Genomic DNA, 144,179 nt, shown 5'->3' with positions numbered 1-144,179 from the left:
GTCAGTGTCTGTTCTATTTAAGTTTCCCTCTTCCTTGACTCAGGTGCTGGATCCTTGGTTATGTCTGGTTGTGTTTGTGCGTAAGCTTCTACCCATGTACCTGCTCCATGTGTTCCTGCCCATGTTCTGGTTTCCTGGTGTTTTTGGATTTTCTGGATTTTTTTGTTCCTGTGTTGTTTTGAAGTTTTCCTTCGGTTGTTGAAAGTTGCCCTGCGAGGCTTTTTGTTCCCTTTTGTTTCCTTGTTTTAGTAAAGTCTTTTGTTCTTATTTGGAGTTTTGTATTTTTCCCCCTCTGCGTTTGGGTCCAAACCCAACCACGCATCCTGACAGAAGGATCCAGCCAGTGCTGGACCCAGCAGAGTTCTCTTTCTTCCCCCCCCTCTTCCTTTTTGGAGTTTCGTTTTTTTTTAATCATGCCACCGGGGTGGTGGAGTGACCCGGAGGACTCGCCACCCAGCGACTGGGAGCTCGACCCAGTTTTCGCCCTTGAGCCTCCCAGCGCCCGGGGCGGGCGGTCACGGAGGCGCCGTGGTCGGGCTGCCTCCCGGTCGGCCAGACCTCCTGCCGCCCAGCCAGCGGATCCCGGCCCTGCATCTTTCGAAGGGTCTCGGCTGGTCATTTTTCCAGGGCCCGGCCCGTGGGGGTCCCGCCGGTCCCGTCCGGCTGCCCAGCTGGGTTCCCTACAGCTGGGGTCTGTGTTCCTATCCCCTGCCCAGCCCAGACGGCAGGGGCCTCCGCCTGCTCCGCCCCAAGTCCCGCAGGGGCCTCCTCTGCCGGCTCAGTCCGCCGCTCCACTGGAGCTGCCTGCTCGGCCCGCCGTCCCGCAGGGGCCTTCGCCGCCTGCTTCGTCCCGCGCCCAGGAGAAGCCTCCTGCTTCTCCCCGCGCCCGGGAGAAGCCTCCTGCTCTGCCCATCGTGCCGCAGGGCCCTTCGCCGCCTGCTCTGCCCGTCGTGCCGCAGGGCCCTTCGCCGCCTGCTCTGCCCGTCGTCCCGCAGGGCCCTTCGTCGCCTGCTTCGCCCCGAGTCCTGGAGAGGCCTCCGGAGCCATCCAGAGCCCCAGAGAGGCCTCCAGATCCGTCCAGAGCTCCTGCCCTGCCCAGTGCTCCTGCCCTGCCCAGTGCCCTTGCTGCGCCCCCTGGTGTTCCCTCGCCCCCTGGTGTTCCCTCGTCCTCTGGTGTTCCCTCGCCCCCTAGAGTCTGTACTTCCCCCAGTGTTCTCGCTTCCCCCGGTGTTCTCGCTTCCCCCGGTGTTCTCGCTCCCCCCGGTGTTCTCGCTCCCCCCGGTGTTCTCGCTCCCCCCGGTGTTCTCGCTCCCCCCGGTGTTCTCGCTCCCCCCGGTGTTCTCGCTCCCCCTGGTGTTCCCTCGCCCCCTGGTGTTCCCTCGCCCCCTGGTGTTCCCTCGCCCCCTGGTGTTCCCTCGTCCTCTGGTGTTCCCTCGCCCCCTAGAGTCTGTACTTCCCCCGGTGTTCTCGCTCCCCCCGGTGTCGTCGCTCCCCCCCATGTCCGTCCTTCCCCCGGTGTCGTCGCTCCCCCTAGTGTGGTCGCTCCCCCTAGTGTGGTCGCGCCCCCCAGTGTCCGTACTCCACCCAGTGTTCCAAACAGTGTGTCTGTGTTCTCTGGCCCCCTTGTCTATTTGTCTGCCCGTTTGCCTGTCCGCCTGTTTGCCCACCTGTCTGTCAGCCAGTATGTTGGCCTGTTTGTGTGCCCCCCAGGCCGTCGGCCCGTCGGCCAATCTGTTCTCCCGCCTGTCTGCCTGTCTGTGTCGTTCTGCGTGTTTCTTGTCCTGTCTGCCTATTTGTCAGTCTGTGTGTCAGTCATTGAGGTCACCCCTTTCCTTCCCTGTCTGTCTGTCCCTGAGTGTGCCTGTCGGTGTTGCCTTGTGCCTCCCCGCCTGCTTGTCCCTTTGTTTGTCCTTTTAGGTCTCCCCGTGTTGTTTCTGTGTCTGACTCAGTCCGTTTTTTATCAGTCTTGGTCCACCCCTGTGTAGTGTCCTTGCCCCGCTCCATGTAGTGTCGAGTCCGCTCCGTGTCTGTCTTGTGCCCAATCCTGTGTTGTGTGTGTGTGTGTATCGGTGTCATGTAGGGTCTTGGTGTTGTCCGTTCCTGTCTTGTTAAGCCAGTCCCTTCCTGTCTAAGTCCAGTCCGGTGTTCAGTCTTGTATCTAAGTCCAGTCCGGTGTGTCTTCCTTGCCCCAGTCCAGTCCGGTGTGTCTTCCTCGCCCCAGTCCAGTCCGGTGTGTCTTCCTCGCCCCAGTCCAGTCCCGTGTGTCTTCCTCGCCCCAGTCCAGTCCCGTGTGTCTCCCTCGCCCCAGTCCAGTCCCGTGTGTCTTCCTCGCCCCAGTCCAGTCCCGAGTTCCAGTTCCTGAGTCCTGTCCAGCCCTGAGTTCCAGTCCAGTCCTGTTCCTGCCCCAGTCCTGTGCCTGTTCTCCTGTCTGTGTCCAGTCCCTGTTCCGGTCCAGAGTCCTGTTCACCCGTCAGAGTCCGGTCCACAGTCCTGTTCCTGTGTTCTGTCCCTGTTCCTGTCTGAGTCCAGTCTTGTTCCCTGTTCCAGTCCTGAGTCCAGTTCCAGTCCCTGTCGGAGTCCTGCCCAGTCCAGTACCTGAGTCCAGTCCTGTTCCTGAATCCTGTTCCTGTTCCTGTCGCGTCCAGTCCTGAGTCCGGTTCCTGTTCCTGTCCAGTCCAGTCCTGAGTCCTGTCTCCAGCTCGCACCCCCTGTTCACTCCCTCCCCGGGTCGGGGGGGGGGGGGGGGGGGTACTGTCATGGTTCTGTGTTCCTGTCTGTGTTTTCCTTGTTGGGCCGCACTTCGGCACTTCAGTTTTGTGTCCTGTTTAATTGTATTATTATTTTCAATTATCCAATTAGTGTTGCTGGTTGTCTCGTTTTCCCTTCCCTCTCTGTGGCCTGATTGTTCATGGTACCCTCCTGTGTCCCGTCAGTCTGTTCTATTTAAGTTTCCCTCTTCCTTGACTCAGGTGCTGGATCCTTGGTTATGTCTGGTTGTGTTTGTGCGTAAGCTTCTACCCATGTACCTGCTCCATGTGTTCCTGCCCATGTTCTGGTTTCCTGGTGTTTTTGGATTTTCTGGATTTTCTTTGTTCCTGTGTTGTTTTGAAGTTTTCCTTCGGTTGTTGAAAGTTGCCCTGCGAGGCTTTTTGTTCCCTTTTGTTTCCTTGTTTTAGTAAAGTCTTTTGTTCTTATCATTTGGAGTTTTGTATTTTTCCCCCTCTGCATTTGGGTCCAAACCCCCCACGCATCCTGACAATTTAGGTCTATACTAAACAAACAATTTTTCTACCAATTCAATTTATAGATAAACACTTTTCTCCCTGTAATATTAAAATACCAAGCCAGAACAAAGACGGTGCATTCTATGGCCTGAAGTAAGTGTTATATGCCACAAGAGACTACCAGCAAGTCTGTGCGGAATGTTCCAGAATACAGCTGTGACACATTCAGTGTTCAGCTGAAGGATGAACCAACACTTTTTCAAAGTACTAAGCACCTCGGTTTATTAATAACTAAAGACAACATGCTGCCAGACCAGCTACCCAACCAGCCACCGACAGCACATACAGCGTCTTCTGGGCCAAACCGTGTGAGATTTTTCTGTCCCTCAGCCCCAGTGTCACTGCAGGCAGAGCAGATAAAAGTGAGTCCTGATTACCTGGTTGCCTACAGCTGTGACTGCAGGCCAAATTAACCACTTCCCCCAGCCCTTGGCCTACAGTTACCACAGTAATCACACCTCTCCTCCAAAATAGCTTGGATAGAACAGTTGACATTTCCTGTTTTTTGAGCCATTTCCTGTGAAGTATACCATGTTAAAAGGCTGGACAGCAGTAAGAAGGGCTGTGCAGGGCATCAGCCATGGCAATGGTGACTGCCACACACAGAAAAGCAGACAAAAGACTGTATCATGCTGCATGCAAACACAACAAAATACATCACATGGTAGCCTGCTACATGTAGCAATCAACATGAAAGTCAAATCATGATGAAAAAAATAAAAGAACTAGACAATCAGGAAAACTTGTATCCGGGGTATGGATCTAAACACCATACATGCGTTGTTTCTTATCAGTTGGTTGTCCTTTAGCCATGATCTAAGTGTACTGGCAAAGGAGTGATGTGATGGGCAGGTTTGTGTGGTGTGATGCAGGGCTGGGAGTGGCCACTGATCACATGGCGAACAGACGTTTGGCTTTCTGCTTTTTGTTGGCAATAAAAAGCCAACCCAACAGGATCCTCCACCAAACAAGGAAAAAAGGCCAATCTGGCAACCAAACATTTCTCAGGCAAAGTAATAACAAAACTCAGAAACAACGACTTGTATCCACAGCAGCCCATCTCACCACTCCCCCTAAGCTCTCTCCTTTAGGCCTGAGCACCAGGCCTTTTATTAGGCCCAATGATCAGGTAATAGGCCACAGATGTAGTGACTACAATGTAGCACAGCTGTGTACATACCTGTGTGTAGGGCCGGTTCTGCCCCCTGGTGGACAGCAGCAACCCAACTCCCCCATGGCATCATAATGGTTAGTGCACTGGTGGTGTCTATTTGGCTTTCCTGTCCAGGGTCTTAAGGATTTATTTGCACACAGACTCAAAGCATGTCACTGTGGTTTTGCTTGCTTACACCCACTTGACAATGTGTCAGATGAGGTACTTGCTCTTTGTTCAGCCATTTCTTGTAAAGTATACTTTGTAAAAAGGTTAGACACCAATAAGAAGGGCTGCATAGGGCATCAGCCATGGCAATGGTACTGTGGTGGACCCTGTTGTGGATATCAGGATACTGTCACATTCTTTCAGCTGAGGGTGAGTCCCTCTTTCTGTCTTAATCATATATTCATTCATTCATTTATTTATTCATATATAAAGTTCATGAAAATGCAGCCAAATGTATAATAATAGAACAAAATTAAAATGGACAAATCGTCGATTTCTGTATCGTCACTACAGAAGGGTAAAATATAATACAGTCACATAGCAGAACATGGAAAAAATGTCTTACTTTTAAATGTCTTATTTATGACAAAAAGTGTCACAGAGGCTGCTACTACTATATACATTGATCCAGGCTTTTTCTTTGTTTGCTTGTTTTCTGTTTAAAATTCAAGAGGAAGCAAAAGGTTCAAAGTGACAGCATATTACTTTTATCAGTGAAATGGCTTTATATTCAATGCTAAGCAGTTACACAAACTTTTCAAATATGAAATTATATAATAACCATTAATGACAGTGTGATTAATATTGTATTTAAAGCATTATTCATGCTGTAAAATATGCAAATTCAAGACATTTTTTTGCATAGTCACTTTATCATTAAGACAGGTTTACAATCACTCCATACACTATCCACAACGGTCCATGTCTTTCAATGGCAAAATTCATAATACAAAAGCATTATATGAAGCTAAAAATGTTCATTTATGATATAGAGTACTGTAAGCAGTTAAGGTTCGCTTTGCTAGCTGTCCACTAGTAGGCTACTACAGGATGTTGAAAAGAAAGAAAATATCTTTGCAATGTACCACAACCACATTGAGGACAAAAAAGGTAATGATAATGATCTTGGGTCTAAAACCATGACTATAGCTGGTACAAGCAGTACATTTCCATCCTAGGCTAAAATATACCTCAAATATTCATTATAGGTGTGGGGATTATATTTTTATCTCAGGTTAAAAATCTGAGATTAATTTTAATGAACTAACTGTACTTTGCCTCCATATTTAAATGTAATATTATCATGTCTTGTGCTCAGTTGGATCTCTGTATTTGGTATGTTCTTCTCTTACTGCAGTGTTGGTGCAGTACAAATACTTCCTATCTGAGCAAATACGGGGGGTCTCTCTACCAGCCCCTGCTGAGACCAATGGGACAGAATTCATCTGGGAGTGGACGTCACATGATGGAAGCTACACAAACACTCGGATAATAACTATACAGTCTGATGGAACGTATTCATGGAATTTGAAGAAGGCGAACATGTCTATTTCAAAAAAAAGAACATATGACATTATTCTCAGACCAGAGTTACAAAATGCAGGAGTTTTTACTTTTATTCAAACTAAACCAAAGAAAGTAAAAGTGGCCCAGTTTGAAGTGTTCGCTATAAAAGGTAAATTCGGGCTTTGATGCATTTTATAAATGATATTATTAATGAGATTATACAGTATCTCTCTCACACTATGTGTAAGAAATATAACACAAAGTTCAAGTTATATCTTGTATTTGACATTCAAAAAAGCTGAATCTGAAATTAAATTAAATTTATACACATTGTAAAGCTGCCCAGCAAAATGTTAAGTGTCGTACACATTTAACACGGTAGCCACTGAACACATGTTTACTCTGTCAGAGTTGAATTAACATTGCACATTTTACTGTGTGATTAATAAACCAATGTATGAGGAAAAGGTAGGTTGGATCATATGGGAAAGTAGTGGCTCATAGTCCTCATGTTTGGACACAGTGCCTTATTAAACCTGAAGTGATATAGATCAGCATTGTCGATTTATTTAGAGTACATAGCACAACTAAACCAAGGTGAAAATTTTCACTTCATGGTTATATTTTTTCTTCCACCTCTCCATAGAATTCACAGCAGAAAACTGGAGGAGTGTATAGTGCTTTAAATTTGATGGCTGGTTTTTTAGATGTTGGCCACACAATGATTTGATAAAAAGGTTCACAAGCTTCTCTGAATCAATTGCTCTTTGCTCCTGCAGTGGAACCATTGCACTGGTCCAGAGAAAATGAAGGTTGTGATGTGATCAGGAGCTGTGAAGTATCACACCTTCCAGATTCAGCTACACTGGACTGGGAAAGGGACAAAGAACCTACTGCTAACACAACGCTGTTCTACAACAACACTGCCCACATCATCATCCACAGTGCTGACCAATACAGTGAGGGATCATATTACTGCACACTCAGATGGAACGGAGCACTTATTTTCAGCATTCCCAGTACATTTGAAGTCAACAAGGGTATGTTACTATGGATACGGTTTTCACTGTAGCATTTGCAAAAGCATCCTGAGCTTTAACCGTTTTTCATAAGTGAATTTATAACTGTGAAGCACTTCTTTCATTACGATTAAAGATAAACCCAAGTAATATCTCCATATTCCATATTTGCAAATGGTTTTGGTCTGTACAAATGGTACAGATATACACAAGTATACTCCACTATATACCAAGGGCCTCATTTATAAAAATGTTCTTAGATTTATACTTAGTATTAAGATAATTTTCCGATGGTGTGCTTACGTTCGATTCATAAAAGATACTGAGCATAAATAACCTTGCTTACGCAGGTTCTAAGAAGCCCATTTGTAACTTACGCACCTGTGATCTATAAATCTCAAATGAACTTAAAATTGACGGCACCTGAACATGCCTTACAATCAGCAATTTCCCCTAATATAATGCTAGCACAAATAAGGGTTTAGTCAGAAATAACCATGGACCAAAAGAGAAGAGCAAATTATTTGGAAGATCATCATGCGCAAAAAAGCCGTTCCGGTCTCTGAAAACTCTCTCCTGTCTAAAAGCACGGTTTCCAATGTCTTCCAATAACACAAGAACAGCCATGGTCACTTTTTTCTAATTTGACACTATTTATAGAACATCGCTGTGGGGTGGGGATGGCTGGTTTAAGCAGCCACACCTGCCCTGGGTCAAGCTAATTAGACCTGGCCAATTGGATAATTGGTGAAGAATTAGATAATTGGCCAGGCTAATTGGACCCAGGAACAGGAGTGGCTGCACCTGTGCGTAGTGAGGTAATCACTGCGCACAGGTTAAATCTGCCATCCCCACCCACACCAGGGAGCTTCTGTCATGACAGGGATAACATCTGCTCATTTGGCTATACCATCTTGCCAAACCCTCGTGGAATAAATGTGGACTGTTTTAACATCTTCTCCCTGTGTCTCTGTGCTGGAGGGCCCCAAACAAAAGCCACTTCGGTGGCCTGTGGCAGGCGTGTTTGCCACAGTGGCGCCCAACGTGGGGCTCCTCCGGCACAGCAAAGGGGCACAGGAGGGCCAGCCAGGAAGCACACTGGAGGAGGGGCGGCTGAGGTGTTCCCGACAGGGCTTCGGGCGGATCCTCCGGGCCAAAAATGGGGAGCTGAAGATGACCAGGGAGGGGAAGGAGGCAATCCTCAGCTGGGACGCTGAGGAGCTGCACCTGGCCGAGAAGGCAGGTCAGCGACGGGCGGTGCACGAGAGGTGGTCGCGCCGTGAGCTGGACTTGGCCGGGAAGGCGGGTCAGCCACGGGCGGCGCACGAGCGGTGGCCGCGCCGTTTTGCTTCCTTTCTCGTCCGTTTTGGTTGTTTTTAGTTCTCTGTTTTGGCCTGGTTGGTTTGCCCGGAGCCCATGAGGGGATAAGCCTGCAGCCGCCTGCCAGCAGAGCCGACTGGCGGCCACCACAGCCACGAGGGTTCCTGGTCCCCAGCACCACACGGCCAGTCCACCAGCCCACCAGCCCAGCCACCCCACCATAGCCCCTGGAACAGCCCAAGCCGGTGACGCCCCCACCAGCCAGCAGAGCAGCCCAGGACTTCCCGTGCTCCGGGAGGGAGGAGGAAGAAGGGCTGCCTTGTCGTCAGAAGGAGGGGCACAGCATGTACTGGACTGTTCCGGGGCCACCCACCCTGACTTTTTTTTTTTTTAAGCGTGTTTAGAGTTTTTATTTTTATTCGTGTTTTGCTTTGTTGGGAGTGCAGGGGTGGGGGGGGGGTAGGCTTCGGCCAGTGATTCTCCCTGGCCTCAGTTTGGCGTTGGGGGTATGTGGGGTGGGGATGGCTGGTTTAAGCAGCCACACCTGCCCTGGGTCAAGCTAATTAGACCTGGCCAATTGGATAATTGGTGAAGAATTAGATAATTGGCCAGGCTAATTGGACCCAGGAACAGGAGTGGCTGCACCTGTGCGTAGTGAGGTAATCACTGCGCACAGGTTAAATCTGCCATCCCCACCCACACCAGGGAGCTTCTGTCATGACAGGGATAACATCTGCTCATTTGGCTATACCATCTTGCCAAACCCTCGTGGAATAAATGTGGACTGTTTTAACATCTTCTCCCTGTGTCTCTGTGCTGGAGGGCCCCAAACAAAAGCCACTTCGGTGGCCTGTGGCAGGCGTGTTTGCCACAATCGCATCCTGTTTTTAATTTAAAACACTTTGCGTCTGCCAATTAATCCCTCACACCTTTAATTGATAATTCCTATCAGATTGTTCATAAAGCTAATGCAAAGTTCACCACAGGCTTAGACGCGTATGCGTCCCAAACTGCAATACCCCTGCATAACCAGCAGGAAAATCACTTACATCAAGTCTAGACTTTGCGTAGAGATAAGATCATTTCCACGTCAGAGTAAGGTCTTATAAATAACTACTTATACGTGGTTTTCTGCGTAAGTCATACTTAAGATCAAAATTGATCATAAGTTTGTTCTATAAATGAAGCCTTTGGACTACAAAAAAATTGGGCTGAGCTGCCGGATTTGGTCACTTGGCAACCCGGAGGACAAAATAGAATTTGGTTCAACAGTCCTGGCTGTTTACCCATACTGGTAACCATGGACCAGAACAGACACCTGTAGGGTTGCCTAGCTACTGAAGGGCTGCTGGGTGATTCATTCAGCTACAGCAACACTCTGTGGTTTGTGGATGACCCCCAAGGTCACGGATCGAATCTGGACCGTGCCAGTGCAGAAGGTTCAGTCAGTTAGGAGTCTGTGTTTCATTGTTCTCTAGCGCCCCCCACTGTTGGGGCGAGTGTTTGTGGACTGCATGCCAAAGCCGCATACGAGACATGTTCCTTCGAGTCAATTACATGCAAGCTGAATGTGGGCTGTGGAGTGAAAACAAGCAGGCTGGATATACCACGTGTGAGGGATTGAGCGGCTGGGTAGCAATGGGGTATTCAGAATAAGGGTGGGAATTGGATATACTCAGCCCCATGTTTGGTGGACAAAAAAAATAAAGAAAAAAACTAGCTATGATGAAGTCACAACACTTGCTTAAAAATGACATATTAAGTATTTTAACATTTTAATCCTGAAATTCCTTCAAACAGTACATGCATGTTTCCATCTGAGACAACGATAATGCACAAATAATGAAACAATAGATTAAATCAGGGATAAAATGTAAAGTAGAGGCTACCATACTGTAGGCATGGCTCACTCACCCATTAAATACAAATGACAGTTACTTTTGATGCTCATGTACATTTAGAAAATATAATAAAATTAAATAAGAAAAACTATAATATATACTCATAGCCCATGTATGTTTCGATCACAGTAAAGATTCATTCTTTGTATAATCAGAAAATGTATGATCTCATACCTTAAAGGGTTAATTAGACAAGTAATATACCAGCATGTCCTGTATAGAAACAGACCGGCCAGGCTGCCTATAATAGCTTTCATGGAGGGAGGTGGGGTATTTATTTTAGGCTATTCTGTAATGAGGCCTGAGTTTTTCTCTTCCACCAACTCTGTGTGAGTTCATTTACTTTTACATGTTGCTCACTACCTGTAGCAGTAGCATATGTGCTGATTGTACAGACAGTCATTCTAACCACAGCTTTATTCCCTAGGGACACATGGCACAGAGCACACTCTGTACAGAGGGAGTTTGAACAGCAGTGAGGTGATGCTAATCTGCCGTTCTCCAGCCTCATACAGAACAGCATATTGGCAATGGGAGCCATCGTCTGGGACAAATGCAATCCGTGTGGCCTCAGTTGATAAATATGAGAATGCTTCGATTTCCATGGAGGTAGATAAAGAGCGATTCTCATCTGAGGGCTTTGATGGGTCTAATTTTCCTCTGAGAATCTCACCGGTGAAGTTTGGAGACAGTGGAAGGTACTTCTGCTACTCTGAACACTCCCTGATGGCCACAGTAATGCTGGTAACTGTTCAGGGTAAGTCTGCACTTCAGGTTTAGCGTATGCTTACACAGTTTACAGAACTGAATAAATAACAGCATTCTTACACATTATGCTTATTAAAGTAGCCTTTTTTACAATATGCTGTGCCATGCAATGTAACAGATTACAGCCATGGGTTAACAGTAATCAACAGAAGTGTTGAGCCCAAGTCATAAAGGTAGTGCACCTCACAGAAACTCAATGACGAATAATGGATGTTATCTGAACAAAAAATATTTTTCTGAAAAATAAATAAATAAATAATCCATGTACATGTGCGCTCTCAGTCTCAGCAGTGCCCCCTGGTGGTCTGTCCAGGAATAAATCAGTTGTGCTGAACTGTGAGATATCACAGGTGATCGGCTCTGTGACCCTGGCCTGGCTCCGGATGAAGGGGGGCAGGGGGGAGCTCATAAAACAGGAGGTCCTGAGTGAGATGCACCCAGAGAAAATGCTCAGTCTCACCCTGCCCATTCTGAGCAGAGACCAGCTGCACTGGGCCTGTGCAGTGTTCACAGGGAGCATGCTCAGAGCACAGGTCCCCCTCACACTGCCAACACCCATCACTGAACCTGGGGAGCCAAAGCCAGGTACTAAACTCCAACCACAGGCACAGGATCCATTACAACTGAGGGGAAGACACTAAACCACCTAGGTTCTACAATCAAATTTAAAGTCTCACCTGCATACAAGCCAGTCTAACAAACAATTCATAAAAAACCATTGTGGGTGACATGTCTCTCTGTCTCTTCCCAAAACTAGGCATATGCCTCCAACCACACCTATGTGAGCTCACTTAAAGGGCTAGTTCACATATTTTAGACCCAGATCCACTGAGTTTTTCATCGCAAATTATGTAATAAATCGAGCTCAAGCCCTCCGAAATTGAGTACACGTAAAAAATGTGAACTATCCCTTTAAGGCTTAAATAAACTCAACAAAAGACATAGATGTCTTAAGATCTTATCATACTGAAGTTTCAATATGAGAACAGAATCTGAATTAAATCTGAAAACGGATTACACCAGACACATTGAATCTGAGAGCAGACTACATCAGACACATTGAATCTGAGAGCAGACTACATCAGACACATTGAATCTGAGAACAGACTACATCAGACACATTGAATCTGAGAACAGACTACATCAGACACATTGAATCTGAGAGCAGACTACATCAGACACATTGAATCTGACAACAGGCTACACCAGACTCAGTAACCATATGTTCTCTCTCACACAGGATGGAGCACTGAGACAGTGGTCAGGGTGGTGATTGTAGTGCTGGCCACCCTGGGAATGCTAAAGGTTCTTATGTGGTACTGCAGGAGACGCCCAGCAAGTAAGCACACTAGCACTGGGACACAATAACCAAGTGCTCAACATTTTTCAGTTTTGAATGAAGACAGGGGACCCTGGTACTGAAACCAACTGTTCAAAGTATCTTATGACAAGAAATAATTCTCCACCCTCTTTCTTCTTAATTTTACAAAAATCAACAGATGGTGGTTGCATGTCAGCTAAATAGCATAAATGTTAGAATATGTTAGAATGCTGTTAGACATGTTGGAAGATAAAAAGGTAAATAAGCATCATTAATCATCCAATAAAAAAAATATCTGAATAAAATCTAATCCAGGAAAATACAGCAGTAACGATTACTCACAAAGCCACCAACTGTAAATGACAGTTTCTGAGTATGTCTGAGTGAACAGGTTTCAGCAGTAGAACTTCCAGTGTGCTTTTACTTAAATGTGGATTGTTCAGCCTTGGTCCTGAACGATAATACTTAGTAAGCATTTGGTGAGAAAACACACTGTAGTGCACATCTTTAATGCTTTATGCCGAATTATGACAAGAGTGGCAGAGGCACGCACATCTGCAGTCCTTAATTAGGGCAGGTCTGGAATGGAACAGCAATCAAAGCTACAATGAGTCAAAGAGCCCACACACTGTAACCCTTGCTTTTATTTGAGCGAAAGTTGTCACTACCATGTTTCCCCAAGAACAGCGCCTGATAAAGACTGAACAGTTTCCCGTTTCCACTGTTGCAGGTGAGCTTGACAACCAAGAGTCAGCACAGCCTGAGGAGGGATCATACCAGCAAAGCCCTAGAGGACCAATGCAATGGAGAGCTTCCCTCATATGTACAGCTCCCATTGATGTGTATAAATACATCTTTAAGCTGTGCAGAATTTAGCCTTCAAAAAGGAAGAGAACAGATAGGAACGTTTTTCAATTTTAATAAAACATAAAGAGCATATTGTAAAATGCAAAATATTTTCATTTTAAAGAACCATTATTAGTGCTGGTAAAATATATAACAGACACAACCAACTCCCATTTCACCTATCATTAACAAAAGGGCTTCAGCCTACAGCTGACTGGCTGATCAACAGGAACCATCAGAACTGTCGTCTCTCCTGATTGATGTGTGTTGCTATACCAACGCAGAAAGTATTTATGAGTGATCAAAACATCCTTTTCTGTCTTCCCACTCAAGGATTCTCTGATTATGTTGTTAATTTTCTAAAACTTACTTTTTTACTTCTTCACACGGATCTCACAGATCTTTATTGTTAATTATTCCATTTTGCTGGATTTAGCTAAATCTGTGGTGACTGGTGGTCAAAAATGTTTGTATTCACGCTCCAAATACCATAGTTCAAATCTAGCTGAAGATACTTCTAGGAGCATGTTGCGTGCATATTTTTCTTAAAAGATTAATCCAGCGGTAATGTACTTTGGAGAACGATAGAGACACACCGTAATATTGACCCACATATCAAACCTAATTTGAATGGTGCTTTTTGGAGTTTTGGTCAAGTTCAAGTTCCTTTGCGTGTGTCATCACATGTGAACACTTGGCAGGACTGTTGCACCCAACAGCATATAGCCTATAAAAGAGCAATTACAGAATCCAAACCCAGTGAAATGATGTTGCCACAAAAACTCCATCATTTAAAGGATTAACACTTTAATTACTGTATATTACTTACATCTCCAGTTCTTGAAAAATGACAGAAAATGTTTGTTTTAAAAGGTTATTTTATAGTGTTTTCGGTTCAAATGCTATTGCATTCTTTCATAATTATTATGCTTGGGATGTGCACAATACCTAGTTGTTTATCGCTAATTTATTCATGATGCTTTTGTGAGTTAATTTTATCTTAGTTATAAATAGCTCAGCATACAAATATCACTGTCAAAATAAAAATGTGTTGATTTGTTGATTTATTTTCTATTTGTTTTTCTTTACATGACAAGGAAAATTAGCACATTGTGCTGAAAATTCCATCATGTCGATTTCTGTCAATTACACTTTATTTTGTGAATTGCACAGCAAATGTCAATATCCAAACATTAATAACACATCATAGCAAATCATCCTGCTGGGGTGAAAACTTGCATTGGCATTGAAATAGCATTACACAATTTATAATAACTAATAACAAAACAATAATATACAGCCTTCTATGTGAGAGGCAAGGATAGTTTTCAAAATCACATTTCTTTGGGATCCTGGGTTTTCCAATGTTTTACATTAAAACTGTGACTGAACAATAACATGTTAGAGGACCACCAGCAACTTCAAAAATACAATGATTTAAAAGTGCTGAATGGAAGAAATGTCTTTATTTGGGAACATCTGAACCCAATAGTGAGATGTGATGGGATGCAGCTGCCCAAAATCAATAAGACACTGTTAGTGATTCTGTACCTGAAGAGCATTGCAAAGGGTTAACACTGCACTTTCCCTACCTTCAATACATCTCTTTAATCTTCATTTCATGCCACAATCCAACTGGATGCTAATTAAAACAATATTTAGGTCTATACTAAACAAACAATTTTTCTACCAATGCAATTTATAGATAAACACTTTTCTCCCTGTAATATTAAAATACCAAGCCAGAACAAAGACGGTGCATTCTATAGCCTGAAGTAAAAGTGTTATATGCCACAAGACACTGCCAGCAAGTCCAGCAAGTTTGTGCGGAATGTTCCAGAATACAGCTGTGACACATTCAGTGTTCAGCTGAAGGATGAACCAACACTTTTTCAAAGTACTAAGCACCTCGGTTTATTAATAACTAAAGACAACATGCTGCCAGACCAGCTACCCAACCAGCCACCGACAGCACATACAGCGTCTTCTGGGCCAAACCGTGTGAGATTTCTCTGTCCCTCAGCCCCAGTGTCACTGCAGGCAGAGCAGATAAAAGTGAGTCCTGATTACCTGGTTGCCTACAGCTGTGACTGCAGGCCAAATGAACCACTTCCCCCAGCCCTTGGCCTACAGTTACCACAGTAATCACACTTCTCCTCCAAAATAGCTTGGATAGAACAGTTGGCACTTCCTGTTTTTTGAGCCATTTCCTGTGAAGTATACCATGTTAAAAGGCTGGACAGCAGTAAGAAGGGCTGTGCAGGGCATCAGCCATGGCAATGGTGACTGCCACACACAGAAAAGCAGACAAAAGACTGTATCATGCTGCATGCAAACACAACAAAATACATCACATGGTAGCCTGCTACATGTAGCAATCAACATGAAAGTCAAATCATGATGAAAAAAATAAAAGAACTAGACAATCAGGAAAACTTGTATCCGGGGTATGGATCTAAACACCATACATGCGTTGTTTCTTGTCAGTTGGTTGTCCTTTAGCCATGATCTAAGTGTACTGGCAAAGGAGTGATGTGATGGGCAGGTTTGTGTGGTGTGATGCAGGGCTGGGAGTGGCCACTGATCACATGGCGAACAGACGTTTGGCTTTCTGCTTTTTGTTGGCAATAAAAAGCCAACCCAACAGGATCCTCCACCAAACAAGGAAAAAAGGCCAATCTGGCAACCAAACATTTCTCAGGCAAAGTAATAACAAAACTCAGAAACAACGACTTGTACCCACAGCAGCCCATCACATCACCTAAGCTCTCTCCTTTAGGCCTGAGCACCAGGCCTTTTATTAGGCCCAATGATCAGGTAATAGGCCACAGATGTAGTGACTACAATACAGCACAGCTGTGTCCATACCTGTGTGTGGGGCTGGTGCTGCCCCCTGGTGGACAGCAGCAACCCAACTCCCCACCTGGCATCATAAAGGCTAGTGGCAGCGTGGCTAGAACTGTGAGTTGCTAAAAGTGCTTTTCCTTCCTGAAACTACAGTGTTCCCCTTTTCCAGAGATCGGGTTGAGCTAATATTAGATTTCTGTAAAAGCATTTAAGGTGGAGGCTCCCAATATATGATTATGTTTGCAACTGAACATTCTAATGCTGATGTACCAATCGCTGCTGGAAATCAAAAGCAATGGAGTCCTAGAACACTGACTCAGAACACTGAAGAAACATTCCAAAAAGCCTACCCTTCAAAGGGTTTATCTTTACAAAGGTAGTGTGTGGAGGTGGAGGAGTGGAGGTTAATAAGACACATGTCTGTGCTTATTACAGTGTTTTCCCACCTCAGACAGTTGTGACATCTAAGGACATAGCAGTGATGGTGGCTATTTGGCTTTCTGTCTAAGCTCTTAAGCGTTTATTTGCTCACAGACTCAATGCATTTCAGTCTGGTTTTGCTTCCTTGCACCCAGCTTGTCAGGCAATGTGTCAGATGAGGTACTTCCTCTTATTTTGGCCATTTCCTGTAAAGTATACCTGTGTAAAACGGCTAGGCACCAGTATGAAGGGCTGAATAGAGCATCAGCCATGGCAATGGTACTGTTGTGGACCCTGTTGTGGATATCAGGATATTGTCACAGACTTTCAGCTGAAGGTGAGTCCCTCTTTCTGCCTCAATCTTATATTAATTATTTTATTAATTGATTCATATATAATCCTCATAAATATGCACCCAAATGTACAAGAATAAAACAGTATCACATTCGATAAATTGTCAATTTATTGTACTATGGAAGAGTAAAGCATGTTACAGTCACATAGCAGAACATGGAAAAAGACAGTCTTACTTAGAGAAAGAGTGTCACAGAGACTGCTACTACTACTGTATATGAATAGATTCAGACTCTCTTCTTTTGTTTTTTTTTTTTGTTTTCAGTTTTAATTTCAAGAGGAAGTAACTATAATATTGTAGGAGCACATTGAGAAACCCTATAGTATAAAAATGCACACATTTAAATAAAAACAGTCTTAATTATATCTTATTCTTAAGGACTATCACATAAATACTACTGATACTACTATATTAAATGATCCAGACTCTTCTTTCTTTTTTGTATGTTTGTTTTTAGATTAAAGTTCAAGAGGTAGCAAAAGTTTCAAAGTTTCAGCATATTAACTTTATCAGTGAAATTACTTTATATTCCGGTACCAAGCAGTTACACAGACTTTCAAATAGGAAATTATATTATTAAATTATTAATGATAGCGTCATTGATATTGTTATTAAAGCAGTATACATGCTGTAATATATGCAAATTCAAGACACAGTATCGTAACTTTATCATCAAGACAGATTTACAGCCACTCCAAACACTATCCATAATGATCCATGTCTTTCAGTGGTAAAATTCATAAAACACAAACATTATCAGAATCTAAGAATGTTCATTTCTGATTAAAGGTAGAGCAAACAGTTCTTCCTTCCACTAGGAGGCAACTACATGATGTTGAAAAGAAAAAGAATATCTTTGCTACATGCTGCAACCACATTAGGACAGAATAAAGTAATGATGCAGATCTTGGGACTAAAAGCATGACTATAATCGGTACATGCAATACTTTTCCATTCTAGCGTAAAATATAGCTCAAATATTCATTACAGCTATTACATTTTAAATCTATTTATAGATCTGTTTAATCCTCCAGACTAACCTGGGTTTAATCATCTGTTGTTTACCTTTAATGCACTAACTGCAATTTGCCTCTATATTTAAATGCAATATTATCATGTCTTGTGCTCAGTTGGATCTCTGTATTTGGTATATTATTCTCTTACTGCAGTGTTGGTACAGTACAAATACTTTCATTCTGGGGAGATACAGAGGGTCTCTCTACAAGCCCCTGCTGAGACCAACGGGACAGAATTCATCTGGGAGTGGACGTCACATGATGGAAGCTACACAAACGCTCGGATAATAACTATGCGGTCCGATGGAACGTATTCATGGAATTTGAAGAAGGAGTCTATTTTTAAACAAAGGAAGTACGACATTTATCTGCGAGCAAATTGGAAAGATGCAGGAGTTTTTACTTTTAGTCAAACTAAACCAGAGGAAGTGAACTTGGCCGTGGCTGAAGTGTTCGCTGTAGAAGGTAAATGCACTATTTCATGTAGTTTGGAAATGATGACATTACAAATAAGTAGACATATATTTTCTAAATAATATAAGACAAATGTAAAACAAAGTTGATGTATATCTTTTTTTTTATCTTTCAAAAGGTTGAATCTGAAATTAGATTGAAATATTATGTAAAGTCATTCATATATAATGTGTTAAATGAACTTTTACAGAGTACATATGGTTCCTATTGAACTCATATGCACTCTGGTAGAATTAAATTAACACTGGTCATTTTACTGTGTGAATAATAGGTCAATGTACCAGGAACAGCTTAATTGGACAAGTAAAGTGCCTCGTGTTTCTCATGTTGTGACACAGTGATATGATATGTGATATATTATGAGGAAATAGATCAGATTAGTCTATTTTTTGAGCAATACACACTACAAAAACCAAAGTTCCATCTCTCCATAGAATTCCCAACACAGAGCTGGAGGACTGTATATTGCTTTAAATTTGATGACTGGTTTTGAGATGTAGGCCACGCAATGATTTGAGGAAAATGTTGACAGTATTCTATAAATCAATTGCTCTTTGCTCCTGCAGTGAAACCATTTCACATGGACACAGTAAATGAAGGTTCTGATGTGGTTATGAGCTGTGAAGTATCACACCGTCCAGATTCAGCTACACTGGACTGGGAAAGGGACAGAGAACCTGCTGCTAACACAACGCTGATCTACAACAACACTGCCCACATCATCATCCACAGTGCTGACCGATACAGTGAGGGATCATATTACTGCACACTCAGATGGAATGGAGCACGTATTTTCAGCATTCCCAGGACACTTCAAGTCTATGAAGGTATGTTACTATGGATACGGTCTTCACTGGAGCATTTACAAAATCATCCTGAGTTTCAACCTATTTTCATGAGCAAACTTATGACTGTGAAACATACATCATTCATTAAGATAAAGCAAGTAATGTCTCCCTAATTGTCTTAAGACTCCAGTATAATAGATGCAGGATTGCATATTAAGTAGGAAATCTTGGGTTTCCATATTTTTTTTAAAACTTGTCAGAAACACTATTCGCAGTTTACCACAGTATAACAATAAGGGCTGCCAAAGGTTTAATACTTTTTTTTAAACTACAATTTGTGTATCAGACTACCAAAGTCAAGGTGCTAAAGGTTAATTTTCCTGGACCTGGTTATACGCACAAAAAATAATCTGACTGAGATTATTATATTTTTCTGTTGACCTTCAGTTGATTGTACTGTGAACAGACACAAAGTAGGCAGGTTGTTATTTTGGTCTGTACAAATGGTACAGATATACACATATAAACTCCAGGATAGACCTGGACTACCAAAAATTTGGCTGCACTGCCAGATTTGGTTAGTTGGCAACCCAGAGGAATATAATTTAATTTGGTTCAACATCCCTGGAAGGGCTGCTGGTTGGCTCATTCAGCTACAGCACCAATATGTGTACAGACACTCATGCTAACCACAGCTTTATTTCCCAGGTACATATGAAACACAACGCACTCTGTACAGAGGAAGTTTGAACAGCAGTGAGGCAGTGCTAGCCTGCCGTTCTCTGAACTCATTCAGAACAGTTTACTGGAGATGGGAGGCATTGCAAAGGTCTGATCTAACCCTTGTGGCCTCAGCTGAAAAACAAAAGAGTGCTTTGATTTCCATGGAGATAGATAAAGAGAGATTCTCATCTGAGGGCTTTGATGGGTCTAATTTTCCTCTGAGAATCTCACCAGTGAAGTTTGGAGACAGTGGAAGGTACTTCTGTTACTCTGAACACTCCCTGATGGCCACAGTAATGGTGGTAACTGTTCAGGGTAAGTTTGCACTTCAGGTTTGGCTGATGCTTACACAATTTACAGGACTGAATATATAACAGCATATGTTAACATGATGCTTATTAAAATAGCCTTTTAAACAATAGTCTGTGTCATGCAATATAACAGACTACAGTCATTTGCTAACAGTAAGCAACAGAAGCATTGATTCCAATTCATGAAGGTAGTACACCTACATGCATGTGCTCTCTCAGTCTCAGCAGTGCCCCCTAGTGGTCTGTCCAGGAATCAGTCAGTTGTGCTGAACTGTGAGATATCACAGGTGATCAGCTCTGTGACCCTGGCCTGGCTCCGGATGAAGGGGGGCAGGGGCGAGCTCATAAAACAGGAGGTCCTGAGTGAGAGGCACCCAAAAAAGATGCTCAGTCTCACCCTGCCCATTCTGAGCAGAGACCAGCTTCACTGGACCTGTGCGGTGTTCACAGGGAGCATGCTCAGAGCACAGGTCCCCCTCACACTGCCAAAGCCAGGTACTAACCTCCAACCACAGGCACAGGATTCATTACAACTTAGGGGAACACACTAAACCACCTAGTCTCTATAGTCAAATGCAAAGTCTCACAAGCATACTAGCAATAAATAAATAAGAAAACTCTTCTATTTTCCTGTAATAAAATATGCACAGTAACAATATTAAAAAGCATGAGTCTAGCCAAGTCATGTACCAATGCCACTCAAACAGAAAACAGAAGTGCTTAACTCAATATGATGTGCACGCACCTATCATTTTATTTGACAAAATAAGAATTTTTACGTTTAATATGGCTGAATAATGAATGTAACTTTTAATATAACCTAGTAATTAATTAACTTTTAATAGCTAAATAAATAAGAATATTCTCCCCATTCTGAGCTCCCTAGTTAAGTTTCCTTCTTTTGTGCCAACACAGATAATGGCAGGGTGCAGGTGATCGGTTTGGCCTGTACTGCTGCTGTGTGTGTTGGAGTGCTGTTGCTGTTAGGAGGTCTGTTGTTTCGGCATCTGAAAACAGCAGCAGGTAAAAGCTTCTCATTCTGTTTACCATTCTCTCTGACAGAGCTTTCTAGAGCACTCACACTACAACATTTCTTTGAACTCTGCTCAGATAGTACAGTGTTATTAAATGCATTGTTTTTAAATTATGTTTTTCATTTTTTCTTTTGATATAATTGGAAACAAACCAATGCCATACACAAGATCAACCAAATATGTCCAATCAGTTCCCAGAGAGATCATTTACAGTTTGCTTAAATGTTTTTTCCCTCTCAGGTTCCTCCACATCACCAGCTGAAGGGAAAGGTGCAGCTGATCCAGTCTATAGTAACATCACAGATCTGCAGCAGGGTCAAGGTAGTGTAGGGGAACAAGGCTATTCACACGTAGCTTGAGTTAGTGCAGTAATGTAAGGGAACACACTACTTTACAGGCATTTATCATTTGCTCTCATATACACGGTGACTTATACAGCTTTTTGCATTTTAAAAACACAGCACCCATTTATACAGGTGGATATATACTGGAGCTATACAGTACCTTGCTCAAGAGTACAGTAGCAGTGTCCTACCTGGGAATCAAACCTGCTACCTTTCGGTTACAAAGCTAGTTCCTTAACCAATAGATTACAGTACAGAATGTACTTATAGGCCACGTATGGCATGATCATAGTAAAGATTGAATCATACTTCATAAATTTGCCTGAGTGATCAAAAATGTAACATGGCTCAGTGCTCCTTATATGGTAAATCATATAAAGTTATTTTTAAAAGTTTCCTTAAATATTTCTGTCTCTTACACTCCTATCTACATTAGCAGTGGATGAGAATGGTGATTCCAGTGCAGCTGGTGCAATCTATAGTAAGCTACAGAAAGTTGCAGAGCTACCAAAAGATCAACTGGCTTAACTGAACTATTGATACGCTGCATGAACCGGTGAACTAATTCACGGGAAAGCTTGCATTATGGGCCAGTTTCTAATCCTAGACTAAATTCAAAACTCCACTTAGCCCAGTAATAAGCTCAATCTGTGTTAGTGAAACCGGCCCTGTGCGTTCCATGTGCCAAATGTATGTGGGAAATTAATTACACTGAACAACTGGAATTGGGACCATTTTGGTGCATCAGACTGCACCTCTTGTACTTCAAAGGATGCACAACTGAGCAATACCTCATTATGTGTTTTTCTTATCAAAACAAAAGTGCATACCAGGGGTTGCACCTTTGCCATCTCTTAAAAGGAGGCTGAGTTGCAGGTATGCCTGGACTTCCACATCCCGGACCATGTTAATCAGATCCGTTAATTGACCCAGGTCTGATAAAAATGCAGATTTAATTCTGGCTAAAATCATTTGTAAAATATGATGGATATGAGATTGTACTGACAGCACATAACCAGCCTTTTCCTGTCAGGGTTAGAGGGTGGGTTTGAGGTTGTGGCTGCATCAATTAAACCTCATACTCACTAGCGGTTGTAGTTTAAAAATGGAAGTATTCGAGGCCTCATGCACACACACACCAGCATTAAAACCCGTTTCAAAAACCGTTTTGGCTTATTTAAACAATTAGAGTAAAGGGAGGAAGTGGGACTGTGGGGAAAAGGATTCAGTAAAAATAGGTCACTTGGTTGTGAGACGTATAATCTCTAAACCAGAGGTTTGTTTGCTACAAATGTCCACAAGAGGGTGGTATGCACCAAAAAGAAGACTCACACTTTTACTGTGAAGCAGAGGTGGAAAAATCTAGGTTCAGAAAGCAAAAATCCTCCCCAGTATTTTGTTGCAATCAAGCTGATTTGCTAATTAGCACAATCTTTCAGCCAGGAGGTAAAACTAATAAGCTGGTAAAGTTCAAGGGGGGAAGAAATATGACAGAGCTTTTTCTTTCTGTCCCCTGGACTTTCCACCTCTGCAGTTCAGACACTGTGTACAAGCACGAACGGGGTCCTGGAGTCACAGGCTCAAGCGGGGGCCACATATATCTGTATTATACATTTCATACATTCATATATGTGTATTTTCATGAATATATTTTATACATTTTCCTACTAATAGGAAACCCAGATACCCCTAAAGAGGAGAATGACAGTGAGGAGCTCCAATACTTAATATTTTCCTTGACCACTCCCAGTCTGGGTAAGTTTGTTATCCTAATAAAATGGGTATATTACTCTTGCCAGTTTGAGATTTCTCCAGTGAATACAATGGGAGTAACATCTTAAGTTTGGGCACACATTACCTTATGAAAGGGGTGCAAACCCTCTTTCCTGGAGCGCTGGTGGTGGCTTTTATTCCAACCAATTATTTTGGTCTAATTTTCTAAACCACTGTTTTCACCAATGCTGTTCACTCCACTGCTGAAATGCTACAAATAAAGATATACTTTGTTTAATCTGCAGCTGCAGCTCCTAGCTTCTCTAAAATTTCAGAGCAAATAAATGATTGAGATAATTAAATCATTACAAGCAGACGGTCTAATGGAATCCTGAAACAGATAAGCCTGTGTTGCCCATCTAACTAGCAAAAGCAATATGCAGTACTGGGGGTTCACAAATGTGGTGCTGGTTAGTCACAAGTTCTTCTGGTTTTTGTTTTATACTTAAAACAAGCAACTAATTCACTCCCAGTAATTACTGTTTTATCTTTTCACTGCTGTTTGGTGTTGCAGACCCTCACAGACAACAACGGAGGCAGTTGAACCCCCAGTCTCATTCTGTAAGTATGTTCCCTGAGATACTCAGGAGAATAACCATAAGGATTTTCTGTTCATCTGCATATCATAATGCAGGCACTGCATATCATATTCATACAACCAATAAAAAATGGTTACATTTTGTGTATGGATGGTCCACATTATTTGAAAAGTTTGAATTTCATTGATTTCATTGTTCTAAGTTCATATTTAAGATTCTGGTGTCATATTTCTGCAGGAACAAGAAGAAAATGATAAAGTGATCTATGCAAGTGTCTGCAAAATGTAATATGGATAACATTTCAATGATTCAAATGGATAAATGAAACAAAAAGCCCACATTTAAAGTTGACATTTGAAGTCTGTACAGTGCAGTGCAACTGTCACGTTTTCAAGGGGGTTGGACCCAGGCACAGAGTGAAACACACGAAACTCAAGAGGTAAAAGAAAATAAAGACTTTACTACAAAAAAGGTAAACACAAACAGGGAACAGAAAAGGCCACTATGGGTAAAAACACAAACTCCAAAATCTCTAAGAACTGAAAACAAGAGGAACTCAAAACACGGGCAGGGCAGAACACAGGCAGGCAGAGTACACGGGTAGAAGCACAGACACGAAACGGAAGCAGGACAAAGCGGGCGGGTACATAAAGTCAGAAACAAACACAAGGAATCAGCACCCGAGTCAAGGGGACAAAGAACTTAAATAGACAGGCGTAACAAGACACAGGTGAACTCAAAGAACAATCAAACCAGAAAAGGAGGGGATAACAATACACCAGTGGGAGCGATGAGACACAATCAGGAACAATAATAAAATAATTGAAAGCAATAATACAAATAACAGGGGAATGAGCAGGACACAAAACAGAAGTGCCGCCATCTGGTGGCCCAACAAGGAAAAACAGAGACAGAAACAGAACCATGACAAACTCAATTAGAGATGAAAAAAGACAATCTGCAGATCTTACCAAGATCTGTTACTATGTGAATATGCCACTGTTGCATTCTGTTTTGCTAAAGGAAGCTTTTACATGCCTCTGATAATATTTAGATTTTGACTGTGAACAACACAGCTGTATTCTGGAAAATATATACATTAATAAGTTGTTTCTGTACTGTTTTTTGCAGTTTTATTTTTTCTTGTGTACTCCGATTTGTTGACTAATTGATGTATGAACAGCAGGGAGTGATATTGTTCAAGAAATAAGCAACATATTTATGTACAGGGTAGTAGTGTCTGGATATGGCGGTGTGCTCTTCAGTGTGTTTTTATCTGTTGTTAAGAAGTATACTTTTTATTTTTAGTAATAAAACAGCTGTGAAAAAGAACTGCATTATTAATTATTATAAGAACCAAAAATAAAACAGTTAGTGACTGACACCGGCAGCACATGCAGTGTTTTCTGGGCCGAATGAACCACTCCCCCCAGCCCTCTGCCTGCAGTTACCACAGTAACCACACCTCTCCTCCAAAATAGCTTAGAACAGTTGGCGTTTCCTGTTTTTTGAGCCATTTCCTGTGACGTATACCATGTTAAATGGCTGGACAGCACTAAGAAGGGCTGTGCAGGGCATCAGCCATGGCAATGGTGACTGCCACACACAGAAAAGCAAACAAAAGACTGTAGCATGCTGCATGCAAACACAGAAATATACAGCACATGGTAGCCTGCTACATGTTGCAATCAACATGAAAGTCATGATGAAATAAATAAAAGAACTAGACAATCAGGAAAACTTGTTTGCGGGGTATTGGTCTAAATACATGTGTTGTTTGTTGTCAGTTGGTTGTCCTTCAGCCATGATCTAAGTGTACTGGCAAAGGAGTGATGTGATGGGCAGGTTTGTGTGGTGTGATGCAGGGCTGGGAGTGGCCACTGATCACATGGCGAACAGATGTTTGGCTTTCTGCCGTTTGTTGCCAATAAAAAGCCAACACAGCAGAATTCTCCACCAAATAACGTAAAAATGGCCAATCTGGCAACCAAATGCTTCTCAGGCAAAGTAATAACAAAACTCAGAAACAACGACTTGTACCCACAGCAGCCCATCACACCACTCCCCTTAAGCTCTCTCCTTCAGGCCTGAGCACAAGGCCTTTTATTAGGCCCAATGATCAGGTAATAGGCCACAGATGTAGTGACTACAATGTAGCACAGCTGTGTACATACCTGTATGTAGGGCCGGTGCTGCCCCCTGGTGGACAGCAGCAACCCAACTCCCCCCCTGGCATCATAATGGTTAGTGGCAGCGTGGCGAGAACTGTGAGTTGCTAAAAGTGCTTTTCCTCCCTGGAACTATACAGTTCCCACTTTTCCACAGATCTGGTTGAACTAATATTAGATTTTGGTAAAAGCCATTAAGGTGGAGGCTCCAAATATGTAATTAGAATGTTTGCAAATGAACATTCTAATGCTGATGTAACAATCACTGCTGGAAATCAAAAGCAATAGAGTTCTAGAACACTGACTCAGAACATTGAAGAAACATTCCAAAAAACCTACCCTTCAAAGAGTTTATCTTTACAATGGTAGTGTGTGGAGGTGGGCCTGGCCATTTAGAATTTTATAAACAAGACACATGACTGCGCTGATTACAGTGTTTTAGCAAGTTGTGACTTCTTAGGACATTGCAGTGGTGGTGTCTATTTGGCTTTCCTGTCCAGGGTCTTAAGGATTTATTTGCACACAGACTCAAAGCATGTCACTGTGCTTTTGCTTGCTTACACCCACTTGTGTATGTGTCAGATGAGGTACTTCCTCTTTCTTCAGCCATTTCCTGTCAAGTATACCTTGTAAAAAGGTTAGACACCAATAAGAAGGGCTGCATAGGGCATCAGCCATGGCAATGGTACTGTGGTGGACCCTGTTGTGGATATCAGGATACTGTCACATTCTTTCAGCCAAGGGTGAGTCCCTCTTTCTGTCTTAATCATATATTCATTAAATCATTTATTTATTCATATATAAAGTTCATGAAAATGCAGGCAAATGTATAATAATAGAACAAAACTAAAATGGACAAATCGTCAATTTCTATATCGTCACTACAGAAGGGTAAAATATAATACAGTCACATAGCAGAACATGGAAAAAATGTCTTACTTTTAAATGTCTTATTTATAACAAAAAGTGTCACGGAGGCTGCTACTACTATATACATTAATCCAGGCTTTTTCTTTGTTTTCTTGTTTTCTGTTTAAAATTCAAGAGGAAGAAAAAGGTTCAAAGTGACAGCATATTACTTTTATCAGTGAAATGGCTTTATATTCAATGCTAAGCAGTTACACAGACTTTTCAAATATGAAATTATATAATAACCATTAATGACAGTGTGATTAATATTGTTTTTAAAGCATTATTCATGCTGTAAAATATGCAAATTCAAGACATTTTTTTGCATAGTCACTTTATCATTAAGACAGGTTTACAATCACTCCATACACTATCCACAACGGTCCATGTCTTTCAATGGTAAAATTCATAATACAAAAGCATTATAAGAAGCTAAAAATGTTCATTTATGATATAGAGTACTGTAAGCAGTTAAGGTTCGCTTTGCTAGCTCTCCACTAGTAGGCTACTACAGGATGTTGAAAAGAAAGAAAAAATATTTGTACCACAACCACATTGAGGACAAAAAAGGTAATGATAATGATCTTGGGTCTAAAACCATGACTATAGCTGGTACAAGCAATACTTTTCCATCCTAGGCTAAAATATACCTCAAATATTCATTATAGGTATGGGGATTATATTTTTATCTCAGGTTATAAATCTGAGATTAATTTTAATGAACTAACTGTACTTTGCCTCCATATTTAAATGCAATATTATCATGTCTTGTGCTCAGTTGGATCTCTGTATTTGGTATGTTCTTCTCTTACTGCAGTGTTGGTGCAGTACAAATACTTCCTATCTGAGCAGAAACGGGGGGTCTCTCTACCAGCCCCTGCTGAGACCAACGGGACAGAATTCATCTGGGAGTGGACGTCACATGATGGAAGCTACACAAACACTCGGATAATAACTATACAGTCTGATGGAACGTATTCATGGAATTTGAAGAAGGCGAACATGTCTATTTCAAAAGAAAGAACATATGACATTATTCTCAGACCAGAGTTACAAAATGCAGGAGTTTTTACTTTTATTCAAACTAAACCAAAGAAAGTAAAAGTGGCCCAGTTTGAAGTGTTCGCTATAAAAGGTAAATTCGGGCTTTGATGCATTTTATAAATTATATTATTAATGAGATTATACAGTATCTCTCTCACACTATGTGTAAGATATATAACACAAAGTTCAAGTTATATCTTGTATTTGACATTCAAAAAAGCTGAATCTGAAATTAAATTAAATTTATACACATGGTAAAGCTGCCCAGCAAAATGTTAAGTGTCGTACACATTTAACACGGTAGCCACTGAACACATGTTTACTCTGTCAGAGTTGAATTAACATTGGACATTTTACTGTGTGATTAATAAACCAATGTATGAGGAAAAGGTAGGTTGGATCATATGGGAAAGTAGTGGCTCATAGTCCTCATGTTTGGACACAGTGCCTTATTAAACCTGAGGTGATATAGATCAGCATTGTCGATTTATTTAGAGTGCATAGCACAACAAAACCAAGGTGAAAATTTTCACTTTATGGTTATATTTTTTCTTCCACCTCTCCATAGAATTCACAGCAGAAAACTGGAGGAGTGTATAGTGCTTTAAATTTGATGGCTGGTTATTTAGATGTAGGCCACACAATGATTTGATGAAAAGGTTCACAAGCTTCTCTGAATCAATTGCTCTTTGCTCCTGCAGTGGAACCGTTGAGCTGGTCCAGAGAAAATGAAGGTTGTGATATGATCAGGAGCTGTGAAGTATCACACCTTCCAGATTCAGCTACACTGGACTGGGAAAGGGACAGAGAACCTACTGCTAACACAACGCTGTTCTACAACAACACTGCCCACATCATCATCCACAGTGCTGACCAATACAGTGAGGGATCATATTACTGCACACTCAGATGGAACGGAGCACTTATTTTCAGCATTCCCAGTACATTTGAAGTCAACAAGGGTATGTTACTATGGATACGGTTTTCACTGTAGCATTTGCAAAAGCATCCTGAGCTTTAACCGTTTTTCATAAGTGAATTTATAACTGTGAAGCACTTCTTTCATTACGATTAAAGATAAACCCAAGTAATATCTCCATATTCCATATTTGCAAATGGTTTTGGTCTGTACAAATGGTACAGATATACACAAGCATACTCCACTATATACCAAGGGCCTCATTTATAAAAATGTTCTTAGATTTATACTTAGTATTAAGATAATTTTCCGATGGTGTGCTTACGTTCGATTCATAAAAGATACTGAGCATAAATAACATTGCTTACACAGGTTCTAAGAAGCCCATTTGTAACTTACGCACCTGTGATCTATAAATCTCAAATGAACTTAAATTTGACGGCACCTGAACATGCCTTACAATCAGCAATTTCCCCTTGTATAATGCTAGCAGAAATAAGGGTTCAGTCAGGAATAACCATGGACCAAAAGAGAAGAGCAAATTATTTGGAAGATCATCATGCGCAAAAACGTCATTCCGGTCTCTGAAAACTCTCTCCCGTCTAAAAGCACGGTTTCCAATGTCTTCCAATAACACAAGAACAGCCATTGTCACGTTTTTCTAATTTGACACTATTTATTAGAACATCGCATCCTGTTTTTAATTTAAAACACTTTGCATCTGCCAATTAATCCCTCACACCTTTAATTGATAATTCCTATCAGATTGTTCATAAAGCTAATGCAAAGTTCACCACAGGCTTGGACGCGTATGCGTCCCAAACTGCAATACCCCTGCATAACCAGCAGGAAAATCACTTACATCAAGTCTAGACTTTGCGTAGAGATAAGATCATTTCCACGTCAGAGTAAGGTCTTATAAATAACTACTTATACGTGGTTTTCTGCGTAAGTCATACTTAAGATCAAAATTGATCATAAGTTTGTTCTATAAATGAAGCCTTTGGACTACAAAAAAATTGGGCTGGGCAGCCGGATTTGGTCACTTGGCAACCCAGAGGACAAAATAGAATTTGGTTCAACAGTCCTGGCTGTTTACCCATACTGGTAACCATGGACCAGAACAGACACCTGTAAGGTTGCCTAGCTACTGAAGGGCTGCTGGGTGATTCATTCAGCTACAGCAACACTCTGTGGTTTGTGGATGACCCCCCAAGGTCACGGATCAAATATGGACCGTGCCAGTGCAGAAGGTTCAGTCAGTTAGGGGTCTGTGTTTCATTGTTCTCTAGCGCCCCCCACTGTTGGGGCAAGTGTTTGTGGACTGCATGCCAAAGCCGCATACGAGACATGTTCCTTCGAGTCAACTACATGCAAGCTGACAGTGGGCTGTGGAGTGAAAACAAGCAGGCTGGATATACCACGTGTGAGGGATTGAGCGGCTGGGTAGCAATGGGGTATTCAGAATTAGGGTGGGAATTGGATATACTCAGCCCCATGTTTGGTGGACAAAAAAAATAAAGAAAAAAACTAGCTATGATGAAGTCACAACACTTTTTACATTTTAAGTATTTTAACATTTTAATCCTGAAATTCCTTCAAACAGTACATGCAAGTTTCCATCTGAGACAACGATAATGCACAAAAAATGAAACAATAGAGTAAATCAGGTATAAAATGTAAAGTAGAGGCTACCATATTGTAGGCATGGCTCACTCACCCATTAAATACAAATGCCAGTTAATGTTGATGCTCATGTACTGTCTTTTAAAAAATATAATAAAATTAAATAAGAAAAACTATAATATATACTCATAGGCCATGTATGTTTCGATCACAGTAAAGATCCATTTTTTGAATAATCAGAAAATGTATGATCTCATACCTTAAAGGGTTAATTAGAAAAGTAATATACCAGCATGTCCTGTATAGAAACAGACCGGCCAGGCTGCCTATAATAGCTTTCATGGTGGGAGGTGGGGTATTTATTGTAGGCTATTTTTAATGAGGCCTGAGTTTTTCCTCTTCCACCAACTCTGTGTGAGTTCATTTATTTTTACATGTTTTACACATTTTGCTCACTACCTGTAGCAGTAGCATATGTGCTGATTGTACAGACAGTCATTCTAACCACAGCTTTATTCCTCAGGTACACGTGGCACAGAGCACACTCTGTACAGAGGGAGTTTGAACAGCAGTGAGGTGATGCTAATCTGCCGTTCTCCAGCCTCATACAGAACAGCATATTGGCAATGGGAGCCATCGTCTGGGACAAATGCAATCCGTGTGGCCTCAGCTGATAAATATGAGAATGCTTCGATTTCCATGGAGGTAGATAAAGAGAGATTCTCATCTGAGGGCTTTGATGGGTCTAATTTTCCTCTGAGAATCTCACCGGTGAAGTTTGGAGACAGTGGAAGGTACTTCTGTTCCTCTGAACACTCCCTGATGGCCACAGTAATGCTGGTAACTGTTCAGGGTAAGTCTGCACTTCAGGTTTAGCGTATGCTTACACAGTTTACAGAACTGAATAAATAACAGCATTCTTACACATTATTATTAAAGTAACCCTTTTTACAATATGCTGTACCATGCAATGTAACAGATTACAGCCATGGGTTAACAGTAAGCAACAGAAGTGTTTAGCCGAAGTCATAAAGGTAGTGCACCTCACAGAAACTCAATGACGAATAATGGATGTTATCTGAACAAAAAATATTTTGCTGAAAAATAAAGAATAAATAAATAAATAAATAAATAAATAAATAAATAAATAATCCATGTACATGTGCGCTCTCAGTCTCAGCAGTGCCCCCTGGTGGTCTGTCCAGGAATCAGTCCGTCATGCTGAACTGTGAGATATCACAGGTGAACAGCTCTGTGACCCTGGCCTGGCTCCGGATGAAGGGGGGCAGGGGGGAGCTCGTAAAACAGGAGGTCCTGAGTGAGGGGCACCCGAAAAAGATGCTCAGTCTCACCCTGCCCACTCTGAGCAGAGACCAGCTGCACTGGGCCTGTGCAGTGTTCACAGGGAGCATGCTCAGAGCACAGGTCCCTCTGCACCTCACACTGCCAACACTCATCACTGAACCTGAAGAGCCAAAGCCAGGTACTAACCTCCAACCACAGGCACAGGATTCATTACAACTGAGGGGAAGACACTAAACCACCTAGGTTCTACAGTCAAATTTAAAGTCTCACCTGCATACAAGCCAGTCTAACAAACAATCCATAAGAAACCATTGTGGGTGACATGTCTCTCTGTCTCTTCCCAAAACTATGCATATGCCTCCAACCACACCTATGTGAGCTCACTTAAAGGGCTAGTTCACATATTTTAGACCCAGATCCACTGAGTTTTTCACCGCAAATTATGTAATAAATCGGGCTCAAGCCCTCCGAAAATGAGTACACGTAAAAAATGTGAACTATCCCTTTAAGGCTTAAATAAACTCAACAAAAAACATAGATGTCTTAAGATCTTATCATACTGAAGTTTCAATATGAGAACAGAATCTGAATTAAATCTGAAAATGGATTACACCAGACACATTGAATCTGAGAGCAGACTACATCAGACACATTGAATCTGAGAGCAGACTACATCAGACACATTGAATCTGAGAACAGACTACATCAGACACATTGAACCTGAGAACAGACTACACCAGACACATTGAACCTGAGAACAGACTACATCAGACACATTGAATCTGAGAGCAGACTACATCAGACACATTGAACCTGAGAACAGACTACATCAGACACATTGAACCTGAGAACAGACTACATCAGACACATTGAATCTGAGAGCAGACTACATCAGACACAATGAACCTGAGAACAGACTACATCAGACACATTGAATCTGAGAGCAGACTACATCAGACGCATTGAATCTGATAACAGGCTACATCAGACACATTGAATCTGATAACAGGCTACACCAGACTCAGTAACCATATGTTCTCTCTCACACAGGATGGAGCACTGAGACAGTGGTCAGGGTGGTGATTGTAGTGCTGGCCACCCTGGGGATGCTAAAGGTTCTTATGTGGTACTGCAGGAGACGCCCAGCAAGTAAGCACACTAGCACTGAGACACAATAACCAAGTGCTCAACATTTTCCAGTTTTGAATGAAGACAGGGGACCCTGGTACTGAAACCAACTGTTCAAAGTATCTTATGACAAGATATATTCTCCACCCTCTTTCTTCTTAATTTTACAAAAATCAACAGATGGTGGTTGCATGTCAGCTAAATAGCATAAATGTTAGAATATGTTAGAATGCTGTTAGACATGTTGGAAGATAAAAAGGTAAATAAGCATCATTAATCATCCAATAAAAAAATATCTGAATAAAATCTAATCCAGGAAAATACAACACTAACGATTACTCACAAAGCCACCAACTGTAAATGACAGTTTCTGAGTATGTCTGAGTGAACAGGATTCAGTAGTAAAACTTCCAGTGTGCTTTTACTTAAATGTGGATTGTTCAGCCTTGGTCCTGAACGATAATACTTAGTAAGCACTTGGTGATAAAACACACTGTATTGCACATCTTTAAGGCTTTATGCCGAATTAAGACAAGAGTGGCAGAGACACGCACATCTGCAGTCCTTAATTAGGGCAGGTCTGGAATGGAACCGCAATCAAAGCTACAATGAGTCAAAGCACCCACACACTGTAACCCTTGCTTTGATTTGAGCGAAAGTTGCCACTACCATGTTTCCCCAAGAACAGCGTCTGATAAAGACTGAACAGTTTCCCGTTTCCACTGTTGCAGGTGAGCTTGACAACCAAGAGTCAGCACAGCCTGAGGAGTGATCATATCAGCAAAGCCCTAGAGGACCAATGCAATGGAGAGCTTCCCTCATATGTACAGCTCCCATTGATGTGTATAAATGTCTTTAAGCTGTGCAGAATTTAGCCTTCAAAAAGGAAGAGAACAAATAGAAACATATTTCAATTTTAATAAAACATAAAGGGCATATTGTAAAATTCAAAATATTTTCATTTTAAAGAACCATTATTAGTGCTGGTCAAATATATAACAGACACAACCAACTCCCATTTCACCTATCATTAACAAAAGGGCTTCAGCCTACAGCTGACTGGCTGATCAACAGGAACCATCAGAACTGTCGCCTCTCCTGATTGATGTGTGTTGCTATACCAACGCAGAAAGTATTTATGAGTGATCAAAACATCCTTTTCTGTCTTCCCACTCAAGGATTCTCTGATTATGTTGTTAATTTTCTAAAACTTACTTTTTTACTTCTTCACACGGATCTCACAGATCTTTATTGTTTAGTATTCCATTTTGCTGGATTTAGCTAAATCTGTGGTGACTGGTGGTCAAAAATGTTTGTATTCACGCTTCAAATACCATAGTTCAAATCTAGCTGAAGATACTTCTAGGAGCACGTTGCGTGCATATTTTTCTTAAAAGATTAATCCAGCGGTAATGTACTTTGGAGAACGATAGAGACACACCGTAATATTGACCCACATATCAAACCTAATTTGAATGATGCTTTTTGGAGTTTTATTCAAGTTCAAGTTCCTTTGCGTGTGTCATCACATGTGAACACTTGGCAGGACTGTTGCACCCAACAGCATTTAGCCTATAAAAGAGCAATTACAGAATCCAAACCCAGTGAAATGATGTTGCCACAAAAACTCCATCATTTAAAGGATTAACACTTTAATTGCTGTATATTACTTACATCTCCAGTTCTTGAAAAATGACAGAAAATGTTTGTTTTAAAAGGTTATTTTATAGTGTTTTCGGTTCAAATGCTATTGCATTCTTTAATACTTATTATGCTTGGGATGTGCACAATGCCTAGTTGTTTATCGCTAATTTATTCATGATGCTTTTGTGAGTTAATTTTATCTTAGTTATAAATAGCTCAGCATACAAATATCACTGTCAAAATAAAAATGTGTTGATTTGTTGATTTATTTTCTATTTGTTTTTCTTTACATGACAAGGAAAATTAGCACATTGTGCTGAAAATTCCATCATGTCGATTTCTGTCAATTACACTTTATTTTGTGAATTGCACAGCAAATGTCAATATCCAAACATTAATAACACATCATAGAAAATCATCCTGCTGGGGTGAAAACTTGCATTGGCATTGAAATAGAATTACACAATTTATAATAACTAATAACAAAACAATAATATACAGCCTTCTATGTGAGAGGCAAGGATAGTTTTCAAAATCACATTTCTTTGGGATCCTGGGTTTTCCAATGTTTTACATTAAAACAGTGACTGAACAATAACATGTTAGAGGACCACCAGCAACTTCAAAAATACAATGATTTAAAAGTGCTGAATGGAAGAAATGTCTTTATTTAGGAACATCTGAACCCAATAGTGAGATGTGATCGGATGCAGCTGCCCAAAATCAATAAGTCAGTGTTAGTGATTCTGTACCTGAAGAGCATTGCAAAGGGTTAACACTGCACATTCCCTACATTCAATACATCTTTTTAATCTTCATTTCATGCCACAATCCAACTGGATGCTAATTAAAACAATATTTAGGTCTATACTAAACAAACAATTTTTCTACCAATGCAATTTATAGATAAACACTTTTCTCCCTGTAATATTAAAATACCAAGCCAGAACAAAGACGGTGCATTCTATAGCCTGAAGTAAAAGTGTTATATGCCACAAGACACTACCAGCAAGTCCAGCAAGTTTGTGCGGAATGTTCCAGAATACAGCTGTGACACATTCAGTGTTCAGCTGAAGGATGAACCAACACTTTTTCAAAGTACTAAGCACCTCGGTTTATTAATAACTAAAGACAACAGCTACCCAACCAGCCACCGACAGCACATACAGCGTCTTCTGGGCCAAACCGTGTGAGATTTCTCTGTCCCTCAGCCCCAGTGTCACTGCAGGCAGAGCAGATAAAAGTGAGTCCTGATTACCTGGTTGCCTACAGCTGTGACTGCAGGCCAAATTAACCATTTCCCCCAGCCCTTGGCCTACAGTTACCACAGTAATCACACCTCTCCTCCAAAATAGTTTGGATAGAACAGTGGGCCCTTCCTGTTTTTTGAGCCATTTCCTGTGAAGTATACCATGTTAAAAGGCTGGGCAGCAGTAAGAAGGGCTGTGCAGGGCATCAGCCATGGCAATGGTGACTGCCACACACAGAAAAGCAGACAAAAGACTGTATCATGCTGCATGCAAACACAACAAAATACATCAAATGGTAGCCTGCTACATGTAGCAATCAACATGAAAGTCAAATCATAATGAAAAAAATAAATGAACTAGACAATCAGGAAAACTTGTATCCGGGGTATTGATCTAAACACCATACATGCGTTGTTTCTTGTCAGTTGGTTGTCCTTTAGCCATGATCTAAGTGCACTGGCAAAGGAGTGATGTGATGGGCAAATTTGTGTGGTGTGATGCAGGGCTGGGAGTGGCCACTGATCACATGGCGAACAGACGTTTGGCTTTCTGCTTTTTGTTGGCAATAAAAAGCCAACCCAACAGGATCCTCCACCAAACAAGGAAAAAGGCCCACCTGGCAACCAAACATTTCTCAGGCAAAGTAATAACAAAACTCAGAAACAACGACTTGTACCCACAGCAGCCCCCCTAAGCTCTCTCCTTTAGGCCTGAGCACCAGGCCTTTTATTAGGCCCAATGATCAGGTAATAGGCCACAGATGTAGTGACTACAATACAGCACAGCTGTGTCCATACCTGTGTGTGGGGCTGGTGCTGCCCCCTGGTGGACAGCAGCAACCCAACTCCCCACCTGGCATCATAAAGGCTAGTGGCAGCGTGGCTAGAACTGTGAGTTGCTAAAAGTGCTTTTCCTTCCTGAAACTACAGTGTTCCCCTTTTCCAGAGATCGGGTTGAGCTAATATTAGATTTCTGTAAAAGCATTTAAGGTGGAGGCTCCCAATATATGATTATGTTTGCAACTGAACATTCTAATGCTGATGTACCAATCGCTGCTGGAAATCAAAAGCAATGGAGCCCTAGAACACTGACTCAGAACATTGAAGAAACATTCCAAAAAACCTACCCTTCAAAGGGTTTATCTTTACAAAGGTAGTGTGTGGAGGTGGAGGAGTGGAGGTTAATAAGACACATGTCTGTGCTTATTACAGTGTTTTCCCAGCTCAGACAGTTGTGACATCTAAGGACATAGCAGTGATGGTGGCTATTTAGCTTTCTGTCTAAGCTCTTAAGCGTTTATTTGCTCACAGACTCAATGCATTTCAGTCTGGTTTTGCTTCCTTGCACCCAGCTTGTCAGGCAATGTGTCAGATGAGGTACTTCCTCTTATTTTGGCCATTTCCTGTAAAGTATACCTGTGTAAAATGGCTAGGCACCAGTATGAAGGGCTGAATAGAGCATCAGCCATGGCAATGGTACTGTTGTGGACCCTGTTGTGGATATCAGGATATTGTCACAGACTTTCAGCTGAAGGTGAGTCCCTCTTTCTGCCTCAATCTTATATTAATTAATTTATTAATTGATTCATATATAATCCTCATAAATATGCACCCAAATGTACAAGAATAAAACAGTATCACATTCGATAAATTGTCAATTTATTGTACTATGGAAGAGTAAAGCATGTTACAGTCACATAGCAGAACATGGAAAAAGACATGTCACAGAGACCGCTACTACTACTTTATATGAATAGATTCAGACTCTCTTCTTTTGTTTTTTTTTTTTTGTTTTCAGTTTAAAATTCAAGAGGAAGTAACTATAATATAGTCTCATACTGTAGGAGCACATTGAGAAACCCTATAACAGTGGTGTCAAACTCGTTGCCATGGAGGGCCGTGTGTATGCAGGTTTTCATTCCAGCCTCAGATCTTGATTATATAATTAGTTAAATTATTTGCTGAATTAGGGATGCAGGTTTGTGCACAATGGTGACCCGACGTCTATGGTGACCCGCATTGTCTAAATAAAAATTTTCTTATATTCTGTGCTTCAATGCAGTTAAACGCATATGGCTGAATGAGTAATTGGACTCAATTAAGGCAGCATTAATTGGTTGGAATGAAAACCTGCATACACACGGCCCTCCATGGCAACGAGTTTGACACCACTGCCCTATAATATAAAAATGCACACATTTGAATAAAAACAGTCTTAATTATATCTTATTTATAAGGACTATCACATAAATACTACTGATACTACTATATTAAATGATCCAGACTCTTCTTTCTTTTTTGTATGTTTGTTTTTAGATTAAAGTTCAAGAGGTAGCAAAAGTTTCAAAGTTTCAGCATATTAACTTTATCAGTGAAATTACTTTATATTCCGGTACCAAGCAGTTACACAGACTTTCAAATAGGAAATTATATTATTAAATTATTAATGATAGCGTCATTGATATTGTTATTAAAGCAGTATACATGCTGTAATATATGCAAATTCAAGACACAGTATCCTAACTTTATCATTAAGACAGATTTACAGCCACTCCAAACACTATCCATAATGATCCATGTCTTTCAGTAGTAAAATTCATAAAACACAAACATTATCAGAATCTAAGAATGTTCATTTCTGATTAAAAGTAGAGCAAACAGTTCTTCCTTCCACTAGGAGGCAACTACATGATGTTGAAAAGAAAAAGAATATCTTTGCTACATGCTGCAACCACATTAGGACAGAATAAAGTAATGATGCAGATCTTGGGACTAAAAGCATGACTATAATCGGTACATGCAATACTTTTCCATTCTAGCGTAAAATATAGCTCAAATATTCATTACAGCTATTACATTTTAAGTCTATTTATAGATCTGTTTAATCCTCCAGACTAACCTGGGTTTAATCATCTGTTGTTTACCTTTAATGCACTAACTGTAATTTGCCTCTATATTTAAATGCAGTATTATCATGTCTTGTGCTCGGTTGGATCTCTGTATTTGGTATATTATTCTCTTAATGCAGTGTTGGTACAGTACAAATACTTTCATTCTGGGGAGATACAGAGGGTCTCTCTACAAGCCCCTGCTGAGACCAACGGGACAGAATTCATCTGGGAGTGGACGTCACATGATGGAAGCTACACAAACGCTCGGATAATAACTATACAGTCTGATGGAACGTATTCATGGAATTTGAAGAAGGAGTCTATTTTAAAACAAAGGAAGTACGACATTTATCTGCGAGCAAATTGGAAAGATGCAGGAGTTTTTACTTTTAGTCAAACTAAACCAGAGGAAGTGAACTTGGCCGTGGCTGAAGTGTTCGCTGTAGAAGGTAAATGCACTATTTCATGTAGTTTGGAAATGATGACATTACAAATAAGTAGACATATATTTTCTAAATAATATAAGACAAATGTAAAACAAAGTTGAGGTATATCTTTCTTTTTTACTTTTTAAAAGGTTGAATCTGAAATTAGATTGAAATATCATGTAAAGTCATTCATATATAATGTGTTAAATGAACTTTTACAGAGTACATATGGTTCCTATTGAACTCATATGCACTCTGGTAGAGTTAAATTAACACTGGTCATTTTACTGTGTGAATAATAGGTCAATGTACCAGGAACAGCTTAATTGGACAAGTAAAGTGCCTCGTGTTTCTCATGTTGTGACACAGTGATATGATATGTGATATATTATGAGGAAATAGATCAGATTAGTCTATTTTTTGAGCAATACACACTACAAAAACCAAAGTTCCATTTCTCCATAGAATTCCCAACACAGAGCTGGAGGACTGTATATTGCTTTAAATTTGATGACTGGTTTTGAGATGTAGGCCACGCAATGATTTGAGGAAAATGTTGACAGTATTCTCTAAATCAATTGCTCTTTGCTCCTGCAGTGAAACCATTTCACATGGACACAGTAAATGAAGGTTCTGATGTGGTCATGAGCTGTGAAGTATCACACCGTCCAGATTCAGCTACACTGGACTGGGAAAGGGACAGAGAACCTACTGCTAACACAACGCTGTTCTACAACAACACTGCCCACATCATCATCCACAGTGCTGACCAATACAGTGAGGGATCATATTACTGCACACTCAGATGGAATGGAGTACATATTTTCAGCATTCCCAGGACACTTCAAGTCTATGAAGGTATGTTACTATGGATACGGTCTTCACTGGAGCATTTACAAAATCATCCTGAGTTTCAACCTATTTTCATGAGCAAATTTATGACTGTGAAACATACATCATTCATTAAGATAAAGCAAGTAATGTCTCCCTAATTATCTTAAGACTCCAGTATAATAGATGCAGGATTGCATATTAAGTAGGAAATCTTGGGTTTCCATATTTTTTTAAAAACTTGTCAGAAACACTATTCGCAGTTTACCACAGTATAACAATAAGGGCTGCCAAAGGTTTAATACTTTTTTTTAAACTACAATTTGTGTATCAGACTACCAAAGTCAAGGTGCTAAAGGTTAATTTTCCTGGACCTGGTTATACTCACAAAAAATAATCTGACTGAAATTATTATATTTTTCTGTTGACCTTCAGTTGATTGTACTGTGAACAGACACAAAGTAGGCAGGTTGTTATTTTGGTCTGTACAAATGGTACAGATATACACATGTAAACTCCAGGATAGACCTGGACTACCAAAAATTTGGCTGCACTGCCAGATTTGGTTAGTTGGCAACCCAGAGGAATAAAATTTAATTTGGTTCAACATCCCTGGAAGGGCTGCTGGTTGGCTCATTCAGCTACAGCACCAATATGTGTACAGACACTCATGCTAACCACAGCTTTATTTCCCAGGTACATATGAAACACAACGCACTCTGTACAGAGGAAGTTTGAACAGCAGTGAGGCAGTGCTAGCCGTGTGTGTTGGAGTGCTGTTGCTGTTAGGCGGTCTGTTGTTTCGGCGTCTGAAAACAGCAGCAGGTAAGGGCTCTTCTCTCTGTTCCTGGTTCACCGCTCTGACAGAGCTTTCTAGAGCATTCACACTACAACATTTCTTTGAACTCTGCTCTGATAGTATAGTGTTATTAAATGCATTGTTTTTAAATTATGTTTTTCATTTTTTCTTTTGATATAATTGGAAACAAACCAATGCCATACACAAGATCAACCAAATATGTCCAATCAGTTCCCAGAGAGATCATTTACAGTTTGCTTACATGTTTTTTCCCTCTCAGGTTCCTCCTCATCACCAGCTGAAGGGAAAGGTGCAGCTGATGCAGTCTACAGTAATGTCACAGATCTGCAGCAGGGTCAAGGTAGTGTAGGAAACAAGACTATTCACACATAGCATGAGGCAGTGCAGTAATGTATATAGGGAATACACTACATTACAGGCATTTATCATATGCTCTTATACACACTGACTTACACTGCTTTTTGCATTTTAAAAACATAGCACCCATTTTTACAGCTGGATATATAGTATGCTGGAGCTATACAGTTCCTTGCTCAAGGGTACAGTAGCAGTGTCCTACCTGGGAATCAAACCTGCTACCTTTCGGTTACAAAGCTTGTTCCTTAACCAATAGATTACAGTACAGAATGTACTTATAGGCCACGTATGGCATGATCATAGTAAAGATTGAATCATACTTCATAAATTTGCCTGAGTGATCAAAAATGTAACATGGCTCAGTGCTCCTTATATGGTAAACCATATAAAGTTATTTTAAAAGGTTTCCTTAAATATTTCTGTCTCTTACACTCCTATCTACATTAGCAGTGGATGAGAATGGTGATTCCAGTGCAGCTGGTGCAATCTATAGTAAGCTACAGAAAGTTGCAGAGCTACCAACTGGCTTAACTGAACTATTGATACGGTGCATGAACCGGTGAACTAATTCACGGGAAAGCTTGCATTATGGGCTTGCATCCTAGACTAAATTCAAAACTCCACTTAGCCCAGTAATAAGCTTAATCTGTGTTAGTGAAACCGGCCCCGTGCGTTCCATGTGCCAAATGTGTGTGGGAAATTAATTACACTGAACAACTGGAATTGGGACCATTTTGGTGCATCAGACTGCACCTCTTGTACTTCAAAAGATGCACAACTGAGCAATACCTCATTATGTGTTTTTCTTATCAAAACAAAAGTGCATACCAGGGGTTGCACCTTTGCCATCTCTTAAAAGGAGGCTGAGTTGCAGGTATGCCTGGACTTCCACATCCCGGACCATGTTAATCAGATCCGTTAATTGACCCAGGTCTGATAAAAATGCAGATTTAATTCTGGCCAAAATCATTTGTAAAATATGATGTATCTTTAATGGTTTAAATTAACATTTTACATTTTTAAAACATTACTTTTTTCCTTTTTAAAAAAAATCAAAACAAGAACCAAAGCACATTTAAACATAGACATTTACAAAATTACGAAACATAATAACACTCAACAGGATAACATAGAGAAAACAATTTGCAAAACAAGGATACATATATCAATAATAACACTCACAAGGACAATAATTGTTTTTAAGATATACAATAAATAACATATAAAAGGTACGTGCGCTCGGGGTGGTGTGCAGAGCAAGTGCCCCTCCTGGGGGGGTGGACTATATGATGAGTTCTTTCCAGTGGTCCACCCCCCATTTCTCTCTCGCCAGGTCCTTGTTTTTCTAAAGTCCACCAAAACGCCGTCCTGGAGGAGGTTTTGAGTCCTCCTCCGGAGAGTGACCAGGTCCACAGTTGTTTTTTGGTAGACCTTGATGTTCCTCGTCTCCCACAGGACCTGCTTGATGGTATTGACGATCCCCCACTGACGCTGGAGCTCCGTGGTCTTGAGTCCCCCTCGGGGACCGTAGAGGACGCTCTCAGCCGTCAGGGAGGACATCGGCAGCAACCTGTTTTGGGAGACAGAGGAAACAACAAGGCCCCAGACCCGCCTAGCCACGGTACACTCCCAGAACAGATGGTAATTGTGTTCTGAGTCAATGCAACCGTGGGGGCAGCGCTCAGTGAGGGCTAAGTGCCTGCGGTACATAAAAACTCTTGTGGGGAGACACCCGTGAGCTGTCATCCAGGCAATGTATTTTTGTTTGTTGGTAAGACACTTGTGTGTCACATTTGCCCAGATGACTTGCGGGTCCCAGGCCGGCCCTGACCTCGGGAGCGTGGCGGTCTCTTTAGATCTTAAATGAGCCATGATGATTTTATAGCTCCACGAGGTCAGGCCAGCCCTGGGCAATCCCGTCCTGAGAGCAAAGTCCCTCAGGGCCTGATAGACATAGGGGGGGTCCCAGCTGTATGGTGTAGTAAGGTCCAGCACACCCAGGCCCATTGTCCGCAGGAAGGGGGTGGCATAGTACCTGGCAAAGGCACCAGAGGCCTTTCCCTCCTTCCCGACGTTCTGGACCAGGGCGGCCAGACCTTGCACCATGAGAATGGTGACTATGTCCGGGACCCCCCGCCCCCCATTCCTCTCCTCTTTGAGGAGGGTGACTCTACTTAATTTCTCCATATTACTCCCCCAGACAAAGTGAAAGGCCAACCTAACAATTTGTTTGCTGGTGGCCTTGTCTGGGGGAAACACCCTCCCCACATAGAGAAGAATGGGTAGGACAATTGCCTTCAGGACGAGGATCTTACCCGCCATGGTCAGGGGCCGCGCACTCCAGCTCCGGGTTTTATTTTGGACGTGGCGTAGGGCTCCCTCCCAGCTCGTTTGCCCTCCGCCGTCAGCCTGGAAGGTCACCCCCAAGAGCTTGATGGTATTTCTGCGTACAGGGAAGGAAACGGTTAGGGGCTCACTATAATAGGGAGACAGAAACAGTTCGCTCTTGTCCCTGTTGACCAGGGCGCCAGTGGCCGCACAGAAGTCGTCCAACACCTTGGTGGCACAAGCGATGGAGCGACTATCTGTGGCGACGATGGTGATGTCGTCCATGTACGCCATCACCTTTAGCCGCTCTCCCCTAGCCCCCGGCAGCGGGTAACCCGCCACTCCGGGGCTGGCCCTGATGGCCTGGAGAAACGGTTCCAGGTAGATGACGTACAGGAGAGATGCTAGAGGGCACCCCTGCCTGACGCCAGACCTGATGGCAAACGGGACAGAGGGCTGCTTGTTGACAACCACTCTGCCCGTTATGCCAGTCAGGCAGATCTTCGTCCAACGCCGGAGGGGGCCAGGGATGTTCATTCTCTCTAGCACTCTCTCCAGGCACACATGACTCACCCGGTCAAATGCCTTCTCCTGATCGAGGCTGAGAAGGCACAAGGGGGACCGCCGCTCCCCGGAGTGGATGATTAAATCCCTCACGAGGAGCAGGTTGTCGTTAATGGACCTCCCCTGCACGCTGCAGGTCTGGTCCGGTCCGATCACCGATGTAATCAGGCCTTGGAACCTCCTCATCAGCGCCTTCGCCATGATCTTATAGTCGACTGAGAGGAGGATGATCGGCCACCAGTTGCGGAGGTCCTTCAGGTCCCCCTTCTTTGGGACAAGAGCTACTAAGCTCTGTCTCAGTGAGGCCCCCAACCGCCCCTCCCTGTACGCCGCTCTGAAAACTTCAGCCACGTCCTCCTTCAGGAGATCCCAGTAAGTTTGGTAGAACTCGGCTGGGATTCCGTCAGGACCCGGAGCTTTATGTTGGTTGAGGGAGAGCACGGCCCGGGTGAGCTCCTCGGTGCTCAACTCCGAGTCCATCCGCTCGTCACCCAGACGTCTGTCAAGGCAGCCCAGGAAGGTGTCCATGAGAGCCCCATCGGAGGGCCTCTCACTATAGAGGCCCCCGTAGAACTCCCGGGCAACCTCCCGGACCTCCGCCTCTTCAGACACCACCACACCTCTGTTGTTATAGAGAGACAAGATGTTATTAGTCTTAGACCGCACCCTGCGGAAGAAAAACCGTGTGTAAAATATGATGGATATGAGATTGTACTGACAGCACATAACCGGCGTTTTCCTGTCAGGGTTAGAGGGTGGGTTTGAGGTTGTGGCTGCATCAATTAAACCTCATACTCACTCGCGGTTGTAGTTTAAAAATGGAAGTATTCGAGGCCTCATGCACACACACACCAACATTAAAACCCGTTTCAAAACCCGTTTTGGCTTCTTTAAACAATTAGAGTAAAGGGAGGAAGTGGGACTGTGGGGGAAAGGATTCAGTAAAAATAGGTCACTTGGTCATGAGACGTATAATTTCTAAACCAGAGGTTTGTTTGCTACAATGTCCACAAGAGGGTGGTATGCACCAAAAAGAAGACTCACACTTTTACTGTGAAGCAGAGGTGGAAAAATCTAGGTTCAGAAAGCAAAAATCCTCCCCAGTATTTTGTTGCAATCAAGTTGATTTGCTAATTAGCACATCTTTCAACCAGGAGGTAAAACTAATAAGCTGGTAAAGTTCAAGGGGGGAAGAAATATGACAGAGCTTTTTCTTTCTGTCCCCTGGACTTTCAACCTCTGCAGTTCAGACACTGTACAAGCACGAACGGGGTCCTGGAGTCACAGGCTCAACTGGGGGCCACATATATCTGTATTATACATTTCATACATTCATATATGTGTATTTTCATGAATATGTTTTATACATTTTCCTGCAAATAGGAAACCCAGATACCCCTAAAGAGGAGAATGACAGTGAGGAGCTCCAATACTTAATATTTTCCTTGACCACTCCCAGTTTGGGTAAGTTTGTTATACTTATTGTTATCCTAATAAAATGGGTATATTACTCTTGCCAGTTTATGAGATTTCTCCAGTGAATACAATGGGAGTAACATCTTAAGTTTGGGCACACATTACCTTATGAAAGGGGTGCAAAACCTCTTTCCTGGAGCGCTGGTGATGGCTTTTATTCCAACCAATTATTCTGGTCAAATTTTCGAAACCACTGTTTTCACCAATGCTGTTCACTCCACTGCGGAAATGCTCCAACTAAAGATATAATTTGTTCAATCTGCAGCTGCAGCTCCTAGCTTCACTAAACTTTCAGAGCAAATAAATGATTGAGATAATTAAATCATTACAAGCAGACGGTCTAATGGAATCCTGAAACAGATAAGCCTGTGTTGCCCATCTAACTAGCAAAAGCAATATTCAGTACTGGGGGTTCACAAATGTGGTGCTGGTTAGTCACAAGTTCTGCTGGTTTTTGTTTTATACTTAAAACAAGCAACTAATTGAGTCCCAATAATTACTGTTTGATCTTTTCACTGCTGTTTGGTGTTGCAGACCCTCACAGACAACAACGGAGGCAGTTGAACCCCCAGTCTCATTCTGTAAGTACGTTCCCTGAGATACTCAGGAGAATAACCATAAGGATTTTCTGTTCATCTGCATATCATAATGCAGGCACTGCGTATCATATTCATACAACCAATAAAAAATGGTTACATTTTGTGTATGGATGGTCCACATTATTTGAAAAGTTTGAATTTCATTGTTCTAAGATCATATTTAAGATTCTGATATGTCATATTTCTGCAGGAACAAGAAGAAAATGATAAAGTGATCTATGCAAGTGTCTGCAAAATGTAATATGGATAACATTTCAATGATTCAAATGGATAAATGAAACAAAAAGCCCACATTTAAAGTTGACATTTGAAGTCTGTACAGTGCAACTGTGTCACGTTTTCAGGGGGGTTGGACCCAGGCACAGAGTGAAACACACGAAACTCAAGAGGTAAAAGAAAATAAAGACTTTACTACAAAAAAGGTAAACACAAACAGGGAACAGAAAAGGCCACTATGGGTAAAAACACAAACTCCAAAATCTCTAAGAACAGAAAACAAGAGGAACTCAAAACAAAAGCAGGGCAGAACACAGGCAGGCAGAGTACACGGGTAGAAGCGCACACACACAAAACGGAAGCAGGACAAAGCGGGCAGGTACATAAAGTCAGAAACAAACACAAGGAATCAGCACCTGAGTCAAGGGGACAAAGAACTTAAATAGACAGGGGTAACAAGACACAGGTGAACTCAAAGAACAATCAAACCAGAAAAGGAGGGGATAACAATACACCAGTGGGAGCAATGAGACACAATCAGGAACAATAATAAAATAATTGAAAGCAATAATACAAATAACAGGGGAATGAGCAGGACACAAAACAGAAGTGCCGCCATCTGGTGGCCCAACAAGGAAAAACAGAGACAGAAACAGAACCATGACAACATCAATTAGAGATGAAAAAAGACAATCTGCAGATCTTACCAAGATCTGTTACTATGTGAATATGCCACTGTTGCATTCTGTTTTGCTAAAGGAAGCTTTTACATGCCTCTGATAATATTTAGATTTTGACTGTGAACAACACAGCTGTATTCTGGAAAATATATACATTAATAAGTTGTTTCTGTACTGTTTTTTGCAGTTTTATTTTTTCTTTTTCTTGTGTACTCCGATTTGTTGACTAATTGATGTATGAACAGCAGGGAGTGATATTGTTCAAGAAATAAGCAACATATTTATGTACAGGGTAGTAGTGTCTGGATATGGCGGTGTGCTCTTCAGTGTGCTTTTAACTGTTGTTAAGAAGTATACTTTTTATTTTTAGTAATAAAACAGCTGTGAAAAAGAACTGCATTATTAATTATTATAAGAACCCAAAATAAAACACAGTTAGTGACTGTGACACCGGCAGCACATGCAGTGTTTTCTGGGCCGAATGAACCACTCCCCCAGCCCTCTGCCTGCAGTTACCACAGTAACCACACCTCTCCTCCAAAATAGCTTAGAACAGTTGGCGTTTCCTGTTTTTCGAGCCATTTCCTGTGAAGTATACCATGTTAAAAGGATATCAGTAAGAAGGGCTGTGCAGGGCATCAGCCATGGCAATGGTGACTGCCACACACAGAAAAGCAAACAAAAGACTGTAGCATGCTGCATGCAAACATAGCAATATACAGCACATGGTAGCCTGCTACATGTTGCAATCAACATGAAAGTCATGATGAAATAAATAAAAGAACTAGACAATCAGGAAAACTTGTATGCGGGGTATTGGTCTAAATACCACACGTGTTGTTTGTTGTCAGTTGGTTGTCCTTTAGCCATGATCTAAGTGTACTGGCAAAGGAGTGATGTGATGGGCATGTTTGTGTGGTGTGATGCAGGGCTGGGAGTGGCCACTGATCACATGGCGAACAGACGTTTGGCTTTCTGCTGTTTGTTGCCAATAAAAAGCCAACACAGCAGAATTCTCCACCAAATCGTAAAAATGGCCAATCTGGCAACCAAATGTTTCTCAGGCAAAGTAATAACAAAACTCAGAAACAAAGACTTGTACCCACAGCAGCCCATCACATCACTCCCCCTAAGCTCTCTCCTTTAGGCCTGAGCGCCAAGCCTTTTATTAGGCCCAATGATCAGGTAATAGGCCACAGATGCAGCACAGCTGTGTACATACCTGTGTGTGGGGCCGGTGCTGCCCCCTGGTGGACAGCAGCAACCCAACTCCCCACCTGGCATCATAATGGCTAGTGGCAGCATGGCTAGAACTGTGAGTTGCTAAAAGTGCTTTTCCTCCCTGGAACTATACAGTTCCCACTTTTACACATATCTGGTTGAACTAATATTAGATTTCGGTAAAAGCCATTAAGGTGGAGGCTCCATGTAATTAGAATGTTTGCAACTGAACATTCTAATGCTGACGTAACAATCGCTGCTGGAAATCAAAAGCAATGGAGTTCTAGAACACTGACTCAGAACATCGAAGAAACATTCCAAACCCTACAAAGGGTTTATCTTTACAATGGTAGTGTGTGGAGGTGGGCCTGGCCATTTAGAATTTTATAAACAAGACACATGCCTGCGCTTATTACAGTGTTTTAGCTAGTTGTGACTTCTTAGGACATTGCAGTGGTGGTGTCTATTTGGCTTTCCTGTCCAGGGTCTTAAGGATTTATTTACACACAAACTCAAAGCATTTCAGTTTGGTTTTGCTTGCTTACACCCACTTGACAATGAGTCAGATGATGTACTTCCTCTTTGTTCAGCCATTTCCTGTCAACTATACCTTGTATAAAGGTTAGACACCAATAAGAAGGGCTGCATACGGCATCAGCCATGGCAATGGTATTGTGGTGGACCCTGTTGTGGATATCAGGATACTGTCACATTCTTTCAGCCAAGGGTGAGTCCCTCTTTCTGTCTTAATCATATATTCATTAATTTATTTATTTATTCATATATAAAGTTCATGACAATGCAGCCAAATGTATAATAATAGAACCAAATTTAAATGGACAAATCATCAATTTCTATATCGTCACTATAGAAGGGTAAAATATAATACAGTCACATAGCAGAACATGGAAAAAATGTCTTACTTTTAAATGTCTTATTTATAACAAAAAGTGTCACAGAGGCTGCTACTACTATATAAACTGATCCAGGCTTTTTCTTTGTTTGCTTGTTTTCTGTTTAAAATTCAAGAGGAAGCAAAAGGTTCAAAGTGACAGCATATTACTTTTATCAGTGAAATGGCTTTATATTCGATGCTAAGCAGCTACACAGACTTTTCAAATATGAAATTATATAATAACCATTCATGACAGTGTGATTAATATTGTTATTAAAGCATTATTCATGCTGTAAAATATGCAAATTCAAGACATTTTTTTGCATAGTCACTTTATCATTAAGAGAGATTTACAATCAATCCATACACTATCCACAACGGTCCATGTCTTTCAATGGTAAAATTCATAATAAAAAAGCATTATAAGAAGCTAAAAATGTTCATTTATGATATGGAGTACTGTAAGCAGTTAAGGTTCGCTTTGCTAGCTCTCCACTAGTAGGCTACTACAGGATGTTGAAAAGAAAGAAAATATCTTTGCAATGTACCACAACCACATTGAGGACAAAAAAGGTAATGATAATGATTTTGGGTCTAAAACCATGACTATAGCCGGTACAAGCAATACTTTTCCATCCTAGGCTAAAATATACCTCAAATATTCATTATAGGTGTGGGGATTATATTTTTATCTCAGGTTATAAATCTGGGATTAACTTTAATGAACTAACTGTACTTTGCCTCCATATTTAAATGCAATATTATCATGTCTTGTGCTCAGTTGGATCTCTGTATTTGGTATGTTCTTCTCTTACTGCAGTGTTGGTGCAGTACAAATACTTCCTATCTGAGCAGATACGGGGGGTCACTCTACCAGCCCCTGCTAAGACCAACGGGACAGAATTCATCTGGGAGTGGACGTCACATGATGGAAGCTACACAAACACTCGGATAATAACTATACAGTCCGATGGAACGTATTCATGGAATTTGAAGGCGAACATGTCTATTTCAAAAGAAGGAACATATGACATTATTCTCAGACCAGAGTTACAAAATGCAGGAGTTTTTACTTTTATTCAAACTAAACCAAAGAAAGTAGAAGTGGCCCAGTTTGAAGTGTTCGCTATAAAAGGTAAATTTGGGCTTTGATGCATTTTATAAATTATATTATTAATGAGATTATACAGTATCTCTCTCACACTATGTGTAAGAAATATAACACAAAGTTCAAGTTATATCTTGTATTTGACATTCAAAAAATCTGAAATTAAATTAAATTCATACACATTGTAAAGCTGCCCAGCAAAATGTTAAGTGTTAAATTAACTCGTACACATTTAACACGGTAGCCACTGAACACGTTTACTCTGTCACAGTTTAATTAACATTGGACATTTTACTGTGTGATTAATAAACCAATGTATGAGGAAAAGGTAGGTTGGATCATAGGGGAAAGTAGTGGCTCATAGTCCTCATGTTTGGACACAGTGCCTTATTAAATCTGAGGTGATATAGATCAGCATTGTCAATTTATTTAGAGTACATAGCACAACAAAACCAAGGTGAAAATTTTCACTTTATGGTTATATTTTTTCTTCCACCTCTCCATAGAATTCACAGCAGAAAACTGGAGGAGTGTATAGTGCTTTAAATTTGATGGCTGGTTTTTTAGATGTAGGCCACACAATGATTTGATAAAAAGGTTCACAAGCTTCTCTGAATCAATTGCTCTTTGCTCCTGCAGTGGAACCATTGCACTGGTCCAGAGAAAATGAAGGTTGTGATGTGATCAGGAGCTGTGAAGCATCACACCGTCCAGATTCAGCTACACTGGACTGGGAAAGGGACAAAGAACCTACTGCTAACACAACGCTGTTCTACAACAACACTGCCCACATCATCATCCACAGTGCTGACCAATACAGTGAGGGATCATATTACTGCACACTCAGATGGAATGGAGCACTTATTTTCAGCATTCCCAGTACATTTGAAGTCAACAAGGGTATGTTACTATGGATACGGTTTTCACTGTAGCATTTGCAAAAGCATCCTGAGCTTTAACCGTTTTTCATAAGTGAATTTATAACTGTGAAGCACTTCTTTCATTACGATTAAAGATAAACCCAAGTAATATCTCCATATTCCATATTTGCAAATGGTTTTGGTCTGTACAAATGGTACAGATATACACAAGTATACTCCACTATATACCAAGGGCCTCATTTATAATAATGTTCTTAGATTTATACTTAGTATTAAGATAATTTTCCGATGGTGTGCTTACGTTCGATTCATAAAAGATACTGAGCATAAATAACCTTGCTTACGCAGGTTCTAAGAAGCCCATTTGTAACTTACGCACCTGTGATCTATAAATCTCAAATGAACTTAAAATTGACGGCACCTGAACATGCCTTACAATCAGCAATTTCCCCTTATATAATGCTAGCACAAATAAGGGTTTAGTCAGAAATAACCATGGACCAAAAGAGAAGAGCAAATTATTTGGAAGATCATCATGCGCAAAAAAGCCGTTCCGGTCTCTGAAAACTCTCTCCTGTCTAAAAGCACGGTTTCCAATGTCTTCCAATAACACAAGAACAGCCATGGTCACTTTTTTCTAATTTGACACTATTTATAGAACATTGCATCCTGTTTTTAATTTAAAACACTTTGCGTCTGCCAATTAATCCCTCACACCTTTAATTGATAATTCCTATCAGATTGTTCATAAAGCTAATGCAAAGTTCACCACAGGCTTGGACGCGTATGCGTCCCAAACTGCAATACCCCTGCATAACCAGCAGGAAAATCACTTACATCAAGTCTAGACTTTGCGTAGAGATAAGATCATTTCCACGTCAGAGTAAGGTCTTATAAATAACTACTTATACGTGGTTTTCTGCGTAAGTCATACTTAAGATCAAAATTGATCATAAGTTTGTTCTATAAATGAAGCCTTTGGACTACAAAAAAATTGGGCTGGGCTGCCGGATTTGGTCACTTGGCAACCCAGAGGACAAAATAGAATTTGGTTCAACAGTCCTGGCTGCTTACCCATACTGGTAACCATGGACCAGAACAGACACCTGTAGGGTTGCCTAGCTACTGAAGGGCTGCTGGGTGATTCATTCAGCTACAGCAACACTCTGTGGTTTGTGGATGACCCCCAAGGTCACGGATCGAATCTGGACCGTGCCAGTGCAGAAGGTTCAGTCAGTTAGGGGTCTGTGTTTCATTGTTCTCTAGCGCCCCCCACTGTTGGGGCAAGTGTTTGTGGACTGCATGCCAAAGCCGCATACGAGACATGTTCCTTCGAGTCAACTACATGCAAGCTGAATGTGGGCTGTGGAGTGAAAACAAGCAGGCTGGATATACCACGTGTCAGGGATTGAGTGGCTGGGTAGCAATGGGGTATTCAGAATAAGGGTGGGAATTGGATATACTCAGCCCCATGTTTGGTGGACAAAAAAAATAAAGAAAAAAACTAGCTATGATGAAGTCACAACACTTGTTTAAAAATGACATATTAAGTATTTTAACATTTTAATCCTGAAATTCCTTCAAACAGTACATGCATGTTTCCATCTGAGACAACGATAATGCACAAAAAATGAAACAATAGATTAAATCAGGGATAAAATGTAAAGTAGAGGCTACCATACTGTAGGCATGGCTCACTCACCCATTAAATACAAATGACAGTTACTTTTGATGCTCATGTACATTTAGAAAATATAATAAAATTAAATAAGAAAAACTATAATATATACTCATAGCCCATGTATGTTTCGATCACAGTAAAGATTAATTCTTTGTATAATCAGAAAATGTATGATCTCATACCTTAAAGGGTTAATTAGACAAGTAATATACCAGCATGCCCTGTATAGAAACAGATCGGCCAGGCTGCCTATAATAGCTTTCATGGAGGGAGGTGGGGTATTTATTTTAGGCTATTCTGTAATGAGGCCTGAGTTTTTCTCTTCCACCAACTCTGTGTGAGTTCATTTACTTTTACATGTTGCTCACTACCTGTAGCAGTAGCATATGTGCTGATTGTACAGACAGTCATTCTAACCACAGCTTTATTCCTCAGGTACACGTGGCACACACACTCTGTACAGAGGGAGTTTGAACAGCAGTGAGGTGATGCTAATCTGCCGTTCTCCAGCCTCATACAGAACAGCATATTGGCAACGGGAGCCATCGTCTGGGACAAATGCAATCCGTGTGGCCTCAGCTGATAAATATGAGAATGCTTCGATTTCCATGGAGGTCGATAAAGAGAGAATCTCATCTGAGGGCTTTGATGGGCCTAATTTTCCTCTGAGAATCTCACCGGTGAAGTTTGGAGACAGTGGAAGGTACTTCTGTTCCTCTGAACACTCCCTGATGGCCACAGTCACTCTGGTAACTGTTCAGGGCAAGTCTGCACTTCAGGTTTAGCGTATGCTTACACAGTTTACAGAACTGAATAAATAACAGCATTCTTACACATTATGCTTATTAAAGTAGCCTTTTTTACAATATGCTGTGCCATGCAATGTAATTAGATTACAGCCATGGGTTAACAGTAATCAACAGAAGTGTTGAGCCCAAGTCATTAAGGTAGTGCACCTCACAGAAACTCAATGACGAATAATGGATGTTATCTGAACAAAAAATATTTTTCTGAAAAAAAAATAATAATAAATAAATAAAAAATCCATGTACATGTGCGCTCTCAGTCTCAGCAGTGCCCCCTGGTGGTCTGTCCAGGAATAAATCAGTTGTGCTGAACTGTGAGATATCACAGGTGATCGGCTCTGTGACCCTGGCCTGGCTCCGGATGAAGGGGGGCAGGGGCGCGCTCATAAAACAGGAGGTCCTGAGTGAGATGCACCCAGAGAAAATGCTCAGTCTCACCCTGCCCATTCTGAGCAGAGACCAGCTGCACTGGGCCTGTGCAGTGTTCACAGGGAGCATGCTCAGAGCACAGGTCCCCCTCACACTGCCAACACCCATCACTGAACCTGGGGAGCCAAAGCCAGGTACTATGCTCCAACCACAGGCACAGGATCCATTACAACTGAGGGGAAGACACTAAACCACCTAGGTTCTACAGTCAAATTTAAAGTCTCACCTGCATACAAGCCAGTCTAACAAACAATTCATAAAAAACCATTGTGGGTGACATGTCTCTCTGTCTCTTCCCAAAACTATGCATATGCCTCCAACCACACCTATGTGAGCTCACTTAAAGGGCTAGTTCACATATTTTAGACCCAGATCCATTGAGTTTTTCACCGCAAATTATGTAATAAATCGGGCTCAAGCCCTCCGAAATTGAGTACACGTAAAAAATGTGAACTATCCCTTTAAGGCTTAAATTAACTCAACAAAAGACATAGATGTCTTAAGATCTTATCATACTGAAGTTTCAATATGAGAACAGAATCTGAATTAAATCTGAAAACGGATTACACCAGACACATTGAATCTGAGAGCAGACTACATCAGACACATTGAATCTGAGAGCAGACTACATCAGACACATTGAATCTGAGAACAGGCTACATCAGACACATTGAATCTGACAACAGGCTACATCAGACTCAGTAACCATATGTTCTCTCTCACACAGGATGGAGCACTGAGACAGTGGTCAGGGTGGTGATTGTAGTGCTGGCCACCCTGGGAATGCTAAAGGTTCTTATGTGGTACTGCAGGAGACGCCCAGCAAGTAAGCACACTAGCACTGGGACACAATAGCCAAGTGCTCAACATTTTTCAGTTTTGAATGAAGACAGGGGACCCTGGTACTGAAACCAACTGTTCAAAGTATCTTATGACAAGAAATAATTCTCCACCCTCTTTCTTCTTAATTTTACAAAAATCAACAGATGGTGGTTGCATGTCAGCTAAATAGCATAAATGTTAGAATATGTTAGAATGCTGTTAGACATGTTGGAAGATAAAAAGGTAAATAAGCATCATTAATCATCCAATAAAAAAATATCTGAATAAAATCTAATCCAGGAAAATACAGCACTAACGATTACTCACAAAGCCACCAACTGTAAATGACAGTTTCTGAGTATGTCTGAGTGAACAGGTTTCAGCAGTAGAACTTCCAGTGTGCTTTTACTTAAATGTGGATTGTTCAGCCTTGGTCCTGAACGATAATACTTAGTAAGCATTTGGTGAGAAAACACACTGTAGTGCACATCTTTAAGGCTTTATGCCGAATTATGACAAGAGTGGCAGAGGCACGCACATCTGCAGTCCTTAATTAGGGCAGGTCTGGAATGGAACAGCAATCAAAGCTACAATGAGTCAAAGCACCCACACACTGTAACCCTTGCTTTGATTTGAGCGAAAGTTGTCACTACCATGTTTCCCCAAGAACAGCGTCTGATAAAGACTGAACAGTTTCCCGTTTCCATTGTTGCAGGTGAGCTTGACAACCAAGAGTCAGCACAGCCTGAGGAGTGATCATATCAGCAAAGCCCTAGAGGACCAATGCAATGGAGAGCTTCCCTCATATGTACAGCTCCCATTGATGTGTATAAATACGTCTTTAAGCTGTGCAGAATTTAGCCTTCAAAAAGGAAGAGAACAGATAGGAACGTTTTTCAATTTTAATAAAACATAAAGAGCATATTGTAAAATGCAAAATATTTTCATTTTAAAGAACCATTATTAGTGCTGGTCAAATATATAACAGACACAACCAACTCCCATTTCACCTATCATTAACAAAAGGGCTTCAGCCTACAGCTGACTGGCTGATCAACAGGAACCATCAGAACTGTCATCTCTCCTGATTGATGTGTGTTGCTATACCAACGCAGAAAGTATTTATGAGTGATCAAAACATCCTTTTCTGTCTTCCCACTCAAGGATTCTCTGATTATGTTGTTAATTTTCTAAAACTTTTTTTTTTACTTCTTCACACGGATCTCACAGATCTTTATTGTTAAGTATTCCATTTTGCTGGATTTAGCTAAATCTGTGGTGACTGGTGGTCAAAAATGTTTGTATTCACGCTCCAAATACCATAGTTCAAATCTAGCTGAAGATACTTCTAGGAGCACGTTGCGTGCATATTTTTCTTAAAAGATTAATCCAGCGGTAGTGTACTTTGGAGAACGATAGAGACACACCGTAATATTGACCCACATATCAAACCTAATTTGAATGGTGCTTTTTGGAGTTTTGGTCAAGTTCAAGTTCCTTTGCGTGTGTCATCACATGTGAACACTTGGCAGGACTGTTGCACCCAACAGCATTTAGCCTATAAAAGAGCAATTACAGAATCCAAACCCAGTGAAATGATGTTGCCACAAAAACTCCATCATTTAAAGGATTAACACTTTAATTGCTGTATATTACTTACATCTCCAGTTCTTGAAAAATGACAGAAAATGTTTGTTTTAAAAGGTTATTTTATAGTGTTTTCGGTTCAAATGCTATTGCATTCTTTAATAATTATTATGCTTGGGATGTGCACAATACCTAGTTGTTTATCGCTAATTTATTCATGATGCTTTTGTGAGTTAATTTTATCTTAGTTATAAATAGCTCAGCATACAAATATCACTGTCAAAATAAAAATGTGTTGATTTGTTGATTTATTTTCTATTTGTTTTTCTTTACATGACAAGGAAAATTAGCACATTGTGCTGAAAATTCCATCATGTCGATTTCTATCAATTACACTTTATTTTGTGAATTGCACAGCAAATGTCAATATCCAAACATTAATAACACATCATAGCAAATCATCCTGCTGGGGTGAAAACTTGCATTGGCATTGAAATAGCATTACACAATTTATAATAACTAATAACAAAACAATAATATACAGCCTTCTATGTGAGAGGCAAGGATAGTTTTCAAAATCACATTTCTTTGGGATCCTGGATTTTCCAATGTTTTACATTAAAACTGTGACTGAACAATAACATGTTAGAGGACCACCAGCAACTTCAAAAATACAATGATTTAAAAGTGCTGAATGGAAGAAATGTCTTTATTTGGGAACATCTGAACCCAATAGTGAGATGTGATCGGATGCAGCTGCCCAAAATCAATAAGACACTGTTAGTGATTCTGTACCTGAAGAGCATTGCAAAGGGTTAACACTGTACTTTCCCTACCTTCAATACATCTCTTTAATCTTCATTTCATGCCACAATCCAACTGGATGCTAATTAAAACAATATTTAGGTCTATACTAAACAAACAATTTTTCTACCAATGCAATTTATAGATAAACACTTTTCTCCCTGTAATATTAAAATACCAAGCCAGAACAAAGACGGTGCATTCTATAGCCTGAAGTAAAAGTGTTATATGCCACAAGACACTGCCAGCAAGTCCAGCAAGTTTGTGCGGAATGTTCCAGAATACAGCTGTGACACATTCAGTGTTCAGCTGAAGGATGAACCAACACTTTTTCAAAGTACTAAGCACCTTGGTTTATTAATAACTAAAGACAACATGCTGCCAGACCAGCTACCCAACCAGCCACCGACAGCACATACAGCGTCTTCTGGGCCAAACCGTGTGAGATTTCTCTGTCCCTCAGCCCCAGTGTCACTGCAGGCAGAGCAGATAAAAGTGAGTCCTGATTACCTGGTTGCCTACAGCTGTGACTGCAGGCCAAATGAACCACTTCCCCCAGCCCTTGGCCTACAGTTACTACAGTAATCACACTTCTCCTCCAAAATAGCTTTGATAGAACAGTTGGCACTTCCTGTTTTTTGAGCCATTTCCTGTGAAGTATACCATGTTAAAAGGCTGGACAGCAGTAAGAAGGGCTGTGCAGGGCATCAGCCATGGCAATGGTGACTGCCACACACAGAAAAGCAGACAAAAGACTGTATCATGCTGCATGCAAACACAACAAAATACATCACATGGTAGCCTGCTACATGTAGCCTGCTACATGAAAGTCAAATCATGATGAAAAAAATAAAAGAACTAGACAATCAGGAAAACTTGTATCCGGGGTATTGATCTAAACACCATACATGCGTTGTTTCTTGTCAGTTGGTTGTCCTTTAGCCATGATCTAAGTGTACTGGCAAAGGAGTGATGTGATGGGCATGTTTGTGTGGTGTGATGCAGGGCTGGGAGTGGCCACTGATCACATGGCGAACAGACGTTTGGCTTTCTGCTTTTTGTTGGCAATAAAAAGCCAACCCAACAGGATCCTCCACCAAACAAGGAAAAAAGGCCAATCTGTCAACCAAACATTTCTCAGGCAAAGTAATAACAAAACTCAGAAACAACGACTTGTACCCACAGCAGCCCATCACGTCACTCCCCCTAAGCTCTCTCCTTTAGGCCTGAGCACCAGGCCTTTTATTAGGCCCAATGATCAGGTAATAGGCCACAGATGTAGTGACTACAATACAGCACAGCTGTGTCCATACCTGTGTGTGGGGCTGGTGCTGCCCCCTGGTGGACAGCAGCAACCCAACCCCACCTGGCATCATAAAGGCTAGTGGCAGCGTGGCTAGAACTGTGAGTTGCTAAAAGTGCTTTTCCTTCCTGAAACTACAGTGTTCCCCTTTTCCAGAGATCGGGTTGAGCTAATATTAGATTTCTGTAAAAGCATTTAAGGTGGAGGCTCCCAATATATGATTATGTTTGCAACTGAACATTCTAATGCTGATGTACCAATCGCTGCTGGAAATCAAAAGCAATGGAGTCCTAGAACACTGACTCAGAACATTGAAGAAACATTCCAAAAAACCTACCCTTCAAAGAGTTTATCTTTACAAAGGTAGTGTGTGGAGGTGGAGGAGTGGAGGTTAATAAGACACATGTCTGTGCTTATTACAGTGTTTTCCCAGCTCAGACAGTTGTGACATCTAAGGACATAGCAGTGATGGTGGCTATTTAGCTTTCTGTCTAAGCTCTTAAGCGTTTATTTGCTCACAGACTCAATGCATTTCAGTCTGGTTTTGCTTCCTTGCACCCAGCTTGTCAGGCAATGTGTCAGATGAGGTACTTCCTCTTATTTTGGCCATTTCCTGTAAAGTATACCTGTGTAAAATGGCTAGGCACCAGTATGAAGGGCTGAATAGAGCATCAGCCATGGCAATGGTACTGTTGTGGACCCTGTTGTGGATATCAGGATAATGTCACAGACTTTCAGCTGAAGGTGAGTCCCTCTTTCTGCCTCAATCTTATATTCATTAATTTATTAATTGATTCATATATAATCCTCATAAATATGCACCCAAATGTACAAGAATAAAACAGTATCACATTCAATAAATTGTCAATTTATTATACTATGGAAGAGTAAAGCATGTTACAGTCACATAGCAGAACATGGAAAAAGACATGTCACAGAGACTGCTACTACTACTGTATATGAATAGATTCAGACTCTCTTCTTTTGTTTTTTTTTTTTGTTTTCAGTTTAAAATTCAAGAGGAAGTCACTATAATATAGTCTCATACTGTAGGAGCACATTGAGAAACCCTATAATATAAAAATGCACACATTTAAATAAAAACAGTCTTAATTATATCTTATTTATAAGGACTATCACATAAATACTACTGATACTACTATATTAAATGATCCAGACTCTTCTTTCTTTTTTGTATGTTTGTTTTTAGATTAAAGTTCAAGAGGTAGCAAAAGTTTCAAAGTTTCAGCATATTAACTTTATCAGTGAAATTACTTTATATTCCAGTACCAAGCAGTTACACAGACTTTCAAATAGGAAATTATATTATTAAATTATTAATGATAGCGTCATTGATATTGTGATTAAAGCAGTATACATGCTGTAATATATGCAAATTCAAGACATAGTATCGTAACTTTATCATTAAGACAGATTTACAGCCACTCCAAACACTATCCATAATGATGCATGCCCTTCAGTGGTAAAATTCATAAAACACAAACATTATCAGAATCTAAGAATGTTCATTTCTGATAAAAAGCAGAGCAAACAGTTCTTCCTTCCACTAGGAGGCAACTGCATGATGTTGAAAAGAAAAAGAATATCTTTGCTACATGCTGCAACCACATTAGGACAGAATAAAGTAATGATGCAGATCTTGGGACTAAAAGCATGACTATAATCGGTACATGCAATACTTTTCCATTCTAGCGTAAAATATAGCTCAAATATTCATTACAGCTATTACATTTTAAGTCTATTTATAGATCTGTTTAATCCTCCAGACTAACCTGGGTTAAATCATCTGTTGTTTACCTTTAATGCACTAACTGTAATTTGCCTCTATATTTAAATGCAATATTATCATGTCTTGTGCTCGGTTGGATCTCTGTATTTGGTATATTATTCTCTTACTGCAGTGTTGGTACAGTACAAATACTTTCATTCTGGGGAGATACAGAGGGTCTCTCTACAAGCCCCTGCTGAGACCAACGGGACAGAATTCATCTGGAAGTGGACGTCACATGATGGAAGCTACACAAACACTCGGATAATAACTATACGGTCCAATGGAACATATTCATGGAATATGAAGAAGGAGTCTATTTTAAAACAAAGGAAGTACGACATTTATCTGCGAGCAAATTGGAAAGATGCAGGAGTTTTTACTTTTAGTCAAACTAAACCAGAGGAAGTGAACTTGGCTGTGGCTGAAGTGTTCGCTGTAGAAGGTAAATGCACTATTTCATGTAGTTTGGAAATGATGACATTACAAATAAGAAGACATATATTTTCTAAATAATATAAGACAAATGTAAAACAAAGTTGAGGTATATCTTTCTTTTTTACTTTTTAAAGGTTGAATCTGAAATTAGATTGAAATATTATGTAAAGTCATTCATATATAATGTGTTAAATGAACTTTTACAGAGTACATATGGTTCCTATTGAACTCATATGCACTCTGGTAGAGTTAAATTAACACTGGTCATTTTACGGTGTGAATAATAGGTCAATGTACCAGGAACAGCTTAATTGGACAAGTAAAGTGCCTCGTGTTTCTCATGTTGTGACACAGTGATATGATATGTGATATATTATGAGGAAATAGATCAGATTAGTCTATTTTTTGAGCAATACACACTACAAAAACCAAAGTTCCATCTCTCCATAGAATTCCCAACACAGAGCTGGAGGACTGTATATTGCTTTAAATTTGATGACTGGTTTTGAGATGTAGGCCACGCAATGATTTGAGGAAAATGTTGACAGTATTCTATAAATCAATTGCTCTTTGCTCCTGCAGTGAAACCATTTCACATGGACACAGTAAATGAAGGTTCTGATGTGGTCATGAGCTGTGAAGTATCACACCGTCCAGATTCAGCTACACTGGACTGGGAAAGGGACAGAGAACCTACTGCTAACACAACGCTGATCTACAACAACACTGCCCACATCATCATCCACAGTGCTGATCGATACAGTGAGGGATCATATTACTGCACACTCAGATGGAATGGAGTACGTATTTTCAGCATTCCCAGGACACTTCAAGTCTATGAAGGTATTTTACTATGGATACGGTCTTCACTGGAGCATTTACAAAATCATCCTGAGTTTCAACCTATTTTCATGAGCAAACTTATGACTGTGAAACATACATCATTCATTAAGATAAAGCAAGTAATGTCTCCCTAATTATCTTAAGACTCCAGTATAATAGATGCAGGATTGCATATTAAGTAGGAAATCTTGGGTTTCCATATTTTTTTAAAAACTTGTCAGAAACACTATTCGCAGTTTACCACAGTATAACAATAAGGGCTGCCAAAGGTTTAATACTTTTTTTTAAACTACAATTTGTGTATCAGACTACCAAAGTCAAGGTGCTAAAGGTTAATTTTCCTGGACCTGGTTATACTCACAAAAAATAATCTGACTGAGATTATTATATTTTTCTGTTGACCTTCAGTTGATTGTACTGTGAACAGACACAAAGTAGGCAGGTTGTTATTTTGGTCTGTACAAATGGTACAGATATACACATGTAAACTCCAGGATAGACCTGGACTACCAAATATTTGGCTGCACTGCCAGATTTGGTTAGTTGGCAACCCAGAGGAATATAATTTAATTTGGTTCAACATCCCTGGAAGGGCTGCTGGTTGGCTCATTCAGCTACAGCACCAATATGTGTACAGACACTCATGCTAACCACAGCTTTATTTCCCAGGTACATATGAAACACAACGCACTCTGTACAGAAGTTTGAACAGCAGTGAGGCAGTGCTAGCCTGCCGTTCTCTGAACTCATTCAGAACAGTTTACTGGAGATGGGAGGCATTGCAAAGGTCTGATCTAACCCTTGTGGCCTCAGCTGAAAAACAAAAGAGTGCTTTGATTTCCATGGAGATAGATAAAGAGAGATTCTCATCTGAGGGCTTTGATGGGTCTAATTTTCCTCTGAGAATCTCACCAGTGAAGTTTGGAGACAGTGGAATGTACTTTTGTTACTCTGAACACTTCCTGATGGCCACAGTAATGCTGGTAACTGTTCAGGGTAAGTTTGCACTTCAGGTTTGGCTGATGCTTACACAATTTACAGGACTGAATATATAACAGCATATGTTAACATGATGCTTATTAAAATAGCCTTTTAAACAATAGTCTGTGTCATGCAATATAACAGACTACAGCCATTTGCAAACAGTAAGCAACAGAAGCATTGATTCCAATTCATGAAGGTAGTACACCTACATGCATGTGCTCTCTCAGTCTCTGCAGTGCCCCCTGGTGGTCTGTCCAGGAATCAGTCAGTTGTGCTGAACTGTGAGATATCACAGATGATCAGCTCTGTGACCCTGGCCTGGCTCCGGATGAAGGGGGGCAGGGGCGAGCTCATAAAACAGGAGGTCCTGAGTGAGAGGTACCCAAAAACGATGCTCAGTCTCACCCTGCCCATTCTGAGCAGAGACCAGCTTCACTGGGCCTGTGCAGTGTTCACAGGGAGCATGCTCAGAGCACAGGTCCCCCTCACACTGCCAACACCCATCACTGAACCTGAAGAGCCAAAGCCAGGTACTAAACTCCAACCACAGGCAACAGGATTCATTACAACTTAGGGGAAGACACTAAACCACCTAGTCTCTATAGTCAAATGCAAAGTCTCACAAGCATACTAGCAATAAATAAATAAGAAAACTCTTCTATTTTCCTGTAATAAAATATGCACAGTAACAATATTAAAAAGCGTGAGTCTAGCCAAGTCATGTACCAATGCCACTCAAACAGAAAACAGAAGTGCTTAACTCAATATGATGTGCACGCACCTATCATTTTATTTGACAAAATAAGAATTTTTACGTTTAATATGGCTGAATAATGAATGTAACTTTTAATATAACCTAGTAATTAATTAACTTTTAATAGCTAAATAAATAAGAATATTCTCCCCATTCTGAGCTCCCTAGTTAAGTTTCCTTCTTTTGTGCCAACACAGATAATGGCAGGGTGCAGGTGATCGGTTTGGCCTGTACTGCTGCTGTGTGTGTTGGAGTGCTGTTGCTGTTAGGAGGTCTGTTGTTTTGGCATCTGAAAACAGCAGCAGGTAAATGCTTCTCATTCTGTTTACCATTCTCTCTGACAGAGCTTTCTAGAGCACTCACACTACAACATTTCTTTGAACTCTGCTCAGATAGTACAGTGTTATTAAATGCATTGTTTTTAAATTATGTTTTTCATTTTTTCTTTTGATATAATTGGAAACAAACCAATGCCATACACAAGATCAACCAAATATGTCCAATCAGTTCCCAGAGAGATCATTTACAGTTTGCTTAACTGTTTTTTCCCTCTCAGGTTCCTCCTCATCACCAGCTGAAGGGAAAGGTGCAGCTGATCCAGTCTACAGTAACATCACAGATCTGCAGCAGGGTCAAGGTAGTGTAGAGGAACAAGGCTATTCACACGTAGCTTGAGTTAGTGCAGTAATGTAAGGGAACACACTACTTTACAGGCATTTATCATTTGCTCTCATATACACGGTGACTTATACAGCTTTTTGCATTTTAAAAACACAGCACCCATTTATACAGGTGGATATATACTGGAGCTATACAGTACCTTGCTCAAGGGTACAGTAGCAGTGTCCTACCTGGGAATCACACCTGCTACCTTTCGGTTATAGATTACAATAGATTACAGTACAGAATGTATTTATAGGCCACGTATGGCATGATCATAGTAAAGATTGAATCATACTTCATAAATTTGCCTGAGTGATCAAAAATGTAACATGGCTCAGTGCTCCTTATATGGTAAATCATATACCAAAAGCTACCAAAAGATCAACTGGCTTAACTGAACTATTGATACGCTGCATGAACCGGTGAACTAATTCACGGGAAAGCTTGCATTATGGGCCAGTTTCTAATCCTAGACTAAATTCAAAACTCCACTTAGCCCAGTAATAAGCTTAATCTGTGTTAGTGAAACCGGCCCTGTGCGTTCCATGTGCCAAATGTGTGTGGGAAATTAATTACACTGAACAACTGGAATTGGGACCATTTTGGTGCATCAGACTGCACCTCTTGTACTTCAAAGGATGCACAACTGAGCAATACCTCATTATGTGTTTTTCTTATCAAAACAAAAGTGCATACCAGGGGTTGCACCTTTGCCATCTCTTAAAAGGAGGCTGAGTTGCAGGTATGCCTGGACTTCCACATCCCGGACCATGTTAATCAGATCCGTTAATTGACCCAGGTCTGATAAAAATGCAGATTTAATTCTGGCCAAAATCATTTGTAAAATATGATGGATATGAGATTGTACTGACAGCACATAACCGGCCTTTTCCTGTCAGGGTTAGAGGGTGGGTTTGAGGTTGTGGCTGCATCAATTAAACCTCATACTCACTCGCGGTTGTAGTTTAAAAACGGAAGTGTTCGAGGCCTCATGCACACACACACCAGCATTAAAACCCGTTTCAAAAACCGTTTTGGCTTCTTTAAACAATTAGAGTAAAGGGAGGAAGTGGGACTGTGGGGGAAAGGATTCAGTAAAAATAGGTCACTTGGTCGTGAGACGTATAATTTCTAAACCAGAGGTTTGTTTGCTACAAATGTCCACAAGAGGGTGGTATGCACCAAAAAGAAGACTCACACTTTTAATGTGAAGCAGAGGTGGAAAAATCTAGGTTCAGAAAGCAAAAATCCTCCCCAGTATTTTGTTGCAATCAAGTTGATTTGCTAATTAGCACAATCTTTCAGCCAGGAGGTAAAACTAATAAGCTGGTAAAGTACAAGGGGGGAAGAAATATGACAGAGCTTTTTCTTTCTGTCCCCTGGACTTTCAACCTCTGCAGTTCAGACACTGTGTACAAGCACGAACGGGGTCCTGGAGTCACAGGCTCAAGCGGGGGCCACATATATCTGTATTATACATTTCATACGTTCATATATGTGTATTTTCATGAATATATTTTATACATTTTCTTACTAATAGGAAACCCAGATACCCCTAAAGAGGAGAATGACAGTGAGGAGCTCCAATACCTGATATTTTCCTTGACCACTCCCAGTCTGGGTAAGTTTGTTATACTTAGTGTTATCCTAATAAAATGGGTATATTACTCTTGCCAGTTTGAGATTTCTCCAGTGAATACAATGGGAGTAACATCTTAAGTTTGGGCACACATTATGAAAGGGGTGCAAACCCTCTTTCCTGGAGCGCTGGTGGTGGCTTTTATTCCAACCAATTATTCTGGTCTAATTTCCTAAACCACTGTTTTCACCAATGCTGTTCACTCCACTGCTGAAATGCTCCAACTAAAGATATACTTTGTTTAATCTGCAGCTGCAGCTCCTAGCTTCTCTAAAATTTCAGAGCAAATAAATGATTGAGATAATTAAATCATTACAAGCAGACAGTCTAATGGAATCCTGAAACAGATAAGCCTGTGTTGCCCATCCAACTAGCAAAAGCAATATGCAGTACTGGGGGTTCACAAATGTGGTGCTGGTTAGTCACAAGTTCTGCTGGTTTTTGTTTTATACTTAAAACAAGCAACTAATTCAGTCCCAATAATTACTGTTTGATCTCTTCACTGCTGTTTGGTGTTGCAGACCCTCACAGACAACAACGGAGGCAGTTGAACCCCCAGTCTCATTCTGTAAGTATGTTCCCTGAGATACTCAGGAGAATAACCATAAGGATTTTCTGTTCATCTGCATATCATAATGCAGGCACTGCGTATCATATTCATACAACCAATAAAATATGGTTACATTTTGTGTATGGATGGTCCACTTTGTTGAAAAGTTTGAATTTCATTGATTTCATTGTTCTAAGTTCATATTTAAGATTCTGATATGTCATATTTCTGCAGGAACAAGAAGAAAATGATAAAGTGATCTATGCAAGTGTCTGCAAAATGTAATATGAATAACATTTCAATGATTCAAATGGATAAATGAAACAAAAAGCCCACATTTAAAGTTAACATTTGAAGTTTGTACAGTGCAACTGTGTCACGTTTTCGAGGGGGTTGGACCCAGGCACAGAGTGAAACACACGAAACTCAAGAGGTAAAAGAAAATAAAGACTTTACTACAAAAAAAAGGTAAACACAAACAGGGAACAGAAAAGGCCACTATGGGTAAAAACACAAACTCCAAAATCTCTAAGAACAGAAAACAAGAGGAACTCAAAACACGGGCAGGGCAGAACACAGGCAGGCAGAGTACACGGGTAGAAGCACACACACGAAACGGAAGCAGGACAAAGCGGGCAGGTACATAAAGTGAGAAACAAACACAAGGAATCAGCACCCGAGTCAAGGCGACAAAGAACTTAAATAGACAGAGTTAACAAGACACAGGTGAACTCAAAGAACAATCAAACCAGAAAATGAGGGGATAACAATACACCAGTGGGAGCAATGAGACACAATCAGAAACAATAATAAAATAATTGAAAGCAATAATACAAATAACAGGGGAATGAGCAGGACACAAAACAGAAGTGCCGCCATCTGGTGGCCCAACAAGGAAAAACAGACAGAAACAGAACCATGACAAACTCAGTTAGATGAAAAAAGACAATCTGCAGATCTTACCAAGATCTGCTACTATGTGAATATGCCACTGTTGCATTCTGTTTTGCTAAAGGAAGCTTTTACATGTATCTGATAATATTTAGATTTTGACTGTGAACAACACAGCTGTATTCTGGAAAATATATACATTAATAAGTTGTTTCTGTACTGTTTTTTGCAGTTTTATTTTTTCTTTTTCTTGTGTACTCCGATTTGTTGACTAATTGATGTATGAACAGCAGGGAGTGATATTGTTCAAGAAATAAGCAACATATTTATGTACAGGGTAGTAGTGTCTGGATATGGCGGTGTGCTCTTCAGTGTGCTTTTAACTGTTGTTAAGAAGTATACTTTTTATTTTTAGTAATAAAACAGCTGTGAAAAAGAACTGCATTATTAATTATTATAAGAACCCAAAATAAAACACAGTGACTGTGACACCGGCAGCACATGCAGTGTTTTCTGGGCCGAATGAACCACTCCCCCCAGCCCTCTGCCTGCAGTTACCACAGTAACCACACCTCTCCTCCAAAATAGCTTAGAACAGTTGACGTTTCCTGTTTTTTGAGCCATTTCCTGTGAAGTATACCATGTTAAAAGGCTGGACAGCAGTAAGAAGGGCTGTGCAGGGCATCAGCCATGGCAATGGTGACTGCCACACACAGAAAAGCAAAAAGACTGTGGCATGCTGCATGCAAACATAGCAATATACAGCACATGGTAGCCTGCTACATGTTGCAATCAACATGAAAGTCATGATGAAATAAATAAAAGAACTAGACAATCAGGAAAACTTGTATGCGGGGTATTGGTCTAAATACCACACATGTGTTGTTTGTTGTCAGTTGGTTGTCCTTTAGCCATGATCTAAGTGTACTGGCAAAGGAGTGATGTGATGGGCAGGTTTGTGTGGTGTGATGCAGGGCTGGGAGTGGCCACTGATCACATGGCGAACAGACGTTTGGCTTTCTGCTGTTTGTTGCCAATAAAAAGCCAACACAGCAGAATTCTCCACCAAATCGTAAAAATCTCCTTTAGGCCTGAGCGCCAGGCCTTTTATTAGGCCCAATGATCAGGTAATAGGCCACAGATGTAGTGACTACAATGCAGCACAGCTGTGTACATACCTGTGTGTAGGGCCGGTGCTGCCCCTGGTGGACAGCAGCAACCCAACTCCCCACCTGGCATCATAAAGGCTAGTGGCAGCGTGGCTAGAACTGTGAGTTGCTAAAAGTGCTTTTCCTCCCTGGAACTATACAGTTCCCACTTTTCCACAGATCTGGTTGAACTAATATTAGATTTCGGTAAAAGCCATTAAGGTGGAGGCTCCATGTAATTAGAATGTTTGCAACTGAACATTCTAATGCTGACGTAACAATCGCTGCTGGAAATCAAAAGCAATGGAGTTCTAGAACACTGACTCAGAACATTGAAGAAACATTCCAAACCCTTCAAAGGGTTTATCTTTACAATGGTAGTGTGTGGAGGTGGGCCTGGCCATTTAGAATTTTATAAACAAGACACATGCCTGCGCTTATTACAGTGTTTTAGCTAGTTGTGACTTCTTAGGACATTGCAGTGGTGGTGTCTATTTGGCTTTCCTGTCCAGGGTCTTAAGGATTTATTTACACACAAACTCAAAGCATTTCAGTTTGGTTTTGCTTGCTTACACCCATTTGACAATGTGTCAGATGAGGTACTTCCTCTTTGTTCAGCCATTTCCTGTCAAGTATACCTTGTAAAAAGGTTAGACACCAATAAGAAGGGCTGCATACGGCATCAGCCATGGCAATGGTACTGTGGTGGACCCTGTTGTGGATATCAGGATACTGTCACATTCTTTCAGCCAAGGGTGAGTCCCTCTTTCTGTCTTAATCATATATTCATTAATTAATTTATTTATTCATATATAAAGTTCATGACAATGCAGCCAAATGTATAATAATAGAACCAAATTTAAATGGACAAATCGTCAATTTCTATATCGTCACTATAGAAGGGTAAAATATAATACAGTCACATAGCAGAACATGGAAAAAATGTCTTACTTTTAAACGTCTTATTTATAACAAAAAGTGTCACAGAGGCTGCTACTACTATATAAACTGATCCAGGCTTTTTCTTTGTTTGCTTGTTTTCTGTTTAAAATTCAAGAGGAAGCAAAAGGTTCAAAGTGACAGCATATTACTTTTATCAGTGAAATGGCTTTATATTCGATGCTAAGCAGCTACACAGACTTTTCAAATATGAAATTATATAATAACCATTAATGACAGTGTGATTAATATTGTTATTAAAGCATTATTCACACTGTAAAATATGCAAATTCAAGACATTTTTTTGCATAGTCACTTTATCATTAAGACAGATTTACAATCACTCCATACACTATCCACAACGGTCCATGTCTTTCAATGGTAAAATTCATAATACAAAAGCATTATAAGAAGCTAAAAATGTTCATTTATGATATAGAGTACTGTAAGCAGTTAAGGTTCGCTTTGCTAGCTCTCCACTAGTAGGCTACTACAGGATGTTGAAAAGAAAGAAAATATCTTTGCAATGTACCTCAACCACATTGAGGACAAAAAAGGTAATGATAATGATTTTGGGTCTAAAACTATGACTATAGCCGGTACAAGCAATACTTTTCCATCCTAGGCTAAAATATACCTCAAATATTCATTATAGGTGTGGGGATTATATTTTTATCTCAGGTTATAAATCTGGGATTAACTTTAATGAACTAACTGTACTTTGCCTCTATATTTAAATGCAATATTATCATGTCTTGTGCTCAGTTGGATCTCTGTATTTGGTATGTTCTTCTCTTACTGCAGTGTTGGTGCAGTACAAATACTTCCTTTCTGAGCAGATACGGGGGGTCTCTCTACCAGCCCCTGCTGAGACCAACGGGACAGAATTCATCTGGGAGTTGACGTCACATGATGGAAGCTACACAAACACTCGGATAATAACTATAGAGTCTAATGGAACGTATTCATGGAATTTGAAGAAGGCGAACATGTCTATTTCAAAAGAAGGAACATATGACATTATTCTCAGACCAGAGTTACAAAATGCAGGAGTTTTTACTTTTATTCAAACTAAACCAAAGAAAGTAGAAGTGGCCCAGTTTGAAGTGTTCGCTATAAAAGGTAAATTCGGGCTTTGATGCATTTTATAAATTATATTATTAATGAGATTATACAGTATCTCTCTCACACTATGTGTAAGAAATATAACACAAAGTTCAAGTTATATCTTGTATTTGACATTCAAAAAATCTGAAATTAAATTAAATTCATACACATTGTAAAGCTGCCCAGCAAAATGTTAAGTGTTAAATTAACTCGTACACATTTAACACGGTAGCCACTGAACACGTTTACTCTGTCACAGTTTAATTAACATTGGACATTTTACTGTGTGATTAATAAACCAATGTATGAGGAAAAGGTAGGTTGGATCATAGGGGAAAGTAGTGGCTCATAGTCCTCATGTTTGGACACAGTGCCTTATTAAATCTGAGGTTATATAGATCAGCATTGTCGATTTATTTAGAGTACATAGCACAACAAAACCAAGGTGAAAATTTTCACTTTATGGTTATATTTTTTCTTCCACCTCTCCATAGAATTCCCAGCAGAAAACTGGAGGACTGTATATTGCTTTAAATTTGATGGCTGGTTTTTTAGATGTAGCCCACACAAATGATTTGATAAAAAGGTTCACAAGCTTCTCTGAATCAATTGCTCTTTGCTCCTGTAGTGGAACCGTTGAGCTGGTCCAGAGAAAATGAAGGTTGTGATGTGATCAGGAGCTGTGAAGTATCACACCTTCCAGATTCAGCTACACTGGACTGGGAAAGGGACAAAGAACCTACTGCTAACACAACGCTGTTCTACAACAACACTGTCCACATCATCATCCACAGTGCTGACCAATACAGTGAGGGATCATATTACTGCACACTCAGATGGAACGGAGCACTTATTTTCAGCATTCCCAGTTCATTTGAAGTCAACAAGGGTATGTTACTATGGATACGGTATTCACTGGAGCATTTGCAAAAGCATCCTGAGCTTTAATCGTTTTTCATAAGCGAATTTATAACTGTGAATCACTTCTTTCATTACGATTAAAGATAAACCCAAGTAATGTCTCCATATTCGGTTTTGGTCTGTACAAATAGTACAGATATACACAAGTACACTCCATTATATACCAAGGGCCTCATTTATAAAAATGTTCTTAGATTTGTACTTAGTATTAAGATCATTTCCGACTTCCATTCGATTCATAAAAGATACTGAGCATTAATAACCTTGCTTACACAGGTTCTAAGAAGCCCATTTGTAACTTACGCACCTGTGATCTATAAATCTCAAATTAACTTAAAATTGACGGCACCTGAACATGCCTTAAAATCAGCGATTTCCCCTTATATAATGCTAGCACAAATGAGGGTTTAGTCAGGAATAACCATGGACCAAAAGAGAAAAGCCAGTTTTTTGGAAGATCATCATGCGCAAAAACGTCATTCCGGTCTCTGAAAACTCTCTCCTGTCTAAAAGCAGTTTTCAATGTCTTCCAATAACGCAAGAACAGCCATGGTCACTTTTTTCTAATTTGACACACTATTTATAGAACATCACATCCTGTTTTTAATTTAAAACACTTTGCGTCTGCCAATTAATCCCTCACACCTTTAATTGATAATTCCTATCAGATTGTTCATAAAGCTAATGCAAAGTTCACCACAGGCTTGCGTCCGAAACTGCAATACCTCTACATAACCATCAGGAAAATCACTTACATCAAGTAAGTGATAAGATCATTTCCACGTCAAAGTAAGGTTTTATAAATAACTACTTATATGTGGTTTTCTGCCTAAGTCATACTTAAAGGAGTACTATGGTGGTTGAATGTGACACTTCCCAGTTGTCTTCAGGCAACAACAAAACAAATGTGCATAATTTTTTTATTCTTCAGTCATTTCAATGTACTTTAAAACGTATTTTTCTAAGCCTAAATTTCCCACTATAAAAATTCACCCGAACCGTCTGGGCGTGGTAATGAGAACTGTCAGTTAGCTATAATTGACAGACCGTGCCCCGTTACCATAGCTACCCCCATGATACGCGCTCTCTTTGGGAGACTGAATTTTCACAAGCTAGCTAGCTTAGTAATATATCAAGTATCGATAGATAGCTAAGGTAAGGACGTTGACTTATATCCAATTATAATTTTTGCTATCTAGCTAGCCAAGTTAAGATAAAAGCACAACTATAACGTCCTCATAAAAGCAAACTAGCAAGCTAACGTTATCGATAACATTGCCTTATGAAAGCAAACCTCCTAGCTAGCTAACATTAGCTAGCTAGCTAAATGAATATAACCTGAAATAATCTAAAGGCACTCTAATTTAAGTGAACCTAACGTTAGTCAAATATTTGCATTGTCTGAACAGCAGGACGGTGTGTCCTGTCAGATTTCTTTGCGGGGCGTGGAAATGGGAGTGGTTACTGTATTCGTGACGTAGCAAAATGACAACTTTCTCAACCGGTTGAAAATAGGACGATGAATTTAAAACGCATATTTCTCCAAAAATACAGAACGGACATATTTAATACTTTGCTCATTGTGTTTCTTCAATGCCTCTTGTGCAAATAGCACATAAAACCGAGAAAGTGTGAAAATCACCATGGTACTCCTTTAAGATCAAAATTGATCGTAAGTCTGTTCTATAAATGAGGCCTTTGGACGACAAAAAATTGGGCTGGGCTGCCGGATTTGGTCATTTGGCAACCCAGAGGACAAAATAGAATTTGGTTCAACAGTCCTGGCTGTTTACTTGTGTTTGTAATCATGCACCAGAGCAGCCGTTTGTAGGGTTGCCAAGCAACTGAAGGGCTGCTGGGTGGCTCATTCAGCTACAGCACCACTCTGTGGTTCCTGGATGACCCCCCAAGGTCACGGATCAAATCTGGACCGTGCCAGTGCAGAAGGTTCAGTCAGTTAGGGGTCTGTGTTTCACTGCTCTCTAGCGCCCCCCACTGTTGGGGCGAGTGTTTGTGGACTGCATGCCAAAGCCGCATACGAGACGTGTTCCTTCGGCTCAACTACATGCGAGCTGGCTGTGGGCTGTGGAGTGAAAACAAGCAGGCTGGAGACACCACGTGTGAGGGACTGAGCGGCTGGGTAGTAATGGGGTATTCAGAATTAGGGTGGGAATTGGATATACTCAGCCCCATGTTTGGTGGACAAAAAAATAAAGAAAAAAACTATCTACGATGAAGTCACAACACTTGTTTAAAAATGACATATTAAGTATTTTAACATTTTAATGCTGAAATTCCTTCAAACAGTACATGCAAGTTTCCATCTGAGACAACGATAATGCACAAAAAATGAAACAATAGAGTAAATAAGGGATAAAATGTAAAGTAGAGGCTACCATATTGTAGGCACGGCTCACTCACCCATTAAATACAAATGAGTTACTATTGTAAGAAAAACTAATATATACTCATATACTCAAGATTCATTCTTTGTATAATCAGAAAATGTATGATCTCATACCTTAAAGGGTTAATTAGACAAGTAATATACCAGCATGTCCTGTATAGAAACAGACCGGCCAGGCTGCCTATAATAGCTTTCATGGTGGGAGGTGGGGTATTTATTGTAGGCTATTTTTAATGAGGTCTGAGTTTTTCTCTTCCACCAACTCTGTGAGTTCATTTATTTTTACATGTTTTCTCACATGTTGCTCACTACCTGTAGCAGTAGCATATGTGCTGACTGTACAGACAGTCATTCTAACCACAGCTTTATTCCTCAGGTACACGTGGCACACACACTCTGTACAGAGGGAGTTTGAACAGCAGTGAGGTGATGCTAATCTGCCGTTCTCCAGCCTCATACAGAACAGCATATTGGCAACGGGAGCCATCGTCTGGGACAAATGCAATCCGTGTGGCCTCAGCTGATAAATATGAGAATGCTTCAATTTCCATGGAGGTAGATAAAGAGAGATTCTCATCTGAGGGCTTTGATGGGTCTAATTTTCCCCTGAGAATCTCACCGGTGAAGTTTGGAGACAGTGGAAGGTACTTCTGTTCCTTTGAACACTCCCTGATGGCCACAGTAACGCTGGTAACTGTTCAGGGTAAGTCTGCACTTCAGGTTTAGCGTATGCTTACACAATTTACAGAACTGAATAAATAACAGCATTCTTACACATTATGCTTATTAAAGTAGCCTTTTTTACAATATGCTGTGCCATGCAATGTAACAGATTACAGCCATGGGTTAACAGTAAGCAACAGAAGTGTTGAGCCCAAGTCATAAAGGTAGTGCACCTCACAGAAACTCAATGACGAATAATGGATGTTATCTGAACAAAAAAAATTTTTCTGAAAAATAAAGAATAAATAAATAAATAATCCATGTACATGTGCGCTCTCAGTCTCAGCAGTGCCCCCTGGTGGTCTGTCCAGGAATCAGTCCGTCATGCTGAACTGTGAGATATCACAGGTGAACAGCTCTGTGACCCTGGCCTGGCTCCGGATGAAGGGGGGCAGGGGGGAGCTCGTAAAACAGGAGGTCCTGAGTGAGGGGCACCCGAAAAAGATGCTCAGTCTCACCCTGCCCACTCTGAGCAGAGACCAGCTGCACTGGGCCTGTGCGGTGTTCACAGGGAGCATGCTCAGAGCACAGGTCCCCCTCACACTGCCAAAGCCAGGTACTAAACTCCAACCACAGGCACAGGATTCATTACAACTTAGGGGAAGACACTAAACCACCTAGTCTCTATAGTCAAATGCAAAGTCTCACAAGCATACTAGCAATAAATAAATAACAAAACTCTTCTATATTCCTGTAATAAAATATTCACAGTAATAATATTAATAAGCGTGAGTCTAGCCAAGTCATGTACCAATGCCACTCAAACAGAAAACAGAAGTGTTTAACTCAATATGATGTGCACGCACCTATCATTTTATTAGACAAAATAATAATTTTTACTTTTAATATGGCTGAATAATGAATGTAACTTTTAATATAACCTAGTAATTAAATAAATAAATAAATAAATAAGAATATTCTCCCTATTCTGAGCTCCCTAGTTAAGTTTCCTTCTTTTGTGCCAACACAGATAATGGCAGGGTGCTGGCGATCGGTTTGGCCTGTACTGCTGCTGTGTGTGTTGGAGTGCTGTTGCTGTTAGGAGGTCTGTTGTTTCGGCGTCTAAAAACAGCAGCAGGTAAAAGCTTCTCATTCTGTTCCGAGTTTACCATTCTCTCTGACAGAGCTTTCTAGAGTATTCACACTACAACATTGCTTTGCTCAGATAGTACAGTGTCAGTAAATGCATTGTTTTTAAATTATGTTGTTTCATTTTTTCTTTTGATATTTTATATTGAAAACAAACCAATGCCATACACAAGATCAACCAAATATAACCAATCACTTCCCAGAGAGATCATTTACAGTTTGCTTAAATGTTTTTTCCCTCTCAGGTTCCTCCACATCACCAGCTGAAGGGAAAGGTGCCGCTGATCCAGTCTACAGTAACATCACAGATCTGCAGCAGGGTCAAGGTAGTGTAGAGGAACAAGGCTATTCACACGTAGCTTGAGTTAGTGCAGTAATGTAAGGGAACACACTACATTACAGGCATTTATCATTTGCTCTCATATACACAGTGACTTACACAGCTTTTTGCATTTTAAAAACACAGCACCCATTTATACAGGTGGATATATACTGGAGCTATATAGGTTACAAAGCCTGTTTCTTAGCCAATCTATTCCACAACAAACTTATAGGCCATGTATGGCTTGATCATAGTAAAGATTCAGTTTGTTTCATTTTTTCTGTTGATATTTTATATAATTGAAAACAAACCAATGCCATACACAAGATCAACCAAATATAACCAATCACTTCCCAGAGAGATCATTTACAGTTTGCTTAAATGTTTTTTCCCTCTCAGGTTCCTCCACATCACCAGCTGAAGGGAAAGGTGCCGCTGATCCAGTCTACAGTATCATCACAGATCTGCAGCAGGGTCAAGGTAGTGTAGGGGAACAAGGATATTCACACGTAGCTTGAGTTAGTGCAGTAATGTAAGGGAACACACTACATTACAGGCATTTATCATTTGCTCTCATATACACGGTGACTTACACAGCTTTTTGCATTTTAAAAACACAGCACCCATTTATACAGGTGGATATATACTGGAGCTATACAGGTTACAAAGCCTGTTTCTTAGCCAATCTATTCCACAACAAACCTATAGGCCATGTATGGCTTGATCATAGTAAAGATTCAGTCATATTTTATAAATTTACCTGAGTGAACCAGTGAACTAATTCATGGGAAGGTTTTCATTATGGGCCAGTTTCTAATCCTAGACTAAATTCAATTTTGAATAGACATTCTCCATACAAAACTCCACTTAGTCCAGGAATAAGCTTAATCTGTGTCAGCAAATCCAGCCCCGTACATTCCATGCGCCAAATGTGTGTGGGAAATTAATTACACTGAACAATTTAAATTAGGTGCATGTTGGTGCATCGGACTGCACCTCATGTACTTCCAAGGATGCACACCTGAGCAATACCTGAAACAATTAGTAAAATTATGTGTTTTTCTTTTAAAAAGAAAGTGCATACCTAGGGTTGCACCTTTGCCTTCTCTTAAAAGGAGGGTGAGCTGCAGGTATGCCTGGACTTCCACAGCCTGAGCCATATAAATGCTGGTTTAAGTCTGGCCCAAATCATTTGTCAAATATGAGCAGATATGAGGTTTCACAAGCATAAACCGAATAATTTTATCTCTCTTGTTTGATGGCCTTGTTTATCAGCCAATATATTTTTCCATGTTCTAGGTTCATGTAAACAATAATTCTGACATGTCATATTTCTGCAGGAACAAGAAGAAAATGATAAAGTGATCTATGCAAGCGTCTGCAAAATGTAATATGGATAACTATTCAATGATTCAAATGGAAAAAATTGACATAAGTGTGGACATTTCAAGTCTGTTCAGTGCAACTTCATTAGAGAAGGAAGAAGACAATTTTTTTCAGAGACCTGTTATTATGTAAATATGCCACTGTTTCTTCTGCATTCTTTCTTGTTAAAGGAAGCTTTTACAAGTATCTGATCATTTTTGTATTTTGACTGTGAAGAACTCAGTGGTGTCATGGAAAATATACACATTTTTTCTGTACTTTTCTTTTTGCAGTTTTTTTTATTTTTCGGTGTTTAAAAAAATTTGTATTCCGATTTGTTGACTATTTAATGTATGAACAGCAGGGAGTGATATTGTTCAAGAAATAAGCAACATATTTATGTAGCAGTGTCTGGCTATTGTGGTGTGCTCTTCAGTGTTCTCTTCTCTGCTTTTAAGAAGAATGCTTTTTATTTTAAATAATAAAGCTGCTGTGAAAGGAATTACATTATTCATTATTATAACGCAAAATAAAACACAGTTAGTGATTGTGCCACCGACAGCACATGCAGCGTCTTCTGGGCCAAACCGTGTGAGATTTCTCTGTCCCTCAGCCCCAGTGTCACTGCAGGCAGAGCAGATAAAGGTGAGTCCTGATTACCTGGCTGTAGCATGCTGCATGCGAACACAGCATCATGTTCCACTCCTGCCGACGGTTCAGCGTCTTCCTCACCTTCCTCATCTTCCTCACATTTGTCACCTTCCTCACCTCCCTCACATTCCTCACCTTTTGCACCTTCCTCACTACCCTTACCTTCCTCACCTTTTGCACCTTCCTCACTACCCTTACCTTCCTCACCTTTTGCACCTTCCTCACCTCCCTCACCTTCCTCACCTTTTGTACCTTCCTCACCTCCCTCACCTTCCTCACCTTTTGTACCTTCCTCACCTCCCTCACCTTCCTCACCTTTTGCACCTTCCTCACCTCCCTCACCTTCCGTACCTTCTGTATCTTCCTCACCTCCCTCACATTCCTCACCTTCCTCACCTCCCATGGCAGCATGCCATCCATGCTCCAGACTTCACTGGTGAGATTCTCAGAGGAAACTTCAGTCCATCAAAGTGCTGTCGGTGGCAGAGTCACTAACAGAGTTAGAAGTGCCGAAAAAAACCTTTGGCAAGGGAATGCATTTGTTTGTTTTCTCCGTAATCATGTCATTTCGTTCTTACGACCTCGCCGAACTTTGTTTCCGCAACAACTATGCTGCCTGCTGGCAGAGAGAAAATGAGCAAATGCATTCCCTTGCCAAAGTTGTTTTTGGCACTTCTTGCACCTCCAAGATTTTCTAACTAGCCAAAATCACCGCAGATGATACCAATGCGAACATTGTGTGTGATTGGTCAGAAAGTGGCTGTGATTTATTTTGTTTTATTTCCACAAGCTGATTCCCCATCTCCATTGAGACCACATTGCCGGCAACGTTACAATAATAACATAGCCTATATACATAATATAATAATACATTGGCATTTCAATTGTTTTGAAGTATGCTGCCTGCTTTAACTGTTAGGTCTACGTTATATGTGGTAGAGAGAAATAAACTATTTCTCCACATCCGTGGATTTCCTCAAAAAACGTCACCCAGCGTTCCACCGAAACCAGCGTGAGTGTTGCTATTTAGTTTCCTTTGAGTACCTTACTGTGTTTCAGTGCGAGTCCTAGAGAGCTTGGGATATTCATATAAAGATTAGACAAGCAGATGTAATTACCATTACAGTATGCATATTTATTGTGATGTGAAAATATAGAAAATTTGTTTTTTCTTTATTGTGATTAAATTTGTATGCATCAATGGCACATGATCTTTGTTACAGCTTGATCAGTTGGTGAAAGATGCAATGGCAGCAGAGCAGAACACAGATGACACCGTCAGTGACCCAGATGAGGTCAGAGATGTGCGACGACACTTCAGGGAACCTGTCAACCACTGCATCTGAACCATATACCTGAGAAAATGATGGTGAACGTTACTCTCCTGCTCTCAAGCCTGCAAAAAAGCGCAACAAAGGCCAAACTGTTGATCCCCTTGAAAAGCGGAAGCTTGATTTGTTACAGGAAATGTCTGTTGCGATCCAGAAGCCAGCTGCTGACTGTGATGGCACGTTTGGGAATCAAGTAGCAGAGGAACTGAGGTTGATGAAAAAACCCTGTGATCAAGACAAGGCTAAAGAGAAAGATTATGAATGATGTATATGAGGCCCAGGAGTGTTAACACGGCGGCACAATTATATCGAGAAATATCACCGATGGAAAAAAGGCTATATGCTACAACTGCATTTAGATCAAACCATGTTAACACATTACACTGTTCTTACACTCTTCATGGTAAGAAGAAATTTTAGGACAGCACTTCCGATTTTGCTTGTGTCGAAAGTGCTGCGAAAGAAACTGCGACAGATTTACCCACAGCCACAGCGACATAGCTCAAGAGGTAAGACCGATTGTCTGGCAGTCGGAGGGTTGCCGGTTCAAACCCCGCCCTGGGTGTGTCAAAGTGTCCTTGAGCAAGACACCTAACCCCTAATCTGCTCTGGCGAATGAGAGGCATCAATTGTAAAGCGCTTTGGATAAAAGCGCTATATAAATGCAGTCCATTTACCATTTACCAAAATGTAAACAAGTCAGGCAGTTTTCACGGTCGGGAAAAATGTTATGACAACGTTAGCTTGTAGCAGTAGCTTACGCTAGCCCCGTTTGAGACTAACAATAAAACTTTATTTCCAACTCGCCCCCAGCTCGCGCTGCAAAATATATAAGCCATGCTGATTCCGTCTTCTCAGTCACAACTTCATGCGTCTGCTAATGGATTCACCCATGATGTCACCAGACACGGCGACGGGCTTGGTATAGAAGGTGTGGGTAGACATAAAGCTTCACCTGGCAAGGAGGGGGAGAGAGGGCCACAGAGACCTGTGCCTCTCCTCTTTTGAGGTTAAAATGGATAACTAGGGTCTTGAGTGTTTGTACTTGTCACACAATGCCCAGACGAAGAATCACAAAACTGTCCGATCTGAACAAAGAAAGCTACCGCGGCTTCATGTTTATCCCAGTCAGGAAATCCAAAATGCCCCATCCTCGGCGTCAAAAAGCACATCTCTGAATGTCATCAGCTTCAAAAAGCACATCTCTGAATGTCATCAGCTTCAAAAAGCACATCTCTGAATGTCCAGTCATGACTTGTGATAGCTTAGCATCCTATTTAATATTGGTAAAGGAGAGCTGTGTGAATCGTATGGCAGTGAACTGATAGTTTTTACCGCCACTATCACAGGTTATAGTTAGCAAAACACTGAATTCCATTTGATATCTCCAGGTCAAGATGCAGAGGAAAATCTTGTCATTCTTTAAAAAACAACAGAAAGCACCAGCCCTGTCCTCAGTCAGGAGGTTGATAGTGCAAGACGTAGGTTATCGTCTGTGAGATTTATTGTGATAGGCTATTGTTCCTTAATTGTATGCAGATTTAATTGTGTGTAGGTGTGGTTACAGGTTATATGTCAGTGGTGGTTCTTTAATGCGGGGCGCTGGGGCGCCGCCCCCCTAAATGCAAAATAATTATAAAATAAAAATTGTTTACTCGTACAATGCGCCTGGTAGTCTGTCAGCGCCTGTGAGCATTCATTAAAAATTGGTTCCAAATTCAAATTGTATTTGGTTAATTTCTGTGTGATTATAGCCTACTTCCTGGGTGAAGGGCGCCAGCCAAATGAGTGTGTATGTAAGTCCTTCAACGTTTGGCAAGCAGGTGACCTGAGGCTGCTCTCTAAATGGTTGCTTCAGATTTTCCACGAGGCCCGAGACCAGAGACTGTAAAAAATATGGGCAAAGCTACTGTGACGTCACCCATTGCCTCTCCGTGGGTCTCTAAAACACGTTTTGAAGCTGAATGGCGGGCGCGGCCATGTTGTCGATTTGGAGCCAAAACCATAGAGTTAAACGGTCTTGTGATTTTTACAATTTGATTGACAGTCCGGTGCGGAAAAGCCCATCAACCTGAACGAGGCTAGCTGACTGTCTGCCGTTATTACATTACATTACATTACAGGCATTACAGGTTATGTTTTAAAATATATTATCAGATGTTTACGGAGTTTCATTTCCATCCGTGACTGTACTGTGTCATGTAATCACGTTATATGTATGACATTAAAAATACAATTAGGCTATGTTCAGTTATCTGCAATTTATGTTTCTCAGCAAAACGAATATGCTTAGCTAGCATATCAGCTTGCCAGTGAGCTAGGTAGGCTATCCATGGTTAGCTCACGCATTAGCAATATGAACCACAGGGGAAGAACATTGACTACACTGATGGTCAATCAATCAGAGATGTGTAGGCTACTGGTGATTTGACTAGGCTAATTTTCGTATAACTGTCTGGTAGATCTGCTGTTAACCGAGCAAGTTATCGTCGTAGGTTTTCGCCACAGTCAGTTAATGAGCCAGTAACTGCTACTAGCTACTCCATCGCCGTTTGTGGTGTTCACTTTCTGGGTGATGCTAGCTGACCGATCGTTCGCAAATCACTTTCTACTGAATAAAAGTTAACACTGTCAGCGGTGATTAACAAATCTACCAAGTATTTTAATAACTGATCTGCAGGCGTGTAAATATGACAACGCACTTTGTACAGCAAGTTTTCCACCTGGTGCATGAAGACAAAAATAATGTAGCCTACATTGAATTTCTAATTATTATTAGGCTATTATTTTTTTCTTGTAAATCATCAAAACCAATGGAGAAAAGCCAATATACGCAAGGAGCCCCCAGAACCGATTCTGAGAACCACTGTCTTAAATGCCTAGCTTGTCGGTCTCTTAAATGCTAAAAACATGTTCCTTTCTAAATGCCAAGATTGTTAATTTCGTTAAATTCTGTGTGTGTGATTTCATCGTGTGTTGTATATTCAGCAAATGAACCTTGAGACTCTTAATTCGCTTTGTGAAACTGAAAAAGTGTTTATCCCAAAATCGGGATTATAGTAGCTCTGTCACATGCGTGAAGCATGGCCCAGGTAGACATTTACGGAATGTACACGACTGACAAGCCGTCAAACACGTCTGACAGATTGAATGTTTGCCGGTTAAGGTTAGCTAGCTAGTCAAATGGCTTGGTAGCCAAAGTTGCGAACTGTTTTACATAGGCTACTACTGGACTACCAAATATAGCAAGCTGATTACGCTTTCTGCCAAGAAATTATTTGGTTAAGTAGGCTAAAGGAAATAGTAAAAATTACTCGGCTACCGAAAAACTTAAGAGGAGGATTATTTGATGGTCGTCTAGTGCAGCTGTAAATAGCACACGCCATAATGAAATCACCACGAAATGGGATGCCTGCATTTTCAGACTTAGCACAGGCGGACCGTGGCCGGAGCCGCAATGTCAAGGCCAAGAGGCGCCACCGCCCACCCCAGTGACCATAGACTGCAGCCCCTACTGTAGCTCAGACTTCCGCAGTAATCCGAAAGTGACGAAAGCTGTACCTCATTGGTCCAGAACAAATATTGGCACTGTGCCCAAATGACGCAATAAATCATGAAATCGACCCATGGACAGTCATAAGATGAATAAAATACACCTATTATGACTATTTGTTCTTGTGAGAAAAAATGATTGACTTTGTATTTTGATCGCATTTGTACCGTAGACTTACATGGAAACCGGATATGAAAACACCTACACTGGAGCCATCCGTAGTGGCGCTAGTGAGCAACCAGGAACTACAACACCAGGAAATGAGCTTCAAAAACGAAGTCTGGTTTTGGCCGCTTGCCCGAGACACTACTTTTATTGGCAGCGAATTGGTATTGTTTTTTTTTTTTTTGATGTAATGTGATTGGACAATTCCCGACGCTATCTTCCATGTTCACGCCCACCATTAATATAACTACGGATGCGCGACTGTCACGACTGCTCCTTAGCTAGCTGATCGGTACTTTCAGGAGATGGCAACTTCAAGCAGAACCAGGGAAATCAAAGAAAATTTGGTTATTTCCTTACAAAAACGCCCTTTCACAAGGCGTTCACTGGAAGAACAAAAGAGGATAAAGGACCTTGGACCGGACCGACCCAATTTACAAATTCGGCAGAAGGCAAGTGATCGAGGACGAGCCTACACCCGGGGCTTCTCCCGCTCTTGTTATGACAAACAGAGTTGGCTAGCTGGATGTGGTGTAAGTAATGCCTTTTATTGCTTTCCCTGTTTGCTATTTCAAAGTGTCGGCACGGAAGTGTTGTGGACAACGACGGGGGTACAAAACCTATGTCATCTTTCTGAAAAATGTAAACGGCACGAAAGTAGCCGCAGCCGTCTAGACAATAGTATGAGGCAAAATATTTTTGGCAGGCTTAACATTGCTGAACAGCTAGATGAAGGCTACAGGATTGGCATTAGAAGGCACAACGAAGAGATGACAGAATCGACACATCCTGTCCAGAATAATAGACTGTGTGATATTTCGCGGAACCTTTCAGTTGGCTTTGCGTGGCCACGAAGAGATCGAGAGCTCCAATAATCCCGGGATATTCTGTGGGTTGGTGAATTTTGTTGCCTCCTTTAAACTTCAGCATTCACATTTTGTCCAGCAGATGGCAGCAGAAGGCTCTATAAATGACCTTGGAGTTAGCTAATATTTTCCTACTCTTTTTATGACTTCATAGAATGTAACTGGCAGTAAAAATGACTGTGGCAAACACACCTGCCACAGGCCACCGAAGTGGCTTTCCTTGGGGCCCTCCAGCACAGAGACACAGGGAGATGATGTTCCAACAGTCCAGATTTATTAACGAGGGTTTGGCAAGATGTTACAGCCAAAGTGAGCAGATGTAACCCAGTCATGACCGAAGCTCCCTGGTGTGGGTGGGGATGGCAGATTTAACCTGTGCGCAGTGATTACCTCACTACGCACAGGTGCAGCCACTCCTGTTCCTGGGTCAAATTAGCCTGGCCAATTATCTAATTCTTAACCAATTATCCAATTGGCCAGGTCTAATTAGCTTGACCCAGGGCAGGTGTGGCTGCTTAAACCAGCCATCCCAACAACACAATGACTTTAGTAGTTCCATATTTAGAAATGGGCATTTTGTCATCTCTACATATTATTTTATATTATTAAGGAGGGCAAAATATGTAGTGCTACTGGCCAGTGTTTAGGCAACATTAGTGTGTTGTGCTGTTTTTAGATTTATTTATTTGCTGAGCTATGAAGTGCTGCTTCAGTTTATTTGTCCCCCCCAAAATTGTGCCCCCCCAAAATTTAATACTAACCGGATTTGGGGATGGCTACTAACTTTAGCTGGTACTAGCCAACTATCTTGCAAAGCAAACTATGCCTATATTTCTCAAATGCAATTAAGTGTGTATAACCAATTGCATTTCATTTTCACTTGTTTGAAAAGGGGATTTATGCTCTACTAACACACCGTTAATCTGTAGCCCACATCTCCTCCAGCATTAATGCGCAACATAGTGCTGTGTCTCTGTTTGGCTACCAAGAATTGAAAAGAGTAAACAAGAATTATTCCACGATGACGTGAGTTTGAACACAACCGAGAACACTGCAAATCACGCATTTTTAAAAAACACGAAACTAATCGCGGTTAAAAAGTTAACTAAAGATGTCAGAGGCATAAAACTATTAATTTAACAGCTTGGTACGCATAAAACTGTTATATATTAAAAGTGTCAATTTGCGTATAATATCAATCTATAAGTTTTATTATGCAATCTTGTTTGTTTCATTAATCCTTCAAAATGTTTTTTTGAATATTATGATTCAGTGTTCAAGAACTTCATTGCTTTCAATTACCAGTAGTGATTGTTACATGAATGTTGAGCATCTACATTCTAATGAGATAGTAATCAATCAATACTGTGTAGTTGTTTATAAAAAGGTTTATTTACATTGTTTACAGTAGTACTGATTCAGAACCTTGCTAAACCGCAAACCACAATTTTGGTTTCCAGCTTTTTATCCACTTTTTTATGAATATTTTCTATTTTGAAACATTTCTATCTTCAGAATTAAATACAACATATAGCATCTGTTATGCCATCTTTTAAACAGTGCCATAGCAGTCTAAAATGCTTTACAAATGAACATAACAACAACAGTAACAACAAAAATAATTAGTCCAGAAATAAATTCAAGGCTACAGATTGAATGGATGGTACCTGTCATGACCTCTGAATGGCATCTTTTATGCAGTGCTACAGCAGACTAAAATTATTTGCAAATGAAAAAAATGCTACAACTACTACTACTACTACTACTACTAATAAAAATAATAATAATAATAATAATAATAATAATAATAATAATAAATGCTACTACTACTACTAATAATAATAATAATAAATGCTACTACTGCTACTACTACTACTAATATTATTATTATTATTATTATTATTATTATTATTATTATTATTAATAATAAATACTACAGCTACTACTACAAATAATAATAATGATAATAATAATTTAACAGTGCAGTAATAAATACAAGACTATAGATTAAATGGATGGAATCTCTTATGACATCTGAATGGCATATATTATGAAGTGCTACTGCAGTCTAAAATTATTTGCAAATGAAAAGAAAATACTACTACTACTAATAATAATAACACTAAATAAACACAAGAGCTACTTCTACCACAAATAATAATAATAACGATAATAATAATTTAACATTGCAGTAATAAACTATAGATTAAATGGATGTAATCAAAAGTAATGAAAACAAGTGCTATCCTTCAGTGGACTTTAAATGTTGAATTCAGTGAAAGACCCAACAATCCTAAATTGAAAAACTGTACAAATCTTAGAACTGGATTCCACTCTGTGAAATCGGTATCAGCTAAAGCAGGAGGTAAACTCAAGCGGAGGGCTCAGTTCTACTCAACGAAAGATGCAACACCTCCCATTGCCAAAACCCAGGATTGAACGAGGGACCTTTAGAGCTTCAGTCTAATGCTCTCCCAGCTGAGCCCACGCAGCCAGGAGCATTCCTTGGATTTGCCGGGGCTGGGCCTGGTAGGATGTACAGAAATCTTCAGGCAGGGCTCCGCTGGGTGGCAAAGCAGCAAAGTTTCTGCACAAATCATGCTAAAGTACGCCGTACTTGAGTAAGACCGCAACAGTCTCATGGGCAAAAAGGCAGCAGGTCTCAAGGTAGGCCCTTACAGCCACAGGTGCCAATTAACTCCCAATTAACTCCTAATTATGACAACTGGCCAATCAGAAGCTTCTAAAAGTCATTACATCAATGTCCGGAATCTTCCAGACTGTTTAAAGAGACAGTCAACTTGGTGTATGTAAATCTTTGACCAACTGGAATTCTGATATCGTGAATTAAAACGAAAATAAATCTATCTCTAATCGATTGTTTTAAAATTCCTGCTGACGTGAACAAAGTAGATGCCCTAATTTACTTGGCAAAAGAAATGTATGGTAACATGAAATTTGCGTTGTGAAAAATTCAGTTTGAATATATTTAGCCTTGGTGTATGTAAATTTGGCCTCAACTGTATATCTAAAAAATTTTGTCAAACAAATTCACAGATTTCACAAGCTGCACTAATGCAAAAGAGTCTACAACCCATACAAAACCTACGTGAATTTCATCGTATGTTCCCACCTAAAAAGGACACATTATTGAGGAAGCAAATATTTCGGTGTTTACTGGCATTTTCAGGGTAAAGCCAAGGGCGACAGGGGGTGTGCTCATGTGCTTTGTCCTCGTCCGGTATCTCTCCTCCCTTTCCTATCCAAAACACTTGAACATGCTGCATCTAACCAACTCTCTGCTTTCTTCTTTACATTACAGGCATTTAGCAGACGCTCTTATCCAGAGCGACTTACACAACTTTTTTGCGTAGCATTTTACATTTTATCCATTTATACAGCTGGATTTATACTGAAACAATTTCGGTTAAGTACCTTGCTCAAGGGTACAACGGCAGCGTCCTACCCGGGAATCGAACCTGCGACCTTTCGATTACAAGTCCAGTTCCTTACTCACAGTGCTACACTCCGTCCTTCTTTGCTGCAGAGAGTTGGTTAGACCTGCTTGACCCCCACCAGTCTGGCTTCAGGCCTGGCCACTCAATCGAGACTGCACTCCTCTCGGTCAGTGAGTCACTCCATGCCGCACGAGCAGCCTCCCTCTCCTCTGTCCTGATTCTTCTAGACCTCTCCGCTGCATTCGACACTGTGGAGCACTCCATCCTCCTGTCCTCCCTGGCAGCAACAGGGATCTGCGGCACAGTCCTTGACTGGATTGAGTCTTACCTCTCTGACCGTTCCTTCCAGGTTGCCTGGGCGGGTAAGGTATCACCACCCCGTCCCCTCGCCACCGGAGTTCCCCAGGGCTCAGTCCTCGGTCCCCTTCTCTTCTCCTTATACACCAAATCCCTTGGCCCTGTAATCTCTGCCCATGGCTTGTCCTATCATTGTTATGCCGACGACACACAACTCTTTCTCTCCTTCTCCCCATCGGACACACAGGTCCCTGCCCGCATCTCCGCTTGCCTGAGGGACATATAGAGACATTACATTACATTACATTCATTTTGCAGACGCTTTTATCCAAAGCGACATACAAGAAGTGCATTTTCATGATCGTAGACAACTGCTGAACACGGGTTCAGTAAGGTACAGTTACTTATTTTGTACAGCTATTTCTAGCCGAGAACAATGAACACTATCCTGGTCTAACATCTGCAAAGCCAAACTAGGCAGAAGATTAAGCTAGAGTATTAGGACAAATACAATTTACCAAGGAGTGCAAGGATGGGGCAACATGTAACAAGTGACAGGAAAAAGGGTTTTTTTTTATTTATTTATTTATTTTTAAATATATATATATATACACAGCATGGTGGTGGTTATTCTAGGTATAGTCTGAAGAGATGAGTCTTCAGGCCACGGCGGAAGATGGATAGTGAGGGGGAGGTTCGGAGAGGGACGGGGAGTTTGTTCCACCACTGGGGAGCTAGGGTGGAGAAGCTCTGTGATCCCTTTGGGCGGGTGGGAGGGGTTACAAGACGCCCTGCTGCTGCAGAGCGGAGTGGTCGAGCAGGCACATAGAATTGAGTCATGTCCTGCAAGTAGATGGGGGCTGTCTTGTTGGCGGCAGTGTAGGCAAGGGTCAGAGCTTTGAATCGGATCCTGGCAGCGACCGGTAGCCAGTGAAGTGATCGCAGCAGAGGAGTGACGTGGAGAATTTGGGGAGGTTGTAGATGAGCCGGGCAGCGGCATTCTGAATCATCTGTATTTTAGAGCTGGATGGACAATCACCTGAAGCTCAACCAGGGAAAGACGGAGCTAATCTTTATTCCTGCTATATCCTCTCCCCTCCTCGACTTTTCCATTTCCCCAGGGGACACCTTAGTGACATCACCCTGTGCCAAGAATCTCAGAGTGGTGATGGACAACAGGCTGTCCCTCTCCAAGAACATCGCAGCAGTAAGCCGGGCATGCAGATTTTTCCTGTATAACATCCAGAGAATCCGCCCCTTTCTCACCACCTACTGGTCCAAGCAATGGTTCTATCCCACCTGGACTACTGCAACTCTCTTCTGGCTGGACTACCGGCATCTGCCACCAGACCCCTGCAACTCATTCAGAATGCTGCAGCTCGTCTGGTCTTCAACCTCCCCAGACACTCCCACGTCACTCCCCTCCACTGGCTGCCTGTTATAGTAAACGGATGGACTGCATTTATATAGCGCTTTTATCCAAAGCACTTTACAATTGATGCCTCTCATTCGCCAGAGCAGTTAGGGGTTAGGTGTCTTGCTCAAGGACACTTCGACATGCCCAGGGTGGGGTTTGAACCGGCAACCCTCCGACTGCCAGACAATCGGTCTTACCTCCTGAGCTATGCCGCCCCTTATAGCTCGCATCAAATTTAAAACATTGGTCCTAGCATACCAGGCAGTCAAGGGATCAGCCCCAGCATACCTCCACAAGATATTCAAACCCTACATGCCAGCCAGATCCCTCCGTTCTGCTACCTTAGGACGCCTGGCACCTCCCCCTCTTCGCACCTGCACTTCCAGAACACGTCTCCTGTCTGTTCTGGCCCCACGATGGTGGAATGACCTCCCCGTGGAGGTCAGAACAGCTGAGACAGTGACCCATTTCAAGCGACGACTGAAGACTCACCTCTTCAGGCTGCACCTCTCCCCATCCCTCCCTACCCCCCTGTAAATGACTTCGCTTAGGGTTGTAACTAGGCAGCTGTTTCATAGGTGACTTAGGTGCATTAACTGTCTTAACTACTGCTTGTATTTTTTCCATAGACTGTGTTGTTGCCGTTCTCGTTGTGGTAGTGTTAATCAGTTTAACCTTCAGGGTCCAAGTTGAACTATGCAGTTGTTCCCTGCACTTGGACTGGTACTTCTCTCTAGGGTTTTCGTCATACTTGTTCCTGGTTATGGTTCTACACTTTGTTGTACGTCACTCTGGATAAGAGTGTCTGCCAAATGCCTGTAATGTAATGTAATATGCGCATGCCTCTTACTTAGGTGGTAAATACATTCATAACCATTACATCCGGTGCATTGAGTTTTAATTGTATATGCTGCAATTAGACCCTACAATACATTTTTCACCTGATTAGCTTCTCCTGCACCAAGTACATTGAGAGCCTCCAGCCTACAGCCACTGTCAAGACCAGAAGGCCCTGGTGTGTCTTCAGCACGAGTGAAGACCCCCATTCCTGTTCCAGCGGAACTCCTGCGTGTGTTCTCTGAGCCAGCTGAAACAGTAGTGCAAAGTATGGCATTGAAAACTACCCAATAGTAAATATTCCATTAAGAGCCATTTACATTGATTCATTTACTTTATTTCTAACTTCTGTTGTGATAAATATAACTCTAGATGCATAAATGATATTACAATTATGTGATTGATAACCCTGTGTTTCAAAGTTCATAGTGGAGCTGCTACAACGGGATCTCGTGTCTCTGCTGACACAACATTGTCTGCTCTTTCTACTCCCTTATGTGGTAAATACAACTGAACTTTAGTTATGTTAATATCAGTTAATGCTGGCACATGTAATGTTGTCCTAAATGAGCTCTAGTGACATTATGCCTCTTTTAAAACCTCCAGCCCCTGCAACAAATGAGCAAGAGACACTAGTGAATGTAGGTGAGCCTCTCTCCACAGACACAAGTGAACACAAGTCACAACAAAAGCCACTAACACCATACTTTGTGTTTTGTAGCAGTCCAGCCAGCAACTGCCCCTGCCCCTCTGACTCCACTCCCTCCCAGCTATGACCAGGAGCTTCTTCGCTGGAACTGTTCACAACAGTAGAGGGTGTGGATGAAGACAGAATTGGAAGTTTTGGGCCTATGGCCAGGGTCACATCCTGTGAGACACGCCATGAATATGGTCTCTCTGTGGCGTTACCCTCCTCAGGACTTTTTTCTCGTAAAATTCTGACTATATTCTCGTAATACTACGACCTTATTCTCGAAATCTCAGAATTTTCCTCTGTGGCCATAATAGTCCGTCTTAACACACAGAGACAGACCTGCTAAATGTCAGGCGCACAGGTGCGACCAATGAAAATGTTCAGTCGCACTTGACAGATTTTTGGTCAAAATGGTCACACTCTGGAGCCTTGTATATATTTATATGTGTAATATATATATATATATATAATTGCAGAAAATTGCATCATTATTTTCTTTTTTGCCTGGGGAAGGACCCCCATGCCCCCCCCCCCAGAATTTTGGCTTGCTTGACGCCCCTGAAGCCACTCATAGGTCTCATATTAACAGCACAGGGTGCTTAGTGTCCACACTGCCGGTGTTAACAGCACTTTCACACATTTTGTGTTAGTTAGTGGGTTGTCACTGTGATAGGAATCACATGAAGCCAAGCCAGATCATTGGTAAAGGACATGTTCTTCCCCAGATTGCTCCCCTTTGGGGAATCTTTTCTCACCAGCATTTGAGTCTTTTTTCACACAGGGGATTTTTTTTTTTTTTTTTTTTTTTAACTTTCTCACATTTTTAGGGGTTTATTTCGGTTTTTTTCCCCCAATTTTCCTTTTAGTTTTTGTTTCCTCTATTCTACATGTTATTGCTTATATTTTATTGGTTATTTTGCAATCCTGGTGACTGTTCGTTGCGATACCGGTAAAGGACATTTAATAATATCAATTATCAACCGCTAAATACCTTTTTAAAACAAACGCTTACCCCAGAAGAGAATGTGTAAAATGAGTTTCGATGAAAGAGTGGTATCCATTTCTCTCTGTTGAAAGCAACGTAAGTTTACCTCATTCTGTCCGAACGAAAGCTATATAAAAGCAACAGGAAACTAATTTCCTCTGATGGGCGGGTTTTTATCTTGTGACAGAGGCCTGAGATGAGGATGATTAAACTCTCTTGTATCATGTCCACATCCCGATCTCTCTCTCACACACAAGATGGACACTTCGTATGCGCACACCATTTTTAAACATTATACATGTATTGAAAACATTTTAAAGAATTGCTCGATAAATGATACAGTTGAGAGGGATATATTTTCTTTTACATTGCTGTTAATAAAACAGCAACAACAACAATAATAATAATAATAATAATAATAATAGCTAATTCCCTCCACGAAAAAAAAAAAAAAAACTACACTTCGTCGGCGTCAAAACGCTTTTCACAAACGCACGGAAAGTTAATAGATGACGTCACAGTAACTGTCCATATTTTTTTTACAAGTTGTTTGGTAGCGAAATTCCACGCATGACCGGCCAGCATGACACTAGCTACGTCACAACAGTGAAACGAATTCCGATAATATAAACAGACAGTTGCACCGTTTTTTTAATGGCACAACGGGACCCATCTAATGAGGTGAAACTGGCATAGCCTATAATTTATATATAATATAATATTGTACTATGGGGGCGACATAGCTCAGGACGTAAGACCGATTGTCTGGCAGTCGGAGGGTTGCCGGTTCAAACCCCGCCCTGGATGTGTCCTTGAGCAAAACACCTAACCCCTAAACAGCTCTGGCGAATGAGAGGCATCAATTGTAAAGCGCTTTGGATAAAAGCACTATATAAATTCAGTCCATTTACCATTTTACTATTTACGTTGTGTGCATAATGTCCAATTCAAATCATGCAGCATTAAAAGAAAATATTTAAGAATACTGACACGCATACAACAAGCAAAGCGTTTTGCCTTAATGTGGTTAAATGCTATCAATTTACAGATGGTCTTCACACATATGGCGTGATACTCACGTTTTCAACCTTAAATCTTATTCTCATACCTCAGGCTTGTTCTACTTCCACGATTTTCTTACCTTTTTACCTACGTGATGTGAATAAACGAGTTAATTGATTCGCTGAAAACTTAAATTCCTCCCAATAAAGTTTTAAAATAGTGTTAATTTATTTTCAGGAACTAAGGTAGCAAAAGATTACTCCCGTGTATATATATATATATATGGTACTCACACGCATACATGCGATTTTTAAGTACACTTATTTTCTTCACTTGCGAGGTGGAATATTAGTGAAATGCTTTTACTTGGCACTATTAATTAATGTCGGTATTTCAAACATTTTACAGGGTTCTGACGAGTCATCATGGATGGGGAAGAGTATCAACTCCTGGTAGACTGGTAAGACCACAGTAAAGACTCACCAGTTAGGCTACTCCACTATTCAGGCCATCCCATTATTAATTACAACAGGTTTCAGTAGCAAATGTCCCCAGTGCTGTATTGCACTACACAATAGTCCTCAAGTCACAACTTTATTTTCAGAATGTGAACCTTTTGGAGTCATTTTGGCTTCTGTAGTAGAACAGCAGCAAAATACGGAGCTGAGTGTCTAAAGCCGCGTTTCCACCAAAATTACCCGGAACTTTCAGTCCCAGGAACTGCTTTACCAGGAACTAAAAGGTTCCTTCAGCCAATGGCTGTCTGCGTTTCCACCGGGGTCTAAAGTCCCGCGAAGATTAGGCAAATTAGCCCACTGACGTATGGAAAAGCGACGTTGTCGTCGGTCCATCTGTCATATGATTTTTTCTGTAACCCCATACTACCACCGAAGTAGCCTACATTATTTTCTAATAACCGGGACAGCCCGGAGGGGTTTATTCCACTTAAATACAACGGGTTGCCAACAATGACTATATATGGTTACTTTTGTATTTATTGATTTTTATCGATTTAATCACATGGAATTGAAATATTCTTCTGCAGCCGTTTGGGCATATTTTACCGTTGTCAAGCAAAACTGTCGTTGGTAGTTGAACTTGGACCGTTATGCAACAAATAGGATATAACAGACCAATAGTCAGATTGTAACTGTTTTATATATCCTCTCAAACACATTCATTATGTTTTCATGCGAACATTCGCTTTCATGTCTTGACATCCGAAGCGACAGAATGCATTCACATTTCCAATATAACTGGCAACAACAGCAGAAAACATGCACACGTTGTAAACAATTTGCTGTTTGATTACTTTCTCATCGTCAATTCTATATAGGCTAATCGCAAAATGACAAGAATAGAACGAAAACTCGGACTTGCGTGAAATTTTAAATGAGTAGTGGTACAGCCACCGTTTGTTTTCCTTCGGAGTTACTGCTAGCCGAGCAGCGAAGTGTGCCCTCCAGATGCGAACCATGCACCATAAATTAGCCCATAGTCTTCCTGGTCTTTTTGTGAAATTGAAGAATGGCAGAGTAAAATTACGGCAGTCTGAAAAAGCTAAAGGTACTATTACTAGAATTAACCTGTTATTTTACCATGACAAAAAGTGCGGAAGGTGATTTCCAGTTTGCTTTTATTGTATCACCAATGTGAATTACGCAGAACTACCGCATACCTCACATAACTGTATCAAACGTTTTGATTCAATTACAATGGGCTAACAAAGAAAATCCGGAAGAAAATATTCAGCAACCGAATTAATCCGTTTGAATGTTTTAGTACGTAATATTCTGTCCCAGCACGAATGCTTAGCATTTTATAAAACGAATACTAAAGCAAGAAAAGAACAGAAGAGCACACGTTATAATTCCAAGACGTTGGCAGGCTATAACCAAAACTAGGCTACTGCGCCGCATAACATACAAGTTTGATTTGAAGTTATTATGAAAATAAATCGGGTTGCGCCGGCATATTTTCAAACATGGCGGGTAATGGCGGAAAATAAATACAACACAAGTGCTGCGAGTACTCGACCAATCAGAAATGTTCAGCGCTGCAAGCTCCACCCAAAAGGTTCCTGTACTTTCGGAAAGTACTACCCCCCGAGCAGGAACGTTTTGGGGGGTAAAACAAAGCCCCCAGAACTAAATTTAGACCCTAGTTCCTGCGGTGGAAACGCACTGAGTTCCTCAAAAGGTTCCTAGTTCCGGGGTATAGTTCCTGCGGTGGAAACGCGGCTTAAGACTCGTATGAACTGTGGTATTTACGTTTCTGTGGTAAGCTCTGGCAGGGTCGTCTTTGCTGAGTCAGACGTGGCTGTATGTGGCTGTATATGCACTGTAAAACATGCAAGGCTCCTCCATATTGTGCTCAAACGGGGTTCATGCTATTTTGGCATGCATTGGATGGGGTTGGCCAGGATTCGAACATGGAACCTTTTTGCTGTGAAGTGACTGCAATTCGCTGCACCACCATGACAAAAAAGCATGAAACGAAAACAGCAGCCACATGTTTGTTAAGAAAAAATCCTTAACAATCTTTTTGACTTGCTGTTCTTTTTTTTAGATCATGGCCTGGCTCTTTTAATGAGTGTCAATTAATCATAACTGACCATTAATCATATTATCAAATAATAGTTAATAGATTACATTTGTCAAGGGGTGATAGTGGTGCAGTCGGCTCACAGTGACAAGGCACTGTTTTTGAATCCTGGCCAGCCGCATCCAACACACACTGGGATAGGCTCCAGTCCCCCTGCAACCCCCTCCAGGAGAAAGTGGGATAGAACATGGAGGGATGGACTTTTGTGATGTCTTTTAATTTTACCTTCATTTTTTACATTGGCTCAGGATAAAATTCTTAGTTACATGAACTTGGGTCATTTTGGTGTTGTAAATGTAATAAAATGTAGCTCACAAAACCACAACTTATTTACGGTTGCTGTGCCAGTATAAAGGGCCTGTCACTGGAGTGTACTTCTATGTTGAGCCAACTTGAAAATATGCATTGTAATCAGTCACAATTTTGTTGCTGAAGGAGCCTTTCATTTTTTACAGTGTGTGGCCTATGGGACTGTGTGTGGTTCTGCTCTCTCTGTGCTTTCTTCTAGGAATTCAACTCCTTTGCTTCGTAAGAGTCATTTTACAGATTGTACCACAGGGGTGAGTATGCAGTCTGAAGTATTAGGTGGCAGGATACATAATTCGATGTAATAGGTATATTATGAAGAATGTGATTGGTATTGGTTAGATACCTAAGTTGAAAGTATGATCTTCAGGGAACAAGTAGTGTAAATGTAGGTACTGTAACAGGCAACAGTGCAAATAGCTTTCAGAAAAAGCAGTTTTCAGTAAAATAGGTATCGATAAAAGCTTTCTAAACATTTAAAACATTCAAATAATTACAGGTATTTAGAAATAGTTGTCACTGAGTTACATTCATTGGCCTTCCATGAATGGAATTATGTTTAATGATCTATATAATAGTTTAACATTTTTATAATAGGTTTGCAGTGTGTGGGTGATAGGCATAAGCTGTAAATCATTTTTTAAGGTAATATGTCTAGGTTGCAAATTTTATGGAATTGTAAGTCACTCAATTCACAGCAATAGGCGATGGTTGCCCTTTGTGACATAATTTAAAATAGCAAGAATTAATGTAACCATTTTTAAATAACAAGAAAACATACTGTAGGCCTAACTATAACCAATAGCGATCAGTAAATAGTGGGTGTTTCAGTATATGAGATAAGTATAATAAGTATTAAGGGCCAAATTTATTTACATTAAACTCGCCGCACAAATTGCATGCTGATAAGGATATGTTGGTGCTGTAGAGAAAAAATGGCGAGGATTGAAACTAAAATATGTCCGTTTTAATAATCCTCACAGCACCAATGTGTGGTTGGACTCTTATGTGCCAAGCCGATTCAAGGAACTACACAGCTAAGAGAACTCATTCGAATGGCTGGGGAAAACAGTCATATAGAAACATCGAATTACAGCTCAGCACTGAGCTAACTGTTACAGTAGCTATTGGCTGGGATGTTAGTGAGTCTTACTGGTGTCCTTCCACGCGTGTACCAGTGGTCGCTGTGAGGCCTTTGGAAGAACACGCTGTGACGCTGGTGGAGTTGGAAGCTTGTGGAGGTTTCAGAAGTGATCCATGTAGACTGGAGTCCTTTGTGTGTGCAGGGCAATGTCTTGTTCGGTCGGTCAACGCTTTTGCTGGTTGGAAAAGGGAATTTTGCTGCGGTTTCCACTCTGTTCATAGTGAAATCATATACTCTGTAAAGGTTGATTTAACACTCAATATTGTACTGTGTATCTTCATTGGATGAGGGTGAATTGATCTTCAGGTGCTGCTTAGGACCGTAGGCTATCCAGCAATACAGACCAAAATGCACAGAACAGAATGCATATATTCCAGCTATGGCAGAAATTGCCGATTAAATTTATCTGACACAAGATGTGTAATATTGGAAGGAGCATCACTATTGCTCAGATGGAATAGGAACATGCGAGAGGTTCTAGGTCACCTTTTGTTGCTCCCAGAAGAGTAATTATTTCTATGGCTGGGTGTTTACAGAAGCGCAGGTCTCATGGATTCCACCTTTTTTGTCTTTTCCATTTTTTGTCACTTTCCATGATTTTTCGAATGCTCTTTCTGTAAATACAGTAACCTTATCAGTGACAACAGGTGCTGAAAGACTCACCTTGCAACAAACTTCATAGAAATCAAAACAAACACACAGTAACCTTGTGTTTCATTATTATCTCCGCCAGGCGAGAGCCTGGAGGGGATTATGCGTTTCGTTGCGCGTGTGTGTGTTTGTGTATCTGTCTGCAGCTAATCTCGCATACTACTGGGCCGATCAGCCTAATACTTGTTGTGCATGCTGACAGCAGGCCAAGGACTTGAATTCTGGAATATTTTGCAAATCGGTTAACAACAAGTAGGCTATTCTATTTGAATGAATTTCCATCATTGTCCATTGAAATACATTGAGTGCTAACTCCTCACTCTTCCTAACTGGCCGGTAGGGGCCGCAAGTGATCAACAACTGCTTCCGTTTGGAATGAAGGACCAGCGATGTAAAATGTCCATTTCAACATTAAAATGCCAAAAAAATATTCCGTCAACTAACTAACTAATGTTAATGTTTGAATCTGTTGCAATTATTTTGTTGGCATTTTCATGTTGAAATTGATATTTTACATCGCTGGTCTTTTGGAATTGTTCCTGTCCAGTTTGGAAACGAAAGTGCCAGACTATAACGTCAACGTTAGCTCTGTCTAACACATCGTGGCTGATATGAATGAAATTAGCTAACATGTCACCACCTTTAGCGTTACTTCACTGAATCGGCGTTTTTGGGATTTTCAATGACATAGTAAAAACTTGTAATATTGTATTTGTCTGGTTGGATTGATTGTGTAGCCTCTATTGTTGCATCAGCAAAGCTAACACGCCTGGCGGAGATCTGCACTCTAATGAGTGCAATTTTTAGTAATGCAATTTGAGCATACTCTGTATGCTGTGCTTCTAATGTTCTGTTAAAAGCAAAATGTGTGCTCTTTCTCTGTTGTACAAACTGAGTTTAATGCACTGGCTTATCAATGTATTTATTTATATTATTTAGCTACTAGCAGCAACTGCTCACTGATTTTCTGAAACTTCAAGCGCTTCTTACTGCTGCTAGAGCTGCACATGTTGTTTCAATACTTTTCTCACTGCAGTGCATGAGATCTATTGGTAAATTTAATACGTTTATGTTTTTATTGGGGGCAGTTGTGATGGCGGCCCTTTAAAATAGGAAGGTATATGAATGACTTGGGAACGGGGCCTAATACCATTTTTATGATGATCACTGTGCTTGGCTTGTGGAAAATAGGTGAAACTGTCAGGTGAAGGGATGTGTTTAGGTTAAGTAACAGGCAAAGGTATAAGAATTGAGTTGATGGCCTAAGCATCGGTGTATGTGTTTTGTGATGGTGAGCAAAAAGTCATGTATAGGATTTAATGAATAATTCTTCTTTGCTTTATTGAATTTATCCATTTATACGCCTGGTCTGACACTTTAACTAAATTCATGAGTACACGCAGTAATGACAGGTAATCATTCCTGCTGTGTCACTGTATGAAAGAAATGTCTTGTTTTTGGTATAGGATTGTAGGGTTGGCTGAAAGTTAGTTTAATAATTTAATTAGCACAGTCAAATGCGTGGAATAAGTATGGAATTGATACTGATGACAATGTTTGTTTCATTCTCAGTAATCTTTTCCCATGGACTATTTTATGACTAAATCGGTGTATATGTACAGTGCAGGGTATTTGCACCCGGGTAAGAGGTGGAAATATCAGCGTTCACACCCTCTGGCCTTCCGTGTATGGAAACAGCCCCTGTTGTGCTAATATAAGTAACAGCCAGAGTGGTAATTTTACAGTTTTTAAATAGCAATAGACATTAATGAATTGCCATCAGTATAACCTGTTTTCTTGGTAAAAGTGACAGAAATGGTTTTAGTATTAAGCATGATACTACGTATACATGTCACCAAGACCTGACACATTCCTTTGGATTTAATTTATCCAGTGGATGTAGATTCGAGGTCCTGTAGTAGTAGGTTATTTCACAGAGGATTGATGATTATGTTCATGAGGCTAAATCCCTGCTCACACTCTGTAGCAGGACCAAGTCATCGGAGACAGTGTTGTGGTTTTCTATGTAGTCCCTAAATCCTTTCAGAACACTTCAAGTGCTGAACAAGCTGCCTGACATACAGTACGTCTCACCATAGCTTTCACTCATGGTCTCTGGCCAGTTTGCCAAGTTCTTAGTAAGTCTTGAACTGGACTGCGTTTTCAGTTTTTCGTCCCTACTTTATGCTGTTATAAACAGCTGCTGCTCCATGCTTTTCAGAAGGAATACAAAAAACTGACATGTGCCATGTGTGTTAATGTGACATACCTTTGAGTTGGATTTTAGAGCTATTCCACTTAAGTTCAGTTCGTCAGAAGCTGTCAGAGCTTCTGCCAGTTTCTCACCAGGTAGATCTTTTATTGAAGACATTGAATGCAAAAAAGGGATAGTGAAAAGTATTCAACAGGGGAGCGTGCGTTCATGGCTAGACCCAACTTTTGTCAAAAATCAATCATAGCTAGAAAGTTAGCTAGTTAGCTGATGTATTTACCCATTAAAATTATGCTGTACGCTCAGTGTTACCTTGTAGCTTATCCGTAGCTAGACCTAGCTTTGTTTATAGTTAGTTACCTATGCTATTCAAGTGAGAAACATAGTGTAGACATTGGCTCGATATTATGTGAGTCAACGATCACACTTGCTTAGAACAAACCACTGGTTTATTAGGAACACAAAAACAGTGTGAGCCAAGCCGACATTCAGTGAGTCTGCTTGCATGTCTTGAACTAGACAGGGCTAGAGAACGTTGATTGGCCTAGCCATAAACACACGTACAGGTATGGTGGCTCATAGCGAACAAACAGGACAATCATTCAGCCAAATGATTTACATCCCTTTTCTTTAGCTCACACCTCCTATATGAAACAAATTATTTACTTAAACCACATTATACACAGGAAAGTATATGGCAGCCCATAGATTATTTTACTGCATATATTTAGGGTTTGGACTGCAGGTGCGGCCTGAATGCGTTGTGTATGGTGCATTGCTGTTCTCAGTGGGGAAGTGTGCTGTGGGCATTCGCTGGAGAGGGGATGCGTGTTGTGATTGCATGGCGTTTGGCTCTGGTGTTTGTGGTGTGGGGGGAACACTGTCCATTGTGGAGGGACCGGTGTTCTGGGAGTCTGGGTCCTCTGTGTGGAGCTGTGGTGGCAGCAGATCTGCAACAGGAAGGATATGGCAGCGATTCTTCCTGTATGTCTTCCCGTTGGACTGGATGACGTAGGAGCGTGGCTCCTTGCTCATCTCCTTCACAGTCCCAAGTTGGTCGTATCCTTTGGGGGTCTGCATTCGGACCACATGTCCCTCTGCTAAAGGCTGTAGTGGGCGACTCGACTTGTCATAGTGGTGCTTTAGAGTGAGCCTTTTGTTGAGGAGTTGGGCGTTGACTTTCTGGGCGTTCTTCGGTGCTGGTTCCAGTAGTTTGGTACTCACCGGAATGGCTGCACATGTCTGTCGTGACATCAGACGTTCAGCAGGGGAGCCTAATATTGGATCACGGGGAATGTTTCTGAGGTTCAGGAGATTGAGAAAGACGTCACTTCCATCTCTGTGAGATTTCTCCATCAGCTGCTTGGCACTGGGGACCGCTCTGTCCGCAAGCCCGTTTGACTGGGGAAACTCGGGGCTGCTGGTGGCATGAATGAAATCCCATTGTTTGGCAAAATCTTTGAAATGCTGACTGGTGTATTGCCTAGCATTGTCAGAGAAGAGGGTGTGCGGTGTACCATGGACTGAGAAGTGTCTCAATTTGGAGATCACGGCTGATGATGTCATGTCACGGAGAAGGTCGATTTCAAACCATCCGGAATATGAATCCACAAGCACTTGGTAATGTTTGCCACGCCAGTCGAAGATGTCTGTGGCCACTGTGGACCGTGGGAGGTCTGGAACTGGGTGAAATTGAAGAGGTTCTTTTTGCTGGTGAGACTTGGTGCTGTTGCACGCGGCACATGAGAGCAACTCCTCGGTGATGTCGTTTGACATTGTCAGCCAAAAGATTATGCTTCTAGCTCTGCGCTTGGCTGCTTCAGCACCTGGGTGGCCTTTGTGCACAATGTTGATGTACTCTTTGTTCAGAGAGTAGCCTTTCATGACGATCCCGTCCTCCACTGTGAGTTTGTCTCTATAAGGGAAGGAGAGACTAACAGCAGGCTGGAGCTGGGTTTTCCTGGTGGGCCATCCTCGTTGAATGACTGCACTGAGGGTTTGTATCCTCTGCTGTGTGCTTTCTGAGTTCCTCCAGGCTGGCTGTGGAGTAGGGATGTGCAGAGACGTAATTATCTATATCTGTTCAACCAACAAAATTATCTGTATCTGTTCAACCAACAAAATTATCTCTATCTGTATCTGTTCAACCAACAAAATTATCTGTATCTGTATCTGTTCAACCAGCAAAATTATCTGTACCTGGATCTGTATCTGTTCAACCAACAAAATTATCTGTATCTGTATCTGTTCAACCAACAAAATTATCTGTATCTGTATCTGTTCAACCAACAAAATTATCTGTATCTGTATACGTATGAGATTCTTAGCCTGACCTCTGGCTCAAAATGTGAGGAATTTGCACAATTTTTTAATGATAAAATAACAACCATTAGAGCTGGTATTGTTAGAAATACTACCATCCTGCATGATTTTCCCTGTAACAAGCCGGCAACCATGAGGAATTTTAACAGTATCTCTGATGCAGAACTCGACAGAATTATAGCAGAGAGTAAATCGTCAACCTGCTGCCTCGACCCTGTCCCTAGAAATTTTTTTTAAAGGTTGTTAATAGTGTTTCCACATCAGTTCTAAAAATAATTAACACATCTCTAGAAATTGGAATTTTTCTCCGCGTTTGCGTGGTGCGGTAGGTTGAGTCAACTGAGTGTTATTGGTTTGCTGTGTTTTCCTCAGGTAATTGTAGTCGCCGGGCATGTCCTTCGGGCTTGTCACTTTGTTATTTTGCCTTTCTTATTTTTGGTGTTAACTCTGGGTGGGGGTACGCTCCGGTTCGCCGTGAGTGACTATTCAATCGGTCTTTCATTTGCGTTCACGGGTTTTGCGTTTAAAAGCCGCCTCGAGCCCGGTAAATACACTAAAGACTATGTTAGGTTTTAGTTAGATTTTCGTTGCTACTAGGTAGTTAGGACCTGGGGAAGTCAATGTATAGTGACTCAGCTTATCGTTGTAATTAGTGTGATTAGTATCACACATGATTTTGCTCAAGCGGAGGACGCTAGGACGAGAGAGCTTGTGGTTGTGTTTGGGCGAGTATGGAAATTTGCTACATTTCTACCTTTGCCGTTTGTTTTTGATTATGCAATCGGTAGCTGTGTTTTCATATTAATTAGTGACATTTCCATGTTCATGGCTGTTTGCTTGTTCGTGCTCGTAATAGTAGCAAACTTAGCATGTTCACATTTAGATTTGCGAACTGTGACGCATGTTCTTTCAAGCCGTGGTGGCTGTGAGCCATGTTAGAATTATTTCCGTGTGCTTTTCCGAGAGTGCAATATCAGCGCTCAGTAAGTAAATCTGGGCTACTTTCGTGATTCATTCCTGTGTAATAGGGGATGGTTTTGATGCTACCTTTGTGTAATGTTTGTATTCGTAGCGCTAGTCACATAATGCTAGAGTAGTAATTTTGTGCATCGCTTGTAAATACTTTGTAAGCTTGTAAAATTTTGTAACATTTTTACATCGATGCCTTGATATTGGCTGCTTCATAGTGGTTGTTTGTGTGCGGTTGTCCCTGCGCTTGCGTTTTGTGCTGTAGCTGTAAAGCGGAATGGTTAGGCTACTTGTGATACTCTTGATATTGTACTGTCACATATTTTTCTTGTGCTTTGGTACTTTGAGTAGGATAGCAGTACTTGTTTTGCCTTCCTATAGCCTTTTGTGTAACCTGTGGTATTGGTAGTTTAGTGTTGATTGCTACACTGTATTACTGCTGTTGTGGTGCTGGGGCACTGATCCAATTCTATTCTTTAGCCTCTTGATGTGTTAGTGTTTTCTTAGGTGAGTGGTTCTGACCGTGTTCTAGGATTCTTGACTGCATTTGTCTGGATTACATCTTAAGATGTCTACTGTTGACATTCAGATGTTTTTTGATGATCCCTCTGAGGACCTCCTAGAGGAATTTACTAGAGCAGCTGTTTAAAATTGCAGAATATTACGAAATTTAGATTTCTAGTAGCGATAAATGACTTGGAGCCAACGTTGTTAACACTTTGAAGACAATTTTGACTGACATGAGGGTGCTTAGAGCTAAACAGGAGTCCCCCTCGCGACTCACCGAGTCTGAGGTTACTTTGAAATTACAATTACTTGATCGGGAATTGGAAATGAAAAGGCTAGAATTAGCAGCAAAAGAGGCAGATTTGGAGATGAAGAGGTTAGACATTGAAGGCAAAAAGACTACCTCTCTTGTTGAGGTAGGTAGGCATATTCGTATGGTTCCTCCGTTTTCAGAAAAAGAGGTAGAGGGGTACTTTTTTCATTTTGAGAGAGTGGCCACCTCTTTAAATTGGCCGAAGGATGTATGGACTTTGTTGCTGCAATGTGTCTTTACTGGTAAGGCCCAAGAGGCATATTCAACGTTATCATTTGAAGACAGGGCTGATTAGGATTTAGTCCGGGCTGCCATCTTGCGTACATATGAACTGGTACCTGAAGCATACCGGCAGAAGTTCTGACGCTATGCTAAGCAGGATAAACACACTTATGTGGAGTTTGCAAGGGAGAAGGGGCAGTTGTTTGATAGGTGGTGTCGATCTCAGAAGGTTGAGACTAGGGAACAACTCTGTGAGATGGTTCTGGAGGAGTTTAAGAATGGTCTACCTGAGGCCATTACCACTTATCTCAATGAACAAAAAGTAATCAAGGTGTCAGAAGCTGCCGTCCTTGCTTATGAATTTGTGTTGACCCATAAGATTGTGTTTGGGGAAAAACATTGTAATGAGGGCAAAGACAGACATGAAGGGGGGTTTCCGTTCCTTAAAGCCCACTTCCACTGGCCCTGTGCCATCTGTGCCGCTGGCTGAGAAGTGTAGCCCTGTGGGTAAATACCCTGATGGAGTCTGTTTTTACTGCAAAAAGACAGGATCTCAAATTGCTTTAGTCTCAGAAAAAAACAGCAGGGTGCTAAATCTGTCAGCCTGGTAGCTTCTTTGACTTCTTGTGACGTTGCTGAACCTGAATTCCATTTCTTACCTTCCAAATGCTCCAGTACTCAAATGGATTACACACCATTTCTCATGAATGGCTCTGTGGCAATACCTGGCCAGGGTGGAAAAGCACCAGTCTGTATCCTCAGAGACACAGGCGCTGCTCAGTCCTTCTTATTAGGAGTTTTACCCCTGTCTGAACAGACCTCCACTGGCACTAGTGTTTTAATCCGAGGGTTTGAGATGGGCTTTGTTGACGTGCCCTTACATCGCGTTGATTTAATTTCTGACCTAGTGACTGGCAGTGTCGTAGTGGGAGTGCGACCGTCCCTCCCCGTGCCTGGTGTTACATTTATTTTGGGGAACGATCTGACAGGTAGAAATGTTTGGAGGCAGTCTGACACTCCACCTGAAGTTGTCTCTGTGCCATTGCTGTGTGAGGGTCCAGATGAGTTGGAACAGAAATATCCTGATGTTTTCCCTACATGTGCTGTCACTCGTGCTATGGCAAAGCAACGCGATGCTAGTGATTTGCAGGAAGAGTGTTGTTTTGACGATCTTTGTGACACGTTTTTTGGGCACCCTGAAATGTCTGACTCACTGTCTCTCTCTCTATGGTCAAGACATCTGAAGACCTTCTTCTAGAGAAGGGTGATACTGTGAAAACCACCATTTGTGACATGCCACTATCTCGAGCACAATTAATCTCTGCTCAGAAGGCTGATCCAACCCTTGTGTCTCTGTTTGAGTCTGTGTCTCCTGATCAGGAGATTGATGCTGTGCCCCAAGGATATTTCCTTAGGGATGGTGTGTTGATGAGGAAATGGAGGCCGCATGATGTTCCTGATGGATGGAAGGTAATTTCTCAGATAGTAATTCCATCTAACTACAGAAACGAGGTTTTGAGTGTGGCTCACGATGGTTTGGCCGAACATCTAGGGATTAATAAAACATGATCGCATCCGTCGGCATTTCTTTTGGCCCGGCTTAAAGCGGGATGTGGTGAAATTCTGTAAAACGTGTCATGTCTGTCAGGTTACCGGGAAACCTAACCAGACCATTCCTCCTGCACCCCTTTACCCAATCCCAGTAGTTGGAGAGCCCTTTGAGCATATAATTCTGAATTGTGTTGGGCCTCTTCCATGGTCAAAAGGGGGCCATCAGTACTTATTAACAATCATGTGTGCTGCTACTTGCTTCCCAGAGGCTGTCCCTCTGCGGAAGATTACTGAAAAAGCAGTCATCAAAGCATTAACCAAGTTCTTCTCTGTTTTCGGTCTCCCTAGGGTCATTCAAAGCGACCAGGGAACCAACTTCATGTCACATGTTTTTGCCCAAGTCCTTCAACAGCTCCAAATCAAGCATAATGTCTCCAGTGCTTATCATGCTGAGAGCCAGGGGGCCTTAGAAAGGTTTCACCAAACCCTTAAGACTATGCTTCATACTTACTGTTTGGAGCTGGGGAAGGATTGGGAGGAGGGCATCCCCTGGTTGGTTTTTGCATCCAGAGAGGTAGTGCAGGAGTCTTCAGGGTTCAGTCCTGTGGAATTGGTGTTCGGTCACACGGTGCGTGGTCCTCTGACCCTGTTGAGGGACCAGTGGCTGAAGGAAACGCCTCAGAATAATTTGTTGGAGTACGTCAGCAAATTTCGCTCTCAATTACACCGAGCCTGTGACTTGGCCAAGCAGAACCTAGAAGTTGCTCAGGGGAAAATGAAACACTGGTTTGACCGTAAAGCCGAGGTCCAGAGGTTCGACCCCGGTGATGAGGTGTTGGTTCTGCTGCCCATTGCTAGTTCTGCTCTGCAGGGACGGTATAGTGGTCCATATGTGGTGGAACGTAGGGTATCCGAACGTGACTATGTTATCATCACCCCTGATAGGCGACGGCCTACTCAATTGTGTCACATCAACATGTTAAAGCCCTACCATGTGAGGGGTCCTACTGCAAAGCCTGTATCACTCTCCGCTGTGCTCCCACATTTACCTTCGCCTTCCTTCACCTTCCCAGGGCTGACTGTTGCCTCGTCTCCACTCCTGGAGAGGAGTGTTGGGGATGTGGCTGTTCATTCCCAGGGTAGGAATGTTGCATTGACTTCACTCTGGGAGGAGAACGAGGAGGGTGTGACTGCTCCATCTCGGTGTGTGATAGAGGGTCGCTTACAGAATTCTGAGATGTTTTCCTCTTTTCCTGATCATCTCCCTCACCTGTCAGGTGCTGAGAAGGCTGACATTGTCGCTCTAGTTCAGTCTTATCCTTCTCTTTTTCCTGATGTGCCCAGTTGTACATCTGTCATGGAGCATGACATCGATGTAGGTTCTGCACTCCCCATTAAGCAACATGCTTATCGGGTCAACCCCTTGAAGCGTGAGCTCTTGCAAAAGGAGGTTGATTATATGTTGTCACATGATATTGCTGAACTGAGCTCAAGTCCATGGAGTTCTCCATATTTGTTGGTCAACAAACCGGATGGATCATATAGTTTCTGCACCGATTATCGAAGGATTAATTCTGTCACTAAACCTGATTGCTATCCCCTACCGCCAATGGACGATTGTCTCGATAGTGTGGGATCTGCCAGATTTGTCAGTAAATTCGACCTTCTGAAAGGCTACTGGCAGGTTCCATTGTCTGCTCGCGCTAGGGAGATATCTGCATTTGTTACGCCAGACTCTTTCCTCCAGTACAAGGTAATGCCATTTGGCATGAGAAATGCGCCTGCAACCTTCCAACGTCTTATTAACTACGTTTTGTCTGGTCTTTTCGACTGTGAGGCATATCTGATGTGGTGGTTTTTAGCTCCTCGTGGTCCACGCATTTGGGTCATATACGGGAGCTTTTTGACCGTCTGTTGGCTGCTAACCTTACCATTAACCTTGCCAAGTGTGAGTTTGGTAGAGCTACTGTAACCTTCTTGGGTAAGGTCATTGGCAGGGGGGCAAGTGCGTCCCGTAGGAGCAAAGGTTGAGGCTATTTGCCAGTTTCCTGTACCAACCAACCGTCGAGAGGTACAGCGATTCTTAGGTATGGCTGGATATTACAGGAATTTCTGTAAAAACTTCTCTTCTGTCGTCGCCCCTTTGACCAATCTCATTAGCCCCAAGGTTGATTTCCACTGGTCTGACTCCAGCCAGCGTGCATTCGAGAATGCCAAAGCTCTGCTAGTTAGTGCCCCAGTATTAGCGGCTCCAGACTTCTCAAAGCCTTTCCATCTTGCTGTGGATGCGAGCGATTTTGGGGCAGGTGCTGTTCTTCTCCAGGTTGATTCTAATGGCGTTGAACATCCTGTCTGCTACTTCTCTAAGAAGTTTAGTCCGCAGCAGCGTGCATACTCAACCGTGGAGAAGGAGGCACTCGCCCTGGTTCTCCCTGTCCAACACTTCAAGGTTTATGTTGGCTCCTCTTCATGCCCTGTTCTAGTATACACAGACCATAATCCCTTGGTCTTCTTGAACCGCATGTGGAATTCAAATCAGAGGTTGATGCGCTGGAGCCTTATACTCCAAGCATTCAACCTTGAGATCGTTCATATCCATGGTAAAGACAACGTTCTAGCTGATGCGTTGTCTAGGGTGTAGGGCGACGCTCTCTGTTTTTGGGTCTCTTGTCCTCTCTCCATCTCCCGATCGCTCTCTATGCCTTGCTTCTCCCTTCTGTTTCAACTTTCCCAAGCGCCGGGGTCATTGGACGTGTTGGGATTGTAAGATTTTTAGTTCAACTACAAATCTTCAATACAGAGGTTGTGCCAAAACGCAATACTTGGGCCCACTGATGAAAGAAAGCCTTAGTTCACAGCTCACAAGACTTCAGTATCACTGTAAAGACTGACAGTGCCATATTGATACAATCAGCCAGGAGAGAGAGAAAGGTGAATGGAACTGACTCGGGAGTGATTAACAAAGCAGAGTTGCTAAGGCATTGTGTGACTCTTGACAGAAACTAATCATCTCACTCACCAATCATCACTGGTACCACTAATCAAATCACAACTAACAGCTTAAAAGAAGGCCAAGACAGACAGTCGGGGTGCATTTTGACTTCGATGCTCCCAGAGTACATGCTACGTGTATTTTCTGTTGCTGCCATATTTTGCCAATAAAGACAGTTTCTACGAAGACCAAGATTTTCTCGTCCGGAACCCTATTTTTTCTTACATTGGCGAGCCAGCCCAACGCGAGCTGAAAAAAAAAGAGGGGAGATTCCTGACATCAGCTTCCCATACGGTGAGTATCATCTTTCGTGATACAGCTTCCACTTTTAATTCAGTTTCACGTCTTCAAAGAACCTACAAGGAAAGGAGGTTTCCTGACTGAAATTGTTGGTAGTAGTCTTTGTTTGTAAGGTGCAGTAGAAGTTGCAGGGTTTAAGTCCATTCATTTCTCTAAAACAACAATTCTAAAGCAACTGAATTGCCGACGTACTGGGTATAGGGAACTGTTTGGAATTAACAAGTTACTAACGCAACTTGCCTGTTTCGTGCTTACAAATCGACAAACTATTCTAAAGTAACAGAATAGGGCCCGACGGACTGTGGCTAGGATTTGTTCGCGACAAGCTGTATACATTCCTAAAGTAATTGGAATAAGAGTTGTTGGTTCGACGTACTGAACCTGTTTTTGTGCTTGCAAATCGATGAACTATTCTAAAGTAACTGAATAGGGCCCGACGGACTGTGGCTAGGATTTGTACGCGACAAGCTATACGTTCCTAAAGTAATTGGAATAGCGTTGTTGGTTCGAGGTACTGAACCATACAGTAGGTGTATAAAATATTCCTAAAGCAACTGGAATATAAAGTTTAATTTTGGTTCAACGCACGGAACCAGGTTGCGGTGATTAACGTATCGTAACGTATTTGGAATTGTTTTTTGGGTTCGAATCAGCAAGCCCGATTGCTGTTTTGGGAAATAGAGGTTTTTGCGCACAGAGGTGGTGCGAGGGTGCTTTCCTAACTCTTTATTAAGTGGGAACAACTGAGAGAATCTATGATAATGGAATCGTTTATTCTTCAGTACATTGCTAAGCACGGCAAATCAGATATGTTGGAGGGAATAGAGAACCAGGAAAAGCCGTATGAATGGGCTGCCTTCCAATTTGATAGGAACACGACCAATAAACTTAGGAAAAAAAGTAAGGTTGCAATGGTTTTGAAAGGCGTCCTTGCTTCTTACAAATTAGGCAATAAAACATTGGATGCTCTCAAAGCAGAGAATGAAAATTTGCGACAGCAAACTGGTGAGCTTCTGACCTCGTTACAAAGCCATCAACTTAACGCGAATTTGAATGCCGAAATCCAGCTAGATCTGCGCAAGGAGGTAGCTCAATTACACATAAAGAACGAGGAGCTCCACTGTGAACTCTATGCTACGCAGACAGAATTAAAAAGCGTACGAGGTACGTGCGATTACTTGTATGAGAAGAATAGTAACGCTCCGGGGAACCGGGTTCGGGAGGAAAGTGACGGCGCGGTTTGGAGTGACGCACAAAATACAGGTTTACCTCTGGTGGGGGATGGCAGTTCGTTACGTACCCTAAAATTCCCCGTAGCGCCAGTTCACGAGACCACTACTATTATACCGGGGGAAGGGGGAAACAGAGTAACCACTACAACCACTGTAAAGCCGCTGTCTCCGAGCGAGATTGAGGCTCTCGTAAAAAGTATTGGTGCATTTGTTCCCTCAAAGCGAGATCCGGTAGAGTTTCTTGCGAATTTGGAACGTATGGTCGGCCTACATAGATTGACTGATGTTGACGCATGTGTCATTTTGTCTGCTTGTTTACCCCATGCTCTTGCTAGTGCGCTTCCACTGGACATACAAAATCGGGAGGCCAACCAACAACGCAGAAAAACGGGGTTGTTGGACATTTTGGGCACTCGTGCTGTGGATTGGGAAAAGATAAGGGAAGTAGTGATGTGTCCTTCTGAACACCCGGCCGCATATGCGGCGCGCCTATGGGAAGCCTTTTCGTCTTATAGTGGCATCGCTGGTTTAACACAACAGGATCCCGCATTCAAATCCGCATTGATTGCACAAAGCGATTCGAATACTCGGAGGGCTTTGGCGCTACATATAGATTCGCATGCCGCATACGCAGATATCGTAGCAAAAATGACACAGCTATATAACATGAATCTCAGCATTAACCAATCTAGAAAGCAACCAGTGGCTGCACTGGCCGAGACCACATCACGCCCGAATCATACTCGTAAATCGGTGTCGTGGAAAAATGAAGGTTATGTGCCGGAGGATGTGAGACAAGCGAGGGGTGAAAGGCCCCCCTTGTTTAACCCAAACGGGGTAATTTTATGTTATGCTTGTGGAAAGGAAGGACATATTGCCAGGGAATGCAACTCAACATTAAAAAGAACATCTCCATATTCGGAGATTAGCAAACAGCTCAGTGAAATGCAGTCGGTTTTACAAAAACTGAGCGCCGAAAACGCTGAATTGCGCGCAGCTAATAAGGGGATGGGATCGAAATGTGCTAATGCTTCAGCATAGGGGTTCCAGGCCTCCGTGAACCACATTGCACCTTTGGAACGAGATACCTATGGTAGGCCAATTGTAAATGTTGCTGTTGGAGGCCGATGCAACAGTTGGCTAGTGGATTCTGGTGCTTCCTTGTCAATTATACACTCAGATAGTCACCCTCGCAATCCCACGAATACAATTACTCTGGAAGGTTTTGATGGTACAGTGTCTATTGCTTCTCAGTCGGACAGTTTGGCTTTTCGAATTGGCAGTGATTCTTTTAATGCTAAGGCTTGGTTCAGTACAACTGGTGATGCTCGCAATATTTTGGGATCAGACATAATGAAGAGGCGGGGATACATAATCGATTATGGCAATAATTGTATTTGGCGCAATACTCAGAGTGGGGATGATTTAGTCGAAATTTCTGATGTGCATGCGGTGTTTGCTATTAAGAAGGCAGAGGATTATGATTTGGATAGCTTGTTGTCACATGATGATACCCAGCTATCAGACCTGTTAGGACAACACAGAGGGGCTTTCGCTAAAAGCAAGCATGATTGTGGTCGCATTGATCCGGGTGTCATAGAGGTGAATGTGCAGGGGCGGGACCCACCCCCTCTCAGACAGTACAGCTACCCGAATGAAGCAAACCCCTATGTGCAGAGTGCAATTGACTCCCTACTTGAACAATGTATCATTAGGCCGTGCTTATCTCCATGCCTAGCTCCTATATGGCCTGTACGTAAACCGGATAACTCATGGCGTTTATGTATTGACTATAGGGAACTCAACAAGTGCACCCCCACATGTGCGCCTGTGGTAGCTGCCACACCTGATGTTCTAGCATCCCTTCTCCCAGAAGCTAACTATTATTCTGCCCTAGATGTCTCCAATGGTTTCTGGTCCATCCCACTGCATCCTGATTGCCAATACAAATTTGCATTCAAATTTAAAAATACCCAATACACTTGGAATGTGCTTCCACAAGGTTTTGCTATCTCACCGACATTATTCCACCAGTGTTTGGCAAATGTGCTAGGTGCTTTTTCTAGACCAGAATGTCTCATTCAGTATGTTGATGACCTATTGTTGCAGACTGCAACAAGGGAGGAGCATGTCAGTTTACTTGCAGAACTGCTTCACCTCCTTGAAGAAGCAGGAATCAAATTGAATCCCAAGAAAGCGCAACTTCTCAAATCGGAAGTAACTTATTTGGGCATTAAAATTACCAAAGGGGGGCGCACTCCTGATCCACACAAGGTAGAGATTATTCAGCGACTTCCAGTTCCAGTTTCAGTCACAGCTTTAAGATCATTTTTGGGGATAGTCGGATTTTGTAGGGACTTTATTGAAGGCTTTGCTGATATTGCCAGACCGCTTAACTCCTTACTTTCGGGGAAAAAGAAAAAGTCTGATGCTTTGGATTGGGGTCCAGAACATCAAACGGCATTTGAAAAATTGAAAGATGCGCTAATTAAAGCTCCTGCATTGCGTAATCCAGACAGATCACAGCCATTTATTTTGCAGACCGCAGCCACTGAGGAAGCTCTATCAGCAGTTCTGTTGCAGGAAGTTCAGGAGAATCTGCGGCCCATTGCATATGCCTCCCGTGTGCTCTCTCCGGTTGAGAAAGCATTTGACTCATGTAACAGGCACCTTTTGGCAGTTCATTGGGGAATGTCCCATTTCGAGTACATTTACGGCTTTAATGAAGTGACACTCCATACTCCCCATACACCCCTTCAGCTTCTTTTGAATGGCAAAGTGAAAGGAGTATCTAATTCAAGATTAGCACGATGGACTTTGGATCTGGGTTCCAAAAATTTGAAAACTGTGTACAAATCTTCATGCATGTTACCCCGTACACTTCTCTATGAAGGTGACCCTCACACTTGTGACACTAAACCTGTCCAGCCTCTGGACAGTGTCTTTGAAGTGTGCGCTATAGAAGGAGCCATTGATGTATATGTGGACGGGTCCCGATATTGGCAGGATGGTCAGTATCATACTGGCTTTGCGATTCATTCGGACAATGGGGATTTCCTTTACAGATGTCCATCTCATTTCTCAGCTCAGAAAGCAGAAATTTCAGCAGTCCTACAGACCTTTTCAGTTTTTCCAGATTCAGACTTAAACATCTTTTCAGACTCTGCATTTGTTGTTAACTCTCTCACTGAGTATTTACCCATTTGGCAGAAAAGGGGCTTCACCAGCGCTGATGGCCAACCTTTAAAACAGGTCGGACCCATACAGGCTTTGTGGACAGCAGCCAAGTCCTGTACACATAAGGTTGCTCTATTAAAGGTGAAAGCCCATCAGAAGAAAGGAGTAAGCCAACATGGAGATGGTAATTTAGCTGTGGACGAGCTAGCAAAGAAAGCAGCTGTAGCAGGGAGACCATTCCATGTTCTGGAACCGGAACCAGAACTAGTTGCTGTGGTAAACGTCAGGGAACCGACAGACCTTAAGGTTGCGCAGCAACGGGATCCAGTTTTGCGGGAAGCAATCAAGCAGAAACAGAATGGGGAGGCAATTTTGGAGGGCCCATTGACTCTGTTTGATGCACAACTCCTGGTCCATGATTGCATGCTGTTGTACACTGGAAATGACATTCCAGTATGGATCCCACCCACAGAATTGCGGAATGATATTTTGTATCATATCCACAATCAGGGGGGGCACTTAGGTATAGAAAAAACAAAAGACCGATTAAAAAACATGTTTTGGTGGCCAGACGTTGACAAAAATGTGAAAGATTATTGCACAAATTGTTTAACCTGTGCCCAGATTAATCCATCACCAGTGAAAAGGAAAGGGCGACTGAGGCCCACGTGTCTAGCCGAAGGACCGTGGACAAATTTGCAGATCGATTATGTAGGTCCACTCCCTGCAGCTAGAGGAGGCTACAGGTACATTCTCATCATAATAGATACATTCACTAAATGGATAGAGGCGTTCCCAATTAAGTCCGATACCGCATCCGCCACAGCCCGGGTATTATGGGAACAAGTCTACTGTAGATGGGGTCTGCCACTTAGCCTGGAAAGTGACAGAGGCACGCATTTCACAGGAAAAATTCATACAGACTTGGCAAAACTACTTGGGATAAAGCACCAACTACACATAGCTCACCATCCACAGTCTTCAGGCGGGGTTGAACGAACAAACAGAACACTCAAAACCGCATTGAGAAAAATGGTATTGGAAAATGGCACCAATTGGGCTCAAAATCTCCCTAGTATTTTGATGTCTGTGCGAGGGGTTGTTCACAAAAGCACAGGATACAGCCCCCATGAATTGATGACAGGGAGGGGAATGCGAATGCCAGAACATCTGCTACTAGAGGTGCCGAGACCCATGATAGAGGGATGGGCGACTGAAACCTTTCTGAAAAACCTCTGTTCTTCTTTACCTGCTATGTACCAGCAAGCGGCTCAACAGATTGGCTCGATTCAGAAATACAACAAAATGTATTATGACCAACATGTCAGTGAGCAAAAATTTGAGCCGGGAGATGAGGTAATGGTAAAGAATTACCATCATGCTGGGCCATGGTCAGCTAACTGGAAGGGCCCATACACAGTCATTGACAAATGTGGAGAAACTGTATATAAAGTCCAGTACAAGGCAACAGCACGACGAACCACAAACACATGGTTTCATGTGGATCAGTTAAAATTCTACAAAAGAACAGAGAATAACTGATCGCACGTCATGTTTGTGTCTGTCTAAATGTTGGGGGGGTGGGCACTGATTTTTGTGTACACTTTTATTTTTTTCAGATCAAGCAGGAAGATAGGAAAAGAACGAAGATGCGAGGGAGTGTCCTAATGTTGATATTGCCGATGACAGTGGCGATGCTCCAGGAATGCCCAGAACAGCAACCCGCTCCCCAGTCAGGCATAGTGACAAGACCATATCCTGGAATCCTGATCAACAACGTCCAGTGGGTCCATGTACCAGTCCTGGTGAACCTGACAGCGTGGTCTCCAGATGTTGATGAGCTGTGCAAAGGAGAGAGTGTGGCTGACATCTACAAGGACCTATTGACAACGGCGTTTCAATGGAAAAACAGGCAGAGGGGCCCCAAACTCCACATTCAACGGGAACCCCAGTAGGGCGGAAATTATTGGGGTTCATGGACAGTGCACTTAGCGCAACTGGAGCTGGGTTGGGAGTGTCTAACTGGATGGACAGTCAACTTTTAAGGAAGAATGAGGGAAAATTGAAGGAATTAATTGGTTCACAAGTTCTCCAAACAGATGCGTACTTGCAGGAAGGACTGATGGAGGAGAAGACGACGGTAAACAACATCCATACCATTGCAACTGCACTATCAATTAAGACCAGGATCTCATAAAAAAAAAAAAAAAAAATTATTATATTTATGTACAAAGACACCATCATCATTTCAATTACCAAAAAAAAAAAAAAAAAAGTATTATTATTTTTATTATTTTTGTTATTGATATTGATATCAATATTAAAAAAAAAAGAAAAAAAGGCAGGTATCTACAACACTGCATAGAAAGCAATGTTTATTCATTATCATTGTTTCACTGTAATGACCACCCTGTACTGTCTGGCCAAATGTCCATTTTTTTTTCTCCTTCACCCATTTTGTTTTTTTTGTTTTAAATGCATCTTTTCCCCCACCACTCATTACACTGATTGTCACACAGCAAGCATTATCATACACCATTCGCATCACACCAGGTTTTTCTTAAAGCACACATATCTCCTCCCAACAAATATCATTTCAAAACACCCACTTCTTCACACATGTATTGGTTTCTTATGCGTGTTGAATACTTTCATGGTCGGCTTTGGTTACCTCTCTCTCTCTCCTGGTTGTAAGTCAGTAATGGATTAGAAGTCACAGTGTGGTTGGTCTGTGACTGGGACAAGGCAGCAAAAGCTTTCATGGGACCTAGGCGTGTGAGGCACAGTAATAGTCCAATGGCGAGGGGTGTATCCCGAGATGAGGGCATCACCCAGAGGCCATCAGCAGTTGAGAGCGACCCGCTGGGAGGGTATCCGGAGAGGCATGTGAGTAAAGGATGCTCTATGCCATACCAAGAAACCATACTGCTGGACTAACCGCAAGAGTATCCAAATGAGTGATGGTCCATGTTCGCAAATAAACCATCAAAGGGGGGATATGTAAGATTTTTAGTTCAACTACAAATCTTCAATACAGAGGTTGTGCCAAAACGCAATACTTGGGCCCACTGATGAAAGAAAGCCTTAGTTCACAGCTCACAAGACTTCAGTATCACTGTAAAGACTGACAGTGCCATATTGATACAATCAGCCAGGAGAGAGAGAAAGGTGAATGGAACTGACTCGGGAGTGATTAACAAAGCAGAGTTGCTAAGGCATTGTGTGACTCTTGACAGAAACTAATCATCTCACTCACCAATCATCACTGGTACCACTAATCAAATCACAACTAACAGCTTAAAAGAAGGCCAAGACAGACAGTCGGGGTGCATTTTGACTTCGATGCTCCCAGAGTACATGCTACGTGTATTTTCTGTTGCTGCCATATTTTGCCAATAAAGACAGTTTCTACGAAGACCAAGATTTTCTCGTCCGGAACTTTATTTTTTCTTACAGGATAGAGATACGGGTCGGTGAGTGGGCACTGGTTGGTGGGTAGTAGTAGGGTCTGAGTCTGGCTACACTGCTCATTCATTTTCTTTTGTAGCGTTCTTAAATTAAAAATATTTTTGAATTGCAACTATTTTGTGTGATCTCGTTTATGTTGCGACTGGCCAGGGGCTGATCGTAACAACTGTATATAGCCTATATATTAAATTCATAAATTAAAAATAGTCAGCGCGCTCCGTGCTTGCTTTTTTCTGAGGTGGACGGAAGACTTGCACTGCGCGAAGGTCGCACTGTCTGTCAAAGCATCATTTTTTTTTCTTCAGCGACCGAAAGACAACAAATTTAAAACATCAAATTTAAAACATTGGTCCTAGCATACCAGGCAGTCAAGGGATCAGCCCCAGCATACCTCCACAAAATATTCAAACCCTACATGCCAGCCAGATCCCTCCATTCTGCTACCTCAGGACGCCTGGCACCTCCCCCTCTTCGCATCTGCACTTCCAGAACACGTCTCCTGTCTGTTCTGGCCCCACGATGGTGGAATGACCTCCCCGTGGAGGTCAGAACAGCTGAGACACTGACCCATTTCAAGCGATGACTGAAGACTCACCTCTTCAGGCTGCACCTCTCCCCATCCCTCCCTACCCCCCTGTAAATGGCTGTAAGCTTAGGGATGTAACTAGGCAGCTGTTTCGTAGGTGACTTAGGTGCATTAACTGTCTTAACTACTGCTTGTATTTTTTCCATAGACTGCGTTGTTGCCGTTCTCGTTGTGTTAGTGTTAATCAGTTTAACCTTCAGGGTCCAAGTTGAACTATGCGGTTGTTCCCTGCACTTGGACCAGTACTTCTCTCTAGGGTTTTCGTCATACTTGTTCCTGGTTATGGTTATACACTTTGTTGTACGTCGCTCTGGATAAGAGCGTCTGCCAAATGCCTGTAATGTAATGTTATGTAAAAAGGTAGGTAACAACGCTTCAGATATTACAAAATACCATAGTGTTAACCAGTGTTTGAATTGGACCAAAATAAGTGCCGGTATCTACTCCTCAAAATACATACTGTTTAAAATAAATTAATGTTGGTAATCAAAAGAAGAGTCAGTACTCATACAAGTCCCGACAGCTCCTGCCCATCTCAAGCACTGGCGTTAACTATCATTCGGTGATGACAATTGGCGGATCCCAACTCTGTTGGGGCAAGTGGAACGCCTCATACAGTTGTCCGATCGGACAAGTAAAAAATAAATGTGATAAATATGTAACGTTATCTGAAAATAAACAGTGTTTGTTTGAGCCGAAGCGGAACCTGTTCCAGTTGAGCTACGTACGTGCCCACCCTCTTTTTATCTAGAGCTGCTGTTATAATGGTACAATACATCTGATTAAAATTGTGACCTAGAGCAACCTGTCGGAAGTTGCGGCCGCAAATTGTTGGCAAATCGCCAAAACAGCGCAATTTTTTAATTATTTTTTTAGGGCATTTAAAAATGTTTGAGTGATTCAACTACTTCCATTTCCATACTACAACATGGTGATTTTTTCCCATGAAAACAAAAGTGAAAGGTTTTGTGAATGTAGTGAGCTAGCAAAACTGAGAGTCAGGCTACAGTTGCTACAGCTGACAAAGAGGGCTGCATTCTAATGACGATTATGATTATAATGAGAGGAGCAGTATCACAAGCTGCTACAGTGTCCAGAAATGAATGCAGATAACACTTGCTAGTAAAAAATACATGCAGCAAGCATCTAAGTTAGTTAGGAAATTTTTGTATCATGCTTCTCAGTAGAATTATAATGTAACCGAACAGAATCTTTAAAGCCATTTTTCTCACTTTTTCTTTATTTTTTTGCATGGACAATGCATGTAAACTCTGTCATTGAGTGTGAGAGAGACAGAGAGAGAGGGCTTTGAATGTGGACCCAGCTCAAATTATATTGTTAAATAAAAAGATAAAACATTCTAAGTACTGTTTTGTCATGGTAATTGAGTTAATTTAGCAGAAGAATGTCCCTTTTAAAGTGCAATATGTAACTTTTCTTGAGTATCAATTTTGGTTATATAGTCCTCTATTCTTGAAGATAGAACTTCTAGATGGACAATGTTCTTTTTTCATTGTTCTCACCCCACCATAACTCACAATACAGGCATATTTTGCTTCAATATTTACAAACAATACAAGGGTTAACAAACCTTTTATGGTTTTAAAGTACATCTAAAACTATTTTTTGGCTCTTGCAAACTGCTATTCCTTGTATCAAGAGCTCGTCAGAGCTAAAGATAGATTTAGATATTTTAAAAAAACCTTTAAGAATTGTCAAGAGGTGACTATGTTTTCATAGTCTTAAACTTTTTCGCCTTTGCTGGATAAGACACTGGATAAGACGATTTTCCTTTTGCAATGTTTGACAACAAGATGACACATACTCACCTCTTTTCATCATCCTACCAAATACATTCATTTTTGACTGTTTTCCACTGAAAACGAGTGGTGTATTGTACAGAAAATTATTGGTCTTGGGACCACAGAATACAAAAAAGAGATCAAATCAGAATGAATGTTTGTTTCTTTATTAATTTCTGTATTCATTTCATTACACATTTATTTTCCGTATTTATTTGTTAGTGCTACAAATTATAGACAGTTGATATTGCGATGGCGATCAGCTGATGTGAACAGCGTCCGTGGATACCATACGTGAACATAGCTTCTATTACTAGTTGACGAAAACTGTCTTTTGGTCAACTTTATTCAAAAGTGTTTTTTTTCTTTTTTACACATTGTAACACTGTGTCTTCTCGTTTGCGCGAAGCCAATGTTTAATATAAATTTGGCTACTGTACCGGATGACTTACCTCAATAGATTGATTGACTGACGACAGTGTAAAAAGAGGTGATTTTCGTCCTGACGATGGAAGTAATCGAAATCTATCTTAAATTCGCTTAGTTTTGTTAATTAAATGTTATAAAAAAAAGGACGCAGGCTTAATCTCCTCAGAATTACCTCAGTTCAAAGCCTAACTCACTTTCTCTCACTCTCGGTCTCTCTTGACAGGCAGTTGGGGACTCATTTCGTGACGTCATCTCATTGCAACCAGCGCAAAACTGGAAAATAGTTCCAGGGCTCCATTGTGTCCAGGGTAGTGATTTAGCACTACCATTGAGAATGAACGGGTTTTGTTTTAGGGAGTTTTAGCTAAAGAATCCGCGGGCTTTGCGTGGGGTTCCATTCCCCGACGAGGAGAATATGTTTTTGTTCTCCACATTGACAAAACCTAGTAGGAATTCAAAAGACGCCTCGGAACAAGATGACCCATCCCGCCAAAATCCTAACTTGAATCATTGACTCAGAGTCCAGACGGCCGACTGATTCACTGTTGCCCCTGCCCGTTTTTGGAATTTGGTGTAACCTTGGGAGCGCTGTTGAAGACCGACAATACTGCGGATTCTGGATGCGGCTTCAGCCCAACTTGCCCTACGGGGAATTAGCTCAAGTGGTAGAGCGCTTGCTTAGCATGCGAGAGGCAGCGGGATCGATGCCCGCATTCTCCATCTTCATCTTCGCAAGTCCTCCTGCAGGCATTTTCCTGTGTTCTGCCAAAAGCCAGACATGTCTGACCTGGAAACCAGAAGCCTAAGAGCCATACAGATGGATAGTTCCAGTACTGACTTTGATTTGAAGTAGAATCCGGAAACCTCATTCCAATCCTTTACCATCACCTCCTCGTGTCCTTTCCTATTGGAAGGCACCCATCGGAAGGCACAAGGATGGTGGAATCAAAGAAGCGTATACTAGCCAACCGGGAACTTCCTTGTTCAGTCAAAAGTCTGTTTGAAGCCACGTCAATTACAGATGTGGCAGATAGGGTGAGGAAGAACCACAGGTTGATCATTTATATCTCACTCTTTCAAAACTAAATACTTCCGCAAAGTATACCCTCAGGTTTCCTTGCTCAAGCATCATTTGGTAGCTACCGCACTCCTAGATCCTTCAAGGAGTATTTAACCAGTTGGATTGTCTCTGAAGATGGCTGACCTCTTGCGATTTCCAGACCAAGTAAGGACAGCGGACACAAGGACAGATAAAATTAGCAATTGGAATTATTCTTTGGGTGTGTACCAATAATCTACTTTTTTCCTCCGCTCCCCCACTACCACCTATGTCCTACCCAGAAGTATGTGGGGGGGACTCAGGAAGGAAAGGAGAGAGGGCAGAGATGTGAAGATAAAATTACAGCTATTTCCTTCTCTGTCATCAAGGGTGATGTTTCTCACTGTTCATATAATGTCAGTGTTCACACAGAGAAACTTTTATTACCCACCGTAGCATCTGAAATCAAGTTTGGTGGCAATGAACACTTCCTTTGGACAGTCAGGTTCTCCGCAATCTCCGCTTTCTATAGTTTGGATAGTGTCTGATTTGGTGGGATGATCTTCCAATCTCTGTGGGCGTGAGCACAATCGTGTCAGGCCGAAATGTGAAAAGATTTCCGCGGTAGGATAAATCGATATATGTTTTGCCGGGAGGTGTCGAGAAGCAGAGTCTGAAGCCGTTTCGCTAGTCTCATCCAATATTGGGACATTGGAAATAGGAAGGACACAATGGCCTCTGGGGCACGAAGACGAGGTGGCAGTGGAAGAAAGGATTATACATTTTTTGAGTATTGGGACGGACCCCTAGTGAGAAGGGAAACCAGTTTACCTCAAGCCATTTTCTCATCTGCAATTCAATCATGCCTCAGAAAAAAGTCAACACTGCCACACATGGCTTTTAGTGCAGGTCCACATTTCAGGAACTTGGTCGCACGAAGACCCAACAATCCTAAATTGAAAAACTGTACAAATCTTAGAACTTGATTCCACTTTGTGAAATTGGTATCAGCTAAAGCAGGAGGTTGAGCAGTCGGTAAACTCAAGCGGAGGGCTCAGTTCTACTCAACAAAAGACGAAACATCTCCCATTGCCCAAAACCGGGATTGAACCACGGACCTTTATATCTTCAGTCTAACGCTCTCCTAGCTGAGCTATTTCGGCCACGAAGTTTGCAGGCTTCCTTGGATTTGTCGAGGATGGGCCTGGTAGGATATACAGAAATCTTCCACCAGGGTGCCAGTGGGAGCCAAAGCAGCGAAATTACTGCACAAATCATGCTAAAGTATGCCGTACTTGAGTAAGACTGCAACAGTTTCATGGGCAAAAAGGCAGTGGGTCTAAAGGTAGGCCCTTAAATACAGCCACAGGTGCCAATTAACTCCCAATTAACTCCTAATTATGATAAATGGCCAATCAGAAGCTTCTAAAAGTCATTACATCAATGTCTGGAATCTTCCAGACTGTTTAAAGAGACGGTCATTACATTACATTACATTATAGGCATTTAGCAGACGCTCTTATCCAGAGCGACGTACAACAAGTGCATAGGTTTCATGATGTAGAGGGGCAAAAGAAACACTAGAGTAAAGTAAGGATGGTGTATGTAAACAGATGTAAACGGTCATGTATGTAAACGGTCAACTTGGTGTATGTAAACTTTTAACCAATTGGAATTCTGATATAGTGAATTAAAACAAAAATAAATCTGTCTCTAATCGATTGTTTTAAAATTCCCGCTGATGTGAACAAAGTAGATGCCCTAATTTACTTGTCAAAAGAATGTATGGTAACATGAAACGTGCAGAGTTGTGAAAAACTCAGTTTGAATATATTTAGCCTTGGTGTATGTAAACTTTTGGCCTCAACCGTGTATCTAAAAAATTTTGTCAAACAAATTTACAAATTTCACAAGCTGCACTATCGCAAAAGTGTCTACAACCTATACAAAACCCATGTGAATTTCATCGTATGTTCCCTCCTAAAAAAGGACACATTATTGTGGAAGCAAACATTTCTGTGTTTACTGGCATTTTCAAGGTAAAGCCACGGGCGACAGGGGGCGTGCCCATATGCTTTGTCCTCGTTATATAGTGGCCAGTATCCCTTCCTGTCACAGCAGGTCCAGCTGTGTATAGGTGTAACACGTGACATGAAAACTATGGTTTGAATCCACCCATGGGCAAATAAATAATTGTTTATAATTGATTTATTTTTTCACAGAAGTGTCTCAGATCCTGCTTCTTCTTTTTTAGGTTTGATATTAACATGGTATTTGTTCTCCACCTCCATTTTATTATGGAGAGGATCAGGAAATCTTTTCTGCCAAATCAAAACACAGTAAATTAGTATTTACATCAGATCAATTATTGCAACAGTACAAATAAGATTACATTACATATTACAATTCTTAATGAACATATAAACACAACAACAGCCAAGTATAAATGTAAAGCTATATTTGTATTTTTGTTCATAATAGTATTAGCAGGGTTGATATGCACAAGCATGAAATGGGATTGGGGCTGGGACTGGAGCAGGTGGATATACCAAGGCTGCAAGGTGACAACTGGCACACATGCAGTCGGACTCCCTGCAGGCACATGCTGCCACAGCTGCTGGGTCTCCTGAAGCTCCTCAGAGCTTGGGTGTTAAGAGAAGTACTGGCATTGGTCTGCTTTACGGGCCACTTCTGAAGCCGAAATTATATTTTTATATACAGTGAGCTCCATAATGTTAGGGACAAATCAGTGTTTTTTTGTGGAATTGATCTTTTGGTGTGGTGGTGGGTGTCCGATGGGGGGCGGGGGGTGTAGCAAAGGCGAAAAAGTTAAGACTATGAAAACATAACCTCTTGACAATTCTTAAAGGAGTACCATGGTGATTTTCACACTTTTTCGGTTTTATGTGCTATTTGCACAAGAGGCATTGAAGAAACACAATGAGCAAAGTATTAAATATGTCCGTTCTGTATTTTTGGAGAAATATGCGTTTTAAATTCATCATCCTATTTTCAACCGGTTGAGAAAGTTGTCATTTTTCTACGTCACGAATACAGTAACCACTCCTATTTCCACGCCCCGTAAAGAAATCTGACAGGACACCCCGTCCTGCTGTTCAGACAATGCAAATATTTGACTAACGTTAGGTTCACTTAAATTAGAGTGCCTTTAGATTATTTCTGGTTATATTCATTTAGCTAGCTAGCTAACGTTAGCTAGCTAGGAGGTTTGCTTTCATAAGGCAATGCTATCGATAACGTTAGCTTGCTAGTTTGCTTTTATGAGGACGTTATAGTTGTGCTTTCATCTTAACTTGGCTAGCTAGATAGCAAAAATTATAACTGGATATAAGTCAACGTTCTTACCTTAGCTATCTATCGATACTTGATATACTACTAAGCTAGCTAGCTTGTGAAAATTCAGTCTCCCAAAGAGAGCGCGTATCATGGGGGTAGCTATGGTAACCGGGCACGGTCTGTCAATCATAGCTAACTGACAGTTCTCATTACCACGCCCAGACGGTTCGGGTGAATTTTTATAGTGGGAAATTTAGGCTTAGAAAAATACGTTTTAAAGTACATTGAAATGACTGAAGAATAAAAAAATTATGCACACTTGTTTTGTTGTTGCCTGAAGACAACTGGGAAGTGTCACGTTCAACCACCATGGTACTCCTTTAAAGGTTTTTTTAAAATATCTAAATCTATCTTTTAGCTCTGACAAGCTCTTGATACAAGGAATAGCAGTTTGCAAGAGCTAAAAAGTAGTTTTAGATGTACTTTAAAACCATAAAAGGTTTGTTAACCCTTGTATTGTTTGTAAATATTGAAGCAAAATAGGCCTGTATTTTGAGTTATGGTGGGGTGAGAACAATGAAAAAAGCACATTGTCCATCCAGAAGTTATATCTTCAAGAATAGAGGACTATATAACCAAAATTGATATTCAAGAAAAGTTACATATTGCACTTTCAAAGGGACATTCTTCTGCTAAATTAACTCAATTACCACGACAAAACAGTACTTAGAATGTTTTATCTTTTTATTTAACAATATAATTTGAGCTGGGTCCACATTCAAAGCCCTCTCTCTGTCTCTCTCACACTCAATGACAGAGTTTACATGCATTGTCCATGCAAAAAAATAAAGAAAAAGTGAGAAAAATGGCTTTAAAGATTCTGTTCTGTTACATTCTAATTCTACTGAGAAGCATGATACAAAAATTTCCTAACTAACTTAGATGCTTGCTGCATGTATTTCTTTACTAGCTAGTGTTATCTGCATTCATTTCTGGACACTGTAGCAGCTTGTGATACTGCTCCTCTCGTTATAATCATAATCGTCATTAGAATGCAGCCCTCTTTGTCAGCTGTAGCAACTGTAGCCTAACTCAGTTTTGCTAGCTCACTACATTCACAAAACCTTAAAAATAAACACTTTCCCTTTCGTTTTCATGGAAGAAATTCACCATGTTGTAGTATGGAAAAGGAAGTAGTTGAATCACTCAAACATTTTTAAATGCCCTAAAAAAATAATAAAAAAAATTTTTTATTGCTGTTTTGGCGATTTGCCAACAATTTGAGGCCGCAACTTCCGACAGATTTCTGTAGGTCACCATTTTAATCAGATGTATTGTACCATTATAACAGCAGCTCTAGATAAAATGAGGGTGGGCACGTACGTAGCTCAACTGGAAGAGGTTCCGCTTCAGCTCAAACAAACACTGTTTATTTTCAGATAACGTTACATATTTATCACATTTATTTTTTACTTGTGGTAAATGGACTGCATTCATATAGCGCTTTTATCCAAAGCGCTTTACAATTGATGCCTCTCATTCGCCAGAGCAGTTAGGGATTAGGTGTCTTGCTCAAGGACACTTTGACACGCCCAGGGCGGGGTTTGAACCGGCAACCCTCCGACTGCCAGACAATCGGTCTTACCCCCTGAGCTATGTCGCCCCACTTGTCCTTTCGGACAACTGTATGAGGCATTCCACTTGCCCCAACAGAGTTAGGATCCACCAGTTGTCATCACCGAATGATAGTTAACGCCAGGTGCTTGAGATGGGCAGGAGCTGTCGGGACTTGTATGAGTACTGACTCTTCTTTTGATTACCAACATGAATTTATTTGAAACAGTATGTATTTTGAGGAGTAGATACCGGCACTTATTTTGGTCCAATTCAAACACTGGTTAACACTATGGTATTTTGTAATATTTGAAGCGTTGCTACCTACCTTTTTACATTACATTACAGGCATTTGGCAGACGCTCTTATCCAGAGCGACGTACAACATAGTGTATAACCATAACCAGGAACAAGTATGACGAAAACCCTAGAAAGAAGTACCGGTCCAAGTGCAGGGAACAACCGCATAGTTAACTTGGACCCTGAAGGTTAAACTGATTAACACTAACACAACGAGAACGGCAACAACGCAGTCTATGGAAAAAATACAAGCAGTAGTTAAGACAGTTAATGCACCTAAGTCACCTACGAAACAGCTGCCTAGTTACATCCCTAAGCTTACAGTCATTTACAGGGGGGTAGGGAGGGATGGGGAGAGGTGCAGCCTGAAGAGGTGAGTCTTCAATCGTCGCTTGAAATGGGTCAGTGTATCAGCTGTTCTGACCTCCACGGGGAGGTCATTCCACCATCGTGGGGCCAGAACAGACAGGAGACGTGTTCTGGAAGTGCAGGTGCGAAGAGGGGGAGGTGCCAGGCGTCCTGAGGTAGCAGAACGGAGGGATCTGGCTGGCATGTAGGGTTTGAATATTTTGTGGAGGTATGCTGTGCCTGGTATGCTAGGACCAATGTTTTAAATTTGATGTTTTAAATTTGTTGTCTTTCGGTCGCTGAAGAAAAAAAAATGACGCTTTGACAGACAGTGCGACCTTCGCGCGGTGCAAGTCTTACGTCCACCTCAGAAAGAAGCAAGCACAGAGTGCGCGGACTATTTTTAATTTATGAATTTAATATATAGGCTATATACAGTTGTTACGATCAGCCCCTGGCCAGTCGCAACATAAACGAGATCACACAAAATAGTTGCAATTCAAAAATATTTTTAATTTAAGAACGCTACAAAAGAAAATGAATGAGCAGTGTAGCCAGACTACAATTTGTCCTCTGAATGGAGAGAGAGAGAGAGAGAGCATCAGCCAGAGGGCCCCTTAAGTAGGACCCCTTCCAGGTGACACCAATTTCCTATTAGGAAGACAATCAAAAACAATGTTGCAACACCACAAGCAGCCACTAGGGCACAAGGGCAGGGAACCATAACACCCCCACCACCAAATGGTGACACCAGTCGCCACCAAAATAGTCATAAATCACAGGCTAAATATATAATACACCATTACACAATAACTAAACATACATATATACAGGGACTCAGACCCTACTACTACCCACTAACCAGTGCCCACTCACCGACCCGTATCTCCATCCCAACACGTCCAATGACCCCGGCATCTGGGAAAGTTTAAACAGAAGGGAGAAGCAAGGCATAGAGAGCGACCGGGAGATGGAGAGAGGACAAGAGACCCAAAAAGAGAGAGCGTCGCCCTACACCCTAGACAACGCATCAGCTAGAACATTGTCTTTACCATGGATATGAACGATCTCAAGGTTGAATGCTTGGAGTATAAGGCTCCAGCGCATCAACCTCTGATTTGAATTCCGCATGCGGTTCAAGAAGACCAAGGGATTATGGTCTGTGTATACTAGAACAGGGCATGAAGAGGAGCAAACATAAACCTTGAAGTGTTGGACAGCGAGAACCAGGGCGAGTGCCTCCTTCTCCACGGTTGAGTATGCACGCTGCTGCGGACTAAACTTCTTAGAGAAGTAGCAGACAGGATGTTCAACGCCATTAGAATCAACCTGGAGAAGAACTGCACCTGCCCCAAAATCGCTCGCATCCACAGCAAGACGGAAAGGCTTTGAGAAGTCTGGAGCCGCTAATACTGGGGCACTAACTAGCAGAGCTTTGGCATTCTCGAATGCACGCTGGCTGGAGTCAGACCAGTGGAAATCAACCTTGGGGCTAATGAGATTGGTCAAAGGGGCGACGACAGAAGAGAAGTTTTTACAGAAATTCCTGTAATATCCAGCCATACCTAAGAATTGCTGTACCTCTCGACGGTTGGTTGGTAGGTACAAAAAACTGACAAATAGCCTCAACCTTTGCTCCTACGGGAGGCACTTGCCCCCCTGCCAATGACCTTACCCAAGTAGGTTACAGTAGCTCTACCAAACTCACACTTGGCAAGGTTATTGGTAAGGTTAGCAGCCAACAGACGGTCAAAAAGCTCCCGTATATGACCCAAATGCGTGGACCACGAGGAGCTAAAAACCACCACATCAGATATGCCTCACAGTCGGAAAGACCAGACAAAACGTAGTTAATAAGACGTTGGAAGGTTGCAGGCGCATTTCTCATGCCAAATGGCATTACCTTGTACTGGAGGAAAGAGTCTGGCGTAACAAATGCAGATATCTCCCTAGCGCGAGCAGACAATGGAACCTGCCAGTAGCCTTTCAGAAGGTCGAATTTACTGACAAATCTGGCGGGTCCCACACTATCGAGATAATCGTCCATTGGCGGTAGGGGATAGCAATCAGGTTTAGTGACAGAATTAATCCTTCGATAATCGGTGCAGAAACGATATGATCCATCCGGTTTGTTGACCAACAAATATGGAGAACTCCATGGACTTGAGCTCAGTTCAGCAATATCATGTGACAACATATAATCAACCTCCTTTTGCAAGAGCTCACGCTTCAAGGGGTTGACCCGATAAGCATGTTGCTTAATGGGGAGTGCAGAACCTACATCGATGTCATGCCCCATGACAGATGTACAACTGGGCACATCAGGAAAAAGAGAAGGATAAGACTGAACTAGAGCGACAATGTCAGCCTTCTCAGCACCTGACAGGTGAGGGAGATGATCAGGAAAAGAGGAAAACATCTCAGAATTCTGTAAGCGACCCTCTATCACACACCGAGATGGAGCAGTCACACCCTCCTCGTTCTCCTCCAAGAGTGAGGTCAATTCCTACCCTGGGAATGAACAGTCACATCCCCAACACTCCTCTCCAGGAGTGGAGACGAGGCAACAGTCAGCCCTGGGAAGGTGAAGGAAGGCGAAGGTAAATGTGGGAGCACAGCGGAGAGTGATACAGGCTTTGCAGTAGGCCCCCTCACATGGTAGGGCTTTAACATGTTGATGTGACACAATTGAGTAGGCCGTCGCCTATCAGGGGTGATGATAACATAGTCACGTTCGGATACCCTACGTTCCACCACATATGGACCACTATACCGTCCCTGCAGAGCAGAACCAGCAATGGGCAGCAGAACCAACACCTCATCACCGGGGTCGAACCTCCGGACCTCGGTTTTATGGTCAAACCAGTGTTTCATTTTCCCCTGAGCAACTTGTAGGTTCTGCTTGGCCAAGTCACAGGCTCGGTGTAATTGAGAGCGAAATTTGCTGACGTACTCCAACAAATTATGCTGAGGCGTTTCCTTAAGCCACTGATCCCTCAACAGGGCCAGAGGACCACGCACTGTGTGACCAAACACCAATTCCGCAGGACTGAACCCTAAAGACTCCTGCACTACCTCTCTGGATGCAAAAACCAACCAGGGGATGCCCTGCTCCCAATCCTTCCCCAGCTCCAAACAGTAAGTACGAAGCATAGTCTTAAGGGTTTGGTGAAACCTTTCTAAGGCCCCCTGGCTCTCAGCATGATAAGCACTGGAGACATTATGCTTGATTTGGAGCTGTTGAAGGACTTGGGCAAAAACATGTGACATGAAGTTGGTTCCCTGGTCGCTTTGAATGACCCTAGGGAGACCGAAAACAGAGAAGAACTTGATTAATGCTTTGATGACTGCTTTTGCAGTAATCTTCCGCAGAGGGACAGCCTCTGGGAAGCAAGTAGCAGCACACATGATTGTTAATAAGTACTGATGGCCCCCTTTTGACCGTGGAAGAGGCCCAACACAATCCAGAATTATATGCTCAAAGGGCTCTCCAACTACTGGGATTGGGTAAAGGGGTGCAGGAGGAATGGTCTGGTTAGGTTTCCCGGTAACCTGACAGACATGACACGTTTTACAGAATTTCACCACATCCCGCTTTAAGCCGGGCCAAAAGAAATGCCGACGGATGCGATCATGTTTTATTAATCCCTAGATGTTCGGCCAAACCATAATGAGCCACATTCAAAACCTCGTTTCTGCAGTTAGATGGAATTACTATCTGAGAAATTACCTTCCACCCATCAGGAACAACATGCGACCTCCATTTCCTCTTCAACACAACATCCCTAAGGAAATATCGTTGGGGCACAGCATCAATCTCCTGATCAGGAGACACAGACTCAAACAGAGACACAAGGGTTGGATCAGCCTTCTGAGCAGAGATTAATTGTGCTCGAGATAGTGGCATGTCACAAATGGTGGTTTTCACAGTATCACCATTTTCTGGAAGAAGGTCTTCAGATGTCTTGACTATAGAGAGAGAGACAGTGAGTCAGACATTTCAGGGTGCCCAAAAAACGTATCACAAAGATCGTCAAAACAACACTTCTTGCAAGTCACTAGCATCGCGTTGCTTTGCCATAGCACGAGTGACAGCACATGTAGGGAAAACATCAGGATATTTCTGTTCCAACTCATCTGGACCCTCACACACCAATGGCACAGAGACAACTTCAGGAGTGTCAGACTGTCTCCAAACATTTCCACCTGTCAGATCGTTCCCCAAAATAAATGTAACACCAGGCACTGGGAGGGACGGTCGCACTCCCACTACGACACTGCCAGTCACTAGGTCAGAAGTTAAATCAACGCGATGTAAGGGCACGTCAACAAAGCCCATCTCAAACCCTCGGATTAACACACTAGTGCCAGTGGAGGTCTGTTCAGACAGGGGTAAAACTCCTAATAAGAAGGACTGAGCAGCGCCTGTGTCTCTGAGGATACAGACTGGTGCATTTTCACCCTGGCCAGGTATTGCCACAGAGCCATTCATGAGAAATGGTGTATAATCCATTTGAGTACTGGAGCATTTGGAAGGTAAGAAATTCAGGTTCAGCAACGTCACAAGAAGTCAAAGAAGCTACCAGGCCGACAGATTTAGCACCCTGCTGTTTTTTTCTGAGACTAAAGCAATTTGAGATCCTGTCTTTTTGCAGTAAAAACAGACTCCATCAGGGTATTTACCCACAGGGCTACACTTCTCAGCCAGCGGCACAGATGGCACAGGGCCAGCGGAAGTGGGCTTTAAGGAACGAAAACCCCCCTTGATGTCTGTCTTTGCCCTCATTACAATGTTTTTCCCCAAACACAATCTTATGGGTCAACACAAATTCATCAGCAAGGACGGCAGCTTCTGACACCTTGGTTACTTTTTGTTCATTGAGATAAGTGGTAATGGCCTCAGGTAGACCATTCTTAAACTCCTCCAGAACCATCATCTCACGGAGTTGTTCCCTAGTCTCAACCTTCTGAGATCGACAGCACCTATCAAACAACTGCCCCTTCTCCCTTGCAAACTCCACATAAGTGTGTTTATCCTGCTTAGCATATCGTCGGAACTTCTGCCGGTATGCTTCAGGTACCAGTTCATATGTACGCAAGATGGCAGCCCGGACTAAATCCTAATCAGCCCTGTCTTCAAATGATAACGTTGAATATGCCTCTTGGACCTTACCAGTAAAGACGCATTGCAGCAACAAAGTCCATACATCCTTCGGCCAATTTAAAGAGGTACCTCTACCTCTTTTTCTGAAAACGGAGGAACCATACGAATATGCCTACCTACCTCAACAAGAGAGGTAGTCTTCTTGCCTTCAATGTCTAACCTCTTCATCTCCAAATCTGCCTCTTTTGCTGCTAATTCTAGCCTTTTCATTTCCAATTCCCGATCAAGTAATTGTAATTTCAAAGTAACCTCAGACTCGGTGAGTCGCGAGGGGGACTCCTGTTTAGCTCTAAGCACCCTCATGTCAGTCAAAATTGTCTTCAAAGTGTTAACAACGTTGGCTCCAAGGCATTTATCGCTACTAGAAATCTAAATTTCGTAATATTCTGCAATTTTAAACAGCTGCTCTAGTAAATTCCTCTAGGAGGTCCTCAGAGGGATCATCAAAAAACATCTGAATGTCAACAGTAGACATCTTAAGATGTAATCCAGACAAATGCAGTCAAGAATCCTAGAACACAGTCAGAACCACTCACCTAAGAAAACACTAACACATCAAGAGGCTAAAGAATAGAATTGGATCAGTGCCCCAGCACCACAACAGCAGTAATACAGTGTAGCAATCAACACTAAACTACCAATACCACAGGTTACACAAAAGGCTATAGGAAGGCAAAACAAGTAGGCTACTGCTATCCTACTCAAAGTACCAAAGCACAAGAAAAATACGTGACAGTACAATATCAACAGTATCACAAGTAGCCTAACCATTCCGCTTTACAGCTACAGCACAAAACGCAAGCGCAGGGACAACCGCACAGAAACAACCAATATGAAGCAGCCAATATCAAGGCATCGATGTAAAAATGTTACAAAATTTTACAAGCTTACAAAGTATTTACAAGCGATGCACAAACTTACTACTCTAGCATTATGTGACTAGCGCTACGAATACAAACATTACACAAAGGTAGCATCAAGACCATCCCCTATTACATGGGAATGAATCACGAAAGTAGCCCAGATTTACTTACTGAGCGCTGATATTGCACTCTCGGAAAAGCACACGGAAATAATTCTAACATGGCTCACAGCCACCACGGCTTGAAAGAACACGCGTCACAGTTCGCAAGTCGAAATGTGAACACGCTAAGTTTGCTACTATTACGAGCACGAACAAGCAAACAGCCATGAACATGGAAATGTCACTAATTAACATGTGAAAACAGCTACCGATTGCACAATCAAAAACAAACGGCAAAGGTAGAAATGTAGCAAATTTCCATACTCACCCAAACACAACCACAAGCTCTCTCATCATGTGTGATACTAATCACACTAATTACAACGATAAGCTGAGTCACTATACGTTGACTTCCCCCAGGTCCTAACTACCTAGTAGCAACGAAAATCTAACTAAAACCTAACATAAGCCGCGTTTCCACCGCAGGAACTATACCCCGGAACTAGGAACCTTTTGAGGAACTCAGTGCGTTTCCACCGCAGGAACTAGGGTCTAAATTTAGTTCTGGGGGCTTTGTTTTACCCCCCAAAAGGTTCCTGCTCGGGGGGTAGTACTTTCCGAAAGTACAGGAACCTTTTGGGTGGAGCTTGCAGCGCTGAACATTTCTGATTGGTCGAGTACTCACGGGATTTTTTTTGTGTTTATTTTCAGGCGCCATGTTTGAAAATATGCAGGCGCAAACCAATTTATTTTCATAATAACTTCAAATCAAACTTGTATGTTATGCGGCGCAGTAGCCTACTTTTGGTTATTGCCTGCCAACGTCTTGGAATTATAACGTGTGCTCTTCTGTTCTTTTCTTGCTTTAGTATTCGTTTTATAAAATGCTAAGCATTCGTGCTGGGACAGCATATTACATACTAAAACATTCAAACGGATTAATTCGGTTGCTGAATATTTTCTTCCGGATTTTCTTAGCCCGTTGTAATTGACTCAAAACGTTTGATACAGTTATGTGAGGTATGCGGTAGTTCTGCGTAATTCACATTGGTGATACAGTAAAAGCAAACTGGAAATCACCTTCCGCACTTTTTGTCAGGGTAAAATAACAGGTTAATTCTAGTAATCCTACCTTTAGCTTTTTCAGACTGCCGTAATTTTACTCTGCCATTCTTCAATTCCACAAAAAGACCAGGAAGACTATGGACTAATTTATAGTGCATGGTTCGCATCTGGAGGGCACACTTCGCTGCTCGGCTAGCAGTAACTTCGAAGGAAAACAAACGGTGGCTGTACCACTACTAATTTAAATTTTCGCGCAAGTCCGAGTTTTCGTTCTATTTTTGTCATTTTGCGATTAGCCTATATGGAATTGACGATGAGAAAGTAATCAAACAGCAAATTGTTTACAACGTGTGCATGTTTTCTGCTGTTGTTGCCAGTTAGCCTATATTGGAAATGTGAATGCATTCTGTCGCTTCGGATGTCAAGACATGAAAGCGAATGTTCGCATACAAACATAATGAATGTGTTTGAGAGGATATATAAAACAGTTACAATCTGACTATTGGTCTGTTATATCCTATTTGTTGCATAACGGTCCAAAAGTTCAACTACCAACGACAGTTTTGCTTGACAACGGTAAAATATGCCCAAACGGCTGCAGAAGAATATTTCAATTCCATGTGATTAAATGGATAAAAATCAATAAATACAAAAGTAACCATATATAGTCATTGTTGGTAACCCGTTGTATATAAGTGGAATAAACCCCTCCGGGCTGTCCCGGTTATTAGAAAATAATGTAGGCTACTTCGGTGGTAGTATGGGGTTACAGAAGAAATCATATGACAGATGGACCGACGACAACGTCGCTTTTTCATACGACAGTGGGCTAATTTGCCTAATCTTCGCGGGACTTTAGACCCCGGTGGAAACGCAGACAACCATTGGCTGAAGGAACGTTTTAGTTCCTGGTAAAGTAGTTCCTGGGACTGAAAGTTCCGGGTAATTTTGGTGGAAACGCGGCTATAGTCTTTAGTGTATTTACCGAGTTCGAGGCGGCTTTTAAACGCAAAACCCGTGAACGCAAATGAAAGACCGATTGAATAGTCACTCACGGCGAACTGGAGCGTACCCCCACCCAGACTTAACACCAAAAATAAGAAAGGGAAAATAACAAAATGAAGCCTGAAGGACATGCCCGGCGACTACAATTACCTGAGGAAAACACAGCAAACCAATAACACTCAGTTGACTCAACCTACCGCACCACGCAAACGTGGAGAAAAATTCCCATCTCTAGAGATGTGTTAATTATTTTTAGAACTGATGTGGAAACACTATTAACAACCTTTAAAAAAAATTTCTAGGGACAGGGTCGAGGCAGCAGGTTGACGATTTACTCTCTGCTATAATTCTGTCGAGTTCTGCATCAGAGATACTGTTAAAATTCCTCATGGTTGCCGGCTTGTTACAGGGAAAATCATGCAGGATGGTAGTATTTCTAACAATACCAGCTCTAATGGTTGTTATTTTATCATTAAAAAATTGTGCAAATTCCTCACATTTTGAGCCAGAGGTCAGGCTAATAATCTCATAAATATACAGATACAGATAATTTTGTTGGTTGAACAGATAATTTTGTTGGTTGAACAGATACAGATACAGATAATTTTGTTGGTTGAACAGATATAGATAATTACGTCTCTGCACACCCCTACTCCACAGCCAGCCTGGAGGAACTCAGAAAGCACGTAGCAGAGGATACAAACCCTCAGTGTAGTCATTCAATGAGGATGGCCCACCAGGAAAACCCAGCTCCAGCCTGCTCTCAGTCTGTCCTTCCCTTATAGAGACAAACTCACAGTGGAGGACGGGATCATCATGAAAGACTACTCTCTGAACAAAGAGTACATCAACATTGTGCACAAAGGCCACCCAGGTGCTGAAGCAACCAAGCGCAGAGCTAGAAGCATAATCTTTTGGCTGACAAACAACATCACCGAGGAGTTGCTCTCATGTGCAGCGTGCAACAGCACCAAGTCTCACCAGCAAAAAGAACCTCTTCAACTTCACCCAGTTCCAGACCTCCCATGGTCCACAGTGGCCACAGACATCTTCGGCTGGCGTGGCAAACATTACCAAGTGCTTGTGGATTCATATTCCGGATGGTTTGAAATCGACCATCGCCATGACATGACACTTCTCAGTCCACGGTACACCGCACACCCTCTTCTCTGACAATGCTAGGCAATACACCAGTCAGCATTTCGAAGATTTTGCCAAACAATGGGATTTCATTCATGCCACCAGCAGCCCCGAGTTTCCCCAGTCAAACGGGCTTGTGGAGAGAGCGGTCCGCAGTGCCAAGCAGCTGATGGAGAAATCTCACAGAGATGGAACTGACGTCTTCCTTAATCTCCTGAACCTTAGAAACATTCCCCGTGATCCAACATTAGGCTCCCCCGCTGAACGTCTGATGTCACGACAGACACGCGCCGCCATTCCGGTGAGTACCAAACTACTGGAACCAGCCCCGAAGAACGCCCAGCAAATCAACACCCAACTCCTCAACAAAAGGCTCACTCTAAAGCACCACTACAGCCTTTAGCAGAGGGACAAGTGGTCCGAATGCAGACCCCCAAAGGATACGACCAACTTGGGACTGTGAAGGAGATGAGCAAGGAGCCACGCTCCTACGTCATCCAGTCCAACGGGAAGACATACAGGAAGAATCGCTGCCATATCCTTCCTGTTGCAGAGCTGCTGCCACCACAGCTCCACGCAGAGGACCCAGACTCCCAGAACACCGGTCCCTCCACAATGGACAGTGTTCCCCCCACACCACAAACACCAGAGCCAAACGCCATGCAATCACAACACGCATCCCCTCTCCAGCCAATGCCCACAGCACACTTCCCCACTGAGAACAGCAATGCACCATACACAACGCATTCAGGCCGCACCTGCAGTCCAAACCCAAAATATATGCAGTAAAATAATCTATGGGCTGCCATATACTTTCCTGTGAATAATGTGGTTTAAGTAAATAATTTGTTTCATATAGGAGGTGTGAGCTAAAGAAAAGGGATGTAAATCATTTGGCTGAATGATTGTCCTGTTTGTTCGCTATGAGCCACCATACCTGTACGTGTGCTTATGGCTAGGCCAATCAACGTTCTCTAGCCCCATCTAGTTCAAGACATGCAAGCAGACTCACTGAATGTCGGTTTGGCTCACACGGATTTTGTGTTCCTAATAAACCAGCGGTTTGTTCTAAGCAAGTGTGATCATTGACTCACATAATATCGAGCCAATGTCTACACTATGTTTCTCACTTGAATAGCATGGGTAGCTAACTATAAACAAAGCTAGCTCTAGCTACAGATAAGCTACAAGGTAACACTGAGTGTACAGCATAATTTTAACGGGTAAATACATCAGCTAACTAGCTAACTTTCTAGCTACGTCGGCTACACAGTTCAGGCAAATATCAAATTCCAACAGAAATAGAACAAGTAAGATAACTACCTTTAGCCAGTCAAGTCCCTGAGCTCTCACTGACATTTATGTTGCATCTGGCTACTGTCCTAATATTGCTCCATGTTTCCCACCTAACGTTCCTAACAGCTGCTTTGCTTCCAGGCCTTAAAGTAGCATATGCTTTATTAACATAAGAACATTTTGTACTAATGCAAGACTATAATAGGCTAATGAAATTCTGACCTATCTGCAGCCAAGACACCTACTACTGGACTAATCTTGCAGCAGATACCTAGTAACCAGGAAGCCACAAATAATATTAATGGTAACTACATTCAATCAGTTTATTTAGTCACAATATAAATATATACAATATATATACACATAACACGAACTACAAATGCCGCCAATTATCTTACTGTGACGTCACCACTGCTGAGGTCGGAGCTCAGAAATCACGCCAGAATTTCCAACCTACAATATCAAGTTTGACAATTGGTTTTTTCACACAAGTCAGATCTCGTTTTTTTATTAGTTTTAAGTTGTCTTGAACGCAGCATAAAAAATGCCGCAAATGTAAAATCAAAATGAATGCTACATTATATTAGAATCAAATTGGGATGTTGTAACAGTGCCTCCTGTGGCAGAATATGTCATTATCTTCAGGCTTCAGCCTCCTCTCTGCATTCATCAGGGTCTGTTATGGTCTTTTACAGTTTAGTAAATGCAATGCAAATAAACTGCTGTTAAAAAAACTAGGGAGGCAAGCCTATCTGCCATAGATATCGCATGTTATAGATCTACGTTTGTTACCGGTCAATTCTCTCCAGTTTTCCACTTCTGCAGTGTCATTGAACTGTATCAACAGTTGGGCATTGCTGTTTGAAACATTTCCAAAGAATTTGAATTTTACAAGATAACAGGCAAAGGGATACAGTTGTATTGTTATAGTGTGTTTAGAATTTGTTTTTTATTATGTTGACTGGACTAGCTAGGTACATGAAGCCAGGTAGTTTACAGAACTTTTTACCACTACAGAACTGCGGATAACAGTACATTACTAATGCTCATACCTACACCTTCCTATAATAATGGCCCGCCACCAACCCCCTTCAAGGGGTCCACATTGCATAATAAACCATACATTAAGACAACTTGGAACAGAACATGAAAAAAAGATTATTGTAGCTTCTTCAATCGTAAAGACACCAAAAAATGACCTACCTGCCAAACCCCCCCTTCCAGGGGACCACATTGCACAATCAACCATGGCATGTTACATTGCAACAGAAGATGTAAAAGAGATTATTATAACTTCTTCAATCATGACGACACCCAAAAGTGACCTACCTAACTAACCTTACCTCTATACATCCTGTTCTCTCAATTATTCCCTGAGACTAAAGCTCACCACATCCATTCCCCAGTGCCCTTATCCCATTCGCTCTGTTCATCCCATTGTGAACATCGTCCCAGCTTCCTTTCATAGTCATGTACCAACCCCCACATGGGATGAACTGTAAAATTGATAACCTTAAAAAGTGAAGACAGAATGCCTGAAAAATACCAATTTTTGCCTTACATTATATTACAGTTTATGAATTTAGCACACGCTCTTGTCCTTTTATTCCCACATAGCAGGAAGGTCTCATTGCATTTCATTTAAATTGGAATTGGAATTGAACCTAACACAACAGTATATCGTGTTTAAAAATGATGCCGTCAAGTGTATACTTAAACCTCTTGGTCCTGTAATCTCTGCCCATGGGTTGTCCAATCATTGTTATGCCGATGACACCCAACTCTTTCTCTCCTTCCCCCCCTCTGACACACACGTCTCCGCTCGCATCTCTGCTTGCCTGAGGGACATCCAGAGCTGGATGGATAACCACCATCTTAAGCTGAACCCAGGTAAGACAGAGATTACATTACATTACATTACATTACAGGCATTTGGCATACGCTCTTATCCAGAGCGACGTACAACAAAGTGTATAACCATAACCAGGAACAAGTATGACGAAACCCCTAGAGAGAAGTACCGGTCCAAGTGCAGGGAACAACCGCATAGTTCAACTTGGACCCTGAAGGTTAAACTGATTAACACTAACACAACGAGAACGGCAACAACGCAATCTATGGAAAAAATACAAGCAGTAGTTAAGACAGTTAATGCACCTAAGTCACCTACGAAACAGCTGCCTAGTTACAACCCTAAGCTTACGGTCATTTACAGGGGGGTAGGGAGGGATGGGGAGAGGTGCAGCCTGAAGAGGTGAGTCTTCAGTCGTCGTTTGAAATGGGTCAGTGTCTCAGCTGTTCTGACCTCCACAGGGAGGTCATTCCACCATCGTGGGGCCAGAACAGACAGGAGACGTGTTCTGGAAGTGCAGGTGCGAAGAGGGGGAGGTTCTAGGCGTCCTGAGGTAGCAGAACGGAGGGATCTGGCTGGCATGTAGGGTTTGAATATCTTGTGGAGGTATGCTGGGGCTGATCCCTTGACTGCCTGGTATGCTAGGACCAATGTTTTAAATTTTATGCGAGCTGTAACAGGCAGCCAGTGGAGGGTAGTGAGCAGGGGAGTGACGTGGGAGTGTCTGGGGAGGTTGAAGACCAGACGAGCCGCAGCATTCTGAATGAGTTGCAGGGGTCTGGTGGCAGATGCCGGTAGTCCAGCCAGAAGAGAGTTGCAGTAGTCCAGGCGGGATAGAACCATTGCTTGGACCAGGAGCTGGGTTGAGTAGGTGGTGAGAAAGGGGCAGATTCTGCGGATGTTATATAGGAAAAATCTACATGCCCGGCTTACTGCTGCGATGTTCTTGGAGAGGGACAGCCTGTTGTCCATCACCAATCCGAGATTCTTGGCACAGGGTGATGATGTCACTAAGGTGTCCCCTAGGGAAATGGAAAAGTCGAGGAGGGGAGAGGATAGAGCAGGAATAAAGATTAGCTCCGTCTTTCCCGGGTTGAGCTTCAGGTGGTGATTGTCCATCCAGCTCTGGATGTCCCTCAGGCAAGCAGAGATGCGGGCAGGGACCTGTGTGTCCGATGGGGAGAAGGAGAGAAAGAGTTGCGTGTCGTCGGCATAGGAGTGACAGGACAAGCCATGGGCAGAGATTACAGGGCCAAGGGATTTGGTGTATAAGGAGAAGAGAAGGGGACCGAGGACTGAGCCCTGGGGAACTCCAGTGGCGAGGGGACGGGGTGGTGATACCTTACCCGCCCAGGCAACCTGGAAGGAACGGTCAGAGAGGTAAGACTCAATCCAGTCAAGGACTGTGCCGCAGATCCCTGTTGCTGCCAGGGTGGACAGGAGGTTGGAGTGCTCCACAGTGTCGAATGCAGCGGAGAGGTCTAGAAGAATCAGGACAGAGGAGAGGGAGGCTGCTCGTGCGGTATGGAGTGACTCACTGACCGAGAGGAGTGCAGTCTCGGTCGAGTGGCCAGGCCTGAAGCCAGACTGGTGGGGGTCAAGCAGGTCTAACCAGGTCTCTGCAGAGAAGAAAGCAGAGAGTTGGTTAGATGCAGCACGTTCAAGTGTTTTGGATAGGAAAGGGAGGAGAGATACCGGACAAGGACAAAGCACATGAGCACACCCCCTGTCACCCTTGGCTTTACCCTGAAAACACCAAAATATTTGCTTCCACAATAATGTGTCCTTTTTAGGTGGGAACATACGATGAAATTCACGTAGGTTTTGTATGGGTTGTAGACTCTTTTGCATTAGTGCAGCTTGTGAAATCTGTGAATTTGTTTGACAAAATTTTTTAGATATACGGTTTAGGCCAAAAGTTTACATACACCAAGGCTAAATATTTCAAACTGAGTTTTTCACAACTCTGCACATTTCATGTTACCATACATTTCTTTTGCCAAGTAAATTAGGGCATCTACTTTGTTCACATCAGCGGGAATTTTAAAACAATCGATTAGAGATAGATTTATTTTCGTTTTAATTCACGATATCAGAATTACAGTTGGTCAAAAGTTTACATACACCAAGTTGACTGTCTCTTTAAACAGTCTGGAAGATTCCTGACATTGATGTAATGACTTTTAGAAGCTTCTGATTGGCCAGTTGCCATAATTAGGAGTTAATTGGGAGTTAATTGGCACCTGTGGCTGTAAGGGCCTACCTTTAGACCCACTGCCTTTTTGCCCATGAGACTGTTGCGGTCTTACTCAAGTACGGCGTACTTTAGCATGATTTGTGCAGAAACTTTGCTGCTTCTGCTCCCACCGGAGCCCTGGCTGAAGATTTCTGTACATCCTACCAGGCCCAGCCCCGGCAAATCCAAGGAATGCTCCTGGCTGCGTGGGCTCAGCTGGGAGAGCGTTAGACTGAAGCTCTAAAGGTCCCTGGTTCAATCCTGGGTTTTGGCAATGGGAGGTGTTGCATCTTTCGTTGAGTAGAACTGAGCCCTCCGCTTGAGTTTACCTTCTGCTTTAGCTGATACCGATTTCACAGAGTGGAATCAAGTTCTAAGATTTGTACAGTTTTTCAATTTAGGATTGTTGGGTCTTTCACTGAATTCAACATTTAAAGTCCACTGAAGGATAGCACTTGTTTTCATTACTTTTGATTACATCCATTTAATCTATAGTTTATTACTGCACTGTTAAATTATTATTATCGTTATTATTATTATTTGTGGTAGAAGTAGCTCTTGTGTTTATTTAGTGTTATTATTATTGTTGTTGTTATTATTATTATTATTATTATTATTAGTAGTAGTAGTATTTTTTTTTCATTTGCAAATAATTTTAGACTGCAGTAGCACTTCGTAATAGATGCCATTCAGATGTCATAAGAGATTCCATCCATTTAATCTATAGTCTTGTATTTATTACTGCACTGTTAAATTATTATTATCATTATTATTATTATTTGTAGTAGTAGCTGTAGTATTTATTATTATTATTATTATTATTATTATTATTATTATTATTTGTATTATTATTATTATTATTAGTAGTAGTAGTAGTAGCAGTAGTAGCATTTATTATTATTATTATTGTTATTATTATTATTATTATTATTAGTAGTAGTAGTAGTAGTAGTAGTAGTAGCAGCATTTTTTTCATTTGCAAATAATTTTAGTCTGCTGTAGCACTGCATAAAAGATGCCATTCAGATGTCATGACAGGTACCATCCATTCAATCTGTAGCCTTGAATTTATTTCTGGACTATCAAATTATTGTTGTTGTTACTGTTGTTGTTATGTTCATTTGTGAAGCATTTTAGACTGCTATGGCACTGTTTAAAAGATGGCATAACAGATGCTATCTGTTGTATTTAATTCTTAAGATAGAAATGTTTCAAAATAGAAAATATTCATAAAAAAGTGGATAAAAAGCTGGAAACCAAAATTGTGGTTTGCGGTTTAGCAAGGTTTTCAATCAGTACTACTGTAAACAATGTAAATAAACCATTTTATAAACAAGTACACAGTATTGATTGATTACTATTTATATGTCATTAGAATGTAGATGCTCAACATTCATGTAACAATCACTACTGGTAATTGAAAGCAATGAAGTTCTTGAACACTGAATCATAATATTCAAAAAAACATTTTGAAGGATTAAAGAAACAAACAAGATTGCATAATAAAACTTATAGATTGATATTATACGCAAATTGACACTTTTAATATATAACAGTTTTATGCGTACCAAGCTGTTAAATTAATAGTTTTATGCCTCTGACATCTTTAGTTAACTTTTTAACCGCGATTAGTTTCGTGCTTTTTAAAAATGCGTGATTTGCAGTGTCCTCGGTTGTATTCAAACTCACGTCATCGCGGGATAATTCTTGATTACTCTTTTCAATTCTTGGTAGCCAAACAGAGACACAGCACTATGTTGCGCATTAATGGGGAGGAGATGTGGGCTACAGATTAACGGTGTGTTAGTAGAGCATAAATCCCTTTTTCAAACAAGTGAAAATGAAATGCAATTAGTTATACACACTTAATTGCATTTGAGAAATATAGGCATAGTTTACTTTGCAAGATAGTTGGCTAGTACCAGCTAAAGTTAGTAGCCATCTCTAAATCCGGTTGTTTAGCCTTCTGGCTCGCAAGAAGTGGCGGCTGGTGATAAAAACTTTTTGGGGGGCGCAGTTTTGGGGGGGACAAATAAACTGAAGCAGCACTTCATAGCTGAGCAAATAAAATAAATAAATAAATAAATAAATCTAAAAACAACACAACACACTGTAATGTTGCCTAAACACTGGCCAGTAGCACTACTTGAACATATTTTGCCCTTATAGGAAAATATTAGCTAACTCCAAGGTCATTTATAGAGCCTTCTGCTGCCATCTGCTGGACAAAATGTGAATATGTGAATGCTGAAGTTTAAAGGAGGCAACAAAATTCACCAACCCACAGAATATCCCGGGATTATTGGATTATCCTCACTCTCATCGTGGCCACGCAAAGCCAACTGAAAGGCTCCGCGAAATATCACACAGTCTATTATTCTGGACAGGATGTGTCGATTTTGTCATCTCTTCATTGTGCCTTCTAATGCCAATCCTGTAGCCTTCATCTAGCTGTTCAGCAATGTTAAGCCTGCCAAAAAGATTTAGCCTCATACTATTGTCTAGACGGCTGTGGCTACTTTCGTGCCGTTTACATTTTTCAGAAAGATGTCATAGGTCTTGTACCCCCGTCGTTGTCCACAACACTTCGGTGCCGACACTTTGAAATAGCAAACAGGGAAAGCAATAAAAGGCATTACTTACACCACATCCAGCTAGCCAACTCTGTTTGTCATAACAAGAGCTGGAGAAGCCCCGGGTATAGGCTCGTCCTCGATCACTTGCCTTCTGCCGAATTTGTAAATTGGGTCGGTTCGGTCCAAGCTCCTTTATCCTCTTTTTTTCTTCCAGTGAACGCCTTGTGAAAGGGCGTTTTTGTAAGGAAATAACCAAATTTTCTTTGATTTCCCTGGTTCTACTTGAAGTTGCCATCTCCTGAAAGTACCTGTCAGCTAGCTAAGGAGCAGTAGTGACAGTCGCGCATCCGTAGTTATATTAATGGTGGGCGTGAACATGGAAGATAGTGTTGAGAATTGTCCAATCACATTACATCAAAAAAAAAAACAATACCAATTCGCTGCCAATAAAAGTAGTGTCTCGGGCCCCGTGGAAAATCTGAAGCAACCATTTAGAGAGCAGCCTCAGGTCACCTGCTTGCCAAAAGTTGAAGGACTTACATACACACTCATTTGGCTGGCGCCCTTCACCCAGGAAGTAGGCTATAATCACACAGAAATTAACCAAATACAATTTGAATTTGGAACCAATTTTTCATGAATGCTGACAGGCGCTGACAGACTACCAGGCGCATTGTACGAGTAAACAATTTTTATTTTAGAATTATTTTGCATTTAGGGGGGCGGCGCCCCAGCGCCCAGCATTAAAGAACCACCACTGACATATAACCTGTAACCACACCTACACACAATTAAATCTGCATACAATTAAGGAACAATAGCCTATCACAATAAATCTCACAGAAGATAACCTACGTCTTACACTATCAACCTCCTGACTGAGGACAGGGCTGGTGCTTTCTGTCGTTTTTTGAAAGATTTACAAAATTTTCCTCTGCATCTTGACCTGGAGATATCAAATGGAATTCAGTGTTTTGCTAACTATAACCTGTGATAGTGGCAGTAAAAACTCAGCTCACTGCCATAAGATTCACACAGCTCTCCTTTACCAATATTAAATAGGATGTTAAGCTATCACAAATCATGACTGGACATTCAGAGATGTGCTTTTTGAAGCTGATGACATTCAGAGATGTGCTTTTTGAAGCTGATGACATTCAGAGATGTGCTTTTTGACGCCGAGGATGGGGCATTTTGG

General features: G+C 41.6%; 2 protein-coding genes and 2 long non-coding RNA genes across 4 annotated transcripts; all 4 read left to right on the top strand.

The window, feature by feature from the left end:
- The first annotated feature begins 26,540 nt into the window (after positions 1-26,540).
- LOC118216581 lies at positions 26,541-77,344 on the top strand. The gene is made up of 16 exons (XM_035397892.1): positions 26,541-26,662; positions 27,646-27,963; positions 28,574-28,834; positions 30,941-31,270; positions 31,592-31,900; positions 32,773-32,871; positions 38,772-39,083; positions 39,660-39,920; positions 40,590-40,642; positions 62,260-62,536; positions 62,752-63,054; positions 63,476-63,583; positions 63,835-63,915; positions 65,482-65,562; positions 66,102-66,148; positions 77,018-77,344. The coding sequence occupies exons 1-16, from the start codon at positions 26,596-26,598 to the stop codon at positions 77,066-77,068; spliced, it is 2,958 nt and encodes a 985-aa protein (XP_035253783.1). The 5' UTR covers positions 26,541-26,595; the 3' UTR covers positions 77,069-77,344.
- On the top strand, positions 54,097-56,674 carry LOC118216583. Its single transcript, XR_004763037.1, has 2 exons — positions 54,097-54,780; positions 55,492-56,674. It is a non-coding gene; the product is annotated as an uncharacterized LOC118216583 (long non-coding RNA).
- LOC118216584 lies at positions 58,642-61,451 on the top strand. The gene is made up of 3 exons (XR_004763038.1): positions 58,642-59,214; positions 60,393-60,704; positions 61,280-61,451. It is a non-coding gene; the product is annotated as an uncharacterized LOC118216584 (long non-coding RNA).
- A 33,993-nt stretch (positions 77,345-111,337) lies between the features above and the next one.
- On the top strand, positions 111,338-114,342 carry LOC118217063 (protein NYNRIN-like). Its single transcript, XM_035398842.1, has one exon. The coding sequence runs from the start codon at positions 112,315-112,317 to the stop codon at positions 114,340-114,342; it is 2,028 nt and encodes a 675-aa protein (XP_035254733.1). The 5' UTR covers positions 111,338-112,314.
- Positions 114,343-144,179: the final 29,837 nt, after the last annotated feature.

This window comes from Anguilla anguilla, chromosome 17 (assembly GCF_013347855.1).
Source record: "Anguilla anguilla isolate fAngAng1 chromosome 17, fAngAng1.pri, whole genome shotgun sequence".
Lineage (NCBI taxonomy): Eukaryota > Metazoa > Chordata > Actinopteri > Anguilliformes > Anguillidae > Anguilla > Anguilla anguilla.
Note: the sequence above shows the minus strand (reverse complement) of the source record. Positions and strands in the feature narration are given on the sequence as shown.

Coding starts and splice junctions, on each gene's coding strand:
- LOC118216581 (XM_035397892.1), top strand. CDS start 26,596: ATGGCAATGGTACTGTGGTGGACCCTGTTGTGGATATCAGGATACTGT. Junction 31,271..31,591: donor AATGCTGGTAACTGTTCAGG/GTAAGTCTGCAC, acceptor GTGCGCTCTCAG/TCTCAGCAGTGCCCCCTGGT. Junction 40,643..62,259: donor GAAGTTTGAACAGCAGTGAG/GCAGTGCTAGCC, acceptor AACAGCAGTGAG/GCAGTGCTAGCCTGCCGTTC.
- LOC118217063 (XM_035398842.1), top strand. CDS start 112,315: ATGTCCCATTTCGAGTACATTTACGGCTTTAATGAAGTGACACTCCAT.